Genomic DNA, 144,179 nt, shown 5'->3' with positions numbered 1-144,179 from the left:
ATGTAAATACCTGATACCCCCAAATTTGAATATTGGTGGGGTTGGGGAGGGATTGATTTTATCATTTGGGAGTTGTAGTTGCTGGGATTTATAGTTAACCTACAATCAGAGGACTTATGTTTTCTATTGTGTTATTGATGTTAATTGTAATGAATTTTTACCTGTATTAAATGTTTTTAATGTTTAAATTATTTTTGTACTGTTGTGGGCATCGAATTGTGCAGTTTTGTAAACCGCCATGAGTCGCCCTTGGGCTGAGAATGGTGGTATAGAAGCATAGTAAATTAAGTAAATAATAAATAAAAGAGAATTCTGAACGATAGAATTGAGCCAAACTTGGCACACAGGACTTCCATGACCGACAGAAAATACTGGAAGAGTTTGGTGGGCATTGACCTTGAGTTTTGGAGTTGTAGTTCATCTACATCCAGAGAGCACTGTGGAATCAAAACAATGCTGGATCTGGACCAAACTTGGCATGGATACTCAATATGCCCAAATGTGAACACTGGGAGTTTGGGGAAAATAGATCTTGAAATTTGGGAGTTGTAGTTGCTGGGATTTATAGTTCACCTACAATCAAATAATATTCTGAACCCCACCAACATTAGAATTGGGCCAAACTTCCCACACAGAACCCCCATGACCAACAGAAAATACTGTGTTCTCTGATGGTCTTTGGTGACCCCCCTGGCACCCCCTTGTGACCCCTCCAAGGGTCCAGGCCCCCAGGTTGAGAAATGCTGGTTTAAGAAGCTTTTTGGAGTGGGATAGTTAGAGGAATGTCGGTGGGTGTTAAGACAAGTAACTGTTTGCCTCTGGCAAACAAAATCACCAAAGATATTTTAAAACAGGGATTGGGAATGTGAGACCCTCTTTATTCCCAAGGGCCAAGAATGATCTCTACATATATAATATATATAATATATCTTTGACACCCTTATGCAACCCCCCCTGGGGTTGATTTTGGAATCCACAGGAAATAAACCTCAGCCAGTGCCCAGGGCCCATTGTATTGGCAACAGAAAAATACTCTATGCATATTCAGCAGCATTTATTTTAGCATTATTCTTGTCATTCCACCTTTTATGAAGCCGAGAAACAACATTTAACATCAGTTCTGGAGCAAACGCCATAATGTAATTGCTAGTAACCTGTTGCAGATGAAACTCAGTTCAATATACTGTTTCTAAACAAGTGCCACTTCTGCTGCAATCGATAATCTTATTTTCTCTCCAGGCTTCCTACAGCTCTGCCATAGGACAACAAAAACGTCAGCTTGGGAAGCAAAGGGAAGTTTTAAAAAGCCATCCTCCTTGCCTTCATTGGCCAATACAAGAGAAGAAACTGATACTCATTTCTTCATATGACTGTCAATCGTGGCTCTACTTGGCCAGAACTGTTGCTACAGAAACAGCTAAGAGTGCTTGGTTCATGAGGGGAAATTGGTTAGAGAAATGATGGGACCTTTAATAGAATCCAGAAGCCACACTTTTGATGCATTCAGTTTAAGCCACTTCACAATCCTTTCTGTAGTGCTTTAAAATCAACAAGCACAAAAATTACCCTTTCCCCCGGTACTTTCGGCATTGCTTAGGAGTGGGAGATGTATGACTTTCATTCACAAAGTATTTATTTACTTTCATTCACAAAGTATTTATTTACTTTCTACTGGGATTCAATACAGCAATCTTGGTGAAGCTACTGCCTCTTGACATAGGCCCCCATCTATATAATCCAGTTCATGAATGCAGATCTGCATTATATTGGATTATTGGCAGTCATAGAATCATTGAGTTAGAAGAGACCTCATGGGCCATCCAATCCAATCCCCCACCAAGAAGCAGTCCCCAAGTTATAAACAAAATACGTCCTATAGGTTTGTTCTTAAACTGAATTTATACATGTCTCAATAGGTATGTTAGGAATTGTGGGAATTGAAGTCCAAAACATATGGAGGGCTGAAGTTTGCCCATGCCTGGTAAAACAACACAATATACAATTATTACTATTATTATTTGGTACACAGCAAGATTGGTACACAACAATGCTGGGTTTTGTATTGGATCACACGTCCGACATTATTATTATTATTATTATTATTATTATTATTATTATTATTATTATGGTTATTTATACCCCACTGTTTCTCTTCCCAAGGAGACTCAAAGTGGCTAAAAAACATAGGTAAAGGTAAAGGTTTTCCCCTGACATTAAATCTAGTCATGTCCGACTCTGGGGAGTGGTGTTTATCTCCATTTCTAATCCGACAAGCCGGTGTTATCAATAGACACCTCCAAGGTCATGTGGCCGGCATGACTGCATGGAGCGCCGTTACCTTCCCGCAGAAGTGGTACCAATTGATCTACTCACATTTGCATGTTTTTAAACTGCTAGGTTGACAGAAGCTGGGGCTAACAGCAGGAGCTCACCTCACTCCCTGGATTCAAACCGCCAACCTTTCGGTCAGCTGGTTCAGCAATTCAGCCCTTTTAAAGTATAATCTCCCTCTATGTTCCACCCCATAGTTTAAGATCGTCCGGGGAGACCCTGCTCTCGGCCCTGCCAGCTTCACAAACGCGTTTGGCGGGGATGAGGGACAGGGCCTTCTCGGTGGTGAAACCCTGTCTGTGGAACTCGCTCCCCAGTGGGATTAAATCAGCATCATCCCTCCTTTCGTTTAGGAAGAAATTTAAATCATGGTTTTGGGACCAGGCCTTTGGACAGCAGGCATGAAAGCACCTCGGATGTGAAATTGGACTGGATGCAACTATTGGCTTGATAATTAATGTTTTTAGATTGTTTTTAACTGATTGGTTTTTTTTACTGTTTATCCTCTGATCAATGTACTTAAGGAAGCCTTTATACCTCCCTGCTAAAAGCAGTACCTCACGACCTCTGAGGATGCTTGCCATAGATGCAGGCAAAATGTCAGGAGAGAATGCCTCTAGAACATGGCCATATAGCCCGAAAAAAACTACAACAACCCAGTGATTTTGGCCATGAAAGCCTTCGACAATCCATAGTACTTATTTATCTACTCACATTTCTGCTTTTGACCTGCTAGGTGGGCAGGTGAGTGGGACTAGTAGTGGGAACTCACCCCGACACGGCTCAAACTGGCAACCTTTCAATCCGCAGGATTTTTCTGCACCACGGCGGTTTAGCTTGCTGTGCGAAGCCCGGCAGGTTTCATTCTGCTGTGTGGAAGGGGCCTGATATAACCTCTGGAAATCAGGCAAGGGGGGTTTAAATATCTGTGGATGCCTGGAATAGATATGGGGCAAAACATCAGGAGATAATGCTTCTGGAACATGGCCATACAGCCTGGAAAACTCACAGCAACCCAATGATTCCAACCATGAAAGCCTTTGACAACACATAGCGCAAAAATTGTTTTCTTTTACAAGCTAGTAACTTGAGTGTTCGTGTTTTTAGCAGTCGTTATTTAGTCACTTCTGCAAACAGGAACATTGAGTTTTTTTAATTTAAAAAAATGTTAGTAGGATTAGCAAAAAAAAAGGTACTTTTAATAAATGATTAGGTTTAGAACACACAGAGTGTGTGTGTATGTGTGTTAGTGTGGAATACAACCACAAGATGGCAACAAATCTCAGAAATGAGTGCTTCAAACAATTGTTCCTGTTGCAATTCGTGGCAGTTTTCAATAATAAGTGCCCCAAGTATTCATCTACCTCAAAACTGTAATTAAACAAGAATAGATATATTAATATTGCCTTTTTCTTTATTGAGTTTTTATCCTGCATTTCTCCAGACATATCTACCTGAATCTCCTCGGGGAGATAGGGCGGAATACAAATTAAAAATTTTTATTATTATTATTATTATTATTATTATTATTATAAAATGTAAGAATATAGTATAGTAATATAGTATATTTTTTAAAAAAAATGGTCTAAAACAGCTAAGACACTTAAAACATAATTACCAGTAAAAAGATTTAAAAATAAGACATAGTACAGTGTTTCTCAACCTGGGGGTCGGGACCCCTGAAGGGGTCGCGAAGGGGTGTCAGAGGGGTCGCCAAAGATAATCAGAAAACACAGTATTTTATGTTGGTCATGGGGATGCCATGTGGGAAGTCTGACCCAATTCTATCATTGGTGGAGTTCAGAATGTTCTTTGATTGTAGTGAATTATAAATCCCAACTACTCCAACTCCCAAATGTCAAGGTCTATTTTCCCCAGACTCCACCAATGTTCACATTTGGGCATATTGAATATTTGTGCCAAGTTAGGTCCAGACCCATCATTGCATGAGTCCATAGTGCTCTCTGAATATAGGTGAACTACAACTCTCAAATTCAAGGTCAATGCCCACCAAACCCTTCCAGTGTTTTCTGTTGACATGGGAGTTCTGTGTGCCCGATTTGATTCAATTCCATCACTGGTGGAGTTCAGAATGCTCTTTGATTAGAGGCGAACTGAAAATCCCAGCAACTACAACTCCCAAATGACAAACTCAACCTCACCAGTATTCATATGTGGGTGTATTGAATATTTGTGCCAAATTTGTTCCAGTGAATGAAAATACATTCTGCATATCGGATATTTACATTATGATTTATAATAGTAGTAAAATGACTGTTATGAAGTAGCAAAGAAAACAATGTTATGGTTGGGGGTCACCACAACATGAGGAACTATATTAAGGGGTCACAGCATTAGGAAGGTTGAGAACCACTGGCATAGTACTTCACATATATACATATTCACTACTGCTCCAGATTATATTTCAAAGGCCTGCTTTAATAAAACTGATACAAAAAAAATGAGTTGTCACTGGTTCTTCAGGGGCCTCTAGTTCGTTAAACCCATTACATTTCAATTTGGCTGGATTTTCCATTTCGCCAAGCATAACTAGAACCTTTTCCTTGCAGTATATCATGCAGGAGGCAATTGCGTAACCAGGTAGGATGTTCACACATAACTCTAAAAATGTGTGAATATTATGCATCAAAGTTTTTTAAAAACCTCCAGAAAAGTAGTTATCATGACTCATCTGAAATGCAAACATTTTAAAAATCCATTTTGCCTTGGGTGAACATATTATTTAATAATGGCTTCTTCTTCAAGACTGGCTCTATCAGAAGACTTACTGAGGCAGGAGATGCTTGAAAGTCAGCAGCGCAGCTCTAGGGTCATTCCTCCTGAGTCTTAATACAACCACACTTTTCCCTCTGTTGGAAAAGAAAGCTCTGTATATATACCAGGCATGGACAAAATTCGGCCCTCCAGATGTTTTGGACTTCCACAATTCCTAACAGCGTACTGGCTGTTAAGAATTGTGGGTGCTGAAGTCCAAACACCTGGAAGACTGAAATTTGTCCATGCCTGGCATAACACAAGTCATTCTGCACTCACTAAACTAGCCTATTTGATGTTGAGCTACCCCCCACGCCTTGTTAAATCTATATAAATAAAAATGTAATGTTCGTTTGTGGGATTAACAGAACTCAAAAACCAGTGGGCTAATTGACACCAAATTTGGACAGCATACACCTAACAACCCAATGTATGTCCTTCACTCAAAACTTTTGATTTTGTCCTTTGGGAGTTGTAGTTTGCTGGGATTTATAGTTCACCTACAATCAAAGAGCATTCTGAACTCCACAAATTATGGCATTGAACCAAATGTGGGATACAGGACTCCCATGACCAACAGAAAACACTAGAAGGGTTTGGTGGGCATTGACCTTGAGTTTGGGACTTGTAGTTCACCTACATCCAGAGAGCACTGTGGACTCAAACAATGGTGGATCTGGACCAAACTTGGCACAAATATTCCATATGCCCAAATACGAACACAGATGGAGTTTGGGGTAAATAGACCTTGACATTTGGGAGTCGTAGTTACTGGGATTTATAGTTCACCTACCATCAAAAAGCATTCTGAATCCCACAAATGACAGAATTGGGCTGAAGTTCCCACACAGAACCCCCATGACCAACAGAAAATCCTTAAGGTCACCCAGTCCAACTCTCTTCACCAGGGCAAGAAAATGTAATCAGAGCCCTCCTGACAAAGAGCCATCCAGCCATAGATATAGATAGATATGATTCACTCACACAGAGAGATATAGTATCATATATTTGAAAGGGATCCCTAAAGAAGGACTATGATCTGTTTCCAGAGTAGGCAAACCAGACACTTTCCACATCAACACTGACAAAGAAACAGCAAGAAATACTGTTTACCCACAAGCATAAAGAAATTACATATATTAGAAACCAACACTTTCTCATTACTTTATTTTCCAGATTACCAGACTGGGCCACAGCAACGTATGGTAGGGGACGGCTAGTTATTAATAAATTAACATTACTGAGGTTGCGGCAGAGAAAGCCACAGCAAGCTGGAGCCCGGAGTCCCGCAGAGCAAATTATCGGGAATACAAAGGAGCCCAGCAGCAGCTACTAGCACCCGGGAGTCTTCTAGCAACCATCTTTCTTTTTACTAGTTTATAAAAAAGTAATCCTTTCAATAAATGTGCACTCTGGTGCGTTATCCTCTATGTCTGTTTCATTCTATCGTCTTTGCCTCTTGAGTCTTTTCTCTTCCACTTTTGTGTCTTGCAGCCAAGCTCCACGGCCCTCAGGGCCTGCATTGTGGGGCTTCTCCCCTTTCCCTCTCCTAATGCCACTTTCCTGCACCCAAACTAACCCCTTAGCAAGCCTTCACTCATATTGATACCCAGGCCTCCAGGCTGTTGAGTCCCCCTCAGTATCCATGGACCCCTCGTGTGTAAGGTTAAAAAGGGTTTTCCCCTGACATGAAGTCCAGTCATGTCCAACTCTGGGGTGTGGTGCTCATCTCCATTTCTAAGCCGAAGAGTCGGCATTGTCCATAGACACCTCCAAGGTCATGTGGCCAGCATGACTGCATGGAGCGCCGTTACCTTCCCGCTGGAGCGGTACCTGTTGATCTACTCACATTTGCATGTTTTCGAACTGCTAGGTTGGCAGAAGCTGGGGCTGACAGCAGAAGCTCGCACTGCTCCCCGGATTTGAACCTGCGACCTTTCGGTCAACAAGCTCAGCAGCTCAGCACTTTAACCCACTGTGCCACCGGGTGTGTGTATAATGTGTTATTTTATGTTTTATATACAACTTCGGAGTATGAAGCCATCCAGTAAGACTCTGGTGACCTTTCATCAGCAACCTTGACCTGAGAATTGTTTCCAGCGGTTCTCCTGGTCATCATCCAGTTACAAAGGCCTCAATCACCTATCATCTTTGACTCAAAAAGCTGGCTGTGCAAGAGACAACAGGACTCGGAGTTGGACTGCCTGTTCTTTGTACAGCCACATGTACATAAGAAAATACATTTCTCACCTAGCATTTTCTTCCCCGATGTTGGGATGACTTGCCCCACTTTCCACAATGACATTTCTCCATTTCCCAGAAACAGATTCCTTAATCCTATTACTCTGAATAATATCCTGGAATAAAAGATGCTGGTACAGACTCCCCAGACCTGCCTGATCAGTGCTCATTAAAACCATCACCAAGACGATAACTTGCATGATACCCGAGAGTGTTCCTTTTGGTTTGTCCCGGTGTTGGGACACTGCAATCCTTTCATAAAACAATGTCTTCTTTGTCTGATACCATCAGCCAGTCCCATAGAATCATAGAATCATAGAGTTGGAAGAGACCTCATGGGCCATCCAGTCCAACTCCCTGCCAAAAAGTAGGAATATTGCATTCAAAGCACCCCTGACAGATGGCCATCCAGCCTCTGTTTAAAAGCCTCCAAAGGAGGAGCCTCCACCACACTCCGGGGCAGAGAGTTCCACTGCTGAACGGCTCTCACAGTCAGGAAGTTCTTCCTAATGTTCAGATGGAATCTCCTTTCTTGTAGTTTGAAGCCATTGTTCCACGTCCTAGTCTCCAGGGAAGCAAGAAACAAGCTTGCTCCCTCCTCCCTGTGACTTCCTCTCTCATACTTATACATGGCTATTATATCTCCTCTCAGCCTTCTCTTCTTCAGACTAAACATGCCCAGCTCTTTAAGCCGCTCCTCATAGGGCTTGTTCTCCAGACCCTTGATCATTTTAGTTGCCCTCCTCTGCACACATTCTTTCAGCCATTGGAGAGCGAAAATCTGCATCAAAAATGAAGAACGTTCTCTGATTGGCCGGCAGGGCCACCGTCCCACCTCCTGGAGGGAATCCCTCCCAGCTGTTCATGACATCAGGGCAGCTCTGCCAATCAGGGCTAAGGCAGCTCTGGCAATGGACACACTGTATAAAAATGTATGCTTTACTGATATTAAGCTTCTTCTGCAGCTTACTGCAAACTGGCATCTCTTTCAGCTGACTTGAATAAACTACCTTGGTGGCTTCTCTTCAACTTGGTTAGACTTCATGATTGAGAACATTAGGTTGAACTTCTTGGTCTCCACAGGTGCTCAAATCCACAAGGAGGCAGCTTCCATACCAGCCATTCGAATAACAGGACTGGGTATCCACACCCCAGGTTTTGCTATTCGCAGAGCTCATTAAATTGCTCTATTTCATATTCACTAGTTCTGAAGTAAAATAAACTCCCAGTTTAACTTATATCTGTACATGAAAGTAGAGAGTTTTGGCCTTTGTTTCAGACATGTTGGTGTGACAGCATCTTTCCTCCTTTTGTTTCCTGCATTAACAATTTTTTTACATACTTGGCTCATTTACAGATCTGCCTCCTTGGTATAGTTGGTTGTCAAACATCCAAAAATGTATGTAGGTCTTGGAACATGATACTCTTCTTCATCTGATACTATCAAAGAATGCAATGTCACAGTAACAATGATATGTGATTCCTCCTCTTAGATTCCAGTCCATTATGAGGCGTGTTCAGCTCCACTACAGATCACAATTTTTTGATATTAAAATATAGGTAAATTAATTGCTTTGATTGATGGGTAGATCTCCAGTTGGGAAAGATCTGTGTTTGGGCCAGAAAGGCACGTCCACATCAGCTAAAATACATTGGAGTAAAATGCCATTTCCAGTGTCAAGCTTACTCTATTGCGCATAATGTGTACTTTCTGTATACATGTACCTGCTGAAAAGAGGGAAAGGGTGGGAAACTTTGGGCAAATCTACACTGACCACATTAGTCAGTTTCAAACTGATGAAAGTGGCTTCACTGTGCCAAGATAATAGTTTGAGGCCCAGGTGGTGATTACAGAAACCACAGAGTACTGGTGCGCATTAAGGGCTTTCTTTCATGGGAGTTTGTTGTCTAGCTGCCACAATATGAAGCCAACTTCGAACTGCATATTGTGTTTATCGCAGATGGGGCCTTTCAGTCTTCCAAGTATTTTGAATTGCAGCCTCCAAAAACCATGTCCACAGTCTATATATTTTTAATTATTTTGAATCTTGCCTCTGTAAACCAACCTTGAGTCGCCCTCAGGCTGAGAAAGGCAGTATACAAATACAGTGTGTATACACATACACACACACACACACACACACACACACACACACAGTAAATAATTTTACATGGTTTTTATGATGTGTGTTAAATGTTTTTAATTATGATTTATGAACAGTGTGGCATCCAATTGCTGCCAATTTGTAAGCCACATTGAGTCGCCTTCAGGCTGAGAAAGGCGGCATAGAAATACCGCAAATAAATAAATAATTTTTGTTACCCATTTGGCCTAACAGTTGGCCTGTACAATATTTTATGGCTCCAGAATCGAAATGCAGAAAACTAGCTAAATTCTATCCTTGGTGTTGCACATCTGCACACAACACATATTATGATCCCAATACATGGGAAGCAGGGGACGAAAGTCATGCAGCAGAGCAGTGTATTGATCTCAAAGCTTCTTTGCATATCCAAAGCAGGACTGAACCATCTTCCCTGTTGGTTAACAGAGTTCTGACCAGTACTCAGTGTTCTTCTATCGGATCCCAGGCTGTATTTAGGGCAGGACAGCAACGTGGAATCCATTACCACCCCCACAAAAGCAACAACAACAAAGCAAAACATGCAAACAAAGGCTGAAAGAGTAGAGTCCATTGTGCATCCGAGTTATTAGGGAAACATCTCCCTCACAAAGGAAATTCAATGTGTACTACCATTGTATAGGAAGTACACACTGAAATATATTATCTTCAAAGGGCTATTGGGGAAGGCAGGAAGATGACTATTTTAGTGTCAGATTCACTGCTTGCAATAAGGAAGGAAACATCTGGAAGAGGAATGTACTAGATCTAAACAACTAAAAGGAGATAAAACAGAGCAACCCCCCCCCCTCCAAATAATCAAGACTTTAATGAAGCACTAACAGTAGCAAAATAAGATAGTAACCTCGGGCAGCTGATGTGGAACTGATTATGATTTTTTTTCTTGAGAAACTGCAAGTCGCTTCTGGTGTGAGAGAATTGGCCATCTGCAAGGACATTGCCCAGGGGATGCCTGGATGTTTTACCATCCTATGGGAGGCTTATCTCAGGTCCCCGAATGAGAAGCTGGAGCTGACAGATGGGAGCTCACCCTGCACCCTGGGTTCAAACCACCAACCTTTCAGTCCAGAGTCCTGCCAGTACAAGGTTTAACCCATTGCTCCACCATGGGCTCCTATTATGAATGTTGAAGAAAAGCTAGGTGTTCCATGGTCTTTTAATTACCCTTTGTTTTAATTACTCTCTACCATCATCAAGGGTTCTGCTAGGCTCAGACAACAAAATATATTAGACCAGGCCAGTGTATGGCAGATTTGCGGTGCTAGGACAAAGCCTAGCCATTTTTAGGGATAAGTAGTTGTACTAGGTTAACCACCATCAATATCACATTCAGTCGTCTGCAACTTTCTTCATCATTTTAACTATTTTTTTAAAAAAATCTACCTGTAGTACAGAACCCTGACCAGGATGCAGAAAAATGTTTTTAATGTGATCCCCATCAATAAATTCCTTATATTTCTCTCTTTCTGTCATCCATTCTGCCAACAAGCTGTATTGAAGGGAGGAGAAAAACAACCTCTGTTGCTTACAGTCCACCTGCAGAGGGCAATGCAACACCAACATTGTGTGGACAGTTTTATTCTTCTTTGTGGCAGGAATGACCTGAGAAACAGCAAGTTGCTTCTGGTGTGAAAGAATTGGCTGTCTGCAAGGACATTGTCCAGAGGATGCCCGGATGTTTTACCATCCTATGGGAGGCTTCTGTCATGTCCCTGCATGAGAAGCTTGAGCTGACAGACAGGAGCTCACCCCACTCCCCAGATTCGAACCACTGACCTTTCTGTCAGCAGTCCTGCCAGAACAAGGGTTTATTTATTTATTTACAATATTTTTATCCCGCCTTTCTTGAACCCAAAGGTGACTCAAGGCTGCTTACAACCAGCCAGCAATTCGATGTCTAACAATATATAACTAAAATGGCATTTAGGCAGAATTTAAAAATACATTCAATAAAACTTTAAAAACATATAAAACCAATGTTAGTCTCATTGTCCAAAAATCGTCATCTGAGCCATTCTAATGTTCACTTTCGTCTAATTCTGTGTTTGACTATTGCATTAGATTCTGAAGGTTTGTTCAAAATAGCCACATTTTCACTTTTTTTAGAAGGTCAAGAGGGAGGGGACTGATCTAATACCCCTGTGGAAGGTGTTCCACAACCGAGAGGCCACCACTGAGAAGGCCCTGTCTCTCATCCCCGCCAGTTGCACCTGCAAAGAAGGCAGTACCAAATGTAGGTCCTCCCTGGACGACCTTAACTTCTTAAATGGTTCATAGTGATATCGAGCTCTTTTGGGGGGTTCTCCCAGCGAGGGGAGACCCAAAGGACCTCGAATGGGGTCCTGACCTTGGCGAGCGGCCAGTGGATGCCAATTCAAAAAAACGCAAAAACGTTGAAAATCAATCTCGCCAGAGGCTGAAGAGGCAATCTGCGACCGAGGCGTTTATTTAGCGATTCAGCTGAAAAGGATGCATTACAGGGATATTTCCTCTATAAGCATACAGTACAGTGATTTTCAGGCATATTTATACAGACAGAACAAAGGAATCCTGGCTTGAATCTCCCGCCCGCCTCCTGTCAGTCCCCTCTGTCCTGGTTGGCCGGCTCTGGAACAGCTGGGAGGAGGCTTGGCCGCTGGTCCCACCCTCCCTCCAATCGCCGGCCGCTGTTGCCTCCAGAGGGCCAATCAGAGCCCTCGGAGCGCCTCCAGAGATTGTCCAATCAGCGGCCAGGAGGCGGGCTCTAGTTTGACAGCGCAGAGGGGCGGAATGCCTGGGAGGCGTCTGCCAGCTGATGGAACACCTTTTATCTCTTCACGGCAGGGAGGCGGATGGGGAGAACAAGGGATTTCCTGGGTCCTGATAAAAGATGTGTATAGGCAAAAAGGGTGGCTATGGGTGGTGTCTGGATCTTCAACCTTGTGGGCAAAGAGATCCTTTGTCACAAGGGAGCATGCACAAACACCACAATTGGTGTAATCAGTCTGTTTTTCCGGGCTTTCGGCTGACGAAATCTCTGGCTTTTGTTTGTCTGAACTCTGAAAAACAAAGCCATAGATTTGCCAGTATTTTCCATGCAATGTCAATATGAATGGAGTTCCTTCCAAGGAAATTGGATTTCCTTAACTGTAATCCCCTGGTCACATATTCTTTTATAGGGTAAAGTTCAAGAGGGGAAAGGCAAGGAAAGGGGTGAGGGTGCACCTCATTCCATTACATTCCATATTACACACACTTCATACATATATTCTTTACAGTCTTTCATAACTCATAGATTTCATAAAAAGGGTCCCCATCCCCTCCCCATCCCAGCAAAGTTTATTAGAAAACCCACAGCAATTTAATAAAGGCAATCAGCAGAGTTCCTGAGGTATGATCCTTTGCAACAAGGGCATGCACCCACAGGCGGGGGCCATGCTTCTCAAGCGGCTTGGTTTGGAGTTCATAGAGGAAGTCCGTGACGCTAGGGCACCAAGTCAATCAGAGAAGGCAGAAAGGTCCTCAAGGAATCCGCAAATGGTGGAGAGTGGGGCAATGTCCTTTGGAGAACTACATTTCCCTGATCTTTGGGCCAGGGTCCAGTGCACAAGCCAGAGAATTCACAGAGAGGAAACAGGAACCCAGTTATGTGTGCTGGGTCAGGAAGCAGCAGAATCCATTGTCTGGCCCTTGGCGAACTACAAATGCTTGGGGGGGAAGATGCTCTGCATCAAATCCTCCCTTCGAGGCTGGGAAATGGTTACACTCATTTCCTCAAGCCTCGACAATCCCCCCAAGCACCCAGGGCCTCTTTCTAGACTGATTAGATTGTATTCTGTTGATTATTTCGGGGCCCAACTCAAGCAACAACAGCAGGACCCCGCCGGGTGGGAGAGACCAGTGGCAGAATGTCCTTTGGGTTGGAGGAGAAAAAAAAGACTGCGCATTCAGGAGTCCCGAGTGAGTTCCCAATGAAGAAGGATAGCACACGGTGGAATTCTCCCATCTGGCAGTGGTCCTCAGGCCTCCTGGGGGCGCTGGCTCCTCCCTTGGCGCTTGGGGGAGGGAGAAGATGGGGCACAGTCTGGCTACTCCTTCTGGCGTGGCGCCTCCTGGTGACCGCAGACAGGTCCGGCTCTCCATCATCACAGAGACTCAGGGGTAGAGTCTAGGACAGTCAGAAAGAAGGTTTACAGCCCCCTCCCACCCCCCCCCCCCCTTTCCCAGCCCAAGGGTAGTTAGTGGGGAAACAAAGGGAAAAACTTTCATACCTGATGGGGACGTCAGTGGTCTCCTTTGGGCCCCTCCTCTGCACAGCTTCTGGAACGGGCAGGGCCTCCTTCCTTCATGGCAGTTGCTGTGGGACCCTGGTTGCTCCTCCTGCGATGGCATTCCCCCGTGGGGGCTCAGATCAGCCTCTAGGAGGGGCTGTCTCTTCTGGGCGGCATGGGGTCTTGTCCTGTTCTCCTAGGATCTTCCTATGCCATCTGGGTTCCACACAGGAAAGTCCACAGACCTCCCATTGTTCACCTCACCCAGGTAGTTGTCCTCAGCGGCAGGAGTGGATTATGGGTCCCACAGTTCGATCTGGACCTCTTCACTGTGCAGAGGGGACCCCTGGACCTCGACGCCCCCCCTCATATTTAAGGCAGTTAATGGGATAATTTAGACATACACATACATGCGCTCAGGGAAAAGGGGAGGGAGGAAGGGCCAGGAAGGAAAAAAGCATCCGAGGGACTGCGTGTGTGAGAGAGAGACTTAACCATAGATGTGGGTGAAATGTCAGGAGGGAATGCTTCTGGAACATCCCTTCCTTAGGTTTTTGGAGAAGGAGGTAAGAGGGAGCAGCAGGATTTCTCTGGGGGATAGAGGAAAAAATTCACAGAATGCTGGCTTCTTAGAAGATGGGAGGGGAGGGAGAAGAGAGAGAGAGAGAGAGAGAGAGAGACCCAGCAAACTTTACTTGGCAAAAGGAAACAGGAGCAGGAAAAAGGTCCCCCTCCCCTTACACCTCCCTTTGTTTGCAAGAGGAGAGAGGGAGGAGGGGTTTGAAAGCAAAAAAGGGGGGTTGGAGAGTGAAGAGAAAACAAAGGAAAGGCAGGGACATTGGTGACTGCCCCTGAAAAATGGGTTTTGTAGTTGCACAGAAGAGAAGGGGAGAGGAAGAGAGTTCTTGGGTCAGGGAAACCAGAGAGAGAGAGACTTTTGCAAGGCAGCTGAGTCACATCAGTGGCAGGGTCTCTCCTGGTGAGGGGAAACACTGTTTATTATAAATAAACAGGCACTGAAGATTCAGCTTTTGAAAGAAAGGGATGTAGTAGCTTGGTGAAGGGGGGAATGAGCAATGCCTCCCTTTTCCATCTGAAGGAAGGAAAAAGGTGGCACAGGAGGAAGCAGGAGAGGAGGAGAGCAAAGAATTTCCCTGATCATTTCCTCAAGGAGCAGTGGAAAAAAAAACAAACAGACAGAGGGGCATATGAATGCATCATAAATAGGGAATAGGGAAATGGAGGGGTTGGGAAGGGAAGGAAGGAGTCAGGGAGATTGGGTAAAGGGAAATGGGAATGGGATGGTAGGGGAACAAGCAATTTCTTCCAAAGGGAGAGGGTGAAGGGGTCTGGAGGGGGTTTCCTGGGGGTTGGGGCTCTGTAACCTTCCCCTTGCATGGTCGGAGTTGGTCGCAGCTACCCCCCTTCCGCCTCCCACCGGCACATGGTAAAAAAGCATGAGGCAAAGGCGGTTTCGGCCCTCTTGGCCCCCTCACAGCGATCCGACTGCCATGAGGGGCCACGAAACTCCACCTGCTGAGGGCCCGGAGGGCCACCTCTCCATGCGATTTTTACCCTACTGGCCTGCGTCAGCGATCGTGACGCGATACTGTCCCACTCTGCCAGTATCTTTCCCAATGGTGTTTCTGAGGGAACAGTACGATTGACCCCAGAACAACAGGCGCCCATCTCTCTCTGGTAGCCCCACAAACCAGTGGTTAATCAGGGTGGCCCCCCCAACCGCAAGGCAGGCCAGAGCCTGAATGGTTCCTAGCAGGAGAGCTCGGGGTGATCAGCCCTTGGCAGCTAGGCAGCCTCGAAAGGGAAAGGGCTCCCTTTCCTTGCGTAGCTCCAGCCAAGGCCGCAAAAGCGAGCTGAGTTGCTATTCCGGGCCTCAAACGTGGATGTTCGCTACCCCCCGCCAGGAATTTGTTACCGAGACCTAGAGAATCCCTCCCCAGTGGGCCAACTCCGAAGCTGGTTCAGGAAGCCTAGAATCCCCTCCCACCTGGCAGCCAAGGCAGCCCACGGTTGATTTCTTACCCGTCCGGACGTTTTCTTCCCCCCTTCCGCGTCGGTCGCTCCTCTTCCTGGAAGTCCTTAGATCAAGGCTTCCCTGGCGCTCCTTTGTGCTGAAACCCCAGGTCAGAGCTTGGGAGGAGGTGGCTGCGGGAGAATTTGTAGTTTTGGTTAGCTGGTCAAATGAAAGTCCGAATTGGGAGAGGCGCCTCTTTTCCCGAGCCGCTCCTCCTTTGCTGCTGGCCCAAAGAGTCAGACCAAGGCGCCTGCTTGAAAATTTAGGCTATAATTTAGTCTGGAACCTCAAGCAGAGTCCCTTCGTGGTAAGCCAAATGATATCGAGCTCTTTTGGGGGGTTCTCCCAGCGAGGGGAGACCCAAAGGACCTCGAATGGGGTCCTGACCTTGGCGAGCGGCCAGTGGATGCCAATTCAAAAAAACGCAAAAACGTTGAAAATCAATCTCGCCAGAGGCTGAAGAGGCAATCTGCGACCGAGGCGTTTATTTAGCGATTCAGCTGAAAAGGATGCATTACAGGGATATTTCCTCTATAAGCATACAGTACAGTGATTTTCAGGCATATTTATACAGACAGAACAAAGGAATCCTGGCTTGAATCTCCCGCCCGCCTCCTGTCAGTCCCCTCTGTCCTGGTTGGCCGGCTCTGGAACAGCTGGGAGGAGGCTTGGCCGCTGGTCCCACCCTCCCTCCAATCGCCGGCCGCTGTTGCCTCCAGAGGGCCAATCAGAGCCCTCGGAGCGCCTCCAGAGATTGTCCAATCAGCGGCCAGGAGGCGGGCTCTAGTTTGACAGCGCAGAGGGGCGGAATGCCTGGGAGGCGTCTGCCAGCTGATGGAACACCTTTTATCTCTTCACGGCAGGGAGGCGGATGGGGAGAACAAGGGATTTCCTGGGTCCTGATAAAAGATGTGTATAGGCAAAAAGGGTGGCTATGGGTGGTGTCTGGATCTTCAACCTTGTGGGCAAAGAGATCCTTTGTCACAAGGGAGCATGCACAAACACCACAATTGGTGTAATCAGTCTGTTTTTCCGGGCTTTCGGCTGACGAAATCTCTGGCTTTTGTTTGTCTGAACTCTGAAAAACAAAGCCATAGATTTGCCAGTATTTTCCATGCAATGTCAATATGAATGGAGTTCCTTCCAAGGAAATTGGATTTCCTTAACTGTAATCCCCTGGTCACATATTCTTTTATAGGGTAAAGTTCAAGAGGGGAAAGGCAAGGAAAGGGGTGAGGGTGCACCTCATTCCATTACATTCCATATTACACACACTTCATACATATATTCTTTACAGTCTTTCATAACTCATAGATTTCATAAAAAGGGTCCCCATCCCCTCCCCATCCCAGCAAAGTTTATTAGAAAACCCACAGCAATTTAATAAAAGCAATCAGCAGAGTTCCTGAGGTATGATCCTTTGCAACAAGGGCATGCACCCACAGGCGGGGGCCATGCTTCTCAAGCGGCTTGGTTTGGAGTTCATAGAGGAAGTCCGTGACGCTAGGGCACCAAGTCAATCAGAGAAGGCAGAAAGGTCCTCAAGGAATCCGCAAATGGTGGAGAGTGGGGCAATGTCCTTTGGAGAACTACATTTCCCTGATCTTTGGGCCAGGGTCCAGTGCACAAGCCAGAGAATTCACAGAGAGGAAACAGGAACCCAGTTATGTGTGCTGGGTCAGGAAGCAGCAGAATCCATTGTCTGGCCCTTGGCGAACTACAAATGCTTGGGGGGGAAGATGCTCTGCATCAAATCCTCCCTTCGAGGCTGGGAAATGGTTACACTCATTTCCTCAAGCCTCGACAATCCCCCCAAGCACCCAGGGCCTCTTTCTAGACTGATTAGATTGTATTCTGTTGATTATTTCGGGGCCCAACTCAAGCAACAACAGCAGGACCCCGCCGGGTGGGAGAGACCAGTGGCAGAATGTCCTTTGGGTTGGAGGAGAAAAAAAAGACTGCGCATTCAGGAGTCCCGAGTGAGTTCCCAATGAAGAAGGATAGCACACGGTGGAATTCTCCCATCTGGCAGTGGTCCTCAGGCCTCCTGGGGGCGCTGGCTCCTCCCTTGGCGCTTGGGGGAGGGAGAAGATGGGGCACAGTCTGGCTACTCCTTCTGGCGTGGCGCCTCCTGGTGACCGCAGACAGGTCCGGCTCTCCATCATCACAGAGACTCAGGGGTAGAGTCTAGGACAGTCAGAAAGAAGGTTTACAGCCCCCTCCCACCCCCCCCTTTCCCAGCCCAAGGGTAGTTAGTGGGGAAACAAAGGGAAAAACTTTCATACCTGATGGGGACGTCAGTGGTCTCCTTTGGGCCCCTCCTCTGCACAGCTTCTGGAACGGGCAGGGCCTCCTTCCTTCATGGCAGTTGCTGTGGGACCCTGGTTGCTCCTCCTGCGATGGCATTCCCCCGTGGGGGCTCAGATCAGCCTCTAGGAGGGGCTGTCTCTTCTGGGCGGCATGGGGTCTTGTCCTGTTCTCCTAGGATCTTCCTATGCCATCTGGGTTCCACACAGGAAAGTCCACAGACCTCCCATTGTTCACCTCACCCAGGTAGTTGTCCTCAGCGGCAGGAGTGGATTATGGGTCCCACAGTTCGATCTGGACCTCTTCACTGTGCAGAGGGGACCCCTGGACCTCGACGCCCCCCCTCATATTTAAGGCAGTTAATGGGATAATTTAGACATACACATACATGCGCTCAGGGAAAAGGGGAGGGAGGAAGGGCCAGGAAGGAAAAAAGCATCCGAGGGACTGCGTGTGTGAGAGAGAGACTTAACCATAGATGTGGGTGAAATGTCAGGAGGGAATGCTTCTGGAACATCCCTTCCTTAGGTTTTTGGAGAAGGAGGTAAGAGGGAGCAGCAGGATTTCTCTGGGGGATAGAGGAAAAAATTCACAGAATGCTGGCTTCTTAGAAGATGGGAGGGGAGGGAGAAGAGAGAGAGAGAGAGAGAGAGAGAGACCCAGCAAACTTTACTTGGCAAAAGGAAACAGGAGCAGGAAAAAGGTCCCCCTCCCCTTACACCTCCCTTTGTTTGCAAGAGGAGAGAGGGAGGAGGGGTTTGAAAGCAAAAAAGGGGGGTTGGAGAGTGAAGAGAAAACAAAGGAAAGGCAGGGACATTGGTGACTGCCCCTGAAAAATGGGTTTTGTAGTTGCACAGAAGAGAAGGGGAGAGGAAGAGAGTTCTTGGGTCAGGGAAACCAGAGAGAGAGAGACTTTTGCAAGGCAGCTGAGTCACATCAGTGGCAGGGTCTCTCCTGGTGAGGGGAAACACTGTTTATTATAAATAAACAGGCACTGAAGATTCAGCTTTTGAAAGAAAGGGATGTAGTAGCTTGGTGAAGGGGGGAATGAGCAATGCCTCCCTTTTCCATCTGAAGGAAGGAAAAAGGTGGCACAGGAGGAAGCAGGAGAGGAGGAGAGCAAAGAATTTCCCTGATCATTTCCTCAAGGAGCAGTGGAAAAAAAAAACAAACAGACAGAGGGGCATATGAATGCATCATAAATAGGGAATAGGGAAATGGAGGGGTTGGGAAGGGAAGGAAGGAGTCAGGGAGATTGGGTAAAGGGAAATGGGAATGGGATGGTAGGGGAACAAGCAATTTCTTCCAAAGGGAGAGGGTGAAGGGGTCTGGAGGGGGTTTCCTGGGGGTTGGGGCTCTGTAACCTTCCCCTTGCATGGTCGGAGTTGGTCGCAGCTACCCCCCTTCCGCCTCCCACCGGCACATGGTAAAAAAGCATGAGGCAAAGGCGGTTTCGGCCCTCTTGGCCCCCTCACAGCGATCCGACTGCCATGAGGGGCCACGAAACTCCACCTGCTGAGGGCCCGGAGGGCCACCTCTCCATGCGATTTTTACCCTACTGGCCTGCGTCAGCGATCGTGACGCGATACTGTCCCACTCTGCCAGTATCTTTCCCAATGGTGTTTCTGAGGGAACAGTACGATTGACCCCAGAACAACAGGCGCCCATCTCTCTCTGGTAGCCCCACAAACCAGTGGTTAATCAGGGTGGCCCCCCCAACCGCAAGGCAGGCCAGAGCCTGAATGGTTCCTAGCAGGAGAGCTCGGGGTGATCAGCCCTTGGCAGCTAGGCAGCCTCGAAAGGGAAAGGGCTCCCTTTCCTTGCGTAGCTCCAGCCAAGGCCGCAAAAGCGAGCTGAGTTGCTATTCCGGGCCTCAAACGTGGATGTTCGCTACCCCCCGCCAGGAATTTGTTACCGAGACCTAGAGAATCCCTCCCCAGTGGGCCAACTCCGAAGCTGGTTCAGGAAGCCTAGAATCCCCTCCCACCTGGCAGCCAAGGCAGCCCACGGTTGATTTCTTACCCGTCCGGACGTTTTCTTCCCCCCTTCCGCGTCGGTCGCTCCTCTTCCTGGAAGTCCTTAGATCAAGGCTTCCCTGGCGCTCCTTTGTGCTGAAACCCCAGGTCAGAGCTTGGGAGGAGGTGGCTGCGGGAGAATTTGTAGTTTTGGTTAGCTGGTCAAATGAAAGTCCGAATTGGGAGAGGCGCCTCTTTTCCCGAGCCGCTCCTCCTTTGCTGCTGGCCCAAAGAGTCAGACCAAGGCGCCTGCTTGAAAATTTAGGCTATAATTTAGTCTGGAACCTCAAGCAGAGTCCCTTCGTGGTAAGCCAAATGATATCGAGCTCTTTTGGGGGGTTCTCCCAGCGAGGGGAGACCCAAAGGACCTCGAATGGGGTCCTGACCTTGGCGAGCGGCCAGTGGATGCCAATTCAAAAAAACGCAAAAACGTTGAAAATCAATCTCGCCAGAGGCTGAAGAGGCAATCTGCGACCGAGGCGTTTATTTAGCGATTCAGCTGAAAAGGATGCATTACAGGGATATTTCCTCTATAAGCATACAGTACAGTGATTTTCAGGCATATTTATACAGACAGAACAAAGGAATCCTGGCTTGAATCTCCCGCCCGCCTCCTGTCAGTCCCCTCTGTCCTGGTTGGCCGGCTCTGGAACAGCTGGGAGGAGGCTTGGCCGCTGGTCCCACCCTCCCTCCAATCGCCGGCCGCTGTTGCCTCCAGAGGGCCAATCAGAGCCCTCGGAGCGCCTCCAGAGATTGTCCAATCAGCGGCCAGGAGGCGGGCTCTAGTTTGACAGCGCAGAGGGGCGGAATGCCTGGGAGGCGTCTGCCAGCTGATGGAACACCTTTTATCTCTTCACGGCAGGGAGGCGGATGGGGAGAACAAGGGATTTCCTGGGTCCTGATAAAAGATGTGTATAGGCAAAAAGGGTGGCTATGGGTGGTGTCTGGATCTTCAACCTTGTGGGCAAAGAGATCCTTTGTCACAAGGGAGCATGCACAAACACCACAATTGGTGTAATCAGTCTGTTTTTCCGGGCTTTCGGCTGACGAAATCTCTGGCTTTTGTTTGTCTGAACTCTGAAAAACAAAGCCATAGATTTGCCAGTATTTTCCATGCAATGTCAATATGAATGGAGTTCCTTCCAAGGAAATTGGATTTCCTTAACTGTAATCCCCTGGTCACATATTCTTTTATAGGGTAAAGTTCAAGAGGGGAAAGGCAAGGAAAGGGGTGAGGGTGCACCTCATTCCATTACATTCCATATTACACACACTTCATACATATATTCTTTACAGTCTTTCATAACTCATAGATTTCATAAAAAGGGTCCCCATCCCCTCCCCATCCCAGCAAAGTTTATTAGAAAACCCACAGCAATTTAATAAAGGCAATCAGCAGAGTTCCTGAGGTATGATCCTTTGCAACAAGGGCATGCACCCACAGGCGGGGGCCATGCTTCTCAAGCGGCTTGGTTTGGAGTTCATAGAGGAAGTCCGTGACGCTAGGGCACCAAGTCAATCAGAGAAGGCAGAAAGGTCCTCAAGGAATCCGCAAATGGTGGAGAGTGGGGCAATGTCCTTTGGAGAACTACATTTCCCTGATCTTTGGGCCAGGGTCCAGTGCACAAGCCAGAGAATTCACAGAGAGGAAACAGGAACCCAGTTATGTGTGCTGGGTCAGGAAGCAGCAGAATCCATTGTCTGGCCCTTGGCGAACTACAAATGCTTGGGGGGGAAGATGCTCTGCATCAAATGGGAGATATATCTATATAACCCGGAAGTCATTGATTTTTATAGTTTTTGAACTGTTTTATGATGAATTTTATTATGCGATTTAGCTTGTTTTAAATGATGTATTTATGTGTGTTCGGCATCTAACGTTGCCAGTCTGTACGCCGCCCTGAGTCACCTTCGGGCTGAAAAGGGTGGGATAAAAGTGTAGTAAATAAATAAATAACCATTTGCCGTTGTAAGCTTCTTGGCCATTGCACCACCAAGGACTCACCTGTGTGAACAGGTGAGGGAAAGGCTTTATTTTGTAAACCAAGGACTGGGACTATTAGAGGACAGGGATTATCTAGATTCGGCACAGTCTGGCTTTAGGCTGGGACATTGTACCAAAACAGCCTTGGTCGCTTTAGTAGATGATCTTCTCCGGGAACTAGACAGGGGGAGTGTGTCCCTGTTGGTTCTGCTGGACCTCTCAGCGGCCTTCGATACCCTCGGCCATGGGATCCTTCTGGAATGCCTCAGGGATATGGGACTTGGGGGTACTGTTTTGCAGTGGCTCCAGTCCTTCCTTGAGGGTTGTTCCCAGAAGGTGTTACTGGGGGACACCTGCCTATCCTCACAACCATTGACTTGTGAGGTCCTGCTGGAATCTATACCATCACCCATGTTGTTTAACATTTACATGAAGCCGCTAGGAGAGATTCTCCAGAGTTTTGGGGTTAGATATAATCTATACGTGGATGATATTCAGCTCTATCACTCCTTCCCACCTGTCACTAAGGAGGCTGTGCAGGTCCTGAACCGATGCTTGGCTGGATGAGGGCAAACAGATTGAAACTCAATCTAGACAAGACAGAGGTACTCCTGGTCAGTTAAAAGACTGAACAGGGGATAGGGTTACAGCCTGTGTTAGATGGGGTTACACTCCCCCTGAAAATGCAGGTTCGCAGTTTGGGGGTGATCCTGGAGTCATCGCTGAGCCTGGAACCCCAGGTCTCAGCGGTGGCCGGGAGAGCTTTTGCACAATTAAAACTTGTGCGCCAGCTGCACCCATTCCCTGGGAAGTCTGACTTGGCCACAGTGGTCCATGCACTTGTTTCATCCTGAATAGACTACTGCAACACTCTCTACATGGGGCTGCCTTTGAAGACCTCTCGGAAGCTTCAACTAGTCCAACAGTCGGCAGCCAGGTTGTTCACTGGAGCGGCGTACAGGGAGCGTACTACTCCCCTGTTGCGTCAGCTCCACTGGCTGCTGATCAGCTCCCAAGCACAATTCAAAGTGCTGGTTTTAACCTTTAAAGCCCTAAACAGTTCAGGCCCAGATTACCTGTCTGAACATATCTCCAGTTACGAACAAAGCTTAAGATCGTCAGGAGAGGCCCTGCTCTCAATCCCACCACTTCCGCAAACGCAGTTGGTCGGGACAAGAGACAGTGCCTTCTCGGCAGTGGCCCCCATCTGTGGAACTCTCTCCCTAAGGACATCAGCTTGGCCACCTCCCTCCTATCCTTTAGAAGAAAACTGAAGACTTGGCTTTGGGACTAGGCATTCAATTAGTGGACAGCGGCAATTGGCAAGAAACTTAGGATATCTGCGACATTGGATTTACCCTGGTTTGGTCTTGGTTTTAATTGGCATGTTTAATTTATTGTTTAATGAATTTGTATAATGTTTTTTTATGATTGTTACTGTTTTAAATGTAATTTTTGATTGTTTATATGCTGATAGCATCATATGATGCTTGTGTGAAGCCGCCCTGAGTCCCCCTTCGGGGGGAGAAGATCGGGGTAGAAATGCATGAAATAAATAAATAAATAAATGTGTAGAACTAACCCACATATCCTATGGATGAAAGAAGAGGTATATTATAAGTCCCTCTCTGCCCAAGAGAATAGTGCAGTCCAGTTGTCAGAGAATTTTGGGGTTGGGATGACAGGTGGGGAGGGGAAGCTACTCACCAGGATGGAAAGAGGGAGATAAGTTGAACTGCAAAGAGTGGCAGGCTTCTCCGGTCTTCTTCAAAAATCCTCAGGCACCGAGCCATCGTATCTACTATCCCTGCAGACCGGCACACTTAGTGTATGCCAGCTGCCACCCACACATTTACACCCACTAACCTCAGTGGCATTTTTTAAAAGGTGATAGAATTCAAGCCTTCCTGAAAGGCACGTCTCCCTCCTGTTTTGAAGGGCTTACCCGCGGCTAACCATTGATCAGAAATGTTCTTACTCAGGCTTTTTATAACATGAATCTCCAGCTATCAAGTTGAACAAGTTATTTATTCAATGTCACTCTCAGCCATAGGAGAAATTGGCAGGTTCTAATTGTGGACCATTGGGGTTTTGGGGGGAGTGTCCAAAGAGAAAGGTTCTATTTTTTCTAAGTCCTTGCATACATATATTTCATATATCCTAGCATACATATATTTCATTCAATTTTTTTTGTTGAGTTCCAGGGCCAGAGATGGCGAAAACAGAAGAATGGCCTGCCTCAGGGGAGCATGCTTGCTCCATCCATGTTCAACATTTACACAAATGACCAGCCATTGCCAGAAGGGACAGAGAGTTTCATCTATGCTGACGATCATGCCATTACCGCTCAAGCAGGGAGCTTTGAGATGGTTGAACAGAAGCTCTCTGAAGCTCTAGGTGCTCTTGCTGTCTATTACAGGGAAAACCACCTGAATCCTAATCCATCTAAAACACAGACATGTACTTTTCACCTTAAGAATAGACAAGCATCCCAAGCTCTGACGATTACCTGGGAAGGAATCCCACTGGAGCATTGCAGTGCACCCAAATACCTGGGAGTTACTCTGGACCATGTCCTGACCTACAAGAAGCACTGCCTGAATACCAAGCAAAAAGTGGGCGCTAGAAACAATATCATTCGAAAGCTGACTAGCACAACCTGGGGATCACAACCAGATACAGTGAAGACATATGCCCTTGCGCTATGCTACTCTGCTGCTGAGTATGCATGCCCAGTGTGGAACACATCTCACCACACTAAAACTGTGGATGTGGCTCTTAATGAGTCCCCTTCGAGGTGAGAAGGGCGGCATATAAATGTCGCAAATAAATAAATAAATAAGGAGACATGCCGCATTATCACAGGGTGTCTGCACCCTACACCACTGGAGAAATTACACTGTTTCGCCGATATTGTATTGCACCTCCTGAAATCCGTCGGGAAGTAGCAACCAATTGTGAAAGGACCAAGGCAGTGACATCTCCGGCCCACCCCCTGTTTGGGTATCAGCCAGCATGCCAACAACTTAAATCAAGATCTACAGAGACACTCGCTGGAACATCTAAGCAAGCAAGAGTCCAAAAGTGGCAGGCTCAAACCCAGAGCCTCAATCAATGGCTGATACCAAATGAGAGACTCCCCCCTGGGCACACTGGGCAACTTGGAAGGCACTGAACAGACTGCGCTCTGGCACCACAAGATGCAGAGCCAACCTCAATTAATGGGGCTTCAAAGTGGAATCCACAACATTCAAGTTTGGAGAAGAGTAAACCTCAGACCATCTACTGCAATGCAACCTGAGCCCTGCCACATGCACAATGGAGGACTTTCTTATAGAGACACCAGAGGCACTCCAAGTGGCCAGCTACTGGTCAAAGGACATTTAATCAACTACCAAGTTTGCAAATTTTTTGTTTTGTTTGTTTGTTTGTTATGCAATACAACTGTTTGGTTCGCTCCTGACACGATAAATAAATTCAAAGATCAACAGTTTGTATCCATTCAGTCCCTGCTGCACTGCAGATCCCATCAACTCTTGGTAGATGAGGAAATAGAGGAATGGCACAAATTACAGCTGGATGGCCAGAAGTTCCCCATCCTTGCTATCGCTCGAAGCCTTTTGCAAAAAGCATAATTCTGTTGCTTTAGCTCCATTCATATGTATGACGTTTTAATGAGCAGAGAGAGTTCTTGTAACTGAGGGGCTGATCATATAAAATGCATGAGAACAAGGGCACTGGTACAGCTATATAGATGGGTAGGAAAAATAAGATACCTGAACAACTGTGGGATAAAAGGCCAAGCACCCCAATGGTATCTGGGATGAGGCTACATTAAGAAGTAGTTGCCTAATATATTAACTTTCAACAGGCAGGGAAGTTTGCATGGAGAGAACATTCCATCTTGCAAATCTCTGTCTGAAGTGGGTACAACTCAGAGACAGAGTTACCACCTCAGCTGCTGTTTTGCAAGAAGGAGGCGTACGCCAACGCCAACGCCATCCACCCCCTCCTCCCACACACCACATGGCTCTTTCCCCCCAGGCACTCTTTCCCCAAGAGGGTATCTGGTAAGCAGCCCAGCATTGCAAAACTCTTCTAGAGAACAGCATAATATAAGCCTTTCCACCCCACTGACAGATTCTTCTAATGGCTGGGAGGGAGCCAATGTGTGGGTAGAGTAACCTCCTCCCTTTTAATCTCTACAGGCAGAAGCATTGCATACTCTTCCCTAGTCAGTAGTTCTCAAACTAGACGAGAGATAGAGAACCCACTGAAGAACCACTTTTTACCATTCCATGATAGCCATACTACATTTCCAACACTACATTTCAAAGAATTTTCAAAGCTGATTTTCTTCCCTTCAGCCTTCTTTACTGTTCAGTTTTCACAACCATAAATATAAATGGGAAATATAACAACGTGAACAATCCTAATATTCAATTATACATATTTACATTCAGGATCTTGTCTAGTTCCTTTTCAGCTGGCTTTCTAAATCCCAGTCTTCTGATTTCTTGACTGCAGTCTCTATTCTGATTAATGATTGAGCCAAATTATAATTGTGAAGTATTTCAGTATCTTAATCATCTACTTTAATGTTATGTAAATAATCTGTGGTTATTATTCTTGTTTTTCTAATTTTAAACTTGTAAACTTGCCTTTGCACTTTTCCCCTTGGCTTTCTTCAGTAATCATTCCAAGTTTTTTCTATTTTCCATTAGCTTTACTTACTTACTTACTTATTTACTTCATTTGTATACCGCCATTCTCAGCCCTAAGGCGACTCACAGCGGTACTTAGGCGATCCCTCGTAGTCCGAGGATGATGGTCCTCCAAGTTCGGTGTCCTGGGGGTGGGTTTGTAGGTGGCTGTGGGGCCCTATTCTTGACCTGCATCTTCTCCCGCAGTAAGGGCATTCATTTCCAGGTGGGAGACGGTCTCGGTTGGGGTTGCTTGACGCGCCTTCCTCTTGGCACGTTTCTCTCTTTCACCCTCCATTCGTGCCTCTTCAAATTCTGCAGCACTGCTGGTCACAGCTGACCTCCAGCTGGAGCGCTCAAAGGTCAGGGCTTCCCAGTTCTCAGTGTCTATGCCAGAGTTTTTAGGGTTGGCTTTGAGCCCATCTTTGAATCTCTTTTCCTGTCCTCCAACATTCCGTTTTCCGTTCTTGAGTTTGGACTAGAGCAACTGCTTTGGGAGACAGTGGTCGGGCATCCGGACAACGTGGCCGGTCCAGCAGAGTTAATGGCAGAGGACCATTGCTTCGATGCTGGTGGTCTTTGCTTCTTCCAGGACGCTGACGTTTGTCTAGTCTAGCAGTCTAGTGTCAGTTGCATATCGTAAGTTGTTGATGCTTCACCCTCCAATTTCCATGTCTTCCTCCTCTGAGCCTGTGAGAAGGTCCAGCATCCCCCATAGGCAGGGGAACATCATAAGCACATTCATCCATTCTGTTGGTTTGCTTACGATAAACAAGTCTCAAGCAGTTGTTTGAGGTTATCTCAGCAACTCCTTTATTTCAAGCATGCCAGCAACTCAAGTCCAATGGAACCTCCTGTTCCTCTTCCACTCTCCCTCTTATATCCACTCCTTCCAATTAGTCCACCTGTGTCTCTTGGTTGCTTTGATTCAGCATCCTTGCATCTTGCAGGTGTTTTAAAGGAACAGCTTCTTTCCAGCTCTAGGGCGGGACCCTCCACTGTCTCCCCTATACAGGGTCCAATCTTGCTTTATGTGTTTGTTCAGCATACATATTACATAGTGTTGCCTGACCCCTTTGCCAATTGGAAAACTATTACATTTCTCTTTATTCTGTCCAAATGGTGGCCTTTTAATCTTGAGTACAGTACAGATAATCAAATGGTATGGCACATCCATTTCTTCAAAGTGATCCAGTTTTTGCATGATTCTATACCATCAAAGGCTTTGCTATAATCTATAGAGCACAGAATGATTTAAGTCAGTGGTTCCCAACCTGTGGTGTGTGGACCACCAGTGGTCGGTAAGAACTAAAGTACGGTCCGCAGCCTCATCATTACTACATAGTTGCAACAACAGTGACTAGTCTCATAAAACTCTCTTATAATGCCAAGGCTTATTAAATATGCTTTTCTGAGGGCGGACAAATGGTTATTACTGGGTGGCATATGTTCTGTATCAGAAACTAGAGCTGATGTGCGCTAGCAAATGAATCAGCACCCCAAATAACCAAACCAAATCTAAAGTTGACCAAAAACTGATTCGTAACCCTTTCGCTACTAACGTTGGAGAGTGGTCCCTAGTTAATGTGGTTCCTGGTTAAAAAAAAAAAAAAAAAGGTCGGGAATCACTGGTTTAAAATTCTTGGGTACACTCCATTATCCATTATATGTTTGCAATATGATCTTTAGTGCCTCTTCCTGCATTTTTCATTCCCTATGTGGTAAATGACAATTTTGAGTATCACATTACTTTCATGGGAAATTCATGCAATAATCTTCTGGTTTCCACAATCCCTGGTATCGTCTTTCCTGGGAACGCACACATTGCTGCCATGGAAAAAAATATCTTTGGATTAGGGTGCTAGCCCAATGTTGGTATTTAGGACATACACTTGTGCTCTCATCAATAACCACACACACAAAAGCACTTTTAGATCAACAACAGTAGCTTTTTTTTCCCCCACAGCTAGTGGGATAAAGGAAAAAAGAGGGGAAAAGTAATACTCAAGGGAATCAGTAAGGATTTTTTTTTTTTTGGTGGCATTCAGTTCAGCCAAAGTACATGCATGCAAAGGGGAGCAATCTACCTGTTTCAGAAATCTACCCATTTTATTATGCCACCCTTTTTCTACGATTTCATTACCTCATAAAAAGCTCTCCCTCCCCAGAGAGGGAATAAAATCTGGAATACGTACAGATCCCCAAAGCATTCTCATTAAGAAGGCATTTATGATAGCAAGGGAGCTATAGGCACTATTCAATAAACCTGGCGTTTGCCCCAAAGGCTCACCACCACAAGCAACTGGGGGTTGGGAATCAGAACTATTAGAACTATACAAACGCAGAAGAAGAGATTTCCCAGCAAGCAAAGCAGAAAATATTGTCGTTATTGGTTCATATTACCGCTTGCAAGTGAAAGACAGCAATAACAGAGGCAGGAAAGACTGGGTAGCCCTCTGAGAAACAAAAGGAACTTCCTGTTCCCCAGTAAGAAATCACAAGCTGTTAAGACAAATTTTCCTGAGCTACGATGCCACAAAAGGTCCTGGGCATGTCTTTCATCTCCCTAATGAAGAAGGGAACAAACACTGGATTTTTTCCAAAGACTGCAATGCTTGAGAGCCTGGCGAACTCTTTGGTAAACAACCAGGAACTGTGAAAAAAGGCAGAACTAGTTAATATCGGTGCAGGAATTTAAAAGAAACAAAAATGTGTCACTGGGCAAGACATCGGAACATTGCTGAATGTTGAATTTCCACACCTTGGTGATATGATGGCTCGAACACTGTGCCTCTTTCTCAATCACATAGAGGCACTTACAAGAAATCAGATCATCTACTTACTTATGTTTTTCTATTAGCAAATGATCCAATTGGTATGGGGAAGGGAGGGGAGGGAGTAGCCTCTTGTTAGGCTGAAGATGGAGGGATGGAGAGGGGGAGGAGGATTTGGATTTAATAGGGGAGGGGGGGATTTGACAGAGAAGATTTAGCTGCCGATATGAAGGAACATGAACCATCCTTTCAGCAAGAAAGTGACACCCAACAAATAATTCTCCAACTAATGTACTAGCTTTTGGCATACTAGATACCCACCTGAATAGTGGGAGGTGGTGTTCATCTAGAGTTATCAAGGTGTCCCTAAGTCAGATTCTGAGGAAGAACCCTAAGGAACTTAGGCTTCATAGAGAGTACAACATCAACTTCCTCCCCCTATTAATAACCTTTGGAGATGTTGAGACACCAAAAGAACTATGTGCACTTATGCCCTCCCTACAAAGTTGGGGGATTAGAGTAAGGAGGGTGTTTCAAAATTTAACTGTGGGTCCTCTGTTGTTTAGTGGCTCCAGTCCTTCCTGGAGGATCGTACGCAGGTGTTGTTGGGGACTCATGCTCGGCCCTGCAGCCATTGTTCTGTGGTGTCCCGCAGTTCTCAGTATTGTCCCCCATGTTGTTTAACATCTACATGGAGCTGTTGGGTGAGATCATCCAAAGTTTTGAAGTTTGATGCCATCTGTATGCAGATGACGTCCAAATCTATTACTCCTTTCCACCAGGTGCTAAGAAGGCTGTCCAGGTCATGAACCGGTGCCTGGCTGCTGTGATGGTCTGGATGAGGGCAAACAGACTGAAGTTGAATCCTGAAAAGACAGAGGTCCTCCTAGTCTGTCGCAAGGTCACACAGGGTATAGGGTTACAGCCTGTGCTGGATAGGGTTACATTCCCCTTGAAGGTTCGCAGCTTGGGAGTCCTCCTGGACACATAGCTGAGCCTGGAACCTCAGGTTGCAGCGGTGGCTAAGGAGGCTTTTGCACAATTAAAACTTGTGAGCCAGCTGCACCCGTACCTTGGGAAGTCAGACTTGGCCACAATGGTCTACGCTCTCGTTACATCCAGGATAGACTACTGCAACACTTTCTACATGGGGTTCCCTTTGAAGACTGTTCGGAAGCTTCAAATAGTCCAATGAGAGGCAGCCAGGTTAACAACTAGGGCGGCATACAGAGAGCACACAACCCCCATGTTATATCAGCTCCACTGGCTGCCTGTTTGCTACCGGGCACAATTCAAAGTGTTGGCTTTAGCCTATAAAGCTCTAAATGGCCGTGGCCCAGTTTACCTGTCTGAACTCCCTTTATGAACCACCCTTTATGAACCACCCTTTATGAACCACCAAGATGACTAAGATCTTCTGGGGAGGCCCTGCTCTCTGTCCCGCCACCATCACAGGCATGTTTGGCGGGGATGAGAGACAGGGCCTTCTCAGTGATTGCCCCCTGCAATGAAACTATCTTCCTGGGAGTATTAGATCAGCCTCCTCCCTCCTGTCCTCAGAAGGATGGTGTCCTGAGATGGTTTTTAAGCAACTGGTTTTAAAGTGGATATAAATGGTTTTAATATTGTATATATTTATGGTTTTATGTCCCGGCATTGAATGTTTGCCATATATATGTTATGCTCCACCCTGAGACCCCTGTGAGGTGAGAAGGGCAGAATATAAATGTTTCAAATAAATAATAAATAAATTTTACTTTCTTAAGAATCAGAATTTCTTTGGGTTTTTTTTTTATTAAGACACTGAAGTCACTAATAAAAGTTGTAGCTCAGTGTTTCTCAATCTTCCTGATGCCGCAATTCCTTAATACAGTTCCTCATGTTGTGCTGACCCCCCAACCATAAAATTATTTTAATTACTACTTCATAAGTGTAATTTTACTACTCCTATGAATCATAATATAAATATCTGATATACAGGATGTATTTTCTCTCACTGGACCAAATCTGGCACAAATGCCTGGTATGCCCAAATTCGAATACTGGTGTGGTTAAAGGAGGGGATTGGTTTTGTCATTTAGGAGTTGTAGTTGCTGGGATTTATGGTTAACCAACAAAGAGCATTCAGAACTCCACCAATGATGGAGTTAACCAAACTTGGCACACAGAACTCCCATGACCAACAGAAAATACTGGAAGTGTTTGGTGGGCACTGACCTTGAATTTTGGAGTTGTAGTTCACTTATATCCAGAGAGCACTGTGGACTCAAACAATGATGGATCTGGACCAAACTTGGCATGAATACTCAATATGCCCAAATGTGGAGTTTGAAGAAAACGGATCTTGATATCTGGGAGTTGTAGATGCTGGGATTTATAGTTCACCTACAATCAAAGAGGCCCTTGAACCCCACCAATGATGGAATTGGGCCAAACTTCCCACACAGAATCGCCATGACCAACAGCAAGTACTGTGTTTTCTGATGGTCTTTGACGACTCCTTTGATACCCCCTTGTGACCCCCCCCCCCAAGAGTCCTGACTCCCAGGTTGAGAAACAGTGTAGCAGCCGAAATAGTCTGCCAATGGTTTCACTAGGTGGAGGCAGGACTTCTGCACAGTTCTATTCTTCTCCCTATGATGAGAGTAGTGAAAAGAATGACAAATCCAGTTGATTCTGAAAAGCAGAAAAGATCTCAGAACTCCGTCTTTGGTCCTCTGCAGAATTAAGAACTGCCCTTTCCCTCCCCATCACCCTTTGAGACAGTCAAGAACATAACTGACATACTACAGGTGTACATTAACTTGTTTAATAGATACAGTGATTGGCTGACGAGAACAGCCAGGCAAAACTTCATTGCATGCTACAGTTTTCCAAACAGCACAGGTAAACATAATGACAGGGTCCTCTATTATCTTACACACACAAGCAGAACCTGTAACTTCAATGTCTTCTCGAGAGCAATTAATGTACTAGCACCTTCCTGTGAAGTTACCATATTGGATCTGGACTCTTGTCTTAAGTGCTCAATAGAGGTGCTCCAAGGTCTCCTATTGAGACACTTGTATAAAAGTGCACATTTGTGTTACACAATACACACACACACCCATGGATCACATAAATACTTATTTCACAAAGACATATGAAGCCCAGGCTTTTTACTACACCACTTTCTGCACAAAGAGAAGGCAGGGGTTGCCCTCAGTAGATTTCTATTTTCCAAGGGAAGCCCTTCCTAAATAACACAAGTGCTGCTATGCAACAGCTTTTATTTGCTGGTAGCTGGGGCGTGGTAAGGGCAGCTTTTTCCTGTGTCGAGTAATGGAAGCCAGCATTACGTGGGAGTTTTCTGGAGGCAAAAGACCCAGAGTTTCCTTGGAACAAAACAAGCTGTTCAAATTTTGAGGCAGTGTTAATCAATGTTTCCTTAATAGCAAATCCAATTCAGCCAAGCACAGGTTGGCTATGGCTACACAACACGTCAAGTGAGCAAACTTTCTTTCCCCTCGCTTAGTGGCTTGCTCTCATCTATGGAAGGACAAATTCCAACACTGCCAAGTTGCAAGGCTATTTGGGGTCACCACTCCCAATGAATTACTTGCTTTCAGTCCAAGTTTCCTAAAGATTCCCACCCACGTACATTGCTTGAAGCAGAGAAAGGGGAGAGGGGAGAAAATTTAGTTTGCAAGATGAGAGCAAGTGTGAACGAAAGGGAGTAGCAGTTAATGCTCTGAGTAGAGGTGGAAGACTGGGACATGTAGTGGATGTCAGTGAGGAGCCTCTTTTGATTATGCCTTTGCAAAAATCTAAAAGGCTAATTTTACTATAGTGATTGCACTGAAGCAAAGGGGGTGCCATGGGGAGTGTAAGGGGAAGAATGTGGGCAACATGCCTGGATGAGTAAAGGCTGATCCTTAGGATTCCAAACTGAATTCAGTCATGTAGAAGAAATTTGGAATACGGTTTTAGAGGAAAGAGCAGACAAATGTGTAGGAAAGGGGTAGACCAGTGATTCTCAACCTATGGGTCCCCAGATGTTTTGGACTACAACTCCCAGAAATCCCAGCCAATTTACCAGCTGTTCGGATTTCTGGGAGTTGAAGGCCAAAACATCTGGCGACCCACAAGTTGAGAACCACGGGGTAGACACAGCTCCATTTAATCAGGTTTTCATAAAATATATATGATCCAAAGTGCATATTTCCAAGGAACAAAAAGGACTAGAAACTTAGATTGTGTTCTGCTACCACACTGAGCTGTTAGCATGCCTACAATGATCAGGATGACTCTTGATGACCATGATTGTGCTCTTTGACAGTAGGCCACAATCTTTTCTCAGGACATCCTTGTCTATGCAACCTGAGGGCCACTGTCCCACCCCAGTGCTTACTAGGACCTGAATGCTTTCCCAATGGACTTCTCATAATTTCCTTTTTCCCATCATCAAGGAACTTAAATAAAAGCAATTTATTGTCACAGTAGCAACTTGTGGCTAAATCAGGAGAGTTACACAATTTCAGGCAATCACACAGGCAAACACACACATGCAGAAGAGAGTCAAGATTTACTGCCACATGTCCAACACTTAAGTCTTAAGGGGATTATTCATCAAACCGCCCGTCACAAATGCTGTCAAATGAGAATGGGAGAAACTTGAATCCAGCGCCTGTGTAGAACTTGTTCTGGAATTCCACCCTAGAGGGAAAAGGGGAAAAAAACAAGTAAATAGCCATCAGCTGAAAAGTATCTGCAGAAGATAATTTAAAAATTCACAAGTAGCATCAACCTAACACTTTAAATGGCCTTTATGTTTTACTACTGGTATGTACCGTTTCAGATGTCCTAGGCTCTGCCCAAGCTCCCCCGATAGCATTCCCTCCCCCCATTTTGCTGCCTTTACTGAAGGCTCAAATTGCAGCAAATACAAGCAGATAACTGCAAGGACTATGCTGTGAAAGGCCATCACTTCTGCTACCCAGTCCTACTGTCCTTTCTTTTCATATGCAGATCACCTGTGCAAGAATTCTCATTTTCATATTGTATTTTGGCAAGAAGAGGAAATAAATTTATGTATTGTTGAAGGCTTTCGTGGCTGGAATCACTTGGTTCTTGTAGGTTTTTCAGGCTATATGGCCATGTTCTAGAAGCATTCTCTCCTGACATTTCGCCTGAATCTATGGCAAGCATCCTCAGAGGTTGTGAGGTCACAACCGCTGAGGATGCTTGCCATAGATGCAGGCGAAACGTCAGGAGGGAATGCTTCTAGAACATGGCCATATAGCCCAAAAAACCTACAAGAACCCAAATAAATTTATTTTCTTTAATATACTGTCAACAGCAGGAAGGTAAGTTGAGAGGTAATACATTGAGAGGTAACACATTATTTAAGAGCTTCAGGGGAGCTTCAGGGGAGCTCCAGGGAAGCATTTACACAATTAAAACTTGTGCACCAGCTGCACCCATACCTTGAGAAGTCAGACTTGGCCACGGTAGTCCACGCTCTGGTTACCTTTTGAATAGACTACTGCAACACGCTCTACGTGGGGTTGCCTTTGAAGACTGTTCAGAAGCTTAAAATAGTCCAACGGACGGCAGCCAGGTTGCTCACTGGAGCAGTATACAAGGAGCATATAACCCCTCTGCTGCATCTACTCCACTGGCTGCCAGTCTGCTACCGAGCACAATTCAAAGTGCTGGCTTTTGCCTATAAAGCCCTAAATGGTTCTATCCCAGTTTACCTGCCCAAACGTATCTCCCCCTATGAACCACCTCGAAGATTAAGAGCATCTGAGGAGGCCCTGCTTTTGGTCCCACCTTTGCAGGTGCAATTGGTGGGGCTGAGAGACAGGGCCTTCTCAGTGGTGGCCCCTCAGCTGTGGAACTTCCTCCCCAGTGACATTAGATCTGCCCCCTCCCTCCTGGCCTTTAGCAGGAAAGTGAAACCTGGCTTCAGGATCAAGCTTTTGGAAAATAACTGTTTGCAATAACATATACAGAATATGTGCAATAATTACTGGAACAGGCCCAGATTACAATTGTGGATTTAAATAGTGAATGCAATGTTTTAAAATGTTTTAATGTGCATTGATTTTTTTTAATTATATGTAAAGCTGCCTTGTGTCCCCTTTCAAGGTTGAGAAAGGTGGGATATAAATAGGATAAGTAAATAAATAAATTCATGGTTCAGTACAGCCTTGAAATCAAGGTTCTCTAAATCCAAATCCAGGAAATAAACCCTGCTCTTATGAAAGAGAAAAGATTGGTGGCCATGCCACATTGTTTTCAGAAGGCTTCCTAGATTGCATCTGCACCAGGAGATTTTACAGAAGGCAGTCCATTTTCCTAACAGCACCAATAGGAAACCAGTGCTCAGACATGAGTGTCTTGGTCTATCCAGCCAACTCACTGTGTCCATGCCCTTTCCACTGCATGTTTCTCCTATTCCCCAATTTAGGTGTAAAACATCATTCACTAAGTCAGATATAGAAGTACTATGTTGTGGTAAAATTCAAGGAGACACATTGCTGGATTTCCATAAATCAAAGCACGACCACAATTCAAGTAATATTCCAAAACTCACTTTCAATTCCCAGCTGAATTATGTCAAGTGAAACCTCTTTCTTCTGTAAAGGAACAATGTAAAAGCCCTCTTAACTAGATAAATCTATCCCCATTTTATGCATACAACTGGGAGACACCAAAGAGAGAGAACTCTGTATTCCAGGATCAGTTTCTCTTGCTGTTTTGCCATTTCCACTAATGAACTCAAAATGTAAGGGGAATGATACTGGAAGGCTGCCCAATCATAAACAGGCACCAAACATGGAAAGAAAAACCCCATGATTCATTAAGAAAACAAGCCTTGAGCTCTTCTCTTGGCGCTGTAGTGAGAAACATTTTCCATCCCTTTTGGGCTGCCAGTTCCAGAGAAAAGCCAAGCAAGAGCTGATTTGCTGTTCCTCCTCCTTCAGTGTGGAATGCTTCGAGTGCTGGACTCCTTTTAGAGCCAACATCTATCTTGTAAACCAAACTACACAAGAAGAGACAGAGTGAAGTTTCATCACAGAACAAGAGGCAGAGTAGAACAAAGCTTTCTGGGCAAATGAGACGACTTGCCAACAGAAAAATAAAACAAAGATGGCAGATGTGATGCCTCTAACAATTTCAACTCACCTTTCCGTCAATGCAAAGTCTCTACATTCATTGTATGTTCATATTACATAGTATTTGCTTGCAACATTGATCAAGTATGCAGTGTCGGAAATATAACACATCATATTGCAAGCAGGCGCTCACGTGACTGAATTTACTAATGATCAGCCAAAACTACCACTCACAAAGAACTTCATATATGCTGATAATAATAATCATCATCATCATCATCATCTTTATTTATACCCTGCTACCATCTCCCCAAGGGGACTCGGAGTGGCTTACATGAGTACAAGCCCAACAACACATCAATAAAACAAAAAAAACAATAAGCGAAAACAATACAATTAATATAACTCACGTATATACAGTAACACACAAGGATTTAAAAAACCTATGGTCGGGCCAAATGTAATAGTTTTAAAAAATAAATAAATGCTGGGCATGATGACCTTGGCCTAACAACACAAGCAAAAGACTTTGAAACAGTTGAAATCCAACTTACTAATGCCTTGAAAGATCTCTCCAGCTACTAGAAAGATAACCAGCTGAAGCGTAACCCTGCCAAGACACAGGTGTATGCTTTCCACCTACGCAACTGTGAAGCCAACCATGAAGCCAAGCTCTTGACCTGGGAAACTGAAAGTCACCTGGGAAGGTCAAGAACTTGAACATTGTTTCCATCCTAAATATCTTGGTGTCACCTTAGATTGAACACTAGCATATAGGAAACACTGCATGAACACCAAGCACAAAGTAGCTGCACGCAATAACATCCTGCGGAAACTTACTGGTAGACCCAAAATTAGTAAGAACATCAGCCCTGGCCTTGTCTTAATCAACTGCCGAGTATGCCTGTCCTGTTTGGCAAAGCTCTGCCCATGCAAAGAAGGTGAACATAGCACTGAATGAAGCATGCAGAATAATCACAGGATGTCTTAAACCTACACCTGCTGATAAACTACAATCTAGCTGCCATTGCCCACCCCTCACCCCCCGGAGGTGCGATGGGAAGTTGCTGCTAAATGTGAGAGAAATAAGGTTGAACACTGAGAAAGCCATCCACTACATGGCTACCAGCCTCCTCCCAGTAGACTCAAATCAAGGAATAGCTTTATGAGAACTACCACTCCTCTTGGCGTCCCCCCAGCAACAGCAAGGGTATCCCTCTGGGCAGCTAAAACTGGAAATCCCAACTGGATGGCCCCCCACGAGGGAGCGTCTTCCTCCAGGGGCAAACCAAGAATGGGCAAACTGGAAGTCCCTGAACAGACTCAGAAGTGGAGTGGGCAGATCAAAAGACAATCTGGCAAAAGACTCCCACACCTTGTGTGACTGCGGAGCAGAACAGACAACTCCGCATCTGTATGCTTGTCCACTATGCCCTGCCTCATGGACTGAGGAAGAATTGTTGGAGGCTACAGACAACGCCATTGCTGTTGCCTGTTTTTGGTCAAAAGATATTTAGCCGCCTGAGCTCCGTCTATTTTTATCAGTTTTATACTAATTTATGCAATGTTTTTGATACAAAAAAAGTGACTGAATGTTTCACTGTTACAAATATCCAAGGAGGGAGCAGATAAGCTCCCTATGTTAGCTCTGGCTCCCATGTGGGGACATGAGAGAAGCTCCCATAAGGATGGTAAACATCAAAACATCCAGGCGTCCCCTGGGCAACGTCCTTGCAGACGGCCAATTCTTTCACAACAGAAGTGACTGCAGTTTCTCAAGTCGCTCCAGACATGAAAAAAACTGTTACAAATCTTTTTTCTATACTTGGAAGACAACTACATCAGGATAAAGGCAATGTGTGATCTGTCATTTCTGACATGCTAAGTTTTTATGTGCAGGGAAATTTCCGGCACTGAAGATGACTCAATAACATAAGTCTCCACTTGTAGGCTAAATGTACATATTTCATATACTTAGGTGAATCACGCTACAGCAGAAGTCAGGTAAAGCATTTTCTTCCTCCAAGCCAAAAATAATCTTCAACATTAAATCTAAAAAGGTGTTCTACTCAGATATGGGAAGCAGCAGGTAGGACAAAAGTCTGCAATCTTAAACACTATAAGCATCTGTGGGGGGACTGCAAAAAGCAGCTTATCTAACATAAACGGGCCGGCAGAACGGTGGATAAGCAAAAATGTTGGATAATAAGGAGGGATTAAGGAAAAGCTTATTAAATGTCAAATTATAATTTTACAAATTAAGCAGCAAAACATCATGTACTACTGTAGCTCAAGGGTGATCAAAGGGGGAAAATCCACATATCTTGAAAACCCAAAAATTATCTTGCAAGGCAAAAAGTTATGCACACAACTTCTCATAGCTTTTAAGATGGGAAAAACACTACAGAAGAAATAAAGGGGAAGATTGAAGGAGCTCCTCCATCTCCTCTCCCCATTTCTTCACCTACTCCATCACGCCCACATAACAGTAAGGAGCAACCTCCGCCCACTCAGAATGCCAATTGTACTGCCAGACACAGCATACCTATCATACCCAATGTGCCAAGAGCATATATAGATTGAAGACCATTGTTTGCTCTGAAGATCTTCACAAATCCCATAAATTGGAAGAGTAATGGGGTGGGAAGAGTGGTGGCGGAGGGAACATGAGCATATTTCAAACATTTAAAACCACAATTGAACCTAGAAGATAACAAGCTTTAAGACCAATGCCTGCAGAAAGCGGCTTTGCATGATCAAAAGACAGGCAGGAAATATTTGGTTCCAAGCCAAGAGGCTGTACCATCTCAGTTTCACTGTCCTCCAATCACCAAGCTACAATCCAGCCTCGGGAACATTTATGAATTGCTAGAGGGCTCACGGGCCAGGGAATACACAATCTGGAAACATGACCTTCTTCATGTCCCAAGGAACGGCATGAAGAACTGTCAGGACAGACTCTAGTATACAGCCCTGAACAGTGGAGGGAAAAATGTAGACAGGTGAGTCTATGCATCTCATCTTTCAATATTTCGGGACAGGAAAAGCAAGGAGCATCACAAATACCAAAGCTAACACTGTGTTACAGTAAGTCATAACAGGATCAAGTATGTATGTGTGTGTTAAAGAAAACCTTATGCTGTTAATTATTATGTGCAGCTGCTAACGTAGGTCAACTAGTAAGTTTCGGTCACACCCGGTGGGGGTATAACTGTATGGCTTTTTGAATACAGTTCAGCTTTTGCTTTATGGAGACTTTGCTCAGGCATTTTGCTCAACCATTTCTACTGCTCTCTCATTTGGATGAAGATGAAGAAGCCTGATTCTGTATTGCTTACAAAGACTATGTAAGTTTCTTGCACTGTTTGTAACATTGCAAGTTTATGTTTTAACTTTGCTGATAAGAGTAAAGTTTTTCTGTTCTTTTTCCTCTTGCCTGAGTGCAGTGTTATTGTGTCTTCTGCACTGGACTTGACTGAAATACGCAACACACTGCATCCTCACAAATTCAAACACTTTGCACAGTAACCTGAGAAGAATCATAGAATCATTGAGTTGGGACAAATGGCCATCTGGCCTCTGTTTAAAAGCCTCCAAAGAAGGAGCCTCCACTACACTCTGAGGTAGAGAGTTCCACTGCTGAACAGCTCTCACAAGTTCTTCCTAATGTTCAGGTGGAATCTCCTTTCCTGTAGTTTGAAGCCATTCTTCTGCGTCCTAGTCTCCAGGGCAGCAGAAAACAAGCTTGCTCCCTCCTCCCTATGACTTCCTCTCACATACTTATACATGGCTATCATGTCTCCTCTCAGGCTTCTCTTCTGCAGGCTAGACATGCTCAGCTCTTTCAGCCGCTCCTCACAGGGCTTGTTCTCCAGTCCCTTGATCATTTTAGTCGCTCTCCTCTGGACACATTCCAGCTTGTCAACATCACCTTTCAATTTAGGTGGAACTGACCAATAGCATTTATTGTTAGAACAGCCACAGATGTCCTTGTAACTGTAATCTAGAATCCTGTAATGTTGGCTATGCTGATTAGGGCTTATCATAGTTGCAGTGCACATTATCCATCCCTGTATTAAGAGAAAGGAAGGGTGTATATTCCAAGGGGGAGGTTTTACATAGTGAATAAAGCAGGTGAATTAATGTTGAGAGGCTATAAACTCCAGTTTCAGGTTATACAAGAATCCTTTTCTGCCACAACGGCACTGCACAGAAATCACCTCTCAAAGGAGGAGCAGAGACACACAATCTTCTCTTCTGAATCTTAGATTTTAGAGAACTACTATGTTCTATATTAAATTAACCTACTCCAAACACGCAGAGGAGCGGTACATTTCTTCTCATCATTGAATGAGGGCACCAAATTAGCTGCTCTTGCTGCAGCTCCTCCACCTCCCGCTTTACTCAGCCATCTGGAGTAATGGTGGTTCTTCACATTGAGCTTAAAGGTTCCAAAGATCTTTCCCTTTGCCAGTTGGAAGATGTCTTACCTCTAGGAGTTCTGTAGGCTAGCCAATTGGATAGCTTTCTTTTGTTCCTGGCAAAAGGCTTTTTTTTCTGTTCCAGCTTTCATTTTTGGAACACCACTCCTTTACAGGATGCCAATTTAAACACAGAAAGACAAGCCAGAGATAGCAGGACTGCCCTATCACTGATTTTCAGTGATATAAATGTATTACCCAAGAGGTTTCTGAACACTCTCTCATTCCTGTTCTTCAGAGCATGATTTCACCAACTTGGCCTCCCCTTTCAGCTCTCCTGCACTCCGGAGTGGTAAAATGAACTCCCAATCCTCTATCAGTTGGCGGTTCAATGCCACTCTACTCAATGACACAGAAAGATAAGGAAGCCCCAGTTTCATTTAAAACTTTGTTTTATTCTCAGGGTAACCATCTGCCTGGAATGCATAGTTACCTGAAAAATAATGGAATAAACTCATCCTAAACAGTAGTGGTTCATAGGGAAGAAATGGAAAGAATTTTTATAGGTTCAGAGAATTCACAGCATTCCTCCTTGCAGCAACTGTTGGGACATCACCAACAACTTTCGGATTCAAAGACAAACCTCTACAGCAGTGTTTCCCAACCTTCCTAATGCTGCAACCCCTTAATACAGTTCCTCATGTTGTGGTGACCCCCAATCATAAAATTATTTCCGTTGCTATTTCATAACTGTCATTTTGCTGCTGTTATGAATTGCAGTGTAAATATCTGATATACAGGATGTTTTTTCATTCACTGGACCAAATTTGGCAGAAATTCCTGATACACACAAATTTGAATACTGGTGAGATTGGGAGGGGATTGATTTTGTCATTTGGGAATTGTAGTTGCTGGGATTTATAGTTATCCAACAATTAAACACCACCGATGATAGAACTGAACCAATCTTGGCACACAGAACTCCCATGACCAACAGAAAATACTGGAAGAGTTTGGTGGGCATTGACTTTGAGTTTTGAAGTTGTAGTTCACCTACATCCAGAGAGCACTGTAGATTCATACAACGATGGATTTGGATCAAACTTGGCACAAATACTCAATATGCTCAAATGTGAATACTAGTGGAGATTGGGGAAAATAGACATTGACATTTAGGAGTTGTAGCTGATGGGATTTAAAATTCACCCACAATCAAAAAGCATTCTGTATCCCACTAACGATAGAATTGGTCCAAACTTCCCACACAGAACCCCCATGACCAACAGAAAATACTGTGTTTTCTGATGATCTTGGTGACCCCTCTGACACCCACTCGTGACACCCCCCACCCCACCCCCACCCCCCACCCCGGGTATCCTGGCCCTCAGGTTGAGAAACGCTGCTCTACAGCTAAAGTGAACCCATAACATGCAGAAGATTCCAGGTTCAATAACTAGGGTCTCCAGTTTAAAGAACTGTAGGCTGATGATAATTATGAAAATAAATAAAAACTATTTTGACTGCAAGACTCAGTCAGCATGACCAATACTCTGGGTCAGAGTATTGAGCTACAGATAATATCACTCTTGGGCAAAATTTGGATATAATAATAAACCAGGAATTCTGTGTGCTGGTATACACAGCCTGTCCTTTCTTCTCTTGGTACAACTTTATGGGATGCCATTACCTGAGATGACTGAAGTTCTACTTTGCTTGGTTTCTTTACTCAATCATGTGAAGGAGTAGGCAACAAGGGAATTTTTTATCATGCAGTTCAATGAAATTGTGGCTCCTTTCAAGATTCCTAACCTACTGAAGAGAAGCACTATAGAAGACAGCAATTTTTGTATCCAAGTACTGAAGATAGAGTTTCAAATGGATAAATTATGTAATTTAAAGCAGCTTTGAAACTTCAAAAACATGTTTACCTCAAACTAAAATTTTGCAAATTTGAGAAGGTAATTCTATTGAGAGAAAAGGGGGAGAAAATTATTTTGAAGTGGAGTGGTACTTCTTCAAGTTCTCAAATGATCTCTGTACGACATTTTGCTCGCGTTACAAAAGTTTTGCAGAATATTACATGGAAATGGCTCATCAGCGGCTCTGAATATGATCAACTAATACAACAGGGAAGCCTCTCCCCATCTCTCTTTCTCTATTTATCAATACAGACAGCTTCTGAAAAGCCTCCAAATTCTCTCTCTGACTTTCCCCTCGAGCAGAATTCAACAGTCAACCCCCAGAAATTCACAGTGACCTCCTAACCTTGCAACCAAATGATTCAACTGCTCCTATCTCCAGACACAGTTGGCCCTGCTGGAAGCTTTTTTGTTTTGAACTTGGCAGAGAGAAAAAAGGGTTGGGCAAGGAAAGCAATCCAATCCCTGGACCCAAGTGCAAGATCAAGATAATGACTGATGTAATGATTGCTCAGGACCCAGCCACTATTGTTCTGCTATAGCTGGGCTTTCCTGACAAGGAACAAAGCTCAGCCAATTACTCAAAAGTCAAGCAAAGCAATAACAAGACTATTCGCAAACTAGCAACAGATCAGCTCAAAAGCAGTTCAAAAGTCAACACTGGAATAGGGAATGTTCCAGCTAGATTTTGAAGAACAAGGCATGTCTATCAAAATGATGATATATGCAGATTCATTATCAAGCTATGCACACTCTATCACACATGCACATTCCTTTCCATCTGTATTCTGATATCCTTTTGTAAGATGGTTCAATAAAACCCAATTCATAGTTGAGGACAGACCTTTTCCAAGTGTTAACCCCATCTGTGAAGGCTAATGCATGGAAGTGGAGGAGACTATGCCCCTTGACCTACTCCTACTTATAGCAACACCAGAGACACTCCAAGTGGCCAGCTACTGGTCAAAGGACATTTGATAGAATGCTAAGTTTTTAAACGTTGTGTTTTCTCAAATGCAACACAACTGTACCCTTGGTTCACTCCTGACACGATAAATTAAATAACCTGCTCCTCCATATCTGCTAAAGAAAAGCCTATGAACATACATGTCAAGACATATAGGCATTTTCTTCGTAAACATCTGGGTAAATGGTCACAGAGATTACCCTTTGAAGATTAGCTGTGTGGGGTTTACTGTACAACATCCCCCCCCCCTCGCTTTTTTATAGAGTTTTTTAAAATCTCCCTGTTGACGCAGCAGGTTAAACCACTGAGCTGCTGAACTTGCTGACCGAAAGGCTGGCAGTTCGAATCTGGGAAGCGGAGTGGACTCCTGCTGTTAGGCCCAGCTTCTGCCAACCTAGCAGTTCGAAAACATGCAAATGTGAATAGATCAATAGGTACCGCTTCTGTGGAAAGGTAATGGCACTCCATGTAGTCCTGCCAGCCAAATGACCTACGAGACGTCTACAGACAACACCGGCTCTTTGACTTAGACATTAAGATGAGCACTACTCCTAGAGTCGGACACGAGTAGACTTAATGTCAAGGGAAACCTTTACCTTTACCTTAAAGATAAATACCCTACACCTTGGAGATAGAGGGCAAAGGAAGACTGGCAATTTATTTCAGTATGCCTCTGGAAATGTCCCTTGTCAGTTTCAACATCTTCACCCAGCCCTGAGTTGCCACTCATTCTTCAGCTCCAGGGAATAAAGCCAATATAGCACTTATCATATGGTTCAGACTCGTGACTTAAGAACAATCAATTTCAGTGTAGTGGATTGCTCCCTAAGCTTCACTGAGAATGAGAGTAATACTCTTTAAATCTGGCTTTAATCCATTAAGCATGAATTGGATATTTATGAACTTTGAGAGCTAGCACGATTGGACTTCAAATGGTAAAATACATGAGGAGACAAAGTTAAATGGCCATGTTGTCCAGGATGCAAAGAACTACAATCCAACACACCTAGGAGTATCATCAGCTAAACTGGCAGAAAGTAAAGAAAGAGCATAAAACTACAGCAGAAGGCATAACAGCTGGAAAAATAGGGCTTGAATACATACATGGAGAAGCCTTGATTCAAGCTACAGTTTGAGTCATCTAGTCCAAATATCTATAGGCATATAAGTGGAGATCTAGTATGGTGTAGTGGTTTCAGTTTTGGACTAGGACACCAAGAGAGCAGGGTTCGAAACCCTGCTTGGCCATGGAAATCTACTGGATGATCCTGGAAAAGGCATTCTCCTCCTCAGCTACAAATGAAGGCAATAGTTATTCTCCTCACACACAACCCCACCCCAAACAAAATCTGCCCAAAAACCCTGTAATAGGTTTGGCTTAGGATTGTCATAACTCAGAACTGACTGGAAGGCTCACCACAACAAATATAGTTTTTATCTAAATGTTCCATCTGAATATCAGATTTTCATCTCCATTCTGCAAATGGTTATTTCCAACTTTGATAATATTTGAGATACTTGAGTTAGAGATTACAAGAGCAAGTTGTAAAACTTGCTCTCGATCACTGAACTCTGCTTCACCACACCCCACTTGTTTGGAGCTAACTTTATCAGGCAACACTCACCAGTGCAAGCGGAGGGCATGCAGGAAAGCAGAGAGGCCCTCCATGACGAGTAAGATGGCCACAGTCAGGGTGGCAAAAGCGGCAAACACAAAGAACAACCCAAATCCACCTGCCAAGCTGTTCACACTGAGCCCCACATGGATCACCATGGTCCAGAGGACCTCTGAGAGCTCTATGAAAAGAAAAGTAATGAGAAAGACTGTGAGACAGGAAGGATCTGGAGAAAAAAAGAGGGAAATGTACATATACTTTGGCTGCTCTTCTTTGCCTACTGCATTACAAATGGGTTTGTTACTAAGAAGAGTGAACACACAAACTCTCAAAATTAATTACATTCCAGGATTGCTTCATATTGAAGAAAAAAGCCACCCAGGCTAAGGGCCTAAGTTCTTCATGTTGTAAATACAAGGGTTATCCAGAAAGTAAGGTTACAAGGTTTTTTTTTAATATAAAGAATGAATATATTTTAATAAAACTTACATGGATTGTAGCATAGGCGTTACATTATTTTTCCACATAATCACCATTCCCGGTGGCGCAGTGGGTTAAACCCCTGTGCCGGCAGGACTGAAGACCGACAGGTTGCAAGTTCAAATCCGGGGAGAGGCGGATGAGTTCCCTCTATCAGCTCCAGCTTCTCATGCGGGGACATGAGAGAAGCCTCCCACAAGGATGATAAAACATCAAATTATCTGGGCGTCCCCTGGGCAACGTCCCTGCAGACGGCCAATTCTCTCACACCAGAAGCGACTTGCAGTTTCTCAAGTCACTTCTGACACGACCAAAAAACCCCCAAAAAACATTCAGTTCAATACATTTTGTCATCTGTGGGAAAAGTTTTTGATGCCTGTGTCATAGAAGTCTCCCACTGCCTTTTTTCAGTCATCAATTTTCACCTCATTGTCATTGGAAAAGTGTTTTCCATCAAGGTCTTCTTTCAATTTAGTGAACAGATGATAGTCACTGGATATGAGATTGGGGCTGTGAGAGGGGTGGCTGAAAACATACCAACCAAAAGAGGTCAACAACTCTTGTGTTGCTTGAGCGGTGTGTGGTCACGCATTGTCATGAAAGAGACAGACTCCCACCATCAACGTTTGTTTGGGATGGCTCCGCAAAGTTTCTTCATGTTCTCACAATATATTCTGTACCCATTTTGTCACATGCTGTCTTGACATTACGTCCTCTCCATAAATGGAAACACAGCGGTGTTCATGCCTTTAGCATTTAGGTAGCATATTACAGTGCGAACTTCACACTTGCTAGGAAACAGGATGAGGGCGCTCATCTCTACCCTTCACCACAACACTAGTCGATGAGCTACTGATGACTGGCACTGCCCGTTCGCTTCCGCTGGTTTCCTACTACATGGTAGTGATACCAACTTCCCCCAAGAAAATGCCCCACAAGAGCTACATGCCTTGTAACCTTATTTTCCAGATAACCCTCATATTTTTCAACAGACATAAATAACAGCCAATGCTCCATTTCTTAGGAAATATGAATATGAGAAGTAATCGTAACGAGGAAAAGACTAAGCTCTAAAAGATTATATTCCCCTGTGTATGGTGGGAAAATATACAGAGATAGTTTATTTCTACTGAAGAAAATGGTGCTTGCAACAACCTCCCCTATGCCAGTGGATTGGACTTTCTTCTTCCTAACCCTGGCCTAAATGGCTAGTCATGTAGAAGCTACTCACGTGCATGAGCCAGACTGAGTGCCCAGAGGCGCAGGTATGAGGCTGTGTTGGAGATGCATCCCAAGCAGTATTCAATGGTATGGATAGCCTGGTGGACAACTGTATCCCCAAAGTCAAACTGTAGGAAGAAATGAAGTATGTTCTCAGTGAAAAAACAATGACTGGGGGCTAAGAAAGAAGAAAAGAAGAATAGCAGCACCAAAAGCAGTAGCTAATTCTATCTAAAGGACACTCAAAATCTCCAATGTAAGGCATTGGTCTGGATATTTCTCTCTCTGGCCACCAGGATTTAGGAGGATCATTTGCACAACCTCATTTTAAATAGGTTTGTTGACTTATTTGAAATTTAAGCACAATTTGTATTTCATATAACTGTTTGCGTCTACTGTAAAACTGACAACTGGAAACAGCAACAGTAAAAATAGTAGAAGTCACGTTTTCCTCGTATATTTGTGCTGCAAGCTGTATCTGACAATGCTCAAAACAACCTTGTTTTGCTGGAGCTTAGAATTATTAAACTGCAAAGGGAGTGGATTGCTTTGCAGAACTGGCCTTAAAAAGAAATCGCTTTAAACTGTTTAAATGCAATCAAGAATTGCTCACAAATCCAACAGGAAATTGAATGGCACAGCCCTGATCTTGCCTGGCCACTGAGATTTGTTTAAAGTTTGTTGTACAACTTCAACTCCCACCATACACACATCCACACCCCACAGCCCCAAATATCAGGAAATATCAAGGTGCTTAAGCCATTATGACAAACAACATACTGGGGGAAGAGGTAAAGATTATGTGACCAGGAAAAAAATGTGACCGGAGGGAGTTTAAGGATTGTAAAAGCACCAGCTAAAGATCCAATGTGACATTTCAAATAATTTTGCAATCAAACTGCACGCAACCAGATCAAGTTGCCAAGTCTGAAACCATGGCCCAACTATGTGAAAATGTGCTCCCAAATTAACAACTGGAAAGATGAAATGAAGCCTTCTCGTTGTCTTGCATTATCCAAACAAACAGGTAATTCATGCCAAGAAGGTCAAACTAAACTGGAGCCACTGTGGTATGATGGTTAATGTTAATGGAGGACCTGGAAATCCAGATTCTTTTGCACATACAGCCATGGCAGGCTTTGGATGACCTTGGGTCAGTCATTCTTGTTGCGCCTAAGCTACCTTACGCGGGGTTGTTTTAAGATACTAGTGCTAAGGAAAGTCATAATAGGCCACTTTAAGAAACAACAGGGCACTAACCAATACATAAATAAGTGTTCTTGCTTTGGAGTTTGACACAGAATATGCCAAAAAAGCTAGAAAATTACTTTTATGGATATCCTCTGCAACAAAAAAATCTCCATCAGACAAGTCCACATTGGCTTTTGCATAATACAATTTCCAAATACCAACGTCGTTGTCATCATACTATACTATTCAAATGGTTCTGTTTTGCTAGTCATGTGGAAGAGAAAGAAGAAGGCACTGATGCTGAACCTAAAACAACAGGACATTTTATTTAGCTATCTCTTTGGGCTTTTGAGATTTAAGTAGACATTTGCCCACAGGTTTTCAAGTGTACAGTCACAACAAAAAAGGACAGAAATGTGCTTTGTTTACTAAGTGAAAGCTGAAAATCCCAGGGAGCTGAATTCTGTGCCTGAAGTCACTCCCTGCACTCTCACAGAATTGGAGTCACACATGCACACAGCTTTCTGCTGATGCCAGTAAACAACAGAATTTAGCTTGCAGGTGGTGAAACACTTCTATTATTCACTGTAGTGGTGGTGAGGGTACAGAAGTCACTGCAGCTCTGGATAGATATAAATAAACCCACATTAAGATTGCAAGCATTTTTTCCAGGATTTTATTTCATGGTTCTGTCCTCTACTTTGATTCGTATTCATTTGAAACCTTGGAGAGCCCTCAAGAGAGAGCATGCACTTCTATGTTTATTGTATAAATTAAATGGGGTTATTCGAGGTACACTTTCCTCATGCATAGAACCTGTGGGCCCATGCCATATCAAAGAAATAAAAATTACATTACTAGAGTTGTGCATAGTCTGAAGAGCCATTGGTAAGGATCCACAGTGTTTCTGCTCTGCCCTTTGGCACAATTCTTGATGCACAACACTCTAAACACTTGATAAATGGAATGGAAAGCCAGTTCAATTTCCTACTTATCAAAGCGAAAAGTGTTAGGACTGCAACTCTTTTCATTGGAAAACAAGCTTATATACAATTACAATTCACTGAAATGCTAAAACTTTATTAAAAGGAGCATAACTACTTTCATTTTCTTGCACTGGGGTGAAGCAACGTATTGCATTAGTGTCTTCATAGCCATTATCAAGTGACCACTATGGATAGATCTTTTTTTTTTTTTTTTTGCTTTCCACTTGGCACAGCCATCAAGACAAAATGTCTATTTTTAAATTCTGCTATCATCTGTTGCCAGGGAACTGATGCCCCCCACCCCCACTCTATGCTATATAGAATAGCAGATCATTAAATGGACAAAAGCAAGTTGCAAGAGGAATAATACATCAAAGATATCCTGTTCATATTTACAAAGAGAAACACAGAGGAAGAATTCCTTGTTCTCAGGCCTCTCAAGTCAAAATAGGTGGTTAAAAACGTTTCGATTGGTATTCATCTCCTCTTCTTACATTTTTAATCTCCTACCCTTTTCTGGACAATTTATACCTTTTCACAGAAGCTATTAACGATATTAAGAAATTAATATTTTGGATTAATGGCATTCCCCAGTTTGCAAGAAAACTTGTCTCTTATCTGAGTTGAAATAATGTTTCCACCCTATCTGTATTAAGCAAGCTGGACACTCATGACTTACCAAGCCTTGTACACCTGAACCTCTAGTTACTAGTATCTATATCAAAAGCAGTACAAAAATAACTATTTCGTAAGATCAGGTAAAGACTGCTATATCTAAGCAGCTAGAAAAGAGCTCAGAAGCAATGCAAAAAACACTAATATGAAACATTAACATGTGACAAAGTTCAGCATGCTCTGCTTCATAGAAGGAGAGGCACACGGTAGAATGAAGGAGCTGGGAGTACAATACCGCATGCAAAACAGGGCCAGTTGCCACAGAACCATAAAGCACCATTTGCCTCCATCCATTTATACTCAGAATATGACAGGGAATAAAATAGAAAAAGCTTAAAAGAAAAATCAAGGTTAACTTGATTTAGCAGGCAGATCATTGGTTGTCTGTACTTCCCTGCTTCTCTTTTTTTGAACTGTTTGGATTTCTGTAGAACTGTCTCTTCCTCAGAAAGAGAAGTATTATTCTGTGGTTCAATTTGAAAAATAGAAAACACATCTACTTCATGAACGCTTTGTATTTTGGAACCAGTTTTTTAAACTTAGACATAGAAAAGCGAACAACAGCATCAACAACAATAATTTCAAAAAATAGAGTATTGCTAACAGCTACAAAAATATGTGCATGTCTAAAAAAGAAACTAAACAGGCTCAATGTGTTGGTAGCCATCCTTCTCATCAAGCTGCTATTATCTGAAAAGTTTGTCAGTGTGTGATGTGATTGTGGGGTCTCACTGACAGTCTCTTCAAGGAAGAGCCATGAAAACATATTTTTAAGGTAAGGAAACGTCCTTGAGATGCAGTGGCTTAAGAAAAGCAGGCTAGGGGCAGTTAACTTAAGCAGGGGTTCCCAACCTTTTTTTGACCAGGGACCACTCTCCAATATTAATACCAAAAGGGTTACAAATCAGTTTTTGGTCAACTTTAGATTCAGTTTGGTTACTTGGGGTGCTGATTCAGAAAACTGCATTAGATAGATCACATCAGCTCTAGTTTCTGATACAGAATATATGCCACCCAGTAGTTGCCCACAGAAAACCATATTTAATAATCTAGAGCTGATGTGGTCTATCCAATGCAATTTTCTGAATCAGCACCCCAAACAACCCTAGGAACAGGCCTAAAAATAAAGACACCAAGGCGCCCCCACTTTCAGGCACCACATGGAATGGCTCCGCTCAGGGGGAGGGAAGAGGAGGAGAAGCAGCAGTCAGAAAGCTTGTCAGACTTTTCGTGGGTATTCAGCCTCTCCCCTCCAGACATCCCCGTTGCCTCAGCACTATAAGAGGGTTTTGCATGCTCTCGTTGCAATGTTGCAGTAACAGTGAGGCCGCAGACCATATTTTAGTTCTTAGGGACCACTGGTGGTCCATGGAGCACAGGTTGGGAACCACTGGCTTAATGATACAAATACACTGAAGTGTTTTTTCCTCCCAACCACCTCTGCTACTTTCATTGTGCGAATCCTGAGATTAGCTGGTTGTGCAGATCAAAGCAAGAACATGCAACACAAGCCTCAAAAATAAAGCAGCGGTGCCTCCTTAAATATATGCATGGTTTAAACATGAGTGCATGTTCTAAAATGAAAATGAAGCAATTTATAAGGAGATGAGTATAATGATCTCCACTGATGAGAAGCAGAAGGTGGCTTTACAAAACAAGGTGCCATTATGCAGAGAGCAACAAAAATGTCCATATCACAAATACAAGTATGCGACAGAACAATTTATACTGATGGGAGAAATGGTCTGGATGAACAGTCACAGAAACTGGCTACAGGCTTACCACCTCCTCCACGGCAGGCTTGAAAACACAAGGGAACACTCAGTTTGGTCACACACCATTTTATAGCACACAAATAGTACATTCTTTGATCAATACCATTGAGTACTTGAGCTCCCTAGCCCAGTATCTTTGTTTAGCTTGACAGCCTAAAACTCCATAGTGCTCTTTTGCTGGTGTCACTACATCCATTTCACTTTCAGATTGTAACAACAGTGTTCTCTGCTGTCCTGCAACCAAGTACCTTCAGCTCATGTCAACAACAATCTCACCAGTAGCCTTAGGCGGGCCATTAGCATTTTACTTCAGCCCCATCACCTGCAACAGTGATAGTATTTATTTTGTTTTTACAATGCTTTTTTGCCAACTGTAATGTACTTCAACACTTGAAGGGTACCACGTACTCTGCACAGAATGAATCACCACAGCTCAGCGTCAGAGCATACAGTTTTGCATGCAGAAGGCCATCTCAGGCACCTCCAACTGAAAAATGAATCTCAGGGAACAGGGTTGGGAACAAATCTGCCCTGTATCCCAAGGGAGACAATGTCAGAATCTGTGCTCAACGGAATATTGGTCTGGCTCAGAACACGACAGTTTCATATGTTTACTTGAAACAAGTGCATGAGTCTTTCACAAATGTGGCTCTCCTGCATAGAGCCCTAGGAATATTCATTTTAGGGTGTACCATGTATTCTGTTCCCTATCAGTTATTCAATTCTCTATGCAATGAAATGGATACTGGTGCAATCCTACTAAGTTTAACACTAAACCGTCTTAAAATTCCCTCGGGGGAAGGTAGGAAAGATTTGAACCAGCCCTAATCAGCTATGAAGTTCTTCACATTCAAAATGGATCCAGTCCAATATCCCAAAATACTACACCCTCCCCAGTGTCATGAGCATTTTCAGAGGAATGAATTCCATACATAGTAATCTGGAGTATCAGTATGCAAAGGAATGATCAACCAATTCCAAGAAAAAGACACTGCAGGAAAATCACACTTAAGTATCAAAACTCATTTTCTAACATTAAGACAAACGGTAATTGGGACAACTAATATATATATTCAAAGCAGTCTGTGCTGGCTGGATTTTTAGGAGGAATTCTAAGTCAAGGTACAAGCAGAAAGAGAGATCGAAAGGATATAGGCTTAGTTCTATCTGGCAATATTTCTAAGGAGGATCCCACACATTCCAGGTTTTCAACTCCATTGCTCTTATAAAAAATATTATGGTACCAGGCAGAAAATGAGAACTTACCTCTTCCCCCTCATCTGAATGGGTTGAAAGCTGGTCATGCTGGATAATCTCAGCATCTTCTTCGGTTGGCCCATTGCCCACTCGGATTCCACCAAAATTGAGTGTTCCCTAAAGCAGGCAACAGAGGAGAGAGAATAAGAGTAGACATGCAAATGGTCTGTATTTTAATAAAGGAAAGTTGGCATGCAGGCCAATTATAAGAGATGGCTATACCACGAGACAAGGGAAAAAAACACACATACTATACCACAACATGAATTATAAATACCAATAAGAACAGTGGCATAAACCAATAGATGTGACCCACAACTGTTGTCCTGTGTAAACCCCATTCAGTGGAGCAAGAATCATCAAGAAGCACTTCAGGCTACACATTTTGGCAATGAGCATGCACTATTCAATTTTCCACATTAGGCAGTATAATGTTTAGGCTAACCTTGATCTCTGCACAATTATGTGTGTATATATGTTTTTAAAGATATAGAAGTAAAGAATGTTTATGGAAGATATTCAACACTTGCAGCATAGCATGGTCTGTTTCCCCAACTGCTTCTGCTTTCAAAGAACCCTATGTCTATTCTCTAAAATCTGCTAAGCACATTGAAACTGGAGGTATGATACCCATCAAAAGCAATAGTTTAGCAGACATAGGGCCTCTCAACATCAGTTCAGAAAAACTGGGATTGGGGGAGGGAATGCCACAAAAGAGATAGGGGTTGGAGAAGGGGGGGAGAGAAAAGAAAAGCCAGAAAACAAAGCATTTACATTTTAAATGGTGACACATTTGCAATATAAGCAAGATACTCTCATATTCCCTGAAGAAAGATGCAGTCAGTAGCTGATGTGCTATCAAATTTAAATGAGTGCAAGGTCTAGGAAACTTTCTTAATACAGACGCTCTGCCTCCACCATGACCTTATAGGAGAGGCCCAATATGAACAGGCCACTTCTTTTTGGCCGTATGTCCAAACTGTTTGGGGCTCTCAGATCTAATATTTGCAGCCTTCATTCAACATATGAATGAAATGCTCCATGCATCAAGAAGCCAACAGCATCTCTGATGTTTTTGTTTTAATATTAAATAATTTAAATTACACAGACCTGCCTATCAATATAAAGTGCTTAAAATAAAGAGACTAAGTATCACATGCTGGGAGATCTATATAGAATACACATCCGACTGTGATAAATCCATTACCTCCCACTAACCCCACCGGATATCTGGGTGAGGTTCTTCTTATTTTACTAAATGTAACATGTAGGCCCCTGAAAGGTGAATACAGCCTCCATTTATAGAGACGGTACAAGCATATGACGAAAAGATGAAGTCAGAATTAAAAGTCCAAAGAAGAATCTGGCTAAAACAGTGTTTCTCAACTTTCTTAATGCCGTGACCCCTTAATACAGTTCTTCATGTTGTGGTGGCCCCCAACCATAACATTATTTTCATTGCTTCATAACTGTAATTTTGTTACTGTAATGAATCGTAATGTAATTATCTGATATGCAGGATGTATTTTCATTCACTGGACCAAATTTGGCACAAATACACGATATGTCCAAATAAAAATACTGGTGGGGTTGGGGGGAGGGGAGTTTGTCATTTGGGAGTTGTAGTTGCTAGGATTTATAGTTCACCCACAATCAAAGAGCATTCTGAACTCCACCAACAATGGAATTGAACCTAACTTGGTACACAGATCTCCCATGACCAACAGAAAATACTGGAAGGGTTTGGTGGGCATTAACCTTGTGTTTTGGAGTTGAAGTTCACCTACATCCATAGAGCACTGCGGGCTCAAACAATGATGGATCTGGGCCAAACTTGGCACTAATACTTATTATGCCCAAATGTGAACACTGGTGGAGTTTGGGGAAAATAGACCTTGACATTTGGGAGTTGTAGTTGATGGATTTCTAGTTCACCTACAATCAAAGAGCTCCTTTAACCCCACCAACGATAGAATTGGGCCATACAGAACCTCCATGCTTTGAAGGGACTCACTGGCACAAACCTCCTTCCAATCTTGCATGCTCTCCCTTGCCTGCACATGCGCATCACGCAGCCATGCAGCAAGCACGCCTGCTCTCCCCTCCCCACATGGAGTCTCAGAAACAGTCCTCCCCTTGGCTGAGAGGCTGGCCAATCACAGCGGAGGAAGGCTTCTGGTGGAAGGATTTGCCGTCTGTTTCCAAAAAAGGAAGAAAAGGACAAGCGGAGAGATCTTCAGCCTTCTCTGCCAAGGGGGTTCAAATATCATCAGAAATATATGTTTTCTGATGGTCTTTGGCTTTTCCTCTGTATCAGCAAAGCAGATCTCATATGTTTAACTCTGGCTTTCCAACACTTAGGGTAAGAAACTCCTGCCCCAATAAAGAAGATCCTATAGATGCTGAATTCTGTACAGTACATCCAATTCCAAGCGAATGCAAAAAGAATGAGGACCCTACTAAAGGTAATCAGGTAAATATCATGGCTGGTTTTACACTGGTACTCATGTGGTTTGTTCCAAGAACACAATATGTAACATGACACTTGCAGGATTTTACTATGAATTTCAGGATTGCAGTAGGAAATCAATAGATCAGAAATAAGAATTTGCCCCCAGCATCAGTAGACAACAGCATAGCGGATGTGTACACAAAGGAACAGCATAAAAATGGATGCTGAACTGCTCAGTACACAATCACATGGATGCTCCAAAGTGTGCATTAAGTAGAGGGACAGCAAGAAATTGATGAAAGCCAAAGATGTATATCAGAAAGGACGGGACTCTTGAGGAAACATCATCATTTATGGATGTTTGGAAACATGGGATGTAAAACTAAATGTGAACTGATGCAGAAAAATTCTGGGTAGGAGGATTATGAAGTAATATGAGTGAGTCCATAAAAAAACAGGGAGCTATGCAAAAAACAAAGATTTTTGCATCTGGAAGGGGCCATTTTTTACACATAGCCTTTGGTCCTAGAGATATTTTGGACAACAAGTCCCATTAGCCATTAGTTGGTCATGCTGGCTGGAACTCTTTAAATACCTGGAGGGCCAAAGGTTCAGCATCTCTGCCTTAGAACATGCCAGAATCCTCTGCAACAGTAGAAGGGTTCCTTAGCATACAAAACAAATTTGGGGTGGAGTGGGATGTGGATAATCTACCACAATACACAGTTGCATCATGTACTTTGTGCATTTGAGGGTAGAATTTGGAATGCATGAGATGATTGGAACGTATCTTTCCGAGGAAAGGGCCATTGTGCTGATCCTCCTCCTCTGAGCAGATACTTTCCAAAGCCCCAGGGTATCTCTCGTCCTCAGCATGTGCATCGTTTGGCATCTTTTAATCCACTCACTGTTGCAGCCGCTGCTGCTTCTACTGCCTGCGGGCTCTGAGCTGGGCTGACAGGGGGCTCCTCAGGCTGCCCTTCCTGATAGCGAATGGAAGGAAAGAAATGGGGAAGAGAGAAGAAAAACAAAGAGAAAAGAAGGGAGACGAATGGAGGGGTCATGGGAGAATGAGATGGTCAGAGAAGGAAGAGGGAGCGTCTTTAACCGAGCAGCACTTTGAAAGGCTGTTGCATCCTAACAGTTGCCTGACATATGTGCTTGCCACAAGAACACTACAACCACACGCTCGAGGAAGATCTCTGGAGAATCACACTGGCAGATTGGCTTTCTTTAAGTCAAGGATCACCACCTGTGTGACAGCTTTTGGCACTAATTCTGTATGTCTCTATTGATGGGCTTAAATTGCACAAAGCATCAATGTAGTGGCACTCAAAGGCATGCAATTTTTGTCTTACAGGTCTGGATTGAAAAGAACCACACAAGTTCCACACAGATATGGGATCATTTGATATTCTGTCTCCTAAATACACTTCTCCCCTCCCTCAAGTCCACATGGCAAACCTCTTCTGAGACCAAAGACAATTTCAATAGATGTTTGTGATATAGAAGGCCTGCCATTGAAAAGAAAATGTTTTGGGGGAAAAAATCACTGGGCTGGATACATTTAAAACAGCTCTTTTGATCCTAGCCACTTTGTGGGGATGCATGCATATGAGACCAGGATTTCAGAAGCCTGATCCAAACAACCCAAACCAATCACAAGTTGTTGCCAGTCTGATAAAGAACAAATGCCATGCAGAACGTAAATTCAATGTTGTACTTGACATTTACTTCCAAGTAAATAAGAGTTCTCTTGATGCCCATCAAAAGACCTTGGATGGGTCCCTAGAATTTGAATACATTATAAAGATTCCTACTAAGAGGAGAGAGAACCCCAAAAAATAAAACAGAGTAACCCACCAAGTGCTTTCTTCGGAGGTACTGCTGCCGAAGGATCAGGGGTTTTGCAACCAACATCCATGGCACACACAACAATGCTACCACTACCAAGAAGCACTGGAGACCTTTCTGTGGGGAAAATAAAACAATGTCAAATATATGCAGGTAGATTTTCTCCAATGTCCGAGGGCAAAGAGGAACCTGTCAGCAATTAAAGGTTACTGCTGAATGCAAAAATCCCACCACCCACAACCTTGAACTCATTAAGGAGAACACACTGATGTAGTAATATAATAATAAACTTAATTTATATACCCCCACCACCTCCACAAAGGGACTCGGAGAGGCTTACAAGGCACTCCAGGGTGCACATATAACATACAACAGGTAAAAACTGTAAAAAAAAAGTATAAAACAAGTGACATAAAATTATAGCAACAACCCCCGGCAATACATGTAGCATAACATCAAAATAATACAGTTTTAAAGAAACAGTAGATAAAACTAACTGCTGTCAATTTACAAGGTGCTAAGTGTCAGCGTCATATGGGCCCATTCAGCCTACTCAAAGTCAAAGGCCTGTCTTAACATCCATGTTTTCAGGTTGGAACAGAAGGATTGAAGGGTGGGGGCTAATCTAATATATTTGGGGGGGAGGTATTCCAGAGCCGGGGGGCCACCACAGAAAAGGCCCTCTCTCTCATCCCACTAACCATGCTTGAGACAGTGATAGGACTGAAAGAAGGGCCTCCCCTGTCAATCTCAGAGCCTGCATCAGTTCGTAGGTACTGTGCCCCCTCTCCAACTCATATCTTCTACTGTGCAAAAAGTCTGCATCCTGCAATATGGTATTTGTTTCTTCCACACCACCTACCTGTCCACGATAAAGCATTTTGTCATTTTTGTCATAGGTGAAGAGACACATGTTGATGAAGTGGATGAGAAGGCTTGGTGCATCCATTGAGATTGCAGCATTATAAGCTGTCCATTTATAGAAGATCAGAATAACCAGATAGCCAAAGAGTGATGACATGAAGATGATTTCAGGAATAAACCCAAGGTAGATATTCAGAGGTTTCTTAAAATAGCTATAGACAATAAAGATACACAGTTTTAGAAGGAATAAACTAATTCACTGGCTGACAACACAATCCAACTTTCAGAGGCATTTGTTCACCATTTAGGCACCACCCAATAAACCTCTAAGAAACTCTCAGGTTTCTACCACAACTTTTGGCTCATCTCTCATCCTCTTCACTCTGATCCTCTATCCAAAATACTTTCAGTGGGATTTTTATTTCTGTTTTCTCTTTCTAAACCAAGGTATCCCACCCCCCTAATTTCATGATTTTGGGATAACATGAAGATGCCTGGTGCAACAAGAGAGTTGGGAGTGGGGGTGGGGTGACAAATGTGTAAATATTAGCTGTCATCTGTGTCACAAGGTGACTGCTTTGGATAGGGAGCAAAGCCTGACTTTATCTGTTAATAAAAAGCACACTCATATCTCTGAATATTAGCAACAATGGTACAGAATTTCAAGATCAAGTAATCATGTGTACAATTCAAACTAGCATACAACTCATGGACATTATCATTTAAATGTACTGCATTAGTTCTAAGTAAGCTTGATGATGCAATTCCAGATAAATGTCACAAAATCACTGAAAATACATCAGTTGCAAATCATGGATTGATAACTCAACAATGAGGGAAACCATGCAACAGAGTGGGAAAGGTATGCATCAAACAAATTCTAACCTGTATGAGAGCCATTTCAGTGACCAGCTAAAAACTACACACACTCTGGAACTTTATGAAAACAATTGAGCAAAGTGGCAAACCAGAGATGGGGCCTAGTGCTGGGTTTGCACACAAGCGAAGTAAACTACAGTTTAGTCCACAGATTATGGTGGGGCTTTTAAGTTGAGCTTTCTAAACTATTGTATTTACTTAGAATCATAGAATCAAAGAGTTGGAAGAGACCTCATGGGCCATCCAGTCCAACCCCCTGCCAAGAAGCAGGAATATTGCATTCAAATCACCCCTGACAAATGGCCATCCAGCCTCTGCTTAAAAGCCTCCAAAGAAGGAGCCTCCACCACACTCCGGGGCAGAGAGTTCCACTGCTGAACGGCTCTCACAGTCAGGAAGTTCTTCCTAATGTTCAGATGGAATCTCCTCTCTTGTAGTTTGAAGCCATTGTTCCGCGTCCTAGTCTCCAAGGAAGCAGAAAACAAGCTTGAGTATAAGTTGAGTTTTTCAGCCCTTTTTTGAGGCTGACCCCCCCCCCCCCAGTTTACATTTGAGTAAAAATTATTTATGATTTTACTCTATTATTTTACTGACACAAAAACACAGTATGATGAGATATATATGCTGGATTTCGTACTCTATTATTTTTATTACATTTATTATTTTACTCTAATTATTGTTATTATTACATTTATTATTTTACTGTATTATTCTTATTTTTATTACATTTATTATTTTACTCTACATTTATTATTTTACTCTATTATTACTGGAAGGATACATAAGCAGATTTACATTGAAGAAGGCTAGAAACATTTAATCAGAGTTGGTATCTATTATAGGTATTTATTTTTATTTTGAAATTTACCAGTTGCTGCTGCATTTCCCAATCTTGGTTTATACTGAAGTCAATATGTTTTCCCAGTTTTTTGTGATTAAATTAGGTGCCTCAGTTTATATTCGGATTGGCTTATGCTCGAGTATATATGGTAAATTCATGTTTCTCTTAGAATACATGGAAGGCATGTAACTGGACCTCTTAATCTCACCACAGCTTCTTAGGGTCCCATCAAGTCTTAATGTGGCCCTAATTCTGTTCCTCTTCTATGCCCAGCATGATTGTTAAAGAGAAATGCCCCTTCCTTCACAAACAGCTAAGAAACACAATGCTCTGTCCCATCCATCGCAGGATCCAACAGGCTAGAAAATATTACAAGTTGTTGTACATTTATTTAGAAGACTGATATAAAATTACACTAAGAAACCACATGAGGGACAAAAAGGTAGCTTTCTAAAACAATGACATATTTTTGCATAATACTGGCATCAAAGAATCATAGAAGAAAGGGAAGAGTATTATTAAAAGTCATTTCAGTTCGAGTAAAACTTTGGAGAATATAATGAAACAATATGTGGAACAATTATGCCGGATTCAATGATGTCTTGATTTGTGCCGTATCAAATACTGTTTACCGAACATATACAATTGAGACCCAATGACAGTATCATAAGCAAAAAGATTATTTATAGTTAAGTATAATTGGAAAAAGGTTTATGATTGATTCATATTACATATTCATTGGTATCACATTTGTCTTTTTATAAGTTAATACTGGAAGCCTACACTCACATGTGGTTGAAAAGACTGAGTGCGACTCCAAACATCATATGGATGATGCCCAGGATGACTGACATTTTCATCTTAAAGGAGTTGAGGAAGGTCAGTTTGTTGGAGGCAATATTCCATATCTAGCACAAAGTCAAAACAGAAGTATTAAAAACTAGAGGAAGAAGAGAATAAATGTACTTACAATGGAATTCCCCCACTGGACCATAATATGCTCAGCTTCAGTAACCTTTGGAATGGCAGTGTCTTGCCTCACAGTGCATCCTTAGGTCTAAGAATGACAGATTCCCCTCAAATAATCCAGTCTATGGAGCTAAGGCAGAGATAAAAGAGCAGTCTCCTAAAGGCTGTTTCTGTGGTATGCTGTCCCTTCAGAGTCCTCGGATTGCCCATTTTCTGAACAAAAAAACATGAATTGCCTCTACTAGAAGACTCTAGGAATAGCAATTTACCTTTGAAATAGGTTGTAAAGACAGATCATAGAATCATAGAATCAAAGAGTTGGAAGAGACCTCATGGGCCATCCAGTCCAATCCCCTGCCAAGAAGCAGGAATATTGCATTCAAAGCACCCCTGACAGATGGCCATCCAGCCCCTGTTTAAAAGCTTCCAAAGAAGGAGCCTCCACCACACTCCGGGGCAGAGAGTTCCACTGCTGAACGGCTCTCACAGTCAGGAAGTTCTTCCTCATGTTCAGATGGAATCTCCTCTCTTGTAGTTTGAAGCCATTGTTCTGCGTCCTAGTCTCCAAGGAAGCAGAAAACAAGCTTGCTCCCTCCTCCCTGTGGCTTCCTCTCACATATTTATACATGGCTATCATATCTACTCTCAGTCTTCTCTTCTTCAGGCTAAACATGCCCAGCTCCTTAAGCCGCTCCTCATAGGGCTTGTTCTCCAGACCCTTGATCATTTTAGTCACCCTCCTCTGGACACATAACATCTTGTCAGTATCTCTCTTATTGTGCCCTGGATTTGACACAATATTCCAGGTGTGGTCTAACCAAGGCAGAATAGAGGGGTAGCATTACTTCCCTAGATCTAGACACTATGCTTCTACTGATGCAGGCCAAAATCCCATTGGCTTTTTTTGCTGCCACATGACATTGTTGGCTCATGTTTAACTTCTTGTCCACAAGGACTCCGAGATCTTTTTCACATGTACTGCTCTCAAGCCAGGCACCCCCCATTCTGTATCTTTGCATTTCATTTTAGTGCTTGCCTCTATGTGATACAGTAGGAAATCGGAAAGTGTCTTAGCTTCTCCATGACATAGCTTCTCCCTAATGAAATCATCATTTGCAGAGAGCTCATTACCTTAAAAAATGTCACCTTTCAGACTCAAGTAGCACAGTATGGAATAATATCACTCTGTAACAACAACAACAACAACAACAACAACAACAACAACACTTTATTTCTTAGACCACTCTCTCTCCCAAAAGGGACTCAGGGCAGTTTACATACAGAGAAAGGCAAACATTCAGTGCCTTACGAAGTACAGACTACATGAGAAATAATACAAAACAATGCACAACAGCAAATGTAAACTTATAATGAAAAAAATTAATATTGAAATGGGAACTTGGTAGCAATAAACCAATTATACAATAAAACTAAGACATAAATGAACATTTTGGATGGTGGGAATTTAATATTAAATATTAAATAAATAAAAAATGAAAACAGACAAGGCAAGCAAGAAAAGATGGGAGAGACAGGAAATGGGTGTCCTTACCGGATCTATGCCAAAAGGGTATGGTCCACCAAAGACCCCGTCAATGTTAGGATCGAGCTGAAGAACAGGATATTCCCGAAGAAGATCTTCCCTATGTGGAAAGGACCATGAGGAAAACTTGAAGGAAAGCATAGGCACAGACATTCACTACATTGTGTTAAAGAAACCAGTGTATGTTTTAAAATTCAACACAGAGGAAGTATATGCAGCAGAGGATGCTACCATGTTGACATCCCACCCTCGTTTCTGAGGCCCCACCTGCACCAGCTTAAAACACATTGCTCAGATCTCCTTGCCAAGCATTTCCCAGGCTCCTGCCTCCTTGCGCAATCCATAACTTACGTCCAGTTGTCTTTGGTGAACATTGGCCGAACACTCCATGATGAGCCAAACATGTTGAGTGACTTTGAGAAGCAGTCATTATAAATCAGGCCAGTGTAAATGGAAAAACTGCCCATCAGGAGAATGATGTACCGGCCACTGAAAATGGTGCTGAACATCTGAAAGATTAAGAAGTCAGAGAAAGAAAACTCAGGAGGGAGATGAGGAAAGTTTTTTAAAAATGACTGGAGGTATAACACCAAGACATTGGCCCCCTCAAAAAAAAAAAAACAAAAAACACTGCAGTCCCAAGATCGCTTAGGAAACATTTTTCATTTTTTTATTCAAGTGCTTGGATGTCCCTTGGTCCTCATCTAGAAAGACATTGGGTGCACTAGGGAGAGCGTGGATGAGCTCTCTCTGTCAGCTCCAGCTCCCCATGCGGGGACATGAGAGAAACTCCCACAAGGATGGTAAAGAATTTAAACATCTGAGCGTCCCCTGGTCAATGTCCTTGCAGATGGCCAATTCTCTCACACCAGAAGCGGCTTGCAGTTTCTCAAGTCATTCCTGACACAAAAAAGCTAAATTTTCAATTAAATTCTCAGAAATAAAGGCTGCAAAAACAATGAATGAGAAAGAAAAGATCTCTTCATTGGGTCAATTTGATCATCCAAGTGCTTCACCCAAAAACAGGAACTATCTGCCATTTTTGCATTTATTCTTTTCTTTCAATCCCACTTCCAGATGATCTCATTACCTCATTGTCACTCTTCTGTGACAAGATTCGACTCTCTCTGATGACCATCCACACAGCAAAAAGCGTCATCAGAAGTCCATGGCCCACATCCCCAAACATCACAGCAAACAGGAAGGGGAAGGTAATGATCGTGTATGGGGCTGGGAAGGACAAAGAGTGAAAATTAGCACATGACAAAACAACACACAACAGCTACTGGAAAGTTGGTTTAATATGCACTGGAGATCAAGTGCTGGGAACTTGAGTTGGTTTTGGCACCAGATAATTTAAAAATATACTTGCATGTTTGTTTCTATATCGATATATGTTAGTCCTATCTTTAAGATATAGCAAAATTGAAATTTTAACAAATTTTAGAACACAGACACACACACTTTACTGTAATTCCTAATTCCCAGTTACCACACAAACATCTTCTCATTCAAGTTAGTCAGTTCGTGGGTGTAGCATGTCTATTCTCTCAGCAAATTTCTGTGTACCCGGGAAATTAGACTGCCTTTCAGGAATAAATGTTGCTTCAGAAAAACAAACAAAAAAAAAACTACCCACAAATTTAGTCTGGGGGAGGGAAAACCTTAAATAGACCATAAGACTTCTGAAAAAAGAACTCGTGTGAGGAAATGAGCTTCATGCTGCTTCCAATTTGATTAAAAATAAGATGAAATACCAGCACAGCTATTTCTCCTTCTCAGTATTCAGATCAGCAACACACAGCTCTCTTTCTCTCCTACAGAAAACCAATCCATCTACTTTAAGGAGGCTATTATCTTCTCACAGTGAGATACTGCATTAAAAGGAAAAGACTGCATCCAAGGCAAAGAGACAGCACGAAACGCAAAATTAAACTGGTAAGACATTTCCTTATATGTGATTTTTGTTGCTGCTGTGTGCTGGTAAGTGAAGCTTTGATTTATAATGACTCTGTGAATGACAGCCCTCCAAAAGAGCCTGTTATTAACAGCCCTACTCGGATTTTGCAAATTTATGGCAGTGGGTTCTTTGATCGAGTCAATCTAGTCATGAGACAATTTTCTTTTACAAATGCCTTCAATTTTACCCAACATCATTATCCAATTTCCAATCAGTCATATAACGTCATAGCATGTCCAAAGTATGATAGCCTCAGGTTAGACATGTTAGCTTCTAGCTGAGTGTGCAGGCTTAGATTGTTCTCCAATCCCATTTGTTATCTCTGTTATATAAATATTCCTATAGCCCAGTGTTTCTCAACCTTCCTAATGCTATGACCCCTTAATACAGTTCCTTATATAGTGGTGACCCCCAACCATACCATAACATTATTTTCGTTGCTACTTCGTAACTATAATTTTGCTACTGATATGAATCGTCATGTAAAAACCTCATTTGCAGGATGTATTTTCATTCACTGAAACACATTTGGCACAAATATCCGATACACCCAAACTTGAATTCTGGCGGGGTTGGGGGGATTGATTTTATCATTTGGAAGTTGTAGTTGCTGGGATTTATAGTTCACCTACAATCAAAGACCATTCGGAACTCCACCAACGATGGAATTGAACCAAACTTGGCACACAGAACTCCCATGACCAACAGAAAATACTGGAAGGGTTTGGTGGCATTGACCTTGAGTTTTGGAGTTGTAGTTCATCTACATCCAGACAGCACTGTGGACCCAAACAATGATGAGTCTGGACCAAACTTGGCACAAATACTCAATATGCCCAATGGATTTTGGGGGAAATAGACTTGACATTTGGGAGTTGTAATTGCTGGGATGTATAGTTCACCTACCATCAAATATCATTCTGAACCCCACCAATGAGATAATTGGGCCAAACTTCCCACACAGAATCCCCACTACCAACAGAAAATACTGTGTTTTCTGATAGTCTTTGGCGACCCCCCTCTGACACCCCCTCACGACCCCCAGGTTGAGAAACGCTGCTATAGCCGAATATGTGAACTAGCATAATTATCTACTTTCAAAAAATCCTACGACTAATTCATGAAGATGCAGCCTATCAACAATTATCTGTTGTGACCAGCTGGGCCTGCAACTAAGTGTTGCGATTGTCAGTACTTTTATCCAGGGTTCAACCTGGAAATTGGATGCCCCATTTTCTTTCTTTACTATTTTCTTTGTGAGACCTGTAACAAAAATGCTGCAGCATTATGTGTAGGATTTAAGCCACCCCATTTCCCAACCACAATACCACTGAAGTGTCCAATAAGCCTACTTAACTGAGTTATTGAACTCCTGATTGAGCTGTTTCGCAGTAGGGCTTGACAATGCCCTGACTGTATTTTCTCTGTATTGTTGTAGGCTTTCATGGCCGGAATCACTAGGTTGTTGTAAGTTTTTTCGGGCTATATGGCCATGTTCAGGAGAGAATGCCTCTAGAGCATGGCCATATAGCCCGAAAAAACTTACAACAACCCAGTATTTTCTCTGTTTTTACAAACAGACAAGTCTGTCTTAGATATGGATGGCCTTGTTTTAATGACAGAAAAATCCACACTACATATACGTCTATGTATATTATATAGGTATAGGTTTCTCCATGACGTGTCCGACTCTGGTGTTGGTGCTCTTCTCCATTTCTAAGTCAAAGAGCTGGAGTTGTCCATAGACACCTCCAAGGTCACGTGGCTGACATGATTGCATGGAGCACCATTACCTTCCTGCCAAAGCAGTACCTATTGATCTACTCATGTTTGCATGTTTTTGAACTGCTAAGTTGGTAGATGCTGGGGCTACCATTGGGAGCTCATCCCTCTCCCTGGATTTTTGGTCAGCAAGTTGAGCAGCTCACCGGTTTAACCCATTTTAGCATGTATGATAAGATATTGATCATCCCATACCTCTAATTACCAATCATTAGGTATAGTTATCTTCATCATGCCATTTGTAGGTTTGCAAGACCATTCTGACTAATATGCTGCCTGGACCTTTGATACTAGACCCTGAGTAAGTCTATACATTCTCTATGAGAACTCTGTTAACATAAAGATGTTTACCTGAAAACAGAAAACATAAATCTTTTATTACACTACCACCTCCAATAGATACAACAATTTTATTACAAGAAGTGCCTGTTGGCAGAGAGGCAATAATCTTTGCATTTATGCAGTATGTGGGACTCTTGGGAATGTATTATATTATTGTAGACAATCACTACAAATCTTTTTCTTTTTTTTGCAGTCTGAACTGTGTTCTACTTTTATTTATGTTGTTTTCGCTGTATTGTGGTTGTATAATATTTTACGACCAAGGCTTTTATGTTGTGGTTTAAAGATTATTTCAAATTCCTCCGTGAATCATTTTGAGTATCCTTATATTTTTAGAAAATAGGTTATAAACTATTGGAAATTTACTGTTTAAGTGACTAAATCCTGTGTTCCCTTTGAAAAGATGACAAGATGATGACAAAGAGCTCCTGCATTAATCGTGTGTGAGAGAGAAAAGCAATTCTGCTGATGCAAATGCCCCACCCCCAAACTCCCTGGTGTGACAGCAAAAACCCTTTTGCTATCCTGCCATGAGTGTTCTACTAAGCCCTGGGGACAGAATGAGATATTGTGCAGTAAAAGAGAGATCAAAGATTTGGAAGAGCAGCATTCACTTCCATTGGAGGGAATATGAGGCGAAATGAAAGGGGGTGGGGGGCTGGAAAAAACAGCCCGTCCCTCCTCTCCTACTAAGGCTTCAGCCAAAATATGTGGCAGGGCTCTGGGAATGAGTTGGCATGTCCTAGTAAGTTTCTCCAAAGCTACAGAGATATATGTGGTCTCAAGTAGATAATAGAACAGGGAAAATAAGAGCTGTTATTATCTTTGTATCCTTTACTAAGCATAAACGTAAGCTATTCCACAACCCCTGCTAAAATGAGCACACCTCCGCAAACAACCTGCTTCTCTTTTATCTCGCCTGAGTTTTTAATTAGTTTTTCTTTTAATCATTACATGTAGCCCGTCCATTGTAACTGATTGTGCTTATTGTAATTTTATGTTGTTATGTATTCACATGTTTTATGTAATTATGATGTTATTGTTGATTGTTTGCGTTTTTGGTCTGCATTTTTGGTTTTAATTTGTTGTTTGGGCTTGGCCTCATGTACGCCACTCTGAGTCCCCATCGGGGAGATGGTGGTGGGGTATAAATAAAAATTATTATTATTATTATTATTATTATTATTATTATTAAGCGTAAACCCTCCACCCACCTGGCCCAATTCACATACACTTAAATCTATCATTTACATTCAGTGCACTGCAGTCCATGGGACAAAGAGAGGAATCAGATCATGCTCCAGTAATAATACATCACAAGCTATAAGGCAGTGGTTCTCAACCTGTGGGTCCCCAGATGTTTTAGCCTTCAACTCCCAGAAATCCTTACATCTGGTAAACTGGCTGGGATTTCTGGGAGTTGTGGACCAAAATACCTGGGGACTCACAGGTTGAGAAACACTGCTGTAAGGAAAGACAGCTTTGATAGCCCAAACACAATTACCTGGATTGATCTCACGGTAGGTTCCAATACCATAGGCATCTACTATATTTTGAAACCCAGCAGTGAACTTGTTGGTCTTGTTGTATGTGGGGGGCGTCTGGTTAGTCTGCATCCTGTTTAGGATGGAGGGGACGGTGGATCCACTGTGTTCCTGTTATACACAAACAGTCAGGGTGTTAAAGAAAATGATTTACAGTAGCAAAGTCATAATATCATTTACAGTTTCTCTCTCTCTCTCATCCACTCACACAAACATTTGCCAATGATTTGGAAAGTGGTTCCAGGTTGTCATTTCAAAGCTCCCTGCAGTATTGCCTATTACTTTTTGGTGGACTCGAGCAAGAAGAGGTTTCCTTCAAAAAGGATTAAGAAAAAGAGAGCAGACAGAATTTCCTCCTGAGCCTCAACCAGCAAACTCATTAGGGGAGTCCATTACTGTCCCAGCTAAATATCCTGCACTGAATGTTTCTGAAACCTCTGAGTATTAAATCAAAACATACAGCCGCATACACAGTGTGCATCAAAGCAGCCAGTGTGCTCCTAGGAAAAGGTAACCAATCAAATAATTTCAGAATGAGAAAGAGCCAATTGTCCTCTGGTCAAAGGGAATCCTGCCTAAACCAGAAAGGGAATCTATGCCAGGGGAGTGTCCTTTTAGAGGCCAAAAATGTACGGAAACATTCTTTTTAGTAAGAGCTGGGGAATGTGGAATAAAAGCTGTGTGTTTTCAAAACTGGATATTTTTTTCAAGTGAGAGAATACTGTGTGCTGTTCTTGTTGCAAGATGGAGAGAGCAAGAAAAGAGCACTCGAAATAAGGAGTCCTATAACAGTGTGACCCTTCAAATGGAGTGTTGCTAAAATAGCCACATAAGGATTGAGAATACAAACTCTTTACCACAGTGGAAAGCAGCCCCTCATACATATAAGCACACAAAGAAGCAATCGGTCACTGCCCTTCTGCAGGTTTGTTTGGACATCTCTGATCCTAAAACAGGTTTCACAATAAGAGAAGCAAACTTTGCTTCTCAGACATAAATTTGTTTTGGCTGAAATTTGTCTGAAACACAAATTTCCCTGCACTTTACTCAAATGTACCTAAGGTGTGTGATATCAAGAGCTTTAGAACTGGAGAGCCACATTTCACACTTACTGTGCCACGCCTGAGGGCAAACTGAATGGAGTCAAGGTCAGCAACAGGGCACCAGACTTCAGCAATGAGGCATTTCTGGGTTACATCAATATTGCAGAGATTCAGGGTGTGGTAGATTGCCTTCATCTTGCGCACTTTTATGAACCAAACACGAACGTTCTTTGCGGCAGCTTGCAGGACCCTCTGCCGATGATCCTCTGTTTGGTTAAGCACCTGTCAGGAAAAAGGGGGCCATGTCTTGTAAGGCCAAGCTCAGAGCTTTTAGACACATGGGCTTGCATTCATTTACAGCTAGAGTTAAAGGTTCTGCTATAAGAAGGGATATAAAAATCTGGAACTAAGACCACTGTGCATATTACAAAATCTGTGCCTAGGAAAACAGGAAAGGGGAGGCAATGATGCTAGTTTAAAAATTGTTGAATCTTGATTTATAACATTTGTGAACATTCTGCGGCTTCTCCATGATGACAACAGTCTTAGACAGCAAAGGCTCCCAAAGTCACCCATTTAAGGTGGGTTCAGGTGTCAAACAGGGATGTGTTATTGTCTCAATCTTATTTTCCACCTTCATCGCTATGATACTTCATCTTGTTGATGTGAAGCTTCCCACCAGAGTTGAAATCATCTATCAGACAAATGGCAAGCTGTTTAACCTCAGCAGACTGAAAGCCAAACCAAGGTCACAACATCTGTTATAGAACTCCAATATGCTGATGATAACATACTCTGTGCACATTCAGAAGAAGACCTACAAGCCACTCTAAACACCTTTGCAGAAGCATATGAGAAGCTTAAAGCTACCCTTAAAAACTGTGGCATAGACATCAAAAACCAGGAAGCCCTGGCCCTTGCGCACTCTAACTGGAGGTCAGCTGTGACCAGCAGTGCTGTAGAATTCGAACAGGCACAAATGGAGGGTGAAAGAGAGAAACATGCCGAGAAGAAGGCACGTCAAGCTAGCCCTGATCGGGACCGCCTTCCGTCTGGAAACCAATGTCCTCACTGCGGGAGAACATGCGGATCAAGAATAGGGCTCCATGGCCACCTATGGGCCCACCGCCAAGACACCATATCTGGAAGACAATCATCCTCGAGATACGAGGAATCGCCTAAGTAATAACATTGTGGATTTTAACTCTGCTTCAAATTTTGTGAAATGCCACCTATAAAATTTGCCTCATCATGTAAAATAGGTTTTTAAAAGCTAGTTTTCCTTAATGTGAATTGTTTATTTTGTGTCTACTGGAAGGAGGTATGTAAGGCATTTCTTCTCAATCTTATACTTTATAGAAAAACGGTTCTCTCTGACATAATGTACTTTAAACTTTATCTCTGCACACACTCAAATTACCCACTCAGTTTCTAGAGTCTCTGTGCAGCATTCATAAGCCATGGTTCACAGGACGTTCAGTTCTCACCAAAGAATGATTTATTTCAAAGGCATATTACCCGCAAAATGAGAAATGCACTGGTCCCTTCCATATCAACAAAATGCTCAGCTGTAATCAAAGGGAGGCACATACAACTGCAGAATGGTAAAGTAGGTGGGAGTGGAAAAGACCACCCTGCTCACTTGTTCCACTATTCCAATCATGTTGCTACATTTTCCATGGGCTGCTCCATTTTCCATAGGTTACCCATGCATAAGCACATTCTTGACCTTCCCAGACTATTCCCTCTGACTATTTCAAAGGAAGGAATGTATTTTCAACTCAGGGATGTTTTACTTCTTCCCTACACCTGGTACTACTTGCTAGAAGGAGTGCCATATGGGAATATAATTGTTTGGAACTTTGCATTAATGATGCAGATTTCTTATAATGAGGGAATGCAGAGAGACTAAGTGGTCTCGGAAATTTTGTTTTTAATTATTTTTTTAAAAAATCCACATGATCTTTGTGGCCCTCAATGACACAAGCTATCTTCATGACAGGAACTACAGCAACGTAACGGTTCTGGAGGCCACAGCAAGAGCTTCTTTTTACTTTATTTCAGAGTCAATACCTTTACATTCTCTGAAAGCTAGTTGAGAGGCATATTGGGAACCTTTATCCCTTAGGGTAGGGGTCCTCAAACTTTTTAAACAGAGGGCCAGGTCACAGTCCCTCAAACTGTTGGAGGGCTGGATTATAATTTGAAAAAAAGCATAAATGAATTCCTATGCACACTGCACATATTTTATTTGTAGCACAAAAAACTTTTAAACAATACAATAATTAAAATGAAAAACAATTTTAACAAATATAAACTTATTAGTATTTCAGTGGGAAGTGTGGGCCTGCTTTTGGCTGATGAGATAAGATTGTTGTTGTTATTGTTGTGTGCTTTCAAGTCGTTTCAGACTTAGGTTGACCTTGAGCGAGGGCTGGGTAAATGACCTTGAAGGGCTGTATCCGGCCCTCGGGCCATCGTTTGAGGACCCCTGCCTTAGGGCAATCAGTATATATTGTGGCCATTCTGTTACCAATAGGCTTTTCAGCAGAACCTCTACCACAGAACATGTACTGATAGGAGAAATGCTCTTCAAAGACCTGACGATTCCAAGTCTTGAGAAAACAAACCTGATATCTTGAATCATAAAGTTATGGTAAATTAGTTCTTTCAAACTCCTATAAGCTGGGTAAGCTACAGTATTCCATGTCAGCTAAAGTTGTATCTTTGAACAAATGCAATAGCCTGTTTCCTAGGTTGCAAAGCCTAAAATGGCAAAACCTTTACTTTCCAAGAATGGGTGGGGTTGGTGTTTTGGTTTCAGCCAATAGGACACAGTCCTGCAGAGTCACCACTGATTAGGAAAGCAGCAAAACAAAAATCAACAGTGCCCACAGGCTGCACATTTGCTCCAGGAGATCAATAATAAATTAACTCACATGATCAAGCATACTATTCCAAGAGGCCAAATAAACAAAGCAGAATTGCCATAATGTTCTGTAGCTATTCAGCACCAAAGTTCTGGAAAAATGTCATCCATTCTGATGTCTAACACTGAAGGCAAGTGTGATGCCATCATTGTGACAGCTACTAAATGGAGAATCTGGTACTCTCTCAAGGCTACCTTCATATTCATCAAAAAACATAACCAATGTGGAGTCAGCACATAAAGAAATTTAAAACTTAGTCATATAATCATATAATGAGGTCAGAAGGAAGACTGAAATTGTTTTCAAAAAGTGCCTCATACATTAATGCCTACTCAGATGTCAAAACAATCTGAAATAATTCGATGACACTATCAAAAGTTTAAAGGCCTATATTGGGGACTAAATTTTCTTGGGCCGGAACCGCTTCATGTACAGAAGTGAGGAAAACAAATGGATACCATGCAGCTCTCATTTGTTGATCAGGTTGAACCTGAAACATCATATACATAATTTGTATTATGGAATCTCAATTGTGAATGTACCGTAATTGTTATATAAACTTATTAACTGGAGGAAGATAACACCTATCTTGTGTAATCAAAAATACACAACAGAGCAAAATCAGATACAGGCTGGCTTGTTTCCCCCCCTCTCCCTACACTATTATCTATCAAGCTGCAGTATAGGGGAAATACAGTAGGGTTTGAATGCCCCCATGCTCATATTATTGGAATTCTTAGGGTTTTTTATTGGTAGTATCATTCATTCTCATGGGCTTGCCCAGTTAGGGAAATACTCCCCGGAACTTTTGGATGTCACTCAATACAAAGGGATCATCAGTATTACTGAGATGTTACCAGCTTCAGCACATTCGCAAAATGTATTAAAATATTATTCCTTTGCACACACAAAAAATACACAATAAAGCAGTAGTGCAGCAGACCCAAAGGAACTGCAAAACCTTCCAAAATCCCATAAAAAGACACAATAAGGGCAATACCACTTCTCTTTCTAGAAACAAGTTGCATTAGATATCAGATCCACAGCGTTTTTAAAATTTAGACTGAGATGGGAACTGTGCAATCTTCCAAGAGTTGTTGGACGGCAACTCCCAAGATCCAATGACACAATGCTGAGAACTGCAGTTCAAAAATATCCAGGGAGCTGCACAATTCCCATCGTTGATGTAGCTAAATGAGAAACACTGTGGGAGTACAGACAAACCTACTAAAAGACAGGAAGCATGGCAGAGAACAACTGAAAGCTCAAAGGTAAAGCCATTATAACAAAGAAGGAAAAAACCTCCCTCTTCTTATTCCCACCACTACTTATACCATCTGAAGGTCATCAATCCTGGTGTTGACTCCAGCAGCCATTTCCTTCCTCTCCTGGGGTGTTTCTGGGCAGGGATAGAGAGAAGCCCGGAATCTGAAAGACACATGGACAGCTACTAAGATGAAGGGATGCTAAACATGTAAATGCCAGCTCTAAATGAAAAGTGATTGATAGAAAACAGGGTTATATCAATTGTCTTTCAAAGAAAAGAGAATTCAGATGAGTTGTATGGGTTGCTTCAACTCAAACGAGACACAAATAAGCCTTTACTACAACTTGCTTACCCTTCACAGATCTTCTTAACTCTGTTTTTCAGTTGGTCACCTTGGAAGAAAATAATGAACACAGACTTGTGCACGTAGTCACCCTAGAAGAAAAAAAATAAACTAATGGAAAGAGAATTTTCATAGCAATAACAAAATAAATGTTTGGAGTTAACCCTACAATGTCTCAAGCACTAGCAGTACTGGGCTATTCATTAACCAGCCAATAGGTTTAATGTTCTTCTACAGAGAACCCAGGGATGTTGTGAGGAATACATGATGAGAGACTCTATATGTAAAAAGCAGATTGCCTTAAACATCTTGAAAAACAGCCAGGAGGAATAAAAACGACTATATTGCTTTAGTTAAGACAAAAAGCTTTTCATGATACAGCAGAGTAGTCCCGGGAATGCTGGGAGGAAATCTATTCTTGTGCATCAACCTCCAAAGATGGAATAACCTATGCTAGAGAACTCAAGCAAGACAGCCTTGCCATGCATGGCAAAGAAAAGCAAAGCTACACACATCCAATTACCCCCTCAAAACCCATTCCAGACTCTTTAATCAATGGCAAATCTTCTTCAAGTGTGAACAGCAAGTATAGGATTTTTTTTCATGTCAGGAGCAATTTGAGAAACTGCAGTTTGCTTCTGGTGTAAGAGAATTGGCCGTCTGCAAGGACGTTGCCCAGGGGACGTCCGGATATTTTACCATCCTGTGGGAGGCTTCTCTCATGTTTCCACATGAGAAGCTGGAGCTGACAGATAGGAGCTCAACCCAAACTACCCGGATGCGAACCGCCGACCTTTCAGTCAGCAGTCATGCCGGCACAAGGGTTTAATCTGAATTAGGTTCACAGTAAGAAGCAAAGATGTGGAGTGGAAAAATGGAGATTAAGACTGATATTTCAAATGTAATTTCTGTAGTTTATTGTACAAAGGCTATGTCCAAGGGGAAAGGGCGGAGGGTGGGAGTGGAGTAAAACAATAAATATTTTTTTTAAAAGTAAGGAGCAAATGGATTCAAGTCCTATCACAAGATCAAAATCAGGGGTCATTCGTCTTGTTTAAAAAAAAGTCATTTGTAGCTTAGTTACTTAACTGCATGACCAGCATCTTTCTCAATAGAAGCCCCATAATGAAACTAAGTTGTGAAAACCCGGAAACACAGCTAGATAAATTTTGAAGTCTGCCTCAATGTTTCTTGAAAGCTGTGAGAGTCACACTGCTGCAAAACCTGCCCCCAGGGTTGTTCCCATAGCCATGTTATAGCCTTTTAAACTCCACACATCTCAGCAGCCTCTGTATAGTTAAAAACCATACAATAGTTGCCAGGTAAACTTGCTTATAGATTTTGCAGAAATAGACTGCCATGACTTTCAAGAGCCACTTTTGAACTGGTCAGGCTGATTTCAATGTCCATCCAGTTCACAACTTCACAACTATCCAGAAAGAATATCAAATAGTCTAACTGGAAATTAAAGGGCACCTCGCTAGGCTTCTACAAAAGAGGATGGAGGGAGAATATTCAACTCAGTTAATGAACTTTGAAGGTAAAGAAGAATCCTAATAAAACCAAAAAACCAGCCCGATAAGCTAAGTAGCTGGACAAGAATAAGCTTTGGAGTAAACAACCAGAAGTGAATGGAAAGGAACTCATGCCTCGGGTGTACTTTGGAGTCCAACCCCTGAGCTCTCCAGGGAGGCTAGAGGTGCATTCCTCAGGCCACTGGCCAGGCTCAGATAGCAATTCCCTGCCTTCCTGCATTTGTTCAAACAAGAAACCGAGTTGCCTTCATCAGGAAACTTTTGTGCAATCCTGATGAGAATCATAGCACTATATGCAAACTTAATAGCAGTTAGAACTTTATCAATTCATGATAGAGGGAAGGTGACTCAGAAAGCCTTCTTCAAGACAAATTTTAGTGGTACATTTTGGGTCACCTGATAGGTGCATTTGCAGAACCATATGTAGTGCGCCTCCAAATTAAGTGGTCATCTTTAAAATCCAGTGCAGATTTAAATATATAGAACACCTATATCAGAGTACACAAATTTAAACCCATCTGAGAAATTATTCAAATTCTGAAGCTGAATCACTTGTGTTGGGTTTTAAAAATACAATTACATTTTTTAGGCTACTGACATAGTAGATGGCACACTTTTTGTCTCCCACATTAACTTGATATGATACAGAGCTTCGCAGCAATCCAAGTGGTCCCTTGATTTCACATAACACAATGAAAATAAGCCTTCACCCAAATCCATAGCAGAAACCATGTTTTAATCCATGTCTTGTCAAGAAAAACAATACATTAAAGGCTAGGCTAAAAGCTTTGGCATATCACAGCACAGCAGATTGCTTGAATAAAAATAGGTTTTGTACCGTGACAGGATCTTCCAGTGGATTCTCAATTTCAGCTTGACGCAGGAAGACGTTTCCACGGCATACCCTCCATAGCATTCGTTCGAAAGTGGGGATCCGCTCACGGCTAATGACACCAGCCACAAATCTGTCCATGGTACAAGTGCAAGGCAAAAGGAAATGGCATAATGTGTTAGAACAATGTACTCATCAGCAGAGTGTATATAAGAACATAGAATCCCTCTCCCCCCCCCCCCACCTGCCCTGCCCCCGAGATATGAAGTCACACTGTGGAGCTATAAAAGAAAATTCAGAAATCACCCAAACCAAGTAAGTATGAATCAACAAACCATAGGTTTGCAACTGGCCAGCAAACAAAAAGCCAGTTTCAAGTACAAAACCTATTGTCTACTATTTTTATTTGGGATGTTGTCCGAATTGATACGGCATCCTTATTGGCTTCACCTACCCCAAAAATCCTTGAATAATAATAATAATCATCATCATCATCATCATCATCATAATCTTTATTTATATCCCGCTACCATCTCCCCAAGGGACTCGGTGCGGCTTACATGAGGCCAAGCCCACAACACATCAATAATAAAACAATAGCAACAAACAATAACAAAAACAGTTAAAATACATCTCATAAACAAAAATAAAATAAAATAAAGCAGTACAGTAGCACAACAAGCATTTAAAACCTAAGGCTGAACCAAATGTAAAATTTAAAATTTAAAAAATAATGCTGGACATGAGCAAGGTAGGATATAACTGGGATGGAAATTTTTCGGAGGGGATAGGGCGTGCAAATCAATCAATCAAGGAGATAACTATGTACTTAAAGGCACAGTACTTAGATAAAAGAAAACAAAAGCTATATGCTCTATATCAGTGGTTCTCAACCTGTGGGTCCTCAGGTGTTTTGGCCTACATTTCCTAAAAATCCCAGCCAGTTTGCCAGCCATTAGGATTTCTGGGAGTTGAAGGCCAAAACATCTGGGGACCCACAGATTGAGAACTGCTGTATATAGTTTGCTTCTTGTACATTCAAACTCTTCTTTGGATTTTAGATATGATCAACTCAAGCCATCATCTGGAGTAATGTCTGAACTGAGCAAAATGTAAACAAGTTTCACTCTCAAAAGATAATGGGAGTGTTTGGAAGATTCCATCTATTAAAAACCCATTCTGCCCATATTATGAAACTCTTTGAATAGACTTTTAGAAAAATTGGTCCTGAACCAAAAATTAAATTTTGCTCTCATAGTTGCTAACCAGTAACACCATAAGCCGCAAACCTACACAGCAGTGGCTGACAGTAGTTCTGACGACCAAACTTGTAATATGGTTAACATTCATTGCCCATATTGCAGGTTTGTTCTTCAAAATTCCTTAAGATATGAAATTATAAAGAAAGAAAACAGTATAGCAAAGAAAAAAATGAGCAAACATCAAAGTATAATACCAAACTTAGAGAAAATCAGACAGGTGAGGGGAATTGACACACATACACCCTGGCTGTTTTTTGCAGACAACTCCACCAAAGTCTCTGAATTTTTCCTTTTTTCTCAGCTCTTAGAGGCTAAATTTCCTCTTCTACAAAAATCAATCACAGCAATTTACCCTTAATGCTAAAAAAAATGAGGCTTTCAACCTCGAATTTTGAATTAGTTTCTGTAAACGTGCTTGCATGCAGTTTTTGTGGCCATTGGAGGCTTCCAAGCGGCAGAAAATTGTGGTTGTCCATCCCTGGATCAAGAGGTGAACTGAGTCACATCTAGATCCCCATTCACTCATTATTAATTAATTAAAATGTGCTAATTGATCTAACATCTAGTAAGTGAATTCCTAGAGTGAGCTGATGTGTTAAATGCAAAATATCCAAAAGGATTGACCTGTTCTCTTCTGGTTACCTGGATAAGGAACCAAGAAGAGGATGAAAGAATGCAGGTTAAAGTCCTATTGTCAGTGCCTTAGAAGAGAGTCTACAAAGCAACAAATGACTGTTATGAAAACATAAACATATTACATACCCCAGTCGCAGTGGGGTTCCTCTTCCCACTTCACTTGGATCCAGCAGTGATGAGGACTCCTCCAACAAATCGGGATCCGCCATCTGCTGATGATGCAATTCAGCCTGAATTCACAAATCAATTAATATCTAATGAAACTAGTTAGTGGCATGCAGGGGGATGAGGAACCAGGAGATGAATGAACAGAAGCAGACAGAAAAGAGAGATAAAATGAGAGAGAAGAGACAGCTCTATGAAAATATGAAAAGGTGAGCAAGGAATCTATGGAAAACCAACAGAAGGAAATAAGCAAGATGCTTATGAAACACACCAGTCTTAGGAGCTGGGCAAAAACTGTTCTGGATTGCAAGTTAAGCTCCACAGAATTATGATGGCAAAGAAACATTTCCCAAACATTTAACTGTGAATTATGTCACTTTTCCATATTAACGGGGAGGGCAGGGAACACATACTCTATTTGTCAATGAAGGTATTCCAGAATATAAGGCAAAAAGCAACTGAGGACCTGACACTGAGATTACTAGGCCAAGCACGTGATACTATATACACTGCACTATATATACTCTAAGTTTCACATTGAAGAGCAAAAGAAAAAGAAGAAAAAAGAAAAAAAAACCATAATTTTATACCAGAGTAGAGACCTCCAGCTGTTTTGTGACTGTAACTCCCAAGATCCCTTAAGTCCTATTTTGACAAAAAGTAATTTGTATTTTCTGCAGCTCAGTTGGCATACTCATAAAGTGCTTTGATGCCCAATAGTCACTCACAACATGCTTCTTTTCACACAAAGCAAGCATGACTTGAAATATTGTATACAACTGTATATCACCTTTGTGATTACTCAAATAAGTAGGGATATGTATGTTAATTTCACTCTGTGAATAGTTGACTGACAGTTCTGGGAACTTAACTTGCATAACCACTAATGATACAGTTCAGAAAAAAGATGTTGATGCCACACCTTTGGAAGCAGCATTAACATGACAAAACAGTTAAAATAATTTGTATCTTGACAGCCCACACAGTAAAGAGAAACATTTTAAAGAAAAGAAGCATACAAAACTAGAGTTGGAGGGATAGTCTTCTACCTCCTGATGCATGCAAGAGCTGCTGAAAACTAAAGCAAGTATGTGATTTGGAAAACATACATTAGGCCAATAACAAGCCATGAGAACATGGTGGTGTATATATAGATTTGTCAATCTAAGTGCAAAAGGACTCCTTACAATAGATCTCAAGGTGGCAAATCTCAAGGTGCTGGCCATATTCAGATTTTATAATCAGCCAAGCTCCATCTTTTCTGGAGCTTTTGGGAAAATTTAATCAAAAGTGCCATAGACTTTATGTCTGTGGTTTGTTTATTATAACATCCAAACCCAGCTCATTGCTTTCCAAACAAGCCAGAAGAATAAGACATTAGCTTGTCTAGAGAGAGGAAAGCCAGAATACCAGGTCCAGGTATCACAATAAATAAGGTCCCTGGTTTATTTAACCTCTTCCTTTTGCAATGGGACTAACTTGGCAACATGCACCAGCAACCTGCCTTATTCTACACTCTGGCTTATTATGCTGTCTAGATCAAATCATAATGATGTTTCTCAGACCAAATATGCTCTCCTGCTCTGCCAGTTCCTATCTGCATGTTATAATAATAACCTTCAGAAAAAAACTCTTTTTTACAGATTATAATCAGGTGTAATCAATTTTGGATCTTTGTGCATTTCTGCATTACATTCAAATGACTCAGGGCCACACACTTCCCATAAAATGGAGATTCAATGCAGTTGCATAGAAGATGCTGCACACCTAACATACATGTGGCAAATTAATCACATGTATGTTATGTGTGCAACATCTTTCATGTAACATTCCAGACACTGGAAATATATTCATGGGTACCTGTGTTGGACATGCGGCAAAATACAAGAGAATACAAAATCCACAAAACAGACAACCAAAATGCACAAAATACATTTGGTTGTCTGCAAGCTTTCAAAGCTTCACTGGCTTCTTCTTCAGGCAAACATGTTAAAATCATACATCAGAAGAAAAGTGATTATGTTACAGCCCTATATTTTGTCTGAGATGTAACTTCTGTGGTCAGTTCAGATGCATATTGACTGACCCAATAAATTATCACTGTGTCTTTAATTGTATTTTGCTATTTCCCCAACACCTGGATTTAAAGATACTAAATTTTGCTGCAAAAGGGGAAACTATAGCTAGAGAGAGCTAATGGACTGAAACTTAATTCTTTAATGTTTGTAACCTCTCAGAAAGGTACAACATGTTTTGATTTCATATCTTGAAAACCAGGAAACATTCAGCAAAACACAATTAAATCCAAAAACTACAGGACAGTGATACCTTTATTGAATTAAATAAATGACATCCGAGACAAAACATACTCTGTGGTTCTAACATTATCACTTCTCTTCTATTATATAATTTTTAACATCTTTGCCTGATGAAGAAAACAATGAAGTTTTGAAAGCTTGCATGATGCACCATATTTTGTGCGTTTTGGGTAGTCAATAGAGGTTCTGTTCTGTGGAAATCCAGTGAATAGAGAATTATAATGCATTATGTGAACTAGCTCAAATTATATTTATGTATATTTACCTCTAAACTAGACTCCTTTAATAATAAACACATTAATCTACCTTGAAGCCCACTTAATTCTCTGGTTTGCCACTTTTGTAAATTCTAACGTGAAGCTCCCTGCTGACTGTGTCTTCACCAAGAAGCAGAACAAAGAAAGCAGAAAATAAATGTCACTGTACTCCAAAGCAGAACTACTCCAATACACACACAAAAGACACGTGGTTTTTAAATGAAGAATCTTGAGTTGCATTTGTCAATACAAAAAATAATATCACTGCAAAGTTGCACTGCCAAAAATCATTCTTTTTTTAAAAAAAAAAAGCCAAAGAGAAATCAAGAAGAGGCAGAAAGCTCAGGCTCATTTCAAAACCTGCATCTCTTCAGGGTTTACATCTCTTCCACTGCCATTTTTACCATGAACCCCATGGAATACTTCAGGATCTGCTCATTGCAAGGGAGGACAAATGTTACCTCTAAGGAGAGCTCACACTGGTATTTATGGTGAGATTACTCCCCTTCAACAGGAACTGGGAACTAAATTAGTTGCAAGTCTGAAGTGCAGCAGATCAGTTGAATCCATGGAATTTATACGTGCTGATTATATTTCCACTTAATTCAATGGGCCTACTCTACATGACTTACGCTAAGATTTAGACCCAAGTCAATATCTCTACCATCAGGTAGCATCAACTATAGAGGAAAGGGAACACAGTGAAAATACCCATGTTCTGAAAGCAGCCTTAACAGACAACTGTGCAGGAGATACAACTCAAGGTCCTTCTGGTAGCCCTTAAACAAACATCAAGATTGAACACAGAAACACTTTCCACAGTCTTCAAAGCCTGCAGCAAGGACCACCAATGAGAGGAATAGATGAAGAATGAGAACTAAAGACTGCAAATGATGAAAGAAAAAGAAAGAAATCAGAGGGAGGAGATGGGAACTGCATGCCATTAACCATTACTTTTCCAGTCTTCTTCCAATCTACTCTGGCTATTAGATTCAGAGATATTTCTCCAGTTTTCTCTGTTTTACACAAAGCAAGAATATGAAGACTGAGAAAAGGATCACCAGTTAACAGAATCAACACCATTGCATTCTTTTTTTTTTCACAGTCAAGAAATAGCTACTATGGCAAACCAAGAAGGGTCAATTTCTTTCAGCCAAAAATTCTTCATATCAAAGTCTTGCCTTGCAAACCATTTCTTACTGTCAAATTACCAATATTTTGCAAACTCCCCCCAACAATTTACAAAAATCTTCAAATGTTGAATGCAGCAAGACTCTCAGTACCAAGAATAAGGAATGGAAGACAGAGCAACAAAGAGGCTGTGCCACCTTAAGAAGTACTGCCTCAAATCTGGATCACTGACGAACCATCTGTCTATTTATGTGAAGTTGTTCAAAGAATAAACATGAAGTAACTCATGACACTGCGGAAGCTGCATTTCAGTGGAAAGTTACACAGTACATAATGTTCATACTGGTTTGGCTAATCCAAACAGTTGCTAAAATGGTTCTAAATACTGAAAACATTAAAGAAATACTTTGTGCAGTTAACTGCAACTTTCAGCATGTGACATTGACCATCCTGCACCACTTTATTTGTGAGGTTCTTGGCAACAGATGAGGTGGACTGTATCAGTTCAAAATGCAAGCGGAATTTACATGATGGAATATTTGTCCCCAAACAAAAAAGGTTCTGCATATAGAAACCATATGCCAAACAGAAGATAATATTTCTGTTTAGCAAGAATAGTACATCATATCCTCCTCCACCTGCAGTTTAAAGTAATACGATTTGGACACAAGTTGCTGCCACTTCTAAAAACTAATCCTAAGTTTCGTCTTTTTCAGTCACATCTGTATCTTAAAACATCATTCAGGGCAAATATATGTCCAGCAATGTTCAAAGACCTCAAAGTCACAGTATGTTTAGACTGTTGCTTAAAAAGACATTGAAAACGAGGCACAGCTATAATTAAGGCAACATTATACAAAATCACCACACCATTAACCTAAACTCAACATTTAGCAGTAGTGCCATGTAGTCCAACATAAGCCTGCTCTTCAGAAAAGAATGAAGAGGTATGTCAGTTAAGTGAGTTGTCAAACAACACACAAGGTTCAACATTAACTCACATAGACGTATGCTGCCAGGAAAATGAAAAATCAGCAAAGCACAAATTTCACCAAGATTGGATGCTTTCCCAAAAACTACATTTTCAAGTGTTTTTCCGTTGTTGTTACGGTTAAGTGATTAAATTTACATTTCCAAAGCAGAAGAAACATATTTCTAAAGGTGGCAGTTGCCAAGCCAAGCCCATCTATTAGACTACCACACCAAATATCACTCTCTGTAAAGTGACACTCAGCACTTGGAAGACAAAGCACCAGACACATTATTGATCATCTTCCCCATTGTATCATCCACAGAGCAAGTGAAGAGATGAAGCAGCAGTAAGAATCTTTCAAGGAGGATTTGGAGGAAGCAACATTATGAATCAAGTTTGCTTGAAGTGTTTAATTAGAAAGAGGGTGTGCTACTGGTTACAAGCAACTAGCACTACACCCAAGGTGGCCATAACACATCACAATGACTTACACAATGCATTTAATGTACTCAGTATCTCTAGTGGATAAGATTTAAGAACCTAAATCTGAATGTGTTCTATCCCTACATAATCTGGAAGCTCAACCTTTTCAAAGTATTAATTTGGCTTTGCTTATAAAATTATTTTAATAATCTCTCAGAAATCCTTGCTGATTCACTTTCCCTATTACCCTTCCTAAAAGGCTAGTAGAGAGGGGAAAATTAAAAAAAAAACCTAGCCACCCAGGAGGCAAGAAACTTGGAGTTCATATTCCTGAGCAGCAGGCCTGGGTACACAAGAGCCTCCTACTATGACAGTGATAATGCCAAGCTAGGACACAAGTGTGGTCTCCCACTCGCCTGCTTTAACACTGGAATATGAAAAAAATACTATAGAATAAAATTAGTATTCCACATTTCATATGTATACAGGATATTCCATGTATTGTTTAACTATAAAGAGCAACACCGGAAACATTCTAATCTTCTGACTGTTATTGTTTTCCTGTATCCACAATGGACTCTACAGCAGTCTTCCAGTAATCATTTTAGAGGTCTAACAGCGTGAAGTACTTATACTTGACAACTGATATACACACACACCCCTGACAACTGCCTGGGCAATCTTCTTGCCTAGACAAGAACTTTTTGTCTAACAGCAACTTGTAGATAATGAAGCCATGAGGTGGCCGGCTTGTATATTTATATGAATGATGCAAAACAACTTGCAGACCTTTCTTAAAACCAACACCTCTGCCCAAAAATTGCAACTTAAACAAGCATTTTCAAAGAGGAATGTGGTGATGAGCTGGCCCAGCTGCATAAGAGGCAAAAGTTATACGATATTCTGACCTCGTCAAAAAATTGCTGTGTTTTGCGCAGTATGAATTTTAATTCCGTCAGCTCTAGGAAGTTCCTTTTCAATGCTTCCTGGTTTGTGTTGATCTCTTTGAGCTCATTTTCAATCTTCTCAAAGTTTGCCTTGAAGGATAAAAAGAAGAAGGAAACAAGAAAAAAATGAGTCAACGATTAGCTGTCAACATCTGCATATATATCTTTCTTTCACTGTTTGGATCACTCCCAGTCCAAGGGTCATTCAAGCCAATACACACACTGTACCAACTGCAGACCTTTCTCTTTAGCTCAAAGCTGAATAAAGTTGTCTTCAATAGACAGAGACATCCTTAATACAAATGATATTAACCAGTTGGCAGGACTGTCATTATTCGATTTATGAAAAATTCTTATTTCTTAGAGAACCAGATATTTCTTTTAAAAATAAAGCATTTTCTAGGAATCTGAGTGGAGATCCGTGACACTTAAATAATCTTACTCTTTTTTAGATTTTTAAATGATTCACTAAGCTAAAGGTAAAGGTTTCCCTTGGTATTGTATCATCATGTCTGACTCTGAGGAGCGGTGCTCATCTCCATTTCTAAGGCGAAGAGCCAGCATTGTCCGTAGATGCCTCCAAGGTCAAGTTTTAGAGTTTTAAAATTTTGAAGTTTTAAATCTCTTGACCCTTAGACCAGATGTGTTTGTGCAGGACTGCGTCCCTCTTCCCATGAGCTGGTCATTGACTGTAATAAACTGAACTTGAAACAGCATAACTGCATGGAGCACTGGTACCTTTCCGTCGAAGCGGTACCTGATGATCTACTCACATTTGCAAGTTTTCGAACTGCTAGGTTGGCAGAAGCTGGGGCTAATAGCAGGAGCTCACCCCACTCCCTGGATTCGAACTGCCAACCTTTCAGTCAGCAAGTTCAGCAGCTCAGCAGTTTAACCCACTGTGCAACCGGGGGCACCAAATGATTCACAATACAACTAAAATTTAATTTTACAACATTCAAGGAATATTGCTTTGTCTGTTCCCAGCATACTTTATTCAGGAAGAAAAGCCATATACATAAATTTAACATGTACATTATATCAGTTTGCACCATACAATTTACAAAGAGAATCTTCAAACTCTAGATGATTCACAAAGCATTCGCTCAAACTATTATAGCACTCTCAGACATGCTCTGAATCCCCCAATGTCCTGGTTATTTCCTCCCACACCTCAGCCTACTTTGATAGCCTACCATACAGCAAGAGAAGTTAGAGCCTTGCAAAGCACCAAGGTACTCCAAGATGTGAAGACTTCACAAAGCCCCTTCAGCTAAAGTATTCTTTACCTCCAAATCGATCATGTCACGAGGAAATGGCACCTCTGGATTCTCGCCAGTGTCTGTGATAGGAATATTGGCCTTTTTAATCTCCTTCTCCACAAATCCTGGAAAAAAACAGAATTTTGATGATGAAGTGATTGAAGCAGGGTGTGTAATATTATGGGGAGAAAGGGAATTCCCAAGGACCTGCTAATCCACATCCTATAACTAAACCTCTGCTGTCTCCCTCCATCAGCCCATACACACATGTCTTCCAATTTTTAAAAACCAAGAAGCATGTAATAAACAAATGTTAAACATTCAAACATACAATAAGAAAGAAAAATTGTATAGACCAGTGTTTCTCAACCTTCTTAATGCTGTGACCCCTTAATACAGTTCCTTATGTTGTTGTGATTTTGTCACTTGGGAGTTGTAGTTGCTGGGATTTATTGTTAACCTACAATCAAAGAGCATTATGAATTCCACCAATGATGGAATAGGAGCAAACTTGGCACACAAAACTCCCATGACCAACAGAAAGTACTGGAAGGGTTTGGTGGGCATTGACCTTGAGTTTTGGAGTTATAGTTCACCCACATCCAGAGAGCACTGTGGACTCAAACAACGATGGACCTGGACCAAACTTGGCACAGATACTCAATATGCCCAAAGGTGAACACTGGTGGAGTTTGGGGGACAGAGACCTTGACATTTGGGAGTTGTAGTTGATGGGATTTATAGTTCACCTACAATCAAAGAGCACCCACCCCCAAGAATGATAGAATTGGGCCAAACTTCTCACACAGAACCCCCATGACCAATGGAAAATACTGTGTTTTCTGATGGTCTTTGGCGACCCCCCCCCCCCAAATTGAGAAACGCTGGTATAGAACTTCATATAATTTCAGGATGGATAAGGAGTAATGGCACATATATGGTTTTTAAAAAGTTGCCCAGAGATCAGATTATCACAAGTCGCTCTCCTCAAATTTCAGCAAAAATTTCTAAAAGCTGGGTCACTTTCTGTATAAGGACTCCTTAGATTTCCTGTGGCCACTCATGGACTATTTTCTTTTACACAGTCCACCTATTATGTAGCCATCAGTCATGCCTTTTATTATGTTTTTATGGGGTAGTCTATCTTTTGCAGTGGACAAAAACAGATCTTGTTGTCTAGCACAAAGAGGTGAGGAAAGGTTTAAAAGACCCACAAACTGATTTATTTATATAAATCAACACAGAGACAATGGAAAACACAAAAGCAGGAGTGACATACGGAGTTTCCTGTCCATCTCTTCACACCTCCGAACTTCGTTAACAAATTTACGTTGGAACACATTCACATCTGGGTTTAGCTGCCAATAAAAATACATAATTACCATGACATACAACTGTATGTAGAGAGATAGTGAGAACCAGTGTTTGCCTTCCTCAAAGGCCTCTTGCAATTTGCTAAACTGCTGTTATATTAGAAAAACTAAAATTTCAGCTAATCACTTTTCTGTCACAACTGGTAACCTATCAATACAAGTTTTATCAATACAGTAGACATGATAAAAGTTACCTGTAGCCAAATCAAGGCCGCTAATATTTAAACAGAATAGAAATTCAGCTAAAATAAGAGGAAGACAACTTCCTTTTAAGTCTGACAGTAAAAGCACAATTAGTTACTGGACTAACTCAGAAGATATTAAAAGCAGATACGTACATCTCGAAACTGGACCTTTCCAAGTTCTCCCAGTTCGCTGACACAGCAGTACGCTGCTTCAGACTGAAGAAAAAGTTGTGCAAGGGTCATTTCTTCGCTCCGGAAGAGCTCCCCCATGGTGAACAAGGAGTCGGTCAAACTAGGGCCAAAATCTTATGCCTTAAAAAAGCAAAACAAAGAAATAAAACTGAGACTCTTCAGAACAATATACATCTCCCATGTGGGCCTACAAGTGTCATATACTATAAATGAACTTATGTCTTCCTTTCCGTAGCATCTGTGGAACATTTAAAGGATTTCAGACCAGCACAATAAAAATCAAATTTCTCCTATTGCTTTCCCAGTGAACGGTTAAGAGCTATAAAAAAAAAACATGCAATGCTGGCCTCAAATCCATCTGTGCTCAGCTACACAGAAATTCTGTAACAATCTTTACACAAAACATAAATAATTATTTTGAGATTTATGATGCATTTGTGGCATCTGTAAACATACAACCATTTCAAGATCCAGATACACAATTAGTCCTTGCTGCTGAGCTCATCTGCAATGAAAGAATGCTTTTGCTCCTGAAATTCACCTCTCAACTTCAGGCCTAAAGCTGCTTCAAGTAACTGCCCATCACGTGGGTGTCTACTATCTTCTGCAAGCTGCTGTCCTAGAAACGCAACCACCAGCTGATCAGCTGATAGCTATCATGAGAGAAGAGCATTAGCACTGCGGCAGATTTAGCTGGCTGCACAGGGACTCAGAGCTCATTCTCACTAAGGGATATGAGAGCATCCGGATGCCACAGTCCACACAGATTATCCAGTGAAAGCCAAATCTGGTTGACTTTGTGGTCTCCTCTGTCACGCAAATAAAACAGAAATTGATCCAAAAATTAAACAGAAGGGAACAGGCCTAGTAAATGCCCAGGAACAACTGAAGCCCCATTAATATACGAATTCTGCAACTTTTTAGACTACATGCAAATGAGAGGAAAATGAATAATAATAATAATAATAATAATAATAACTTTATTTTTATTTTCCATCGCCCCGAAGGGACTCGGGGCAGCTTACGTGGGGCCAAGCCCAGTAACACAGAGTAAAACATAGCATATAAAATATAACAGTAATATAAAACAACAACAAAAACATTATGCCAATAATAAAATAAAACAATCATCATAAGCAACAACCAAGGAATAGAAAATAGAATTGTAAGGGTAAAGAGAACTAAAAGATTTAAAAGCTACATTTTTACACATACTGCCCTGCCTGCTACAATTTTACTGCATGCTAACAAAACCAGGCCAGACTTTACACAAAAAATATTCCTTGGATCTCATCAACACAAAATGAGAGAATTGCCAGCATCATCACAATTAGGCTTTGCCACTATGACTAATAGCATGCTTTGCTGAATGTCATTGCTTTCACCAGAATCAGTGAGTCCTCTCTTTCCTGCAGCACTTCCTGAACTGCAAAATCCTTTGGGGAAGCCTGATTTCTCTGGTATCGGATACCTAGTACTATGTTGACCATTGGCCTAATGCCTAGTTTATGGTCATGTTACAAACCCATAAAAAAGAATCAAAGCATAAACTCACTATTGAGCAATTTGCAAGACAGAAGCAACCAAATAAGTAGTAACTGGTCTTTGGATAATAGATGAGAAATCCTCTCCTCCCTTGTGCTAAGAAAGACAAACCAGACACTTATATAGCACCATCAACTTATATGGCACTTTACAAACAAAACAACTAAAAACAAGAGATCCTGCCAAAAGCATCGAACTGAAAATATATATAATAGGTTCTCAGTTAACTGGAACTCAAGCAACCCAACTCTCGAGCAAATGGAAAAAAATACTTTTAATAAAAAGTAATGTTACAATACACTTTGCAGTGGTTCTCAACTTAGGGTCCCCAGGTGTTTTTGGCCTACAACTCCCAGAAATCCCAACCAGTTTACCAGCTGTTAGGATTTCTGGGAGTTGAAGGCCAAAAACATCTGAGGACCCCAGGTTGAGAACCACTGCAATACAGTAAAACTGTGTTCCATTTAATCATGTTTGTCCTTATTTGGTTTTAACTGCTATACTTCAACATTCATATCAAGTCAATACCAGTAGTATAAGGCCTATTTTATTAGTAACTCTCAAGCAAACAGAAACTACATTTATCTGGCATCTGCCAATCTCTATAGGTGCCAGTTAATGGAGAGCCTACTGTATATAGTCAGTTTTCCATATCCATTGATTCCAACCACAATGTCTTGAAAACATTTTTTTAATTTCAAAAAACTATACCTTGATTTTGTCTTTTTATATAAGGTGGACCACTTTATTATATATAATAAGATTTAATCATCCATAGATTTTGGTATCTATGGATGGTCCTGGAACCAACCACAGGAATACCAAAGCTCCGCTATATTTATATCTACACACATGTATAAACATATATACCTTCATATATACATATATATAGATACACACATAGAGAGGGATGGGTCAATAAAATGTAAAGGTATATAACTTATTTGTAAGAGCAAATTATCCTGATAAAATACAATATAATATAAAGCAAACTGACCAATACAGGTTATCAAAAGATATGACTCAATACAAATTATCCTGATAACACACATACAAAAAAACAGAATATAAAATAAAGCAAATTGTCGTTAAAATACAGTAGATTCTCAATTAACCAGCACCCATAGCTGATGCCAAATGAATGTAATTGCTTGAGGGTTACTGTTAAAAATAGGCCTATACCACACCATAAGCTCTGTATTGACTTGACTGACTTGTACTGAAATATTGAAATAAAATAATAAAGGCAAATTGAGACAAACTTAATGTAACACAGTTTTAATGTATTACAAAAACAGATTTTTAAAATTTAAAGTATTATTTCTTTTATTTTTTGCTGGTTGCTTGACAGTTCAGGTTGATTGAGTCTTGGGCCCCCTTTACACAGCTGAATAAAATCCTACATTTTCTGCTTTGAACTGGAATTTATGGCAGTGTGGACTCAAGGCCCTTCCACACAGCTGTATAATAACCCAGACTACCATGGCAGAAAATACAATATCTGCTTTAACTGGGTTATCTGATTTCACACTGCCATATAATCCAATTCGAAGCAGATAATGTGGAATTTAATTCAGCTGTGTGGAAAGGGCCTTAGGGCCCTTCCAGACAAACCCTATAACCCAGGGTCTGAGCCTAGGTTTTCTGCTTTGAACTGAATTATGTGTTCACACTGCCAGATAATCTGGGATAAACAGATAACCTGGGATCAGATCCTGGGATATAGGGCCTGTCTGAGGGCCCTATATCCCAGGATTTGATCCAAGGTTTTCTGTTTATCCCAGATTATCTGGCAGTGCAGACTCATACAATCCAGTTTAAAGCAGAAAACCTGGGATCAGATCATGGTATATAGGGCCGGTATGAAAGGGCCCTGAGACAACCCAGTTCAAAGCAGATATTGTGGGCTGTGTGAAAGAACCCCTTGTTTTTTCGGTTGTGTCAGGAGCAACCTGAGAAACTGCAAGCCGCTTCTGGTTTGAGAGAATTGGCCGTCTGCAAGGACGTTGCCCAGGGGACGCCCGGATGATTTGATGTTTTTATCATCCTTGTGGGAGGCTTCTCTCATGTCCCCGCACGAGGAGCTAGAGCTGATAGAGGGAGCTCATCCGCCACTCCCCGGATTTGAACCTGCGACCTGTCGGTCTTCAGTCCTGCCAGCACAGGGGTTTAACCCACTGCGCCACCGGGTTGTTAACCCCTTGTTAACTGAAGGCCTTTCCACGCAGCCCTATAGCCCAGCATATCAAGGCAGAAAATCCCACAATATCTGTTTTAAACTAGGTTATCTGACTGGGATTTTCTGCCTTGATATGCTAGGATACCAGGCTGTGTGGAAGGGCCCTGAGAGTCTACAACACCATGGGGAAAATATATTGTAAAGCCACCCAATCCAATAGTAAAACAAGGAAATATTTGCAAGATAATATAAAGAACAGATTAATACAGGTCACCAAAATAGACATGGTTATAAATAATACATATATATCAATAAAATATTCAAGAAATATTTCAAAACCTTGGCAAACAAGGAGACTTTTAAATAATTCCCTCACAGAGACATCTCCCCTTCCTCGCCCACAGAGAACAAACCTCAATAATATTTTGGAAGATTATAGCCTCGAAGACAGTGAACCTGGAAGTGGAAGGGGTCACTCAAGATACTCTTTGGACCCCAGTTGTCCCGCGATAAAAATGTATCTCAGAGCCTGCCCCCCTCCCTTTGACCTGCCCTGCCACCCCCTCCCATCTTTGGGGAAGAAAACCAGCCGACGTCCTCCATACAGACCTTTAAACCAGCCGCAGCGCCTAGTCAGGACACGCAACGTCAGAACTTCCGTCATCACCGTCAGCACGTAAAGGACGCACAGCCCTTCCCTTCTTCCGCCCGGTTAGTGAGGTTTCCTAGCAACGGAGCCTGCGCCTGGCTGGACCGCCGCCATTTTGCTGCCTGCTCGCTTTGGATGAGGAGCCGTGGGCGGGCGCAGTTCTGATGGCGTCACTCCGCGGTGGGTAGATGATGTCATACGCCTCTGAAAATCTATCCAGACTGACAGTGTGTTGTCGTGACCTCATGGACCAGCCCACGCCAGAGCTCCCTGTTGGCCGTCACCACCCCCAGCTCCTTCAGAGTCAAGCCAGTCACTTCAAGGATACCATCCATCCATCTTGCCCTTGGTCGGCCCCTCTTCCTTTTTCCTTCCATTTTCCCCAGCATAATTGTCTTCTCTATGCTTTCCTTTCTTCTCATGATGTGGCCAAAATACTTCATCTTTGCCTCTACTATCCTTCCCTCCAATGAGCAGTCGGCCTTTATTTCCTGAGGTATAGACAGGTTGGATCTTCTCGCGGTCCAAGGCACTCTCAGAACTTTCCTCCAGCACCACAGCTCAAAAGCATCTGTCTTCCTTCGCTCAGCCTTCCCTAAGGTCCAGCTCTCACATCCATAGGTTACTACGCAGAATTGTTGTTCATTAGTTCAATCGTTTCCAACTCTTCGTGACCTCATGTACCAGCCCACACCAGAGCTCCCTGACGGCCGTCACCACCCCCAGCTCCTTCAAGGTCAGTCCAGTCACTTCAAAGATGCCATCCATCCATCTTGCCCTTGGTCTGCCCCTCTTCCTTTTTCCTTCCATTTTCCCCAGCATCATTCTCTTCTCTAAGCTTTCCCTTCTTCTCATGATGTGGCCAAAATACTTCATCTTGGCCTCTACTATCCTTCCCTCCAGTGAACAGTCGGGCTTTATTTCCTGGAGGATGGACTGGTTGGATCTTCTCGCAGTCCAAGGCACTCTCAGAACTTTCCTCCAGCACCACAGCTCAAAAGCATCTATCTTCCTTCGCTCAGCCGTCCCTATGGTCCAGCTCTCACATCCATAGGTTACTACGGGGAATTGTTGTTGTTGTTCCTTCATTCAGTTGTTTCCGACTCTTTGTGACCTCATGGACCAGCCCACACCAGAGCTCCCTGTCGGCTGTCACCACCCCCAGCTCCTTCAAGGTCAAGCCAGTCACTCCAGGGATACCATCCATCCATCCATCTTGCCCTTGGTCAGCCCCTCTTCCTTTTTCCTTCCATTTTCCCCAGCATCATTGTCTTCTCTAAGCTTCCTTTCTTCTCATGATGTGGCCAAAGTACTTCATCTTGGCCTCTACTATTCTTCCCTCCAATGAGCAGTCAGGCTTTATTTCTTGAAGTATGGACTGGTTGGATCTTCTCGCAGTCCAAGGCACTCTCAGAACTTTCCTCCAGCACCACAGTTCAAAAGCATCTATCTTCCTTTGCTCAGCCTTCCCTAAGGTCCAGCTCTCACATCCATAGGTTACTACGTGGAATTGTTGTTGTTGTCTATTAGTTTATTTATTTATTTATTTATTTAGCAATTTTGTATACCGGTCTTCTCCCCTCTATCGGGGGACTCAGGCCGGTTTCCAACAATAATATCACAAAACAATCATTAAAAACATCATATAACATATTCAATTAAAATGTTATAACAGCAAAATGCAATCACATAATAACAATGGTCAGTTGTCATAGTGAATTCATTGTCCATCATTCATCGTCATCTATCCAATCACAGAAATATTGATTCACTCGTTGAAAGCCAAACCCCATAGCCAGGTTTTCACCTGTTCAGTCGTTTCCGACTCTTCGTGACCTCATGGACCAGCCCACGCCAGAGCTCCCTGTCGATCATCATCATCCCCAGCTCCTTCAAGGTCAAGCCAGGCAGTCCAAGGCACTCTCAGAACTTTCCTCCAACACCACAGTTCAGAAGCATCTATCTTCCTTCACTCAGCCTTTCCTAAGGTCCAGCTCTCACATTTGTAGGTTACTAAGGGGAATACGATTGCTTTAACTATGCTGATCTTTATTGCCAGTGTGATGTCTCTACTCTTCACTATTTTATCAAGATTTGTCATTGCTCTCCTCCCAAGAAGTAAACATCTTCTGATTTCCTGGCTCCAGTCAGCGTCTGCAGTAATCTTTGCACCTAGAAATACAAAGTCTGTCACTGCCTCCACGTTTTCTCCCTCTATTTCCCAGTTGTCAATCATTCTTGTTGCCCTAATCTTGGGTTTTTTTATGTTTAGCTGCAACCCAGCTTTTGCGCTTTCTTCTTTCACCTTGATTAGAAGGCTCCTCAGCTCCTCCTCGCTTTTGGCCATCAAAGTGGTATCATCTGCATATCTAAGGTTGTTAATGTTCCTTCCAGCATTTTTAACCCCAGCCTTGCATTCACCAGCCCCACACATTGCATGATGTGTTCTGCATACAAGTTGAATAGGTTGGGGGAGAGTTTACAACCCTGCCATATGCTTTTCCCAATCTTGAACCAGTCTGTTGTTCCATGGTCAGTTCTCACTGTTGCTACTTGGTCATTATACAGATTCCTCAGGAGAGAGCAAGGTGATTTGGTATGCCCATACCACCAAGAACTTGCCACAGTTTATTATGATCCACACAGTCAAAGGCTTTAAAATAGTCAATGAAACAGAAATAGATGTTTCTCTGAAACTCACTGCCTTTCTCTATTATCCATCGGATATTGGCAATTTGGTCTCTTGTTCCTCTGCCTTTTCTAAACCCAGCGTGTACATCTGGCAACTCTCGCTCCATGTATTGCAGGAGTCTTCCTTGCAGGATCTTGAACATTACCTTACTGGCATGAGAAAGTGTACAAAAGTTTGAGCATTCTTTAGCATTTCCGTCTTGGTATGGGGATATAAGTTGATTTTTTCCAGTACATGCATTCATATACATATACATATACAGATAGATAGATAGATAGATAGATAGATAGGCCCAAAAGACTATGGTTTGACCTATTTCAAAAGGGGGTATTTCATTGAACATGGAGAAAACCAAAGTGCTCTTTCAGCAAGCAGCAGCCAATGCCTCTGCTATGCCAGAAATACACCTTAATGATGTAACATAAGATAATGTTGACCATTTCTGCTACCTTAACAGTCATCTCTCCATAAAAGTCAACATCGGCAGTGAAATACAACACTGAGCTCTTCAAGTGCACTGTCTGAGCTCTGCGAGTGCAGCATTTTTCCGAATGAAGCAGAGAGTGTTTGAGGATCAGGACATCCATTGGGATACCAAGGTGCTTGTTTATAAAGCTATTGCCCTCCCAAACCCATGAAATGTGAACTGTCTACAGATGTCACACTCAACTCCTGGAACGATTCCATCAGCATTGCCTCAAAAAAAAAATCCTCCAAATCTCATGGGAAGACAGGAAGACAAACATCAGGGTACTGGAAGAAGCAAAGACCACCAGCAATGAAGCGATGCTCCTCTCCCATCAATTCTGCTGGACTGGCCACGTTGTTCAAATGTACAGTCTCTGCCTCCCTAAGGAGTTACTCTACTCCCAATTCAAGAACGGAAAACAAAATGCTTGCAATATTTGGAATTTCTGACTTTGGAGGATTTCTGAATTCAGTCATGAGTTAAAAACATCCCATTTACAAATCATTCATAGTTAAGAACGGGTGAGACAACAAGAAGTGAAAGAAATCTACCCCTTGGAAGGAAACTTCACACCTGAAAGAGTTATCCTGGGGAAAAGGTGTTTCCACCAAAGCTTTCTCACCAATCCTTGTTTCCACAAAAGCAAATGTTTTCAAAATCCAATTATCACAGGAACAGAAAGTGAAGGGAAATCTTCTGTACAGGGGCATATACAGCAAAACAAACACCACAGGGGGTATTAACCCTTCCCTATGGTATCCAAAGTGTGCTCTCTCTCTCTCTCTCTCTCTCTCTCTATATATATATATATATATATATATATGGCTGGAATTACTCTTCAAAATGTACCTGTTCTGACCTACATACAAATTCAATTTGTCCTAACTAGGGGACTGCCTGTGCTTCTATATGCATATACATAATGATATATCTTGGAGATAAAGCTGAAGTCTAAACACAAAATTCATTAGTGTTTCATACTTGTTCAGTTTCCAATTAAGTATCCAATTTAAAATTGTGAATAATTTTGTGTATGAAATGAAGTGTATGTACACCGAACAATGAGAAAGTAATGGTGTCACTATCCTAGAAATCCCTGTGCAAAATTATGGATTTTGGTGTATTTCAGATTTCAGAATTCCAGATAGAAGGATATTCAACCTGTAATTATTTTAAACCTTCCTCCCGAAATGAAACCTGTTCAATATGTGTGTCAGTTACACTTTGGTTTGGCTTGGAGTACAAACAGGGCAAGAAGGGGATTGAACCCTTCTTCCCATGTTGTACTGCACAGGCTAGATCTACAACAGCAATAATAATAATAATAATAATAATAATAATAATAATATAAGAATCCATGCAAACAGCAGAATGGAAGATAAAGGTAAGGAAAAGATTGTGAAATATCAAGAGCTACAAATTGGTATCCAACATCTCTGGGAAAAGAAAACAGCTCCAGTTTTAGTAGTCATGGGTGCTCTGGGAGCCATTCCGAGTGGTCTGACCAAACATCTGAATGAAAGAACCATATTTAGAGTCACAATAACACAGATTGAAAGAGTAACATTGCTTGAAATATCATTTCACTGTTTCCTAGATTTTTGGTTGAAATCCAAGTCATTCCAGATCCAATACCCGTGTTGGTAACACTGGCTGGACTGTGAAACCGATATATATATAACATTTTAGGTGCATGCTGTTTATGTTCTTCTTTTTGGTTGCTAGGCAGAAGCCTGTGTTTTCAAAGTTATGTGTACCTTTCCGTCCATTTCTACTCATGTTATTAAAAAATCTCTATGGGAGCTTGGGAAAATTACTAAGGGATGTGGGGATTTGTGGCTCATAAAAGGAGTATTTCCAATTTCTGTATTATTACCTCAGAATCATGCATTGAATCTAATAGATTAGCAGATTCTAGACAAAGCTCCCTGAAGCAATACAATAGGCTGTGTTTTACTAGACATCCAATGTTTGGACTTTGAAGCATGATTCAATGATCAGCTTCTAATAGTAATGGACCAAAGAGTCACATTAGAGGATGAGATAATCAAATTCACAAAATCCACAAAAGTTAAACCCACAATTATGGAGGGCCAGCAGCACAACAGATTTTCTTTAGGGAGCCCATTTTTCCAGCAAGAATGTGGGCATTTTAGTGTCTTTTAAAAAAATATTTGGAATAAAGCACTTAAGTATTCCCTACGTTATAACAGCTTGCGTGCTAAAGAGATTCAATATTCAATTTTTTTAGCACATCTCTAATTCAGATGGCATACGAGTAAAACAGGTGACAGTCCTTGCTTTCATTTGAGTCAAATTCCTTCAGTGTAAAACTGATTCATCAACCCCAAGTCCTGGAAATGTTTATCTTCAAGGGCATGGTCAGGAAAGAGTGGAATGCCTGGGGAAATAACTGTACAAAATGGTCAGTTATTTTCAACACGTAGCAAACGAGGAAAATTGAGGTGGGGTTGTTAATATTTAGGGATGGAGGTGGAAATAAAACCATTAACCTGTGGATGGAGAACAGAAAATTAGAGAGAATGCATAATAAATTGACTACCCTCAAATACCTCTTGTGTTCAAAACTCTAATTCATAAAAATAGCAGCCTATGTGTGAAAATACCTTATATTCAGTGTTTCGTACGCATACCTCAGTTAAGAAAGCTGCTGACAAAGAAGGTGCTTTTTACACACACCTGCCTTTTTTCCTCACCCTTTTATTTAACTGGAACATTCTTTAGTAGCATTGGCATTGAAATGGCAGTAAATGAGAGCAGGAGAAAGACAGATGACTGGTGTTAGGAGTTTGTTTTCACTAAATAATGCAATAAAGCTAGAAAGAGTGAAATGTTGGCTGTTCCTACAGAAGCTGTGTTTGTCTACCTATACAAATAAGGTAAACAATGGTATTATATTGCATGCATTGTGAAAATGCTGCACCATAAATGCAAAATAATGCACACCGTGCTATTCTATGGAGCTCCACAGCCACCTACAAAGACTGCATTTAAAAGCTACCTTACATTGTTTTGACAGAATGGGCTGTTTAAAATTATACATGTCAGCTGTATTTATTTATAAAACTGTAAGCCAGCTATAACTCATTATATAACAAAGACTGAATTAGACAACAAAAAGAATTAATTGAGTATGAATAATCTTATTACAATGCATTATTTTGTAGTTTTAAGAATATAGGGAATCCTCATTAGGAAGATGAAAGATTTTCCAGTAATGAGGAGGTATAATTTGTATCAGATAACTGCAGTGATGTGGAACAGCTGTTCACTAGTGGGGTTTTCCTAATGTTTTCAGTTGCTAGCCCAAATAATGCAATTTTAACGGTAAAACATATATTTAGAAGGGGTCTCATGGGCCAAGTCCAATCTCCTGCTCAGTGCAGAATCTCCAGTAAAAGCACCCCCAGCAGGTAGCTGTCCAGCCTCTTTCCAAAGACATCTGCAGAAGGAAATCCCTACCACCACTAGACAAATGATTCCATTGCCAAACCACTTCTGTGCAACTTTTTGTTTTAATCAATCTTCAAAGCATTAGACCAGGTTCTACCTTTGGGTCAGCAGATAATAGCTTCGCCCCTTCTTTCTATGACAACCTTTGAGGTATTTTAAGAGTGCAGTCATGTCACTCTACAGTCTTCTCTTCCCCAAGTTGAATGGACATGGCTCTTTCAAATTTTCCTCAAATCTTATCTTCATTGCTCTTCTCCAACTTGCCTTTATTGTTCTTAAAATGAAACAGCCAGAACTGAATGCAGTATTCCAAATGAGGCCTCATTTGTTTAATATGTTTTCTATATGTGTAACATATGCTATGGGTTTGTATGTACTGTCTTGATAACCTATGCATAAGTTGCACATAATTATTTTAAAATAAACTTGTCTGAAACACTTTGAAAAACTGTATAATTGGAACCAACAAAGAATCACAGAATTATAGTATCAGAGCTGGAAGAGACCGCATGAGCCATCTAGTCCAACCCCCTGTCATGCAGGAAAAGCACAATGAAAGTACCCATCCAACCTTATTTTAAAAGCCCCTTTTGCTTCTAGTGTGAAAAGGGGTTTTCTGGTTCATTTTTTCACAAGGTCATTCACAGAGATTTAATAAGGATGCAGAGCTGGATAGGAAGTTCCATTATGACCATATTTCTCTCTTGTGCACCACATATATTGTGTCCATAGCAAATAGAAGTGTATTTCACATTTTATGAAAGATTTGAATATAGGATTTCCACATTTGTACCCTATACACTATCCACAGGCTGTCAGACCTTTTTGTCATAAGATTGACCAAGGTTCAGCAAGTCTGAGAAGCCTTAATGGTACAAAGAAAACAATTTTATCAGATATCTTGCAAGAGGTCATCGGCTCTCTTGCAAGATATCAGACTTCCTTGCAAAATCATTAACTGATTTTCAAGCTGTTGCAGCATCATAAATGGGAGAGATTATACAAAAATTTCTTCAACTCTGTCTGAACCATAACCCCACTTTCCTGACTGTTAGGAAGATACATTAGTACACTAGTTTGTACCCAAGTTACAAACAAGATAGGTTCTGTAGGTTTGTTCTTAAGTTGAATTTGTATATCAATTGGAATGTATAACTCCAGCTAGATAGATATAGATATACTGTAGATATAGATATGGTTTGTATAGCATAGGGAAGGGTGCACACCATTGTGGTGTATGTTTTGCTGTCTATGCCCCTGTTTGGAAGATTTCACCTCTGTCCCTGTGATAATTGGGTTTTGAAAAAAATGTCCTGTGGAAACAAGAATTGGTGAGACACCTTTTTCCCCATGATAACTCTTTCAGGAATAAATTTCCCTTCTCTTACTTTCTGTTATCTCACCGTCATTCTTAAGTATTCAACGTTTGCAAGTCGGATCTTGTAACTCGGGGACTGCCCTATTTTCTTACTTTGGCTGTACCTCAGGAGGAAAGAATCAGGAGAAAAAGGCAAAGTCAGAGAAGTTCTTTGGGCAGGCTAATGGTCTGGGTCTATGATTCTATGATTCTATGCTGCTGTTTCTTAAATGAATGATGGTAGAGTGCTTCACCATTATATTTAACTTACTTTGTTCTACATTGCTTTGAAGACACTTGTGGATTAGCAAACTATGTATTTTAAACATGAGAGCCAACATAGTGTAATGCTTTCAACCCTGGACTAGGACACAGGGAGACCAGAGTTTGAATCCTGACTCAGCCATGGAAAACTATTGAGTCAGCTTAGGCAAGTCACACTCTCAACTCATAATTTTTGCTGTAGTCCAAAAAGTAACTTTTTCTAACTTTGTTGATACATTTAGCCATGGCTAGGGAATTGTAACTTGTATTTGTGTATCCGTGTGTCCTAAAATAAAAAATATATTTTTAAAAAGCATTGGTTAATTGATAACACAAGTAGGTACCAAGAATTTACACGGAGCCCCTGGTGGTGTAGTGGGTTAAACCCCTGTGCCGGCAGGACTGAAGACTGACAAGTTGCAGGTTCAAATCTGGGGAGAGGTGGATGAGCTCCCTCTATCAGCTCCAGCTCCTCATGCGGGGACATGAGAGAAGCCTCCTACAAGGATGATAAAAACATCAAAATCATCCATGCGTCCCCTGGGCAACATCCTTGCAGATGGCCAATTCTCTCACACCAGAAGTGACTTGCAGTTTCTCAAGCCACTCCTGACACGACAAAAAAAAACAAACCTTCGAATTTGCAATATGGTTACCCTTTACTTCTGCAGTATTTTCCAAAGAGCTCTCTTTTAATTCAGAAAGAATTCATATGAAGTGTGTCTGTCAGACATACACATTTGTTATGGGCTCAACTCTGTGGGAGGAATAAGCTCAGCCATAAAGTCCGTTGAAGGGGCGATGAGTGATCTGAGCCACATGTGTCCGAAACTGTGCCTCTGTGCCTTTAAAAGGCAACACAAAACCTTGCACAAGCCAAGCAGAGAAGGAATGTTTCTGATTCTCCCAGCCAGTGGTGCTTCTCCCTGCAGCTGTTTGTGGCAAGTACCCCTTGAATATTTACAGTTGTGCACAGAACAGCTCAGGTTTTTTTTCCTCATCAGCAGCTTTTTGAACAAAGCACTTTGTTTGTTTGCCTTTCCTCCCCGCAACTTGGCCTCCTCACTGGATGCCCCAGAAATCTTGCTAGGAATCCCTGCCTTCCTACTGTCTAGTCAAAGCAGAGTCTGTTGGACTTGGGAGTTTTACATTCCTTTGCCAGTGAGCGAACCCTGCCTGTGCTTACATGCTAAAGCTTCTTCTCCAACTATTTTAATCATTTCAGAAAGGAGGGAGAAAGGGGTGGGTCCACCAGGCGTTGGGCAGGAGCCTCCTCTCCTCCAGCTGAGGTGGAGTCAGCCAATGGCCTAAAAGCTCGGAAAATTTTGCAGGACTGTTTCCCTGGACAGCCTTGCATGGGCTGAGCCATTTCAATTGAAGCACACATCCATAGGCTGCTGTGCTCTTGACTGCTGGCTTGCCTCCCAGTTCTGAGAGATCTCAGATTCAGCCTCCCCTCCTCTCTCTCTCTCTCCTTCTCTTGTCCCTGCAGTTGTCAGACTTCTCTGAGCTCTGCTAGCCAGGACTCCTGAGCAACCATGGCAGACACCACCCTCCAGATCATTGAACAGCCAGCAGTCTCTGAGGCCTCCGAAGACCCAACCAGCGATGAACCTATCAAACCTGACCAGATCAATGGTGTTATGGTGCTCACCCTTCTGGACAAGATTATTGGGGCTGTGGATCAGATTCAGCTGACCCAAAGCCAGTTGGAGGAGAGGCAACAAGAAATGGATGGTGTGGTAACCAGCATCCAGGGAGAGCTAGCCAAGCTAACCAAGGCTCACACTACTACCAGTAACACAGTGAACAAGATGTTGGAGAAGGTCCGTAAGGTCAGCGTCAATGTGAAAACCGTCCGGCAGAATCTGGAGAAACAAGCTGGGCAAATCAAGAAGCTGGAGTCCAATGAAGCAGAGCTACTGAAACGCAGAAATTTCAAAGTCATGATTTACCAGGTAAAGTGCCCTTTGATTTCTTTTTGCTCTTTTGGGTGGGATGGGGGGGATGGCACTCTAGTATGATGGCAAGTTTTTTTTGCCCCCAAGTTTTTTTGTAGAGATTCCAAAGTTGACTTTAAGTGGTCCGCATTAGTAAACATCTGGTACAATTTGGGCAGAGCTTGGGGAAGTTGAATTGATTTTCCTCAAATTTTCCAAAGTTGCTGGCTGAAGGATTCTGGGAACTGCAGTTTTAAAAATTATTTTTTCAGCTCTGGTGTTTGCTATACTGTAGTGTCAGAGACATATCAGTTGTTTTGTATGGCAGCAGGTAGACACACAGTGTCCTTAAAGCTCCCAAGAGTTGAAATCCCCCCTTTTCTATTTTTGGCTTTTCAGCCACACATATTGATGAAGTTGTTTGGAAAATTAATTCTTGATCTTTAGCTGTGGTCTACCAAAGAATTAACACTAAACATATCACACTTTGGCTCGCTGGGTCTGGCGACAAATCAAGGCTCTTTCTCTCTTGGGCTCATGTTTGCTACTTTTCCTGCAAAACTAAGGCTGATGTGGTGTGAGTTACAGATTCTTTTGTCCCTGACCTTTCAGATGGTGAAGGTTTTTATGGTTTTGGTGAGAGGCGGCTTTGTTCTGCTTTGCAGCCCTCAATCTAACATATTTCCTGGCCAGGCTTTAGATCTCCTAATATCAAAGAAACCTAAACAAGCAGCTCTGAGCCAGATTTCCTCTTCTGCGGTGGTCCAGGCTTTTTATCCTAGGGCAGAGGAGAAATGGGACACCATGCAAAATGTTAAACTACACATGTTAAAAGTTACCATGATGACTCCAAAATGTATGGGGAGGAAAACTGGTAAAAATGTAGCAACGTTTCTTACTACAGCAACATGAAAGGGGATCTAGTTATGTCTATTTGAAGAATCTTGCAAGTTGGTGACTGATATAGCCTTCTGATTCACAGCTTGAGCATTCTCAATTATATCATGCCTCAAAGGCGGGAATACGCCAGTCTATCTGAATTGTGAACTCCACAAAAACAGTGTTATAAATATAACTGAAAGCCCTATAGATCATGGTAAAGATGGGAGTTTGGAGGATCCATTGAAAGAAAATTGGTGAAAGTTTTAGATAAGAAAGAAAAGGAGAGAGTCAGAAGTCTGGAAGTAAGTCTGTATCATTGTTGCTTTGGACATTTTCCAGTTTTAATACAAGCAATAAGACACCCACTTAATATTTTTATGGAAGCAGAATCAACAATCTGATTTTGGAAGAGGCAAAACCACGGATCCTACATTTCTGAGAGATAACAAAGCTTTAAAGCAATAAAGCACCCAATGGGATGTGGACCTAGGAGTGAGCCCGGGGATACATTTATTGAATCATGTTGAATGCAGTGGTTAAGAGGATAAGTTATGACTTAGCAAGCTCCCAAATTAAATTGCATCTCTTTGCTTGAGTTAACTGCAAAACGACTGAATAGAAGAATACGTTTTATTGATTAACCCATCGGCCGTATCAAAACATTTGACAAACACATTTAATACCTACACATACAGCATAAAACAACTCACTTTAGTCCCAGCCTCTAAAACATTGAACATTTAATCTAAATAGCTTGGTTGTTCTTAAGCCTCAAGAGGGTTGCATTCCTACATCTGAGAAGCTTCAGTCTAGTGATGAGAAGAAAGTTCTGCAGAGTTTAGTGAAGCTTCCCCCTGGACAATGTGCACATTTGCACTTTTAAATTAGTACATAGTAGTATGTAAGAACTAGGCTTCTGTCCTTTGTAATACTCACCTAAAAGTAATGCAGATACATTTCTCATGCCATGTAGATAATGTCCCCCCTCCCCCTGGTCCTTAATTTTGATTTGACCATTCCTATAAGGTGACATGTCCCAATCACATCTGAGTGAAAAGATGTAATATTATTATTAATAATAATAATAATAATAATAAATTATTATTATTAATAATAATAGCAACAACAACAATAATAACTTTATTTATATCCCACCACCATCTCTCAATAGGGACCTGGGGCGGCTTAAAGAGCAGCACATGATGGTACCACACAAACCACATAAAATACAAGGCATCAGCATTTATAAATATCAATAACAACCAATTAACATAAAATAACACTTACAAAAATTAACAAAAACCCAACTCAATTTAAATAAAGTGTTCAATAAAACATAGCAATAGCTACTAGTTAAAAACAGGCTATACAACCAAGTTGAACATCCCAACCAACATTAAAGTGCTAGAAGAGGATAGCAAGCTGTTTAACTGGTGCCTTTTCTGCTTGAAAAGCCATGTTTTCAATTTTCTCCAAAAGTATTGAAGTAGAGGTTTGCCCGATTTCCCTGAGGATGACATTCCAAAGCCAGGGGGCCACCACTGAGAAGGCCATATTAACAGGAAAGTATGCATTCCCGTTAATAGAAAATATTATTCAGTGACTTTTGTCAAAGTCATTGATAAAAGTAAATTTTATTTATTGAAATTGTTATTGCCATTTTCCCATTTATCCTGTTTCTTTTCTCTTGAAAGAAGACAACATTGGATTAGTGCCATACCTACTCATTTTTAGATTAGTTCAAATGAAATAATGGGCACATAGTCACAAGTAACTTAATCATTAATTTTGGTAGATCTAATCTATGCCTTAGTCTGGATGCTTCCTATTTCTGGGTGAGTGGTGTCAGACTGAGGAGAAACATGATCAAGATAGAGCCTTCAAAGAGGTATAAAATGTTCAGATGGAGGCCGGAGGCACCTTTTCCTATAAAAGTCTTTTGATGTCACTGTAGTATTTTCTTGTAATTCTATATATTTATATAGTGTTATTTTTTATTTCTTACATTTTATATCCCATTTTTTCTCATAGTAGCATGTTGACATGGTGACCAATTTTAAAAGGAGAGAGAAAATGGTAAATTTAATAATTTACTGCCCCTAGTGAGTTTCATAGCTGGGCTAGAACTTGAATCCAGGATTTCCACCTCTTAAATATCTGGCTATAGTCTAAGGACTGGTAGTCTTCTTCAGCCCAAGGGTCAAATTCATCTTCAGATAAGTTATCGAGTCTTTCAATGTCACTACAGTATTTTCTTGTATTTGTATATATTTATATAGTTTAATGTATTGTCAAAGGCTTTCGTGGCTGGAATCACTAGGTTCTTGTGGGTTTTTTCGGGCTATAGAGCCATGTTCTAGAGGCATTTCTCCTGACGTTTCGCCTGCATCTATGGCAAGCATCCCTCTGAGGATGCTTGCCATAGATGCAGGCGAAACGTCAGGAGAAATGCCTCTAGGACATGGCTCTATAGCCCGAAAAAACCCACAAGAACCTATTTATATAGTTCTTATTGAGGCCACATCCAAAGGCAAAAGGGTGGGGCCAAAAATATAAGTGTATTTTAGCAGAAGAGAGACAAGGTTGAGGAATGTTTGTAGCAGGAAAAAGGAGAGGGAAAGTCCAAGCAAAACTTCTGTTCAAAATTGTACACATTTATTTATTTATTTACCACATTTATGCTTCACTCTTTTCACCTTGAAGAGGACTCAGAGAAGTCTTACAATCTGATGTTGCACAAATACATACAAATAAACAAATACATTAAAATCTAAAAAGTTAAAAGCATTAAAACAAATAATTAAACCACATAGTCCAAGATCATAATCAAGAGCTATTCCATTCATCATTTCACTATTTCATATTCCCTTATTGTACTGATCGAAAAATTACTGACCAAAGGCTTGGTCCCATAGTCACGTTTTTAATTTTTTCCTGGTCAGGAGGGAGGGAGCTGATCTAATTTGGCTGAGGAAGGAGTTCCATAGATGAGGGGCCACCACTGAGAAGGCCCTGACTCTCATCTCCACAAACCATACCTGTAATGGAGGTGGGACTGAAAGCAGGGCCTCCCCAGAGGATCATAACCTCCAAGGTGGTTGATAAAGGGAGACATGTTCGGACAGGTAAGCTGGGCTGGAATCCTTCAGGGCTTTGTAGGCTAAAGCCAGCACTTTGAATTGTGCTTGGTGGCAAATGGCGCCAAAGTTGTTGTGTCCCATTTGAGCTGGCAAAATTAATTTTTGGATTACAGCTCCCAGACTCTCCCAACTAGCATGTTCTCTTTTTCAGGCTATGCTGTTGTGATTTTTCATTGCTTCATCCATTTTTTTCCTTATCACAAATATCAGTTAAGAAACCAGATGGTACCTTTTTGCTTATACTGCTAAAATTTCTCCCTGTAAAGGCCACTGCAGTAAAAGGATTAGGTGGAGTGGTTCCTTCAACTTGTGTCCATGGCCTCGCCCATTGCAGGCATGCAATACCCGGTGGGAAAAAAGTGGTCTTCACTCCTACACTATGCAGAACTCCCATTTTCCAGGACTGGACAATTGACTTATATCTTGAAGTAAAGAGTTTAGATTTCAACAAAAACATGTATACATTGATGTCACATACAAACCAAGGACAGGTTTGGGACTAACCATGATAGGTTTGGGACTAAAATTATGGATTTTCATATAGCTTGTGGATAATTTGTGGATCATTCCACAGACAAGTGTGACAGTTGCCCTGGTCATGGCCATCACCATTTCTCCACCCAAGCATTCAAAAAGGCCATAAGTGGCACTATGATAGAGACTGTAGAAAAGATCGATGCTTCTTTTAGGTTTTCACAAAACAGACAAATCCTTGCTTTTAACCACTCTACCTTTTTGGGTGTCAGGAGCAACTTGAGAAACTGCATGTCGCTTCTGATGTGAGATAATTGGCCATCTGCAAAGATGTTGCCCAGGGGACACCTGGATGTTTGATGTTTTACCATTCTTGTGGGGGGCTTCTCTCATGCCCCCGCATAAGGAGCTGAAGCTGACAGGGGGAGCTCAACCCACTCTCCCTGGATTTGAACTGCTGACTTCTCGGTAAGCAATCCTGCCAGCACAAGGGTTTAACCCATTACAGCCCCAGGGACTCCACCACTCTACTCAAAGGAGGTGATTCCTTTTTTGGTAATAGTTAAGGTAGAGTACTCACATTGACCCATGAATAAGTCAACCTAGATTTTGGGGGGCTGTTTTTTAATTTTTCTAAACTCATACATGAGTAGATTATTTATTTATTTATTTATTTAGGACATTTGTATCCCATCCTATCTCAACCTCCGCAGAGGGACTCAGCGAGGCTAACAAAATGGCACCCCATGGTGCCCACAACCAAAAACATAAATATGCAATTTAAATATTAATAGAACAATATAAAACAGTATAAAAACAGTATAAAACATCCAACAGTCTCTGGTTTAAGTCATCATCGCCCTAGGGGCAGTCAGTCAGTTTCGTATATATAGCTATAAAAATGATATCTAAAATGGGAGTAAAGATGGCTAACTCAACTAGTAGCAGTAACAAGAGCTTGTTGTACCAAAGTTACTGTGCTGGGTAAATGAGCATAGAATAATGAAGCACTTTTCATATACTGCATAGGGATATGGAAAATATGATTAAATGCTACCCTCTTGGGTGAATAAAGGGCAGACGGGCTGCAGAGAAATAAATTGGCTCCATCACATGTGGTCTCTTAACACAATGATTGATAACAATGGGCTGTGGGGCCTTGGGAAAGGCTGGCAAATGTATATATTCCAGAACTTGGCCTTGCTGCAACAACTTTTCTCTCTCCATACAATGGGGAAAAATAGATTTGCTTTCAAAGGGAGATTTTTTCACACTGAGGTCAGTCTGTGACTTTGCTCTGGATGTTTCTCGGCCTGCCTGGCTGGCACTGTTTGCTTTGTTTCAAAGTTGCTCTCTGTTGCACATTGAAAACAGCTTGCTGTTCAGGCTGAGGATTTGATTGTGCTGCCACTATAGAACTAACATTCTGCATACTGTAGATATAAGGCTAGCGTGATTCTAGAATTCTGTGTCTGGCTGAGATTGCTATAAACATAAATAAATGCTGGTTTTATGATTTTGAGAAGGCAATTTAGGATGATTAGAAAGAGGGCACTTTTTGTCAGGGCTAGGCAAATGTGGGATGCAGGCGACATCTAAAGCTGTTTGTGCGACTCTCAACCCCCAATGGACTTCGATGACCACTCTTTTTCTGGCCAAAAAATTGTGAGTTGTGTCTCCTTGGAAATGTTTAGGAATTGCTTGTTTTTAAATAATGTTTGTTTTTAAATAATTTGCAAATCTCTGATTTACTCCTAACATTAAAATGCCTATTTTTCAAAATTAGGAGTGAACTTCCTGCTGCATCCATTTGTACCTCATCTTTGGCAGTGTTTGCTACCTCCAGAGAGTTCCAGGGCTGCAAAGTGGCCCTAGACCTGCTGTAGTTTCTCACCCTGCTTCACATTTATGTACATTCATTATTTAAATTTAAGTCTTCCAACAAAGAAGTTGGCTACATAGCTTTCCTTCTCTCACTTTGTCTTCAAAACAGCCCTAAAGAGTGGCAGAGGATTGTAGCCAAAAAAGTTGGTACAATTATTAGTATCAATGCACATCAAAGGTGGCATATTTCCTCCAATATTATGAACACAACTGTTTGCATGGGTGTGACTCTGAATATCCCAGAGCATACCTTGATTGCTATGAGCCTCCTGGTGGTGCAGTGGGTTAAACCACCGCTGTTAGGCCCAGCTTCTGCCAACCTAGCAGTTTGAAAACATGCAAATGTGAGTAGGTCAATAGGTACCACTTCTGCGGTGGGAAGGTAACAGCACTCCATGCAGTCATGCTGGCCTCATGAACTTGGGGGTGTCTATGGAAAGACGCTGGCTCTTCGGCCTAGAAATGAAGATGAACGCATCTCCGCATCTGTATGCTTGTCCACTATGCCCTGCCTTATGTACGGAGGAAGAATTGTTGGAGGCTACAGACAATACCATTGATGTTGCCCTTTTTTGGTCAAAAGATATTTAGCCACCTGCGCTCTTTCTATTTTTATCGGTTTTATACTAATTTATGCAATGCTTTTGATACGAAATAAATAACCATCCCCCAGAGTTGAACACGACTAAACAATGTCAGGGGAAACCTTTACCTTTATTACTGCTTTATATCCCCATCAAATTTAAGACATGAGCTCAAGGGTGTTTGCTAAGAATAGTACTTTTGGAGGGCAAAACCTGTTCCGTCTGAAGTGAGGACTGAAAGACAGAAGTACTACGAATTATCTCTTTACACATCTACTACTCCCTGCTCGTCATCTCCAGCTTGCTGTTTTAGGGCATAGTCGGAGAGCAGCGAAGAATTAATGTCACAGGTGGAGTGAATTACAAATTCAAAAATCCAACTAGTAGTATAACCAGTGGCCATGTTACTTGGAAGATTATGGGATTTACAAAATAGATAATTTCTGATGAACTGACCACAGAGGTGTGGATCAAAAGAGATATCAGAAGGAGCTAATGTGACAGGGTTTCAAATACAAAAGATATCTGGGTGTGTTTTTAGTAGTTATGTTTAAAAAAAAGACATTTCAGCAGGGAGATATTCTGCTATATTAGTTTCCCCTGCTAAAACCCCTTTTCCTACAAAATAGGATCTCTTATCAGTTTTGTATCTAGCCAGTTTAGGAGACCTCCTCAAAGACTTAAGAACAGCAGCTTTATCTTTCTTTGGGCCTTTTCACACCCATGTTTCCTTCAAATATGTGTTTAGCAGGACACCACATTAGTCATGGCTTTCCAGTGAGTGTCAGTGTTTGCAAACAATAGTCTGTCCCCACCAGAAAACCCCCACCCCCACACATACCTAAAGCAATTTGAAAGTACAGTTCTAACTTGATGCATAGATTACCGTACTTTTTGTGAGGGTAAAATCAGGGTGTGGCACATGTTCTGGCTTTATTCTATCTGGAATGAAAGTGTGATCAAGATTTCTTGTGCTCGCAGTCTGCCTATGAAAGAGCAGCTCTGAGTCATTCAAAATATACTCTGAAGCCCTTGGCAGGGTTTTGCTAGATGTGCTCTTGATGGGTACAGGATTAGATGACTCTCCAAAACACATTTTGTTCCACATCTGTGAATTGTAACGTTTCTTTTTTTTTTCCGTCCTTCATCTGGAATTGGGATACCATCGACAGCTTGCAATGACAAAAGTCTCGATTTAAAAAATTGTAATTTTAGGCACTTGAGGCAGGTGGAGCATGTCCTTACTGCTGCCATTCTTTGACTTTCTAGGTTCACTTACAAATAATTCTGTGAGTACTGCTAATATTATGACTGAGATGTCAAATAAACTTTCTCTAAGTTACATGCAAAATATAGGTGGATGAGACAATTTTTTTTCTTTATGCAGCAGAAGAGGCCAAGAGTCTAGAATAGGCATGAGGTAATTTTGTCTCCGTGCATATGCTGGCCTACAACTCCCATTGGCCATTCCCAAAGTGATCAGTGGTAGGAATTCTGGGAGCTGTATTCAAAAACATCTGGAGGGCTAAAAATATTCTTGCCCCTGATGTATTTCTAGGTGCAAAGATTACTGCAGACATAGACTGCAGCCAGGAAATCAGGAGACGCTTACTTCTTGGGAGGAGAGCAATGTTCAACCTCGATAAAATAGTGAAGAGTAGAGACATCACACTGGCAACCAAGATTTGCATAGTTAAAGCAATGGTATTCCCCGTAGTCACTTATAGATGTGAGAGCTGGATCATAGGGAAGGCTGAGCGAAGGAAGATAGAGGCTTTTGAACTGTGGTGCTGGAGGAAAGTTCTGAGAGTGCCTTGGACCGCAAGAAGATCCAAGCAGTCCATACTTCAGGAAATAAAGCCCAACTGCTCATTGGAGGGAAGGATATTAGAGACAAATTTGAAGTACTTTGGCCGCATTATGAGGAGACAGGAAAGCTTAGAGTAGACAATTATGCTGGGGAAAATGGAAGGAAAAAGGAATAGGGGCCGACCAAGAGCAAGATGGATGGATGGGATCCTTGAAGTGACTGGGGGAGATGATGGCCGACAGGGAGCTCTGGCTGGTCCGTGAGGTCACGAAGAGTCGGAAACGACTGAACGAATGAACAACAACATAAGAAGAGAAATCATGATACAAGTTGCACAGAAGACTCAGTACATTAGTCACTACAATTTGCATCCAAATCACCCTTTAGTTGTGAACTTTTCCATATTTTCTAGTAGAACCGTGAGGGTGAAAAGTGTGTTAGCAAACATATGTACAATTGAGTGTTTTGCCTTATTCCCTGGTATAGTGAGATAGCTTGCCAATTCGATTTGAATCAAGAACAAAAATACCAAAGTGCCTGTGCTGTATCACACCAAATATGTATTGCAGACATGCTGGCAGACTTCCAGCTGTTGTGGGACTTCAGCTCCAGCATTCTTTAATATTGGTTATGCTTCATCATTGGCTATTGGGAATTGTACCCCAACAATATTTGGAGGGCCACAAATTCCACAACTTTTTTATATATTGCCAAACAGATGCCTTCGGGTTGCCCACACTTTTGCTTGTGTTTCCCAGCAACTAGTATGGAGAGCCATACTCCTTCTGATACTAGACTAGAGGTGTTAATCAGATGAAGTTGTTATTCTGTTATCAACTTGCTTACCTGCTTAATGTTGCTCAATGCCCCCCCCCCCTTTGGAGAACATGGAGGCAATCTCACCAGTGCTGGAGGGAGGGTGGTGATTCTTGGGCCCCAGAGGGCATTTAGGGGCATTTTAAGGGAAAGCTTTTTTAAAATGCATTTGCTCTTCTGTTGGCCACAAGGGCACCCTGGGGACTATTTGGGAAAGAAAAAATGACAATTCATTTCATTCCTGATAGCTACACAAGCAGGCCTGCAAGGGTGTATTTTTCCCACTTCTGCTTTACTCTATCCCAGTAATTTCTTAACTGTAGATGCAGAGATATAAATCTTCATAATCAAGGAAAAATGAATATATTTTTTCTCATGGCAAAAAAGTCTTCAAACTGCACATTGATCCCTCCCTCCAAAAACAACAACAAAGCTGTTGGGTTGTTGTAGGATTTTTAGACTATATGACCATGTTCTAGAAGCACATGGCCACAATCTCTGAGGATGCTTGCCATAGATGCAGGCGAAACGTCAGGAGATAATGCTTCTAGAACATGGCCATAGCCCGAAAAACCTACAGCAACCCAGTGACTCCAGCCATGAAAGCCTTCGACAATACAACAAAACTGTTTTCTGTGCCCGAACCCATGTGCTTTTTTTTCACAGCAAATAAGTCCCGATTTGCAAAGATTTCCATCCCTCCAGTATTTTCCTCATCAGCATTTCCCAACACTTCTTAAAATAACTTTTTTTTAATGTTTCGCAAACATTTTTCAGTCATCTTTCCACTACTGGTAAGAAGAGCAGTTGCCCTGGATACAGCCAGGTGATTTTTCACAAATGTTTATCCATTTCAGCCATAAAAATCTGACCCATCTGCAGCTCCAGTAGGCCCTATAAGGCTATGACCTCCCTTGGCAGCTGGCTGTGGGATTGTTCTCTTCCATCTATTTTTGGTATCGTTCATGGCCTCAACGCTGCAGTTCCCAAATAACGCCCAGAGAATTTAGGTCTGTGGTTCCCATCAACTGTATTTAAGCATCAGCATCTCACAATCGTAATGGTGTTCTCACAAAATATTTCCAAGGTACTAAAAAAGGGGACAGAAACATTACTATATCCAGCTGCAGGGTAAGATTTATCCCCACAAGCTCGAAAATAAAACATAGTGATTTATTATTAAAACATTACTTCTCCCAATGCTTATTTTAGAGCAGCTATGGCTGGAAGGGTTGACTTTACTGGCGTGCCACTTGCATTGTTACTGCAGACTGGTGATAAATTAACCCACAAGTAATGGAGACAGGAGGAAGGAACATTTCTCATTGATTTGGCCATATATGAAAGCACAGGCAGCTTGTGCTGTGATTGTAAACTCTGGGGATGAGGGCTTGGCTTTTTCCTGTGTACCATATAGGTTACAACAACAACAATATAACTTCTGGGCTCTAAAGAAGTGCATTTTTCATACACTGTTTTCAATTGGAGATAATTACAACTTGAAGGCACATATGCACACTACTACATTTCTTTCCCACCATGAATATCAAGTTGGTCCTATTGGAAAATATAATTGCTTGTTCTCACCGTATTTTTCACAGCATGTTTACTTTGTGGTATTATTTACCCTTTTATGCTCTCATCGTGTTATAAATCATCTTGAAAATGCAGGTATAACACTTTGTTCCATCATGCTTTTTTCTTCAAGGATAGGGCCTTGAAAGGAACATTTATCATGCCAGACGTAAACTTTGCTTTCTCCTATATCTTTAACAGAAGTACTGAGCTGCGAAGGCACCTCTACCCATTATAAGTTTTCCTCTTATAATGTTCATAATCCTTCAGGCTAGAAATTCGCTGTTCTAGCAGTTCTTGCATTTCAGCAGAGGTGCTTTCCCAGAGTTTTTGCCCTGCAGTTCCCTAGAACAACATTGGTAATTGTGAATAATCATGGAATTTGCAGTACACAAAGAATTTAGAAGTTCACAAGTGCCTGTCATTATTTTACATAGTTTTTCTATTAGTATTTTTGGAATGAATGTGCAGATAATGCAAGTGAGTAGTATTAGTTCCCTACGTCCTTGTATCTGTCACCCAAACTATGAGATATCTACTCTGGTCACTTCGACCAGTGTGAAACTGGCAAAGAGAGAAGCAATTTCACTGTGTGGATGATTATATGTGAAGTTCTGGAACCATTTCAGGGCTTGGTTAGTGCTTTTATTGGCTTTTGAACTGGTTCCAGGATATGGAGGATCCTCAGCTTCACAGCTGTGGAAAAATCTGGGGTTGTTGTTTTTTCACCTCCCCATGCCACAGTGAGTATGTACTGGTGTACCTTTCCCTTAATCAGTGTCACCATACAATGTGGTTTACATTTAGGTCAACCGATCCACATTTTAGCTTCTGTTTTGGAATATTCCCCAACTTCATGGTTTAAAGCCCTTAATGTACATTGCTATGTGTGTTTGCAGCATGTATCATCTAAACACTATTCTGTCAAGTTGCCTTCAAACTGCATTAAGTGGTCAGTGTTGATGTGCCCTATCTTTCAATGTGGCTGCAAACAAGGACAAACTGAATTGTATTGTTGAAGGCTGTCATGGCCAGAATCACTGGGGTGTTGTGTGGTTTCCGGGCTGTATGGCCGTGGTCTAGCAGCATATTCTCCTGACTTTTTGCCTTCATCTGTGACTGGTATCTTCAAAGGATCCTCTGAAGATGCCATCCACAGATGCAGCCAAAAGGTCAGGAGAATATACTGCTAGAACATGGCCATACAGCCACCATACAACACCACAAACTGAATTATCCACTTAAAAGAGTCTTATTGTTTAATATCAGCTACTGTTTATATGAGAGGAGGATTGTATTCTTGTGCACACAGGTACACTTCAGTTTTCATTCTAGGTATAGCATGGGGAGTAAAATTAATTAAATTGAGATTATACTTGTAGGCATGTTTCATTGTTTATGTGAGGTGGAGAAGCATCATCAGAAAAACAGAATAAATAATCAATCTGGGAAAAATATTTGGGAAAAATTGTCATGAGTCAAAAAGAAGTTTTTGTATATAGCTCTAGATTGATGCATCTTTATAGGCACAATTATTATGAAAGGAAACAAACCCTACCTGTGTTGTTCTGACATCTTCCTACAAGACTGGACAAATACCAGAGCAGGAGGCCTTTGTTGATAATGTATCATGACAAGGAGAGGAAAAGCAAGTTAAACATTTAGAATAGAAAAGCTTCAGGATGTTTAGTCTGTACTTTCAGGCAAATGAGCCCCTGTTGGGATGTGACTCTCACCCCAGCTTTGGATGGTTGTGCACTGGCGACAACTTCAGGCTGAATGGTAAAGAAGCTTCAGAATTAGGTAATGACTCATTTTTGCATCAAGTGGTAAAAGAAAGGGTATATGTTAGGAAAATATTTTAATTTTCAGAGAGGAAATGTAAGTTGTTTTCTTTTAATTGAAATTTAGTCCACATTATTAAAAAACCAAACTTTGAGTTATAGGATAGTTTTGGTTTCTAATTACTGGACAGAGTGGACAACAAGAAAAGACTGATCAGGATTTTAAAATATTGATGGTTCTTATTCCAAGCAACAAAATAGCCTATCTGTAGAAACTTTGGAAACAGAAAAGTAGAAAAAGCTTCTGTGCCAAACTAATATTTATCAATGTTGCTTTACTTCCAGTGTTTCAAATCATAAATAGCTGAAGCAGTCAGTGCTTAGTCAAATCCATTCAGTTCTTTAAATCTACTTCTTCCTTAGAGCCAATGCAACATAGCGGTTTGAGCATTAGTCTATCACACTGGAGGATCTCTCTCTGTGGCAGTAGAAACCAAACATACCTCCGTTTATTTGGTATCCTGGTGTATAAATTGGCCTATGTGGTTTTTTTAATTTTATTTATTTAATACAGTACTAAATTTATCAAAGCAAACTGCAAGTTCAATTTACTATGCTTATGCCTTTATCATTGTCTTCTGGTATATTAGTTTTTATCTGAAGGCTCAGTTCCTGCATTAGTTTGGAAACCGAATCTTCTCCATCTACTGCTGCAGCACTTTCCACTGTTCTTTCAGTTGTGGCACCGAGCTGTTCAGAAGGCTTAATAATAGTCACTCCATAGCCATCCGTACACACAGTTTTGGAGAATTGTGTTCTGAAATGTGAAGGAACCGGCATCTGTGTACTTGTTGGAGCTTCTTTGACAGTTATAAACAGTGAGATTACTGGAGTATAGGGTGCTGGCAATGAGTTATATCCAGGAAGCACAGCTATTTTGGAGGGTAATAAAATTTATCACTGTAACAACTTTAGAACCATTGACTCCTCACGAGGTAGTCTTGGTGGGATTAACATTAAGGTACTTCCTGCGCCTAAGTTAAGGATGAAAAACAATCCTATCCACAGTAACAATGGCTATGACCTATGTGGTTTTAATGCAAATCTGTGTTCTCTTTTTGGTGTTATGTTTTGTTTTCTTCCATACAAATGCCCCAACTGTCCCGATTTGGCAGGAACAGCCCCAGTTATTCCTCTATTGTCCCACTTTTTCAGCTGTTTTAAAAAATGTCCTAGTCCCTATCTCCTCCCTGATTATCAGCCTATTTCAATTACTACAAGCTGATTCAAGGTACCAAAAAAGGTAAACCTCAGGAGAGGTTCAGACAAAAACAGGCTGCCATAGTCTCTCCTAGCTTGTTCCCTTTCATTAATAACTTTTGCCACTATGATCAATTCTGGTGTAGCTTGGCTACGCTTGTCCATCGAGGAACCATTTTTGCTTTGCATAAGCAACTAGCAATATGCAGCCTATACAACTTGTTACATGCCAAAAGAACCATGACCCATCATCCTGTCTTGTAGCCTGCAAAGTGCTTAGCAATCCCATCCTTGGAGGAGAGGGCAAGGACATATTTTCCAACTTTTCCTAGTTGCATATGCAGAGCAAAAATTGTCTCTCGATGGACAAGAGAGGGAACTTTACAGAACAAGTTTACTTATATACCACAAATGGCTAACACAGATGTGTGGGAGTGGAATGCGAAGGGAAGAGAGACTTCTGCTTTGGGAGGAATTATTTGTTTGGTTGCTATAGGCTTCTGTGCTTGTGTAATTCCTTTGCTGCTGTTACTTTGATTTGGCTTGTGCCTGGCAGTTGTGCCTCTGCTTATCAAGAAGTCGTTGGGGCCCCTCCATGCCTCCCACCCCACTGATATTCATTTTCCTCACCTCAGCCCGAGAGGATCCCTGATACGCCCTGTGAATCTTCACCAGAGAGCATGCCCTTCGGCCTTTCATCAGAGAGCGTGCCTTTTGGCCTCTCAGAAGACAGCAAGACTCTTGACCCTTCTGAAGAGACTTTGCCTTCGGGCCTTTTAGCCAAGAATGTGCCATGGCACCAGCCAGCACAGAGTGAGAAGGAATGCAGCGGTTTTGGGCCAGTGGAGGCAAAACCATCCGCGGATCATGCTGAGCCCCTTCTCCTCCGATTCTGAATGCAGCCAGCCCAGGCCTTCTGTAGTAGCTGTTCTTCTTGGAGAAGCTCCCTTTGTGTTTGCAGAGCTGTCTTGGCTCTATTTGAAATTGCCTAGGGGAAGATTTTTGCTTAAATCCTTGTTTGCACCTTTCTGTGTTTGCTTAGCTCTTTCTGGAAGGAAGGAAAGAAGGAATGATAATAGTTCATTGAGAAATATGGGATTTTGTGTGCTTTGCCCTGTCCTTAATTGATAAAATAGCTTGAATTATAGGGGGAAAGATCAACAGTGAAGGTTGGAGACAAGTTTAATCCTTGACTTCACCAGTCAAATATGGTTTCCTATAGCCTGCTAAAAAGCGTGTTTGTGGAATGGATTCTCACAAATGATAAGACAGGAATCCCCTTCTTTCATCCCATGCAATATAAGCACAATCAAATTACAGTTTCTAACTGTGCTTTACCTTACTGTTTCATAAGTTTGGGAGTTAATTTGTTTTTTGTGGGAACAGGGAATGTCATTTCAGATTTCAAAGGCAAGAGAATCAAAGAAAGGTCTGAGAGTTCCCTTGTACACATAATCATGATGGAATTTTCCACAACATTGCTTTTTTCTGTAGTCATTTAATGTTAAATGTCTCATAGTAACGGTACTGATGATGATAGCATTGTTATCCTAAAACAGAAGGCCCCAGTTAACTGAGGTCAAAAGAGCCTATTTTGAATAGGAATGTGTGCCTTCAGCATGCATCCATAGTACATGGGATTTTTAGCAGTGCATTACCATGGTCACTCATTGTGCAGACAATGATTTGGCTGACAGATCGAGGTGCTCCTGCAAGCTAATCACATTTGGTCTGAAAGCTGCACTACCTGCATCTTTTTGACACCACTATATTTACACATTATCATACTTCTCAGCTTTCTCTGAGTTGCCCATTACAACCAGGGTTGTTTTATCTTCTGGTAAGGGACACCTCAAGACATTGGGCTCCTGGAAACAGAGCTACCAGTAGCATTGTTCCACCAAATCAAGCTGAAGCAGATAGTCCCAAAAGTGTAATCCTTGAAAGCAGAAAAATACAAAATAAGTGAATAACCTGCAACTTGGTGGGCTTTGGTAACACTCAAAATGAATTACTATAGGTATTTACTTTTGTCTAATAGGACTGGTTCTGCACTGACCCACCAAACACATTCCTAGCCTTTGTGAAGGTGCTGTTTCCCTCCACCACTGGTCTAGTACTTACCTTGGTATCCCTTGATAGTTCTTTATTAAACCTATTCTAAAAATGAGACTCTTGAGAAAGTAGTGTTGGTTTTTAGCAATTTACTGTAGAATGGAGGTATGGAACTACAGTCCTCATATAATTTACTGAACTTTTGGGTGCTGATGTGCCAAAGACCTGAAAGGCCAAAGACTTACCTCATCTTTTCATAACCTCTGGATATTCCATATACAGGAAAAGTTAGACATGCAAAGCACCAAAGAAAACTGAAGGGTTCACACAAGATCAGGTACAACTCTAAGCAAGCAGCAAGTAGATATGACACTTTATTTCCTTGGGAATAGTGCATGGAAAGGGATAGAAGATGGGATGCTCTGTTGCTTCATGTCTGCTTTTGGTCTTGTAACAGAAACAACTTGCAGTTGGTCAGATGGCAATGATGTAGAGATGGTGGCAGATTGCTGTGTACAATGTGGCATTGTGTTGAGCTCTGGAGCTTCATTTTGAATCATCTTAGCTTTCATGCAGTCAAGCTTCTACTGGCACAGGGTACTATTTGGCAAAAATTCATTCAACACAAAGGTTGTGCCAAGCATGCAAGAGGTCAAGTAAACAGAAATGAACTCCCCTAATTTTTTTCCATGTTGGTAGGAATAAAGATATCATAAATAATTCCACAGATAACTGTTGCTGATTTTTTTTGCCTAATTGCATATTTCTTCTCTCTTATCTTGTCCCTCCCTTCCTCCCAAAAACTAATTTTTAGCAAGCAGATAGAAATACAGCTTTCAGGTTACCGTTCTACCATGGTCATACTAGCTGGATTTTCTAGGAATTATAGTCCAAAAAGTAACATTTCTATGCGCTGGATAAAATGTGTCATCTGTGGGGAGCAAGTTGTATCTTGTATATGAAAGAATAATGGGTATTTGAACTTGCGGCAGACATTTCAATGAGTTTTAGGAGTAACTTTGAATCACAAAAGAGATTATGCGAATGTATAAGAGACATCTCTGAAAGATTCCCCACCCCACTACAGAAATAGTTTGGCTTAAGTCTTAAAACCTTGAAATACAGTAAATGGCTGCTTATCTGACAGATTAGCCACCACGAGCTGCCCAAAAGCAGAAATTTGATAAGCGAGGGACCCAAAGAAAAAGGTCTAACTTTCCCCAGAAAAGTAGGGAATCAATGTCACACACAGAGAGAGAAATCCTCTCCTTGAATCAAAGAAGTGGTATTTTCCTTTCTCCAGTCCCCCATTTCATGCTCCTTCTAGTTACAGACTGACTACTCTCACTTTGCAGGAGACTTCTCTCTCCTTCTCCAGGCAAGCGAGAGAAGTGAACAGAAAAGGGGCGGAAGTTATGGGTCATAAATGAAAGAAGTAAATTGTTGATGGCTTATACCTAAAGTATTGGATAAGGGGGAAGGTTGCTGTCCTTTAAGGTTTTAGACTTAAACCAAACTATTTGTGGTGTGGGGCGAGGAAGGGGATGGGGTAGGGGAAGCCGTAGGAGGGAGGGTGGCTGATATGCAAGCCACTGCTGCCAGTTTTCCATCCAACATGATTCTCCTCCTCCTTTTCACTGACTCATTCTATCTGTCCTATCCCTTTTCACATCCAAGTGAGTAGATGAGCAGGGGAACTTTATGTTCGGGCCAAGGATTCCTGGTGAAAAAAATGTGACCTAATCAAATAGAAGGTTTATTCTTATGTTATTTATCTTAGCCTCTCTTTTGCCTCGCCTCTTTCTGTTATCTCCCCTCCTACAGAATTTTTTTTTTTACACTCCTTAGGACAGTGGCTTATCCTTTTGGTTAGATTGATCCAGAAAGTGTTGAGCGGTTCCTGATGTTGTAACAACAAGCCCAGCGCCAATAAAAATAATACACAAAGGTTTTCTGTGGATGCTTTTGAACAGGAGAACATTTTAGTACATTGTACCCTTTTAATTGTTGTAAAAATTGAAAACAATTACTGTATATACTAAACAATTTCAAGATATAGCAAAACTTATAGAATTGACCTCATAATAGGGTCAGCTTGTTAGCCAAAGATACATTTTGGACAGGATAGCTTGAAGTCCCTTACCTTTAATTCATTTGTAGATTTTGTGAATGTTAGAATGCAATGATAAAGGTGTTTTTATTCTCAGTGGCAGCATATCAACAACATAGTCTATTCAGTAGACTCTGTTGTGACACGAATGAGCCTAACTTCTGTCATGGCCTTGTATTTCTCCCAGTCTTCTTTTTCACAACTCTGAGGAGGAACACAGAAACTTTCCATTCTTTCTGTCTAGTTCAAGTAATACAATATTTAAAAACTACTGCAATATCAGATTTTGTGATGTTCCACAAAGGATTGGCATACTATTACTCTGATAGCTGTGACAGATAAACAGATGAAAAGTCATCAACTGAGGCTTGTCTCATTGTGGGTGATCTAGTAATGGGGATATGATGGTTCCATTAAATTTCCTTTTATCCACCACGAACCGTTAAAAGTTTAGGAACTATGTTGGGGATTGTATTTTAGCTTTGGGTGGGGAGCCTTTAGTGCAGGGGTTCCCAACCTGTGCTCCAAAAAGCCTTTAGGGCTCCACATGCACTTCCCAGGGGCTCTGTGGCCAATCCAGGAAAATAAAATAAACAAAAATTGAATAAAATTAAAGAATAAGAAACAAGAAGCAGAATCAAAATAAGAAAACTAGAAATTACACCCATCAAAGGTTCATCAGAGGTTTCGTCAGGAGATTTTGTCAGTTTCATCAGAATTTCATCAAAGTTTCATCAGAGTTTTTTTTTTTTTGGAATTTTGCCAAATTAGCTAATGACAAAAAAGATAATTAAGCAATGCATTCCAGTATTGGTTTATCAGAAGAGCTTTTGGCTTATTTATTATTTATTTACTATATTTATAAACGGCCCATCTCAGCCCAAAGAGCAACTCGGAGCAGCTAAAGAAACCATTTCTGGATCTGCACGCCACCTCAATCATTTTTGCAAAATGCAACGGAAGTAGGGCAGTAGGGGAAAGGCTACCCTCAATAACAATGGAAATACAAAGAAAGTTACTTCAGAATGGGATTCATAGAACCAAATTATGGTCAGCCTCTCTGTGTGATTTGTGGAAAAGCGTTAACCAACTGTTCCATGTTTCCTTTTAAACTGCGGTGCCATTTCGAGGGAAAGCACCCCATTTTGAAAGATAAATCATCTGGTTTTTTTTCAAGAGGAATGGCAGCTAAGTTTTGGCTTCACAGAAAACTATGACAGCACTTGTTAAACCCAATGATGAGAAAGTACTGGAAGCTTCCTACCTAATAAGTTACCTTGTAGCTCGAGCTTTTGAAGCTCATACCATTGCAGGGACTCTTATTAAACCTTGTACAATCAATATTGCCAGGTGTGTGCTTGATGAAAAAGCTGCTGAGTTTGTGTCAAACATTCCTTTGTCAAACAAACTGTTGCTAGTTGAATCTGTGATATGGCTGATGACATGAAAGAGACACCTATCAGTTGCATCAGGTGTACCAAATTTGCACTACAAATTGCTGAATCTACTGACATCATCTGGTTGGTAGTCTTAGTGGTATTTGTTCATTATGTTGACTTTCAAAGCTATCAGGAAGAGCTTCTTCTTTGCAGACCATTACCAGCCAACACTTCAGGTGATGAAATTTTTAATCTTTTGGATGAATTCTTCTTGTCAAATGAAACAGTGTGAAAACTGCAGATATATGCACCGATGGTTCAAAGGCAATGATTGGTCACAGTGCTTGAGTCATTGTTAAGATTTAAAATAAGGCAAAGAAATATACCAACAACCATTTCATTTTTCATAGACATGCAGTGGCCCAGTGGTGCAATGGGTTAGACAGGTCAACACGTCAGCAGTTCGAATCTGGGAAAGAGCGGGTTGAGTTCCCTCTGTCAGCTCCAGCTCCCCACGTGGGGACATGAGAGATGCCTCCCACAAGGATGGTAAAACACCAAAACATCTTGGCATCCCCTGAGCAATGTCCTTGCAGATGGCTAATTCTTTCACACTAGAAGCAACTTGCAGTTTCTCAAGTTGCTCCTGACACGAAAAAAATGAGGCCCTAAAAACAATAAACTATATTAATTTCTAACCTCTTAAAAGCAGGCTCTTCAAACTAATGTGTGAAGATCTGAGAAGCCACCAGAAGTCAATCCTGCTTCAAACTGAAGTATGTGGTGGTCTTGAAAAGCATTGATATACGTTTGATGGAATGACGTGCAGAGGTAGCAACAATTTAAATGGACCATAACACACTATTAGTGATGGTTTTATATGATGAAGACTAGGTGTGCAAACTGGTGAACTTGGCCAACATTTTTAGCAAAATGAATGAAATTAATCATATCATTGCAAAGAAAAACTGCCACAATTTTTGATGCAAACACTCAAGTGTGTTCTTTTAAGAGGAAACTATTGGTTGGAATGCACGGAAAAGGAAGATATTAATTGCTTCCCTCTTACACAAAGTCTCTTAAATTAAAATAACATCAAGATTCAATAAAAATAGATACAAATATTAAAGTGCATCTTGAAACTTTGAAATACTTGAACATTATTTTCCAACAGCTCAAGAGAAGATGCTTGGTGACTTTAAAATGTGTACTGAATGCGTTCAGTGTAAACAAAAAACCACACAATTTAAAATCAGCAGAATATGAAGTCCACATAGATTTGATATCTCACAGATAACTAAAAATAAAACTTTATTTGTATTCCACCCTATCTCCAGCATAACAATGGCAAACATTCAATGCCTACATAAAACTCACAATAATAACATAAAATCCCAGAAAAACCCCACATATAAAAGTAACATTAATAGCATTTCAAAACCAAGGTCTACCTGAGTTGTGGCTGCATTTACAAAATGAATTCAAAATCTTGTCAGAGAAAGCAAAATTAGCATTACTGCCTTTCTAAGCTACATATCTCTGTGAAGTGGGATTCTCTGCCTATATAGGTCCAAAACAAAATACAGAAGCTGCTTTAATGCAGAACCAGACATTCACCTGCAATTATCAGTTGTACCTAAAATAAGAAAATTGTGCAAATGAAATGCAACCACAGGTGTTTCATTAAATGTTTATACGTTTATTTATTTATTTTGTGTCAAAAGCATTGCATAAAATAGTTTATCTAAAGCTGATAAAATAAAGGGATCACAACCTGCTAGATAGTTTTAGACCAAAAACGGGCAACAGCAACTGAATTGTCTGTAGCTTTGAACAATTCTTCCTCTGTGCATGAGGCAGGGCATTGTGGACATACAGATGCTGAGTTGTTTGTTCTGCTCCACAATCGCACAAGGTGTTTATACATTATTTTATGCTTTCTCTTAATGTAGGCCTACTGTTACATTACAGTGCACTCTAGTTCTGTTGTAACTCAACAGTTTTTGAACTTTGGAATAATTTTTATATATGGCCAAGTTTTGACACTATCACGTACATTCAGGCATGTAGCCGGGGGGGGGGGGGGGCTGAGGGGCTTCAGCCCCCCCCCCCCCCCGAAATTCTCATGGTGGTTCGCGAAAAGGCCTTACTGGTGCATTATTTAAACTGTTATGTTTATTCATATCATGATCTGATCACCATACTCAATATATCCCATGTGCATGGGGGTATTGGGGTAATGATACAAAAGGTTTGCTAGGGTAGACCCTCTTTCACTCAGACTCAGCCCCCCCCCAAAACTCAGCCCCCCCGAACCCCCTCCCTGAAAAAAAATCAGCCCCCCCCTCCCTGAAAAAAAATCAGCCCCCCCCCCCCCCCGAATCGAAATCCTGGCTACGGGTCTGCGTACATTGCTGGTAGTTGAGAATAAATTGAGATATTATGGTAAATTTCAAACTTTAAAAAATACAATTTCATTGCATGAGCATTGCACATTTGTTTAGATATCTCTTTACTTTACATTTCCTTACTGTCTATCCCCTCTTCCGAGTCCCCCCATAACAATATCTCAAAACACCATTAACTTGTAAGACATAAGGTAGTCCTAAGGGACTCTGCCATAGAAATAGGTTTTTAAAAGGGCTCTGTGAATCAAAAATGTTAGGAACCACTGCTTTAGTCGATCAATACATCCTGCATTCCACTTGATGAAAGAATAAACAGTCACCTATACTGTTTCTGGCCAGGTCAATTTTTTAAACATTTGGTTGGCCTCAGGCTACATTCACTGCTGTACAATGAATTCCTCATATGTCTCCTCTCAGATGTATGCCTCCTCGGGTTTGGAATTCTTACCACCCTAACCACACCCGATCTGGGAGAGGAATGCAGATTTAAAAAGCTGCTGTTCGGAAGCAACCTTGTTATTTTCCTGGCTGGGTACAGAAGGCCCCCCTCCTGGCCTGTTTGCTTCAAATTCCTGTTCTCTTAGCCTCTCCTTTCCAGTTGCCCCACCTAGAAGCAAGGCAAAGAGACAAAGGAAGACTTTGAAAGGAATGCCTTGCTAGGATTAAACAAGATGCATGCTTGTTTCCTATGGAGGCCAGGGAGAGCCATATATTCCAGTTCTGCTTTGAACTGGAATATATGGCAGTGTGGACTCAGATCAACCAGTTGAAAGCAGATATTGTGGGACTTTCTGTCTTGATATTCTAGGCCAGTGTTTCTCAACCTGGGGGTCTAGAAACCTGTGTGGGTCGCGAGGGGGTGTCAGTGGGGTTGCCAAAGACCATCAGAAAACACAGTATATTTATTATGTTGGTCATGTGGGTTCTGTGTGCCAAGTTTGCACCAATTCCATCATTGGTGAGGTTCAGAATGCTCTTTGATTGTAGGTGAACATAAATGCCAGCAACTGCAACTCCCAAATGTTAAGGTCTATTTCCTCAAACTCCACCAATGTTCACATTTGGTCATATTGAGTATTCGTGCCAAGTTTGGTCCAGATCCATCAAGGTTTGAGTCCACCATGCTCTCCGGATGTAGGTGAACTATAACTCCAAAACACAAGGCCAATGCTCACCAAACCCTTCCAATATTTTCTTTTGGTTATGGGAGTTCTGTGTGCTAAGTTTGGTTCAATTCCATGGTTAGTGGAGTTTGGAATGCTCAGAATGTTCAGAACTATAAATCTTAAATGACAAAATCAACCCCCCCCCCCCCCCCGCTCACCAGTATTCAAATTTGGGTGTATTGGGTATTTGTGCCAAATTTGGTCCAGTGAATGAAAATACATCCTGCATATCAGATATTTACATTACTATTCATAAGAGTAGCAAAATTACAGTTATGAAGTAGCAACAAAAATAGTTTTATAGTTGGGGGTTACCACAACATGAGGAACTGTATTAAGGGGATGCGGCATTAGGAAGGTTGAGAACCAATGTTCTATGTTATATGGCTATGTGGAAGAGCCCTCAATGGTGAGGATGCTGTGAGTTGCAGTCCAGCAATATCTGGAGGATCACACATTCCCACCCTCCTTCTGTAAGGCATATATCTGCTGCTTCCAAATCAGAATTTGGAAAAATTTGCTGTTTGGATTATGACTCCAGAGACGCCAGTGACTGTATTGTCCTGGAGGATTCTTGGAGTCATAATCTAATCTGAAAAAGGAATGTTACAGACACAGTTTTATTTTGAGCTTGGATAGTGTTTAAATGGCTTTTCTTATGGACAAGATCTGAATACATTTCTTTTAAGAACTATTGTCAAACTCAGGCTAGAGGAGTGTTTGGCCTTTTAGGAATTTGCTTTTGACTCTGAAAATAATGTGTGTTTGTTGCTCTGTCAAACATGTATTGAATAAAAAGATATAAACTGATAATCATCTATATTGGTGGGATTCCTTCCATGTGAACCCCCAAATAGGAAAAATTAAAAAAACTTACATTGATGCTACTCAGGAAAAAAATGTAGTTTAGTTCCACAGGCTGGTGCTTTTCACTACCATTACACAGGCTGAGTGAAGGAAGATAGATGCTTTTGAATTGTGGTGTTGGAGGAAAGTTCTGAGAGTGCCTTGCACCACGAGAAGATCCAACCATTCCATACTTCAGGAAATAATGCCTGACTGCTCACTGGAGGAAAGATATTAGAGGCAAAGATGAAGTACTTTGGCCACATAATGAGAAGAAAGGAAAGCTTAGAGAAGACAATGATGCTGGGGAAAATGGAAGGAAAAAGGAAGAGGGGCTGACCAAGGGCAAGATAGATGGATGGTATCCTTGAAGTGGCTGGCTTGACTTTGAAGGAGCTGGGGGTGGTGACGGTCGACAGGGAGTCTGGCGTGGGCTGGTTCATGAGGTCACGAAGAGTTGGAAGCGACTGAACGAATGAACAACACACATGCTACGTTTTGTAACTGGAAAAATTAGCCTTTTGTGGAGAAGGAATGTAGATTATACATTTTACAGAATGCCTTTATTCCTTGGACCCTCTCAGAAGCACATCTGTTGCTCTTGCAGTTGAAATATGAAATGCAATTGCATGAGAATCACAGGCACCTGTTGTTATATTTCCTGTGGCAATGTGCACAACTTTTTAAAAATAATTTTCAAATAATGTTGAGTCATCAAATGAGTCTTAATGAAGTTACTTCACTAAGAATAAAATTCTATGCCCTCCAAGACAGGATTACATTTCTCTGCACATTGCAAGAGTAAACAGGATTATGATTGTATCTGTGCTTGGATATAAGTCCCCTAGTTCTGAAACTGCAGTCCTAAAGCATACTCCAGTATTATGAAGTAAGGGCTATATAAGAAATCACACAGCAGAAGTAAAAGACTTCTCGTGTTCTTCTTTTAATTAAAAAAAAACTCAAAGGAGCCTGCAATCATAAAGGAACGGAGCAGAGTGCATAACATAGTCCCTACAGAATCACCGACTCCAAACTGTCTTTGCACTCAGATTAGAAAGATATGGGACCTGTGCATTTTTCTCTAAGGATAAGGGGAGATAATAATGGAAGAAGAGTGGGAAGCATATCTTCTCATGCCAACTTTTCACTCCTCTTTTGGAGTTTCCATGCTGTCCCATTCCAATTTTTCCTTTTTTTAAAAAATGAAGATTTTTCCATTAAATACATGGAATTGTTTAATACCTTGTACATTGGACTGTACAGTTGGAAGTGCTTACACCGATTAAAAGATTTTATTGTTGTTGGCCCTCTGTATCCAGAGATTCAACCATCCACTGTTCAAAAATCTTTTTTAAACATCCAAAAAGCAAATTTTGATTTTGACACAAGGTTCATCATTTTACTACACTATTATATACAATGGGATTCTACCATTCACGGAATTTGAAAATGATAGGGGTCCTGGTACCAAACTTCAGGGTTCACTGTATTTGCTCTCAACCAAGGGCTCACTGTATTTGCTCTCAACTTGACATCGACTTACAGAGACCCTCTGAATAAGAGACCCTCAAGAACTCTAAACACCAGCTGCCCTGCTCATATTTTACAAACTCAGGGCTGTGGCTTCCTAAATTGAATCAGTCCACTTATAGTTTGGACCCCATCTTTGCTTACTGCCTAGCAGTTTGAAAACATGCAAATGTGAGTAGATCAATAGGTACTGCCTCAGCGGGAAGGTAAATGGTGCTCCATGCAGTCATGCCAGCAGCATGGCCTTGGAGGTGTCTACGGACAATGCAGGTTCTTTGGCTGAGAAATTGAGAAGAGGACCACCCCTTAGAACTGAAAGGGGAAGCCTGTACCTTTATCTGTGTTTTTTTGTCTCTAAGCATTGAATGTTTGCCTTTGTATTTGTATATGCTGGAATTCGCCCTGAGTCCCCTCAGGTAGACAGGGTGCAATACAAATAAATTAATAATAATAATAATAATAATAAGTGTCAAAATGAGACCTACTTTTCAGCCCAAGGAGACAGCCACCCTAGATGGCAGATGCTAAGTGGGTAAGCTAATTCGATCCTGCCCTTTGCCTAAGCTTTCATGACAAGAAGAAAATCGTCTTGGGACTGTATGTAAAAAGATCTTGTAGCACCTTTGAAACTGAGAGAAAGAAGTTGGTAACATAAACGACTTAAACTTTAGTCTACTGCACAAGATGCAGCTGAGCTTTATACAAAGGCAGAAACAGACATAATATATTAGAAAGACATATGGTATTATCCGTTGTGGTGCAAGACCAGCTTTTAGGTTGCATTGACAAGAATGCATGTCCACACTCTCTTCCGGACCTCAGCTCACAGCATCCCCTAGACCAGGCCCTTTCGGAGAGGAGGATGATCCAAATGTACTGCTTCCAAGCTGCAAGCTTTCTTCTCCTTGAATTTCTTTGAGAGCATCCCAATCCCTGCATATTTCCAATTTCCTATTCCTGCAACTCCCAGCAATCCTCCAGATAGATAGATTAGATAGAGATAGGTAGGTAGGTAGATTGATCAGGAGGACTCCTGGGAGTTGCAGTCCAAGAATAGGTAGAGAAGGAAGAAAGGAGAGAAATGGGAAGGGAAAGAAAAGGTGGGGGAGGGATGGAATGGAAGAAGAAGAGAAGGAAGGAAGTAGAGAAAGAAAGAAAGAAAGAAAGAAAGAAAGAAAGAAAGAAAGAAAAATGGGAAGGAAGGAAGGAAGGAAGCAAACAGGGATGGATGGAAGGAAGGAAGGAAGGAAGGAAGGAAGGAAGGAAGGATGGAGAGAAAGAGGGAGGAAAGGTTGGCCATAGCAACGCGTGGCGGGTGCAGCTAGTACAAACGAAAATGAGAGAGGGACAATCTGTGGCATTTAAGATGCCTGGGACAAAACACCCCTTCCCTTCTCTTCCATATACAAAAGATAATTGGACTGGCAGTTGAATATTTAACCGTTTCTCCTGGCACACATGAAAGCACTGGGCTAATTCAGAGAAGGTCCAGGACATGCCATGTGGCACGTGACTTTATGTCATGTAATATGACATACAGGGAGCACACAACTCCCATGTTACATCAGCTCCACTGGCTGCCTGTTTGCTACCGGGCACAATTCAAAGTGCTGGCTTTAGCCTATAATGACCTAAACAGCTCCGGCCCAGTTTACCTGACCGAATGCATCTCCCTTTATGAACCACCATGAAGACTAAGATCTTCTGGGGAAGCCCTGCTCTCGGTCCCGCCACCGTCACAGGAGTGTTTGGCAGGGACGAGAAACAGCAGGGCCTTCTCAGTGATTACCGCCCCCCCTCCCCCTGCAATGAAACTCCCTTCCTGGCAATATTAGATCAGCCCCCTCCCTCCTGTCATTCAGAAGGATGGTGAAGACCTGGCTGTGGGACCAAGCCTTTGGGGCAGTGCAATGAGGCAAGAATAGAATGGTGTCCTCAGATGGTTTTTAAGCAACTGATTTTAAAGTAGATATAAGTGATTTTAATGTTTGTGTATATTTATGGTTTTATGTTCCAGCATTGAATGTTTGCCATATATATGTTATGTTCCGCTCCGAGTCCCCTGCGGGCTGAGAAGAGCAGAATATAAATGTTTCAAATGAATAAATAATATGGCATTTGCTTCCCCATGTCATCTGCCTGAGGCCATTGCTTCCTTCTGGGTCATTGTAGGGCTGGTCCTAACATGCAACAGAGACATACATTCATTAGTCTAGATAAACACTTACTTATTTGGTTCCTCAATCATGTCCTTGCCCTTCCCCTGAAGCCTGCACTGGACTGATAGTCCTGTTGTTTTGTGCTTCTTCATTCCCTATGCTTAAAACCATCCCCAGTTTCATAATCCCAGGCCCCACCAGCCTGGAAACATCACTTGTCTTTGTGTCTTGTTGGCCTTTTATACATGAAGGGAAGTGTTTATATGTGTTGTAGCAACCAGGCAGTTTGAGTATGCCTATAAAGACTGCTGGGTCAGTGACTCACTGCTCAGGAACGTGGACTTGGATGGAGAACACATGGAGATTGAAGGGGAGGGGAGGTAGAAAGAGAAGCAGAAAGAGAAGCTGTGCTGCCAAGCTGACAGGTTGGGATGGGGAGCAGCAGCAAACACAGTGCAAAGAGACCTTTCTACTTTGTCTTCTGCAGTGCCATGAAAGGTGTGCCCTGCTTTTCCAAGATTTGGACAACTATGTTTGAGGGTCATTCTGGAATCAAGATTTGTATTTCTCCCAACAATTTGGAGGACTTAAAACTTGCTTTCTTTTAAAATAATAAAAATATACTAACAAGGATTGTGGGGTGATAGAGCTTGTGAAGATATCTAGATCATCTGCTTATCATGTATGTTGCAAACAGGGCAGGTGAGATGCGACCTACGTGCAGCCAACTGGCAGTTTGGAACTTGCCTCTCCTTGCACAAATGTTGTAAAGCCAAAAAAGGGCTGATAAGAATCAGAGCTCTCCGGATATGGCTGGCTTCCAGGTACAGCTATGCCATTCTGGACAGAGGGGCAGCTTTTGTTCGGACATCATTGTGCAGTTTCCCAGGGAAGGAAGTGATTCCTGGTGTTGCTGGTCCAGCAGCGGCTGGAGTTGCTCTGAGAGGCAAGGAATCACCCTCGCAGGTGTTGTTGTGTAGAGAATTACAGGCGGGGTGGGGGATATCCTGATTCCTAACAACCGTCCTCTTCCCCAAGAGACCATTTGCAAGTTTGTCCCAAATCTGCAAACATTATTACTAAAGCAGATGTTGGCCTAATATATGGGCTCTGGAAAATGGCAGAGCAGCCAGTTTTCTCGTAAACAGCAGGAGATGTAGGGTTGGTTAGAAAAGAGACTTTCTTCAACTGCTGTAGATTGCAAAAATGATTACAGCATATCAGGCAACAATGGCTTTAAAATTAATGTCTGGGTCTTAATGATTATACAATAAACTCTTATTTTATGTAACATTATAACAAAATGTGAAAGCACTGCACTCTCATCCCATGCCCTTGTTCCTGAGCTAAAAATTGCACTATCCCATTCTCTTGTCTTGTTTACAGTCTGGCCATGTCTCATGATAGTTGTCACCATAAGTTATTGGGCATTGTTCTGAATTTTAAGTGGTTTAAGTGCTATATGGTTTACTTTATCATATTGTAAAAGTTAAAGGCTTCCCCTCAACATTAAGTCTAGTCGTGTCCAACTTGGGGGGGGGGGGGGCTCATCTCAATTTCTAAGCTGAAGAGCCAGCATTGTCCGTAGACACCTCTAAGGTCATTTGGCCTGCATGACTGCTTGGAGCGCTGTTACCTCATGATCTACTCACATTTGCATGTTTTCGAACTGCTAGGTTGGCAGAAGCTGCGTCTAACAGCGGGAGCTCACCCTGCTCCCTGGATTCGCCAACCTTTCGATCAGCAAGTTCAGCAGCTCATTGGTTTAACACATGACACTGTGTATTTATTTTATCATCTGTTTTAGGCATGTTGTGCCATATGTAAGCCGCCCCGTCCCTTCGGGGAGATGGAGGTGGGATACAAGAATAAAGTTATTATTGTTATTTTACTGACACAAAAACAGTACAACACAGCAAACAAGATCTGTATGCTGGATTTCATATCACGAAATCACAAGTCAAACACTTCCCGGGCATTTAGAACTGTGTGATGTATATACGAATGATGCATGCAGATCCAAGTTAGGTGGCCTTTTGCAGTTGACAGATCGTGATTTTGTCAATGTTTATTGTTTTCAAATGCCAGCTGAGATCTTTTGGTACGGCACGCAGTGTGCCAATGACCACTGGGACCACCCGTACTGGTTTATGCCAGAGCCTTTGCAGTTCGATTTTGAGGTCCTGATAACGGCTGAGATTTCCTGTTGTTTTTTCTCAATGCAAACGTCACCTGATATGGTGACACCAATTATCCAAACTTTTTTGTTTTCCACAATTGTGACATCTGGTATAATGTGTTCCAAAACTTTGTCAGTCTGGATTCGAAAGTCCCACAGTATTTTTGTGTGTTCATTTTTCACTACCTTTGCAGGTTTATGATCCCACTCATTCTTTACTACTGGCAGGTGGTACTTGTGACGCAATTTCCAAAAAATCATTTGGGCCACATAGTTGTGCCTCTGTTTGTAATCCTTCTGTGCAATTTTCTTGCAGCAGCTGAAGATATGATCAATGGTTTCATCAGCTTCCTTGCACAGTTTGCATTTTGGGTCATCAACATTTGTTCTGATGGCTTGCTCCTGGGTTGCAAGAATCAGGCCTTCTGTCTCCTTCTTCAGTGTCCCATTCGTGAGCCATAACCAGGTCTTCTTCTTATCAACTTTTCCTTCAGTTTTGTCAAGGAACTGCCCATGCAATGCTTTATTGTGCTAGCTGTCAGCTCTGGTTTGTAGTGTAGTTTTCTTGTACTGGTTCTTTGTCTGCTGTGCTTTGAGAAGTTTCCGATTATTGACTTCAATCAAAGCAGGTTCTTCTCTTTCCTTTACATATGCCAATGCATTTTTTTTCCTTTGACTGCTTGTTTTACTTGTAAAAGTCCTCTTCCACCAGACCTTCTAGGCAGATATAGCCGGTCAACAACAACAACTAAAACATGACACATTCATGTTTTAAGACATTCCTTTGGGACAGTTGAAAAACTACTGCATGACTATAAAACAGTAAAACCCCAGCCTCCCTCCTCCAAGTTTTTAATTTTTTTAATTGTTAACAAACTTTAATTCCAGTCTTTGTACCCCAGAGGGCTGTGTGTGTGTGTAAAAGAGGGCACACACATAAACTAAGGTCCTGAAATGGTTGAATTCTACTGCTATTATTACATGCATGTATGGTCCAGTTGCATATTTGTAAAAAAACAAGTATTAGCATAGCAGAAAGTTTTTTGTGTGCTCTTCCAACTGTTTTTGGTCTGCAAATCCTGTAATCTACAGTGGATTATTCCACCTCCATCCCCATGGAAGTAAGCATGGTTGAAAGCTGCAAAGGAAAGAGGACTGGAGCCACGGGGTTGTAGGGAAGCGTCACCAGGCAAAGGAATGCTTATGCTTCCCTCCACTAATCTCTTGCATTTCTACAACACAGTTGAGTCACCAACACATTTTTGGGAAGCAGGCACCTACTCTTCATAAAATAAAGCTCTGCCTCAAATGAGAACCACATCCATAAAATAAAGTTGATTTGTATCAAAGAGAGATGATTTTCTGTTTTCCCACATTTTTCTATTTATAACTCATAAGAACTTTCAAATGCTGGAATTAGGTTTCTGAGCAAGACCATAAATTGTAATTTTTTTAAAAAAAATCTAATATACTAATTCATGATTTTTGCCATTTCAGTAATCACATTATGTGAATTCTTGGTGACCCAATAATGAAGTAACCAGTCCACAACATCTAACTGGGACTTCAAAACAGACAACAGGATGGAAATTTAATTTGTTCAGGAATGCTCTTTGCAAAATCATAGACCTTGGGCATTTTTGGAAGCGGCAATCCATAAAAAGTATTTTTCCCCCAGCTTTGAGTAAAAGAAAAAAAGTTTAAATGTGGACTTTTGAAGCATAGACAGGTGCTTTAGATTGTTCGGATTTCCGCAAATTATAAATTAGTTGCTTAAATCAAGATGGAGTATCATGTTCTATAATCTTTCTTCCTTCTGTGTTTCATTCCAGCTTCCCTAAATCTCTGGCTGTGACTTTCCTAACTATTTCCACGCCTTCCTCAGGCCTCTCCTTTCAAACAGTACAACACTCAGAGCCATAAAGCTGTCTGTCTTTCAAATCTAGTCCCAGTATGCTGTATGGCAGTGGCTATTTCCAGCCTGTTCCAGGAATGCCAAGCGGGGTTGCACACTATGTGCTGCTTGGGTGAAAACCTATCTCATCCTGGTTCAGATCTGCCCTCCCGTCACCCACACAAGTCGACCTGCATGCTTTTCTTTCGCACGCAGCCACACTACCATCCTTGGCTCCGAGGTCTGTGCGGAGGGAAACAAGGCATTGAATTATCAGAGAAAAGAACTTGGCTCACTTCTGACCTGAGATGTATACTAGTGTCCAGACTGTACCACTTCAAAGTGCAGACAAGACTATCACGTGATATGCATTAATTAATAGACTATATTTATATTTAACCTTTCCTCTAGTGCAGTGGTTCTTTCCTAATGCCATGACCCCTTAATACAGTTCCTCATGTTGTGGTGGCCCCCAACCATAAAATTATTTTCGTTGTTACTACATATACTACATAACTGTCATTTTGCTATTGTTATGAATCATAATGTATACATCTGATATGCAGGATGTAGTTTCATTCACTGGACTAAATTTGGCAGAAATACCCAATACACCCAAATTTGAATACTGGTGAGCGGGGGGGGGGGGGGGGGGGTTGATTTTGTCATTTGGGAGTTGTAGTTGCTGGGACTTATTGTTAACTTACAATCAAAGAGCATTCTGAACTCCACCAACGATGGAATTGAACCAAATTTGGCACACAGAACTCCCATGACCAACAGGAAATACTGGAAGAATTTGGTGGGCATTGACCTTAAGTTTTAGAGTTGTAGTTCACCTATATCCAGAGAGCACTGGAATCAACAATGATTGATCTGGACCAAACTTGGCGCAGATACTCAAAATGCCCAAATGTGAACACTTGGTGGAGTTTGGGTAAAATAGACCTTGACATTTGGGAGTTGCAGTTGCTTGGATTTATAGTTCATCTACAATCAAAGAGTAGGCCTGGGTAACAACGCAAAAATTTGTTTCTAAAATCGATTTGTAATTGGGGTGTTTTTTTGTTTCGATATTTAAAATAATTACAAAATTTTCCAAAAAAAAGGTTCGGTATTTACGAAATTTCGTAAATATTTACAAAACATTTTGTAAAGATGGCGCCCTTTTTTTTTTCAATATTTTTAAAATATTTTTTGAATTTAATTTAATTTAGTAGAATAGGGAGGAGAAATTATTATTGAGGGAAGGCAGGCACTCACTCTGGCGGGCCCTCTCGCTCGCCGCTCGCTCGCCGCTCGCTCGCCCTCTCACTCGCCCTCTCGTTCGCCGCTCTATCTTAATGCTTCTGTACTAAACCGCCTGGATTGGCTAGCTGTGCTCTGTGTTGTGGTTTCCTCCTCCTCCTCTCTTGCACATCTCTCTCTCTCTCTCTCTCTGGGTGCCGATTCTGACCATTACCTTCCAAGCGGGGGGGGGGGGGGCTCTCCAGAGCTCCGTTACATGGAGGAGGCCTATTGTGCGCGAGACACAGAGGCAAAAGCAGCAACAGCATCCCCGCCCCTTCCCCATTTCGGAGTGGACCAAACCATCTCGAGAGAAAGCAGGGGAAGCGAGAGGCAAGGCGGCCAGGCAGAAAGACAACCCAGCCGGGCCGCCACTCAGAGCCCAAGCCCTTGCGCCTAGCTCCCAAGGGCTCTCCAGGGGACGCGATGCTACAAGTCTGGCAAACTGACTCAGCCCTCTCACTCGCCCTCTCGCTCGCCGCTCGCCCTCTCGCTCGCCCTCTCGCTTGCTCAGCCGGCGCCGAGAGAGGAGAGCTCCCAGCAAGCCAGGCGGCCATCTTACGTATTTCCGAAATGGACGGAAATACAAAAATTTTTGGCGCCTGCCGTTTCGATATTTAAAAACACTTCCAGGTTTAAAAATAAGTTTTGTAATCGTTTCGTAATTCAAAAAATAACGAATTTTTTAACGAATTACGAATTAACGAAACGAATTGCCCAGCCCTATCAAAGAGCACTGTAAATGTCACCAATGATAAAATTGGGCCAAACTTCCCACACAGAACCCCCATGACTAACAGAAAATACTATGTTTTCTGATGGTCTTTTGTGACCCCTCTGAAACCCCCTCACACACACACACCCCCAGGAGTCCTGACCCCCAGGTTGAGAAACGCTGCTCTAGTGAGTGATGCTTTCTCAAATACTCTGTTATTTGTCTCCAGGAAATAAAGAGAGAGAGAGAGAGATAGTTTTGTAGCACTATGCAAATGCTTTGTTGGTTTGGGTATGTTGAAGAGAAATATGGAACACTGACAAATATGTGACAGGTAATGCTATAGCCAGATTTTTTCAGTCTCACTGGCATTTGTCCAGTCAAATGCTTTTCAGGGCCTGTTCCCTTGGGTGAGTGCCATAACAAGGTATATGCACAAGGGGGCACTCCTAGCTATTCAGTATTTCTGAATGCACATGCCGCAACTGCTTTAAAGCCACTGCATTGCACTCCAAGCCACTCCTGTAATGGGAAAGGGGGTGGATATGAGCGAGAGAGCTTTTCATGATGAGTTCTTATCCATGTAGCTTTTTATAACCGTTTCATTTATTTTCTCCAAATCCTGGCAACTGCACAATCCAATTTCATTAGATCAGGTCTGTCCAATGTGGCTTAACACTCCAATATAGCACACTGGCCTGGAACTGAAGTGAGTAGGACATTATGAAAATGAAGTCTTTTGCTGTTCACAACTCATGGGACCAGTACCCGCAGTTTCACCTCCAACAACATATCTCTTCTCTATGAATTTTCTTGATCATCTTGGAAATTCTTTGGTGTGCCTTTCCATGAAGTTCCAATGTATGCATTCATCATGTCAAAAGCAAATTGAGGATACATTAATAATGCACTTAAAAACACAAAGTTTAAAACTTGGCATTATACTAGATTTCCTTTGACCAGAAGCTGGCCACTTGGAGCACCTATGGTGCCACTGTGAGAAGGTTATGTATGTGGCAGGGCTCAAGTTGGATTGTAGTAAGTGGTCCTGGTTTGTTCTTCTCCACACTTGTATGTCGTGGACTTCACTTTGTATCCTCATTTCCAAAGATTGGTCTTCATCTTGTGGTGCCAGAGTGCAGTCTATTCAGCGCCTTACAAGTTGCCCAGTCTTCCGTGTACCCAGAAGGGAGTTTCTCATCTGATATCAGCTATGGATTGAGGTTCCGGGTTTTAGCTGTCACTTTTGGACTCTTGCTTGCTGAAGTGTTTTGCGAGTATCTCTGTGGATTTTAGGAAACTGTTTCTTGATTTAAGATGTTGGCATGCTGCCTGACATCCAAACAGAGGATGGGCTGGAGATGTCAATGCTTTGGTCCTTTCATTACTGGCTGCTACTTCCCAATGGATGTCAGGTGGTGCAGTACCAGCTAAACAGTACAATTTCTTCAATGGTGTAGGGCGTAGATATCCTGTGATAATGTGGCATGTCTCTATCCATGGTTTAAACATGGTGAGATGTATTCCACACTGGGCATGCATATTCAGCAGCAGGGTAGCAAAGCACAAGGGCAGATGTCTTCACTATGTGTGGTTGTGATCTTCAGGTTCCAATAAAGCTGCCCTGGAGCACCTAACAAATTCCTAGATGGGATAGCTCTTTAAGACTTTTCCAGGGTGACTCTAGAATTTGCAGTGGAAATTTCAATAGGGTTCACTATCATCCATGGATTTTATGGGTATGGGGGTCATATGTATATCTGGAAAATAAAAAATGAAAATAAAAAACCAGTGGTGCAGTGGGACCACACTACAGTTTGACTTCATGAGGTATATGTGATATAGACCTCTTTCTCAAATTATGAGTTAAGAGAGTGAAATAATATTCCCAAAATGTTCATTATAAAAGAAATAGGGGAAGAAATAGGGATTGTGTTAACTTCCCTGAATAGCACCACAGATAATAAGCCAGAAAATAGAGTGATAATTGCATGAGACATATTCTATGCTGCATTAAAACAAGAACAGCAATTATATTGTAGCCAACATGAAAACAGTTTTGTTTGGAAAATGTGGTAAATGCTCCACATGGAAGTATACCCCTAGTGGCAGATCATTATTTAGATAAACCCATGATAATGTGCCTAAGAATTTACCAATCAAAACATGGTAAAAGGAAGAATTTTGAGAACCTGGTTCACTGTAGTAATAGCAATTTTTTAAAACAAACAACAACATAGAAGCCCAGTTAGTGTCAATGTTGCCATCATCCTGTCATCACATCAAAATATGCCTATTCACTAAAGATTATACTCAGACCATAAAATGTGCATATTTTAAATCATTTTAAACTATTTTGAACAGTTTTAATCTGTTTTCAAATCAATGCTTCTTGGCCAGATATGCTTAAGGAATGGTATAGCATTAAGGGTCTCACTGTTTCAATCTTGTGTCTTTCAGGATGAAGTGAAACTGCCAACCAAACTAAGCATTAGTAAGTCTTTGAAAGAGATGGAAAAAGAAGGAGCAGGTGAAGAGTTGCCAGCAGGCGAAGAACACCCAGAAGAGGAACATATTGAACTCTCTTCAGATGAAGAAGTAGAGGTAGAAGAGATTATCGAGGAATCACGGGCAGAACGCATCAAGCGGAGTGGCATGAGAAAGGTGGATGACTTCAAAAAGGCATTCTCCAAAGATAAGATGGAGAAGACCAAGCTGAAGACCAGAGAGAACTTGGAGAAGACCAAGCTGAAGACCAGAGAGAACCTGGAGAAGACCAAGCAGAATCTGGAGAAGACCCGGCACAACTTAGAGAAGAGGATGAACAAGCTGGGCACCAAAATTGTCACTACTGAACGCAGGGAGAAGATGAAGACTTCTCGGGAGAAGCTGAGGAAGTCCTTCACACCAGACCATGTGGTCTATGCACGCTCCAAGACGGCTGTCTACAAAGTACCACCTTTCACTTTCCATGTCAAGAAGATCCGGGAAGGAGAGGTAGAAGTGAAGGCCACTGAGATGGTAGAAGTTGGTGGGGATGAAACAGAGAATGCTGATCTTCTGAGGGGTGAAAGCCCTGAGATGAGCACACTCCTGCAAATTACAGAAGAGGCAGACACCATGCTGGCAGACAAAAGTGACAGTGAGTGAGGCACACAGCAGCAGAAGAATGTCAAGAGCTGAACATGTAATCTTTCACGTTTCCTCTTTTTGGCCTCACATGGGCACATGCATACACATACACAAATACATACATACACAGACACACAAAATATCTTTCTATAGATAAATCTTACAACCCTCTTCCCGCAATATAGTACCAAGGCGCATTTTTGTATATTTCTGTTTCATCATACCAAACATGGGACTTCATAGCAATCCATCAAACACCATTCCTGCTACTGAACGCTTGCTTTGCCAGCTTGCTGTGGCAAATCCCCACCCCATTCCTCACCTGAGGATGCTATCGACAACGCAATCTATTTGTATATCCAAGGGGCATGCTGCCTCTTGCCTGTTTCTCCTTGGTGTCAAGAATGCTTCCTGGGGACCAGAAAGCAGTTTGGACAGACTGAAGGAAGAACAAAACCATGGAAACAAAGGAAGAAAAATTGGCTAAGTTGCTGAAATGAGAGGGACAGAACTGGGAAATAGTTGTGCGGAAAGAGGATGTGATGTCATATGATACTGCAAGACAGCATGTCGGTGCAATTTCCAAGAGATCATTTGGATGCAGTCATGCTGGATAAGCCTTGTGTTAATGCACACAGAAGGCCAAAAGCTGCCACTCTGTACCTGAAGGAAAGGGAGAAGAGACATCTAAGTGGAGTGCCCTCAAAGCTATGCATGCTCTTAGCTGAACCTCTTTGTGAGCTTCATTGTAATGTGATTCTCATTGCTGCAGTGTGTATTGCTCACAGGGAGGGTGACGAGGGTGCAAAGGGCTGTTGTGCAAGTGCATTAAGCTGAGAAAGAGTGAGAGGTGTCACAAAAACAGAGAGGGCTAAGATAGCATTTTGAGTGCAAGTAATAAAATTTTATCAAGGAGGAACAAAGGAGAAAACTCTTGTCCAATCCATGGGGCTTGTCTGGACTGGATCCTGAGCACTACAGCACTGTTGTATACAGTAATGCTTAGGGTCCAGATCATACTCTGCATTCCTGTTCACCTGCTATAATGACTTTGAATAGCCAAATTATTTTGTGCTTTCTAGTAGGGTAACACTTGGACCCCTTTAGCAGCAGTGTTTGCTAAATACGCTACTTAGGAAAAGAAGTAGGAGCTGAAGGGGCTATTGTGCAGAAGTTCACAGACAAAAAACAGCTTCGTTGCGGAGAAGCATCAATGCATTCTCAACAGCCACTCTCTACTACATACTTATACAGCTACCTCTTTTTATTTCCAATTCCTGGGTTAATTCCAATGTGAATTTTTCCAAGCATACCAAAGAGTTCTCCTTCCCTAGTGTTGGATGCATGCAACTGTCCTCCTCTGCATAGTGTAACAGAACATCCCCCTCCTTCAGAATTTGGAAATGTTATTTTGATGGACTATAACTCTAGGAATCTTGCAGTCATGATGATCATTGAGCACTGTAGCCTAAATAAAGTTTTCCTAGGTCTGCCCTCTTCCCACAATCATCTGCTGGGATTCCTTCAGGCTCCTCTCGCAGGCTCGGCCATTCCATGCCTTCCACTTCCTCTACCAAAGCCAGTACAAGGGCTGCCTTTTCTAGCAACTGGGTGTGGCTGAGCTACTGTCAATCCAGTGGGGAGATGCGTGTCTATGTGTGCATATTCAGGAGTGTTCTTACTTGACCAAGAAGTATGCAAGTAAATAGTATGCAAGGGGCTGTCCCCACCACACTAGACTTTTCCTGCAAGCTTTTCTATTCTTATTATAGATCTTAAGTTACGGAAGAACAGAAAGCTCCCAGTAAACAAGATATACTAGGCCAGTAAGGCCATGCCGCATGGGGAGAGTAAGTGTGCCCGAGTTTGGGGGTGTGGAATGTGCCAAGCAGCTGCATTGTTCCTTTTATAAGACTGCATCCTGGTGAGCAGCATGACTAATAAACTTTCTTTTCTAAAAGAACAGGCGTGAAGCGTTTTGAAGAGAAGCATCACGAAGGCTACTTGGTCAGATGTAGTTTAGGGACACTTGGGGGCCAAACCATTATGTTTTACTGCCTGAGATAGATAACTCAAGCCTAAGGTCAAAGTGCAGAGTATCCAGAGCCAGCAAAGTTATTTTGGGCTACAAGGCTCACATTCTAACAAGCGACTTTTCCCCATCACTGGTGATAAAGAAAAATGAAATAAAATGCTATAATAGTAAGCTAATGAAATAACAGTTTCCTGCCCTTTTGTGACACTTGAGAGGTGCTGCTTGAGATGGACATCTCACTATTCCTAAAGGTAGGCCCAACTGTATGCATATGAATGAAGAAATAATTGTCTATTTAATCATTCCTCCATCACCCAGCAATGGAAATTTTGCTCAGCAAACCAAACTCTCTCAATTTTTACAACCTAGAGCAGGCATGGGCAAACTCCGTTTCTCCAGGTGTTTTGGACTTCAACTCCCAGAAATCCCAGCTAGTTTACCAGCTGTTAGGAATTGTGGAAGTTGAAGTCCAAAACAACTGGAGGCTGAAGTTTGCCCATGCCTGACCTAGAGAAAGAAGACCACCATCAATAGGAAGAAGCAGGTGCCTCTACATAGTAGAAGCGTGTACTGAACAAAAGGTTATTTCTGTCTCCTCGTGAAGTTCCTGTTTGTGCACCTTCTCTGGACAGAATAACAAGCAGGTTTAGGTCCAGAGCAAGCAAGCACATAAAGTTAGCAACTTTTACCATGCCTGCTGGTCAGAGGTGGCCCTAGGTAATTTTCAACGGTAAGCAATTTTGGCGCCCCCCCCCCCCCCCAAACAATCACTGATATATATTTTCTGTTCATCATGGGAGTTCTGTGTGCCATATTTGGTTCAATTCCATCATTGGTGGAGTTCAGAATGCTCTTTGATTGTAGGTGAACTATATATCACAATAACTACAACTTGCATATGTCAAGGTCTATTTTCCCACAAGAGCACCTCAAGAGCGCCCCTGGGCAAAATCAACTATACTGCAAATGCTTACTTTGCGTAATGGGTTGAGCTGCCCCTACTGCTGGTAAAAGTTGCATTGGGCTGAATGGAGAGGAAGGCTGGATTCATTGAGCACAGGTCCCATCAACATCACACAGACAGCAAAAATAAGCAGGCGGGAGAAAAAGTACTGGTACTGGTACTTTTGCTCCATTTTTACAAGGCTAAGGAGGAAGGGTATGAAGGTGAGAGGTGAGTAAGAAGGACTATCCAGAAGTGGAGGGATCCAAAGGTTTCCCTTCCTTTGTAGCTTCTATTGCAGCCCAGAAGAAGTACAAAAGGTGCTCTTTTATTGTTTGGTAGCATCTCCAGTACAACTATCAGAATCTTTTCCCGCATTATAAACTGCTGTTAAACATGCCTTTTAAAAAAAGTATACTTTGATCCTCAAGCCGTCAGCTTAGATCTCACAGCCAAAATATAAAAGTGTGGATTCCATTTGTTCCTCGAGGTGGCAGTAGCTCCCCTCTACAAATAGCATTAAAATGAAACAGGGAGGGACATGAATGGTTTGGGATTATTATTGTAGTTTACCCAGACCTGTAATTATTTTTTTTCCCCAGGCGGGCCACATTGTAACAGAACTGGAGAATGGTCAGACAATACCTTATGGTGTATGCTACAGTAACTACAGATTATGTTGTCATATATGACACTTTTTCACACTCTCATTGATTCAAAAGTTTCATAGCTTGAAGGAGTATGTATTGCTTCTTATGGAGCTCACATTCGTCTAAGGACCTTGAGTTACACACAGTCCTACATTCAGCCATGTTTATGGTAATTTTGGTTAGCACTAACCCAAATAAACCTTAATTAGAGTCGTCTAAGGATCAAAACATTGAGGACTGTTCAGGACATACTAAGTGAGAGTAGAGAAAGAAACTTAGAGGAGGAAGACGTGGCTGCTAGAAAGCAAAAATACGTTGTGTTGCATATTCTGCTTGACAGTGTCCACCCTGATTTTTAATTCCAAATATATCAGGGGCCTTTCAAAATTCATACTACTATACAAATGACAAAAAAATGCAATAACGATCTACCAAAATGGAAAATCAATGGAAAGATGTACAGGAATAGCATGGATTTAAAAGCTGGGAAACAAACAAATTACCTTTTCTATTTTTGTCTCTGAGAATAAAATGACAATTTACATCATATTCCCAAGTAATTTGTCTACCATTTGCTGACACTGGGAGGAACCATGATGGTGAAGCTGCAAAGGTATTAGAACATGCCCCTCTCATCCAAATACTTCCTTCCCTCCAAAAAATATTCATTTAGTCCTCTTATTTCTAGAATTGCAGAAACTTACATTTATTTAAGTAGTTAGAAATACAGTTAAGTACCCAAAGTAAAGGAATCAAATTGTCAAGAGAACATGGAAAGCAAATACAACAAAACTCTACCTGTCAACGATAGAAATTTGGAAATGAAAAGAGAATTTCACATTAGTTGTCATGTCAAATAACAAGATTTTATCAGTCAATATGGGCAAAGAGCAGGGATACAAAGTGATGGAGAGGATGAAGACACTGAAGCTAGACTAGAAGGAACTGCCTTCTACCAAGTCACATCAATAATCCACCTAGTTTGCAATCGGAGGTAGACAACCTGCATTATGTTGTTGGATTGTAACCCTCATCAGTCCTAAAAAGCATGAGCAATAGTGAGGTTTCGTGGATGCTATAGTAATGTGACAGTTGGAAGGTGACAAGTTACTAGGTGTGGATTTCTACCTCCCTTATAGGGCTGTTGTGCGAATGAAGTCAAGTATAGGGGAATAAAGATCAAGATATTTGATTTTGGTATTCATGTTGTTTTGCCTCATTGTGCCTTTTGTCTCAAATCAGCTACCTGAGGTCGCCCAAATACTCCCTCTCGCTTAATGCACTCACCTCTCAGAAAATCGCCAGTGGCTAATTTATTTCTTTATTTATTTCAAACATTTGTACCCCATTTGTCTCAACCCCTGAGGGGAGACTCAGGGCGGCTTACACCGTCAACAATTCGATGCCAACACACAACATAGCAATAGAACACAATTAAGTATAAATAGGCAATTAAAAACATTATTAACAATAATATGGCCACATCCAAGTTTGATTCAACATTCAGGGACTTAGTCCAAAGCCAGTCCATTATCAGTTCATATACATCAATTATGATTGCTGCTAAGCCTGCTGTCCAAATGCCTGGTCCCAAAACCACGATTTGAGCTTTTTCCTAAAGGAAAGGAGAGATGGC

At 41.8% G+C, this 144,179-nt stretch overlaps 2 protein-coding genes and 1 long non-coding RNA gene across 12 annotated transcripts in view; 2 read left to right on the top strand and 1 right to left on the bottom strand.

Annotated features, from left to right (window-relative positions):
• LOC137097367 (uncharacterized) overlaps window positions 1-6,536 on the top strand; it is an 18,571-nt gene extending 12,035 nt beyond the window's left edge. Inside the window, exon 2 of the long non-coding RNA XR_010910164.1 lies at window positions 6,283-6,536. This is a non-coding gene — a long non-coding RNA (uncharacterized lncRNA). The remainder of the gene's footprint in view (window positions 1-6,282) is intronic.
• A 25,818-nt stretch (window positions 6,537-32,354) lies between these two features.
• Window positions 32,355-91,715, bottom strand: ATP6V0A1 (ATPase H+ transporting V0 subunit a1). Of its 10 annotated transcripts, none has more exons than XM_060780970.2 (23): window positions 91,608-91,715; window positions 87,236-87,394; window positions 86,804-86,882; window positions 85,552-85,649; window positions 84,224-84,352; window positions 78,175-78,278; window positions 76,157-76,283; window positions 73,793-73,875; window positions 73,508-73,601; window positions 69,313-69,525; window positions 68,161-68,311; window positions 63,663-63,802; window positions 62,924-63,081; window positions 62,582-62,672; window positions 60,850-60,968; window positions 58,339-58,552; window positions 57,486-57,593; window positions 56,531-56,605; window positions 53,180-53,287; window positions 51,921-51,938; window positions 47,297-47,414; window positions 45,595-45,766; window positions 32,355-34,254 (listed from the first exon to the last, which is right to left on the bottom strand). In XM_060780970.2, exons 2-23 carry the CDS (start codon window positions 87,350-87,352, stop codon window positions 34,161-34,163), a joined length of 2,610 nt encoding a protein of 869 aa, XP_060636953.2. In that variant the 5' UTR covers window positions 87,353-87,394; window positions 91,608-91,715; the 3' UTR covers window positions 32,355-34,160. The 10 variants fall into 10 exon arrangements, with proteins under 10 accessions (XP_060636953.2, XP_060636958.2, XP_060636954.2 ...); XM_060780975.2 differs by having other exon boundaries at window positions 78,175-78,257; XM_060780971.2 differs by lacking the exon at window positions 91,608-91,715 and adding an exon at window positions 91,412-91,593.
• Window positions 91,716-101,214: 9,499 nt separating this feature from the next.
• Window positions 101,215-143,743, top strand: CAVIN1 (caveolae associated protein 1). Its single transcript, XM_060780969.2, has 2 exons — window positions 101,215-101,861; window positions 138,244-143,743. The coding sequence occupies exons 1-2, from the start codon at window positions 101,442-101,444 to the stop codon at window positions 138,931-138,933; spliced, it is 1,110 nt and encodes a 369-aa protein (XP_060636952.1). The 5' UTR covers window positions 101,215-101,441; the 3' UTR covers window positions 138,934-143,743.
• The last annotated feature ends 436 nt before the right edge of the window (window positions 143,744-144,179 follow it).

Source organism: Anolis sagrei, chromosome 6 (genome assembly GCF_037176765.1).
Source record: "Anolis sagrei isolate rAnoSag1 chromosome 6, rAnoSag1.mat, whole genome shotgun sequence".
In the NCBI taxonomy this organism is placed as follows: domain Eukaryota; kingdom Metazoa; phylum Chordata; class Lepidosauria; order Squamata; family Dactyloidae; genus Anolis; species Anolis sagrei.
Note: the sequence above shows the minus strand (reverse complement) of the source record. Positions and strands in the feature narration are given on the sequence as shown.

What these genes read in the sequence shown, in the direction of transcription:
- CAVIN1 (XM_060780969.2), top strand. Translation starts at nt 101,442, where the DNA reads ATGGCAGACACCACCCTCCAGATCATTGAACAGCCAGCAGTCTCTGAG. An exon ending in TCAAAGTCATGATTTACCAG is followed by an intron (nt 101,862 to 138,243) that starts GTAAAGTGCCCT and finishes TGTGTCTTTCAG; the next exon opens with GATGAAGTGAAACTGCCAAC.
- ATP6V0A1 (XM_060780970.2), bottom strand. Translation starts at nt 87,352, where the DNA reads ATGGGGGAGCTCTTCCGGAGCGAAGAAATGACCCTTGCACAACTTTTT. An exon ending in GGAACCCCACTGCGACTGGG is followed by an intron (nt 76,284 to 78,174) that starts GTATGTAATATG and finishes TACCATGGACAG; the next exon opens with ATTTGTGGCTGGTGTCATTA. An exon ending in CATGCCCTCCGCTTGCACTG is followed by an intron (nt 34,255 to 45,594) that starts GTGAGTGTTGCC and finishes TTTTCCCTCTAG; the next exon opens with GGTGGAATTCCAGAACAAGT.